The 121,896-nt window shown below is 36.9% G+C and overlaps 2 protein-coding genes across 8 annotated transcripts; one reads left to right on the top strand and one right to left on the bottom strand.

Moving 5' to 3' along the window:
- Positions 1 to 1,582: 1,582 nt before the first annotated feature.
- CEP126 (centrosomal protein 126) lies at positions 1,583 to 63,820 on the bottom strand. Of its 7 annotated transcripts, none has more exons than XM_010973317.3 (9): positions 63,404 to 63,820; positions 56,866 to 56,985; positions 46,410 to 46,555; positions 38,899 to 39,010; positions 22,104 to 22,302; positions 16,369 to 18,523; positions 15,559 to 15,768; positions 8,219 to 8,283; positions 1,583 to 2,019 (listed from the first exon to the last, which is right to left on the bottom strand). In XM_010973317.3, exons 1-9 carry the CDS (start codon positions 63,529 to 63,531, stop codon positions 1,957 to 1,959), a joined length of 3,198 nt encoding a protein of 1,065 aa, XP_010971619.2. In that variant the 5' UTR covers positions 63,532 to 63,820; the 3' UTR covers positions 1,583 to 1,956. The 7 variants fall into 7 exon arrangements, with proteins under 7 accessions (XP_010971619.2, XP_074229038.1, XP_074229036.1 ...); XM_074372937.1 differs by lacking the exon at positions 8,219 to 8,283 and adding an exon at positions 8,162 to 8,181; XM_074372935.1 differs by having other exon boundaries at positions 15,567 to 15,768.
- A 1,089-nt stretch (positions 63,821 to 64,909) lies between these two features.
- Positions 64,910 to 82,851, top strand: ANGPTL5 (angiopoietin like 5). Its single transcript, XM_010973324.3, has 9 exons — positions 64,910 to 65,087; positions 68,399 to 68,596; positions 70,272 to 70,416; positions 72,105 to 72,208; positions 73,075 to 73,168; positions 75,125 to 75,225; positions 76,933 to 77,053; positions 79,132 to 79,317; positions 82,276 to 82,851. The coding sequence occupies exons 2-9, from the start codon at positions 68,501 to 68,503 to the stop codon at positions 82,593 to 82,595; spliced, it is 1,167 nt and encodes a 388-aa protein (XP_010971626.1). The 5' UTR covers positions 64,910 to 65,087; positions 68,399 to 68,500; the 3' UTR covers positions 82,596 to 82,851.
- Positions 82,852 to 121,896: the final 39,045 nt, after the last annotated feature.

Genomic DNA, 121,896 nt, shown 5'->3' with positions numbered 1-121,896 from the left:
CTTACTCTAATCCCCACAAAGGAGTCACTCACATAACTCTAGACTGGCATCCAGAGTCCCTCGTACATGATCCTGCTCGTGGCGCCTGTTACCCCCCTTCCCTGAAGCCTTGCCTTGCTCACTGCTCACCAGTCGTGCTAGCATTTCTGCTCCGTAACCATGGTAAGAAGGCTCCCGTCCAAGGTCCTCTGCACTAGTTCCCTCTGTGTAGAATTCCCTTCTCCCACTGCCACCGAGGTTTGTTCTCTCACTTCACTTAGACGTTTGCTCAGTTGTCACCTTCTTAGAGACCCACTCCACCTCTCTAACTGTAATAGTCCCCCTGTCACTCTCTGTCCCTTCACCATGCTCTGGTTTTCACTCAGCACACCTTATAGCTATCTGATGTTATATTCTTATGTTTTAAAAATCTGTAATCCTCACTGAAATTTAAGTTCCATAATGTCTTCGATTGTGTGCCTAACACACAGAGCAGTACCTAGCACAAAGTCGGGGCTTGATACACTGAACAGCTGAATATTGTTTTCTTGCTTTGCTATTTTGATCTGCAATCATGTCTCCTGTTTTAATTCCTAAGGGCACAGAAACGAATGACAATCTCTACCTTCTAGGAGCTCCTGATCTAGAAGAAGAGACATATATACACACAAATAATTACGGTTTAGAGTATGCAGGTCATAATTTATACAGAGGAAGTATTAGAGAGGATTATTAGGAGAAATGGGAGAAAATTCAATCTAAGCAGAGTTTAAAAGAGTGAGTTAAAGTTCATCAAGCAGATGTTAGTGGGGTGAAAGAGGAGGCGTTCCAGGCTAAGGGGATAGTGTACGAGCAGGCAGAGGGGCGCGAAATAGCAGGGTGGGTACGGGGGGCTACACAGTGTGGTGAGAGAGGTGGCAGAGATGATGTGGGTAAGCAGGGGGCCTCAGAATATGAAGAGGCTCGTGCTTCATGCTAAGGGGTGTAAATTTTCTTTAGTAGCTGGAAGGGAAGCTCTCAAAACTTTTAAGATGGGGTTGATACGACTTTCACTCTGGCCATTTGACCCACACTTTAGAAATGCTACTATTCTAGCAGTCTTATTGGTACCAGAGGTAAGAAATCCATCCTGAAATAGTCCAAGTGAGGGGTGGTGATCTCGAGCATAAAGAGAAATAGTTGATGGAAAATGAAAGGATATATAAAACTACCAGAATTCTGTGACAAGTTGTTTTTTAATGATCATTCAACTTTTGGTTTTGTTTCTCTATTTGAAAAAACAACCTTCAAATATCGATCTTTTTTTTCCCAGTAGACATTCTTATTGGGAAAGGAACATAACTAATCAGGCAATTCAAGAAAACCAGCTGGGATTGCGGTTTATTTTTTGTATTTACCATTTACCTTGTGAGCGCTGGTAATGAAGTCAGTTCTTTGAGGCCAGCCACCCCCGGATAAAGTGGTAACGCTGATTTCTGAACATGCAGAATTGAGAACAAGACCCCTTGGTAACATCCCCAAAGTGCAGGGATCCTTCAGAGTCTTAAACAAGAAGCATTACTATTTATGAGGGATATTATCAGTCATAAAGTTTCTACACCACTGTACAAAAATTTAGTAGAATTTATTAGGAACTTCAGAAAAACAAGCTTCACAACTAGCTAATACATAATATGAATAACAAAATATCTTCTGTTTTATTTTTAAATATAATGAATTTATTTCCAGTAGCATTCTCATGAAAAACAGTGAAGTATTTCCATTTGTTAAAAATGTACTTATCAATAAAATATATAATAAAGTGTAATTGGTAGCATAAATGTAAACTGGTCAATTTATCTCCATTGCCCATGTTATGATTTATTTCTATTTTATGGTTATAGTGTTTTAATAATTAACAAATGCAGAAATATATAATATATTTACAGGACATTCTCAAAAATAATTCTTCCATGTAACAGCAACTGTTACACGTCTTTAGTATTTTCGCTGTGATCTGGATCCGACATCAGGAGATAGACTGGTCCTTGGCTGGCTGTTCTGTAACAGAATTTCAGAATATTCTTTTACTGTAGTATTCATAGACTTTAACATGAAATCTGTAAGGTGGATCTCCTTAGCAATTGCAGATTTTAATAAGACTAAACTCTTAATTCATTTTCTCAGATTCTACATATACATCAATCTCAACATAATGAATACCGCTTTATGTAAGGCATGATACTAATTATAATTCATAATTGTTGCTCTTTGCTATTGGTAAGATGTGTATAGAGTTGCCTTTTTAAAATCAAAATCTGCTACGTAAAAGGTCAAGATTTAAAAATTTTATTTTTCATAGGAGGCATTTGGAGCCCACATGCTACCCGAGGAGTGCTTTAACATGTCGGGCTAAAGATGTTGCTTGGAAAGGTAAATGTTAAAAAAGCATTAAATTTGTTTTGCTTTAAAGAGGGAACAAAATATTCCAAACTGAGAATTCTGCTTGTAATATTTCCTAGTTTTTACACTGAAAAATCACGGCAGGTGTGTTGAGAATGCCCTGCAGTAACCCCAGCATCCTGTCTTGTTTGCATTTTGTCTCTATTAAAATGCAAGCAACCTGAGGAAAGTGTTTTCCTCTTTCTAGTTCCAGCCCTAGCAGAGTGCCTGGCACATGGTAAGAACCCAGGCAGTATCTAGTCAATGTATAAAAAGAGACAAATATGGTAACTTTTACAAAAAGGAAAATCATGCTGCTATGGTTGCCCAAAGGAAGGAATTCTAAATTTTGGATAGAACAAAGCTTGGGCTGGAGAAGTCTTTCTAGAGGGGATGACACTGAAGTCAAGTCTTAAAGAACAGTAGGAGAGGCGTTGAGAGAGCACGGCTGTGAGGCAGTGGGAGCAGCGTGGGCCCAGGAAGCACGCAAGCTGTTCCAGAGAGGCCCGCGTGTTACTCAGCAGTGTGTGAATTATGAGCTGGGAAGCAACTGGAGATAAGGGTGAAAAGGTCTTGAATTCTCTGGAGTTTTAATTTTATCTTTTAGTTGATGGGTAGCTACTAAAGTTGGGTTTTAAGAGAGTGATTTGTTCATATTTGTGTTTTAGAAAGATGACTCTGGTGGTGATGGTGGGAAAGATGCTGTGGAGAGAGCAAACAGGGAGGCTGTGGAAAAGGTCCAGATGAGACATGGTGTCGTCTTCAACCTGATTCTGTCAGTAGGCATGGAGAGGAGTGAGTGGACTTGAGATGCACTTTATTAATGGCAGGATTTATTGACACGGGGTATGGGAGAAAGAGAAGCCTGGATGAGATACATATTTCTCTCTGTGTCATTAATTGAAATAAGAACTATAAAAGGTAGAACAGATTTTGGGGTGAAGACAGGAGAGTGTAAACCCTGGCTCACCACTGGACAGTTCTGAGACTTGAGAAAATTACCTTATGTCCCCGACTTAGAAGATTAAACAAGAGAGTATGTTGTGAGACCATTTGGCACGGTACTTTTCAATGGTAGGAACCCAGTAAGTGTGGGCTTCCTTCAAATTATACACCAACAACGTTTGGTTGCCACAGAGTACTAATTGATTAAATAGTAACACTTAGTAAAGGGCTTTGGAAGAACTCTAGAAATAGTGATATTTTTATGGCATATAAAATCTTCAGGATTTTTTTTAAAAGTTTCGGATTCAAATAAAACATTGCATTTTATTGCAGTCTGAAAATGGCAGATAATTTATATATTCAAAGATCATGTATAAAAAATCACAAAAACTCAACAAATACTTTCAAGAATTTAGTATGTGCTAGCTTCCATGAAGTAGTCAGACAAGTGAAAAACAGCCTCTCAGAATATAGTTCCAAGAAGACTATTCCTGTAGAACTAACAGAAGTGCACATGGAGTACATGTGTAAAACCAGAGGCACTACAGCGATCGATTCAGAGGAGGGTCAGAGCATCTCATGTTGGACTGGTCGTGGGTGGCTTCATGGGTGAACTAATACCAAGTTAGATGGGTTGGATTTTAAGAGTAGACCAAAAATATAGCGCCGTTTGGAACCGGGCATGGACATAAGCAAACATGTGAACGCACGGAGGCAGAACAGAGTGTTGCAAACTTGATTCCAGCCTAATACATTAAACATGTTTGGCTGGAATGGAAGATGGATAGTGCAAGTGGAAAGGCAGGTGAGACTACCAATTGTTGTGTAGAATAATTCCTGTGTTTTAGAAGGGAAGTCATACTTTGCATGTAAGTTTCATTTAAGTAATTTCTGGAATGTTACATTTTTTGAGACAGTTTAATTAGTAAGAGGATCATAATGGTGGCAATAATAATAATAATGTAACTTAACATGTATTTAGCATATACTATGTTACAGGCTTTGTTCTAAGTACTTTAGTTGGGTAATTATCTCACAGAATCCTCACAGGTGCTCTACGGGGGTACGTAGTATTATTATTAAAATGATTTTGAGTGTTTAATGAAGGGAGTGGGTTGAATACTTCTCCTCTGACATCTCAGATCAGCACTTGCTCTAAGTGACAGCGGCTGACTGCCTGTGCTGTGAAAGGTACTGAGAAGGCGCTCCTGCTCAAAATTATTCCTCTCACTCAAGTGTCAAAGTGTCTGAAATCCCATTATTAGAAATTCATTATTATTCTTTCCAGATATTGGTTTCAAGTGATTTGAATGGTTTTAGATCTTTTAAACTGATTTTTAAAAATGATAAAATGTCTTAAAATTCATGCTAAACACCTTAGCAAGAACGAATATGTCAGTTTACTTGTCTGACTGAGATGAGAAACTCAAATTAACACCATCAAGCACTGTGGGGGGTAAAAAAAAAAACCCAAAGCAATAGAACTGGGTTAATACTCAAACAACAACAAAACCACATATGTGCGGGGCTGGGAGGTGGTGGATCAATATATAAATAAACTTCACTCAGGCTGTGAATTTTCCAGAGAGGTATGTAATTTCTGGGAATTAAATATGAATTCTCAAATCTTAAACTAATAGCATTTGAGGTTTCAGAATTCGGGTGCCTGGTAGATATTGTATAATTAATATTGCTAAGCTAAGAAATTCAGTTTCTGAATTAACTACATTATAATTGTAAATTGTATAACATAATTTAAAATGAAATTCTTATAAATTTATATGGGTATGAAAACATTGGGACTGAAACGTAAAATAAAAACATTGATAAAAAGTTTACCTACGACATTTCCCAAACAACCAATACTCCTGAATAGATATTTCTTCCATTGTCTGGAGAGATGAAATCATTTTTAGAAAAATCTCTATTGACTAGAACTAGGCTATACCACAACTGTCCTGGTAAATACAATACAGTTTTAATGGTCTCTTGTGTCATACATACAGAAAGTGTATGAATATGGTTATATATTACTTTTCTAGAATCTGTCTTTAAATATGTTTCCTTATTTGAAATGCAACAAAGATCCAGGAACAGACTTTGAAAGCTTTTAGAAGACCGAAATATATCTAAAGCCCCATGCACTTCATCCCCAGGCGTGGCACTAAGCACCTATTTACTTTTGCTTTAACATAACTCTAAAAGCCTGGACATTTGTTTTCTGGACTCAAAATAAATGACAAGCAATTAAATAGAAGACTTGAAGACAAGACACAAGTAGAAGTAAGCCCAGGGAAACAAACAGGCTACAAAAACAAAAACTTTGAAATTCCGCAACCACCATAAATGTTACCCTGAATCTAATCAGGGGAAAATAATCAGATAATTGCAGATTATGGGATATTCAGCAAGATGACTGGTCTGGACTCTCCAAAAGTGTCAATGTGTATGAAAGATTGAAAAAGAGCAGACTTTTCTAGGTTAAAGACATAACAACCAAACGCAATATATAATCCTGGGCTGGATCCTGGATCAGAGAAATAGAATAGCCACGGAAGACACTTTTTTTTCAGACACCTAGAGAACCCTGAGTATGGAGTGCGTATCAGATAACATCGTATCAATATTAAATTTCTTGGGTACAACAATGGCATTGTGGTTATGGAGGAGAACGTTCTTAGGACAAGATGTATGCTGAGGTGTTTAGAGGGGAAGTTTCATCATGTCTGTAACTCACTTTAAACAGTTGGTTAAAGTGTATGTTTGTGTGAGAGTGAATCTCAGGTCCTGTCCTGTCCTAGTCAATGTATTCTATTCCGTTCTTCTATAAACTCATCATCCATCCACCCATCCATCCATCAGATAAACCAAGCATGGCAAGATGTCAACAACTGGTGAATTCAAGCGAAAGTAAAATAACAGAAAATAAAAACAGCAGAAAAAAAGGGCAAACAAGAAGAAAATGTTCAAATCCCCATGTGGAATATGGCAAATTCAGCAATTTTGATGGAGGAGGGGGACAGAGTAATTCTGATGCCAGCTGTTCAAACAGGCAGTTAATAATTTTGTGAATTTAAACCACTTCCCCAGAAAATAAATGGAAGATTTCTGACCTGTGTTAGTGATGTTAAAATAAGGAAGAGTAACATGTCTGAAGATAAAGAGACTGAAGAAAGCTAATTGTTGCCAACTGTCAAAAAGAATGAAAAAGATATATGATAAAAATGGTTGCAAGCCTACAGTCCCTAGTCCACACCATTAACACTTCAGGCTACTGGTTAGACACTGTAGCAACGTAACACAGTGCACCAGGGTGCACAGCAGAGTGATGTGCTGGGTAGGTAACTTCCCCTCCCTGCTGAGCAGCATTTACCATTCATGCTCCGTTTGTCGTCTGTGGTTAGTGAATGGTTTTCAAGCTGACTTGGTGTATAGAGGAGTGATCTGTTATCTAGGTCTCATCTCACTTGCCTGAAGTAAGAATCATAAATGTCATAAATGACAAAAATTTGTCACAAAGTTCAGACCCAGAAAAATTAAGTCCGTAAAAATTACTTAAATTGCTGAATTGGTGGAGATGGAAAATTGAGCAAAAAACCGAACTAGCATGTAAAAAGTAACCATGAAAAAGTATCTCAGGTATCAAAGTGACTACTGCCAAGAGTTCTGTCTAAAAATCATAGCATTAAAGATGCCACACCAAAAAGGTCACTTCTAAGAACCATGTGCCCAGAGATAAACGATAAACTTCATAAGGGCAAGGTCAACCTCTTTCTTACTCATTAGTATTCAGTACTGCACCCAGAGCCTAGCAAAACTCTGAAACATGGGTAAGACGTGCATAACTTTATTTATGTAAAGCAAATAATAAAAAATGAAGTGTACTTGCATAATCTTACTTTCGTCGTGAGTTCAGAACTGAGGGCGCATGACCAAAAACAACTGAGCAAGTATCCAGTTCGTTCTAGATAACATTTCTTTGTTGAACACTCAAGTTGAGGATTGTGAGAATACAGGTGACATCTTAAAATTTTTGTTTTTTGTTTTGGGGGAAGTAATTGGGTTTATTTATTTATTTAAATGGAGGTACTGGGTAATTGAGTTCATCTATCTATCTATCTATCTATCTATCTATCTATCTATCTACTTACTTATTTAAATGGAGGTACAAGGGTTTGAACCCAGAATCTCGTGCATGCTAAGAACACACTCTACCCTGAGCCATGCCCTCCCTCCCCAGGCAGCTTCTTAACTTGAGGATGCCCTTTTCATAGACCTGAACGTCTCCTAATCACCTCAGGCCAGATGTGATTTCCTAAGACTGTGTCCCATGCAGTCTTGTCTCATCTTATATTGCAGTTATTTGTTTACACTGTCCATTTATGTCTTTCTCCTTGATGGACTGAACATTCCTGAATACAATGACTGTTCTTCATTTATATGAATATCTTTACCAGAATCCAGTGTCAAGGCAAAACATAAAAAAAAAAAAATTCAAACCAGTAACGTCTAGTTTTGAATTCTGAAGATATGGAAGGGATATGAGCAAGGATGGGATCGTTGTCAGTGTAAACTTCTCAACCATCCTCTAATTAGGCCACGTATCTAAACTTACTTGAAAAGCAGTGCAGTGATGCCTGTTTCTAGCCCCATGACTGATGAAATACTCTGGATGCAAAAATCTTTATGATCTTTTTTAAATGAGAGGATATTTGCTTGAGTCTAATAAAACATCTTACAATTGAAAGTTTATTGGGGAGGAAAACTTCCTAAAAGCCAATCTCAAGAAAAATTAGTATCAATTCAGGATTCTTACCTATAAAATCATGAAGTTTCCTAAAACAAAGAAAAAAAAGGTTCTGAATATACTTACCAAGAGTGGTATTATTTGTAAAGTACTTTTGATGGATGGATTTTTGCAAATGGTTTCTTGTACATCTGAAATAATTATACCATGATACAAAAAATAACTTAGTCATGTATACTGAAGGAGAAGAGTGACTGAAGAATCAAGTATTAAATTCTGTTGTGTCAAATGTTCAAAACTGAGTAAGGGACTTTTTTCTTATTGTCCCCGGAAAGTCTTTATACTTACATTAGGTGAGGAAACAAAGTTAATTTGGTTAAAAAATTACATAAAACTTATACTGCTAAAAGGCATTCCTGGTACTTTGACTATTCTGTAACAATCTCTTTATTTAAATGCTGGGTTATCTTTTCTTTTGAATTTTTCTTTCTTTTTTTTTAAACCAAAAAATGAATTTCATTCTCAAGCATCTCAGGAAAGAGGAGGAAATTTTATGTAACCAGTGAGACACAAAAAAATTTAGTGATCTGGTCAACTCTTGCCTTTTCAATATTTTGGCTTCTGTTCATATCCTAGCAAGGATCTGGGCAAAAGAAAAAAATTTAGACATAATTTTTACATGAAGGATTTAAGATATGTGGAATTATCAAATGGAAAAAAAGAACCCTCCAAAAAACTGATGAAAAATAACTTTCTTTTTTTACATGAAGCATTTAAGATATGTGGTAGCATCTAATGGAAAAACGAACCCTTCAAAAAAACTGACTTGAAGTTTTTACTCTTTATCTGCATGATTTTACATCTTAAGACTTATAACTTTGGTTCTGTATTGCTTTTGTGGTTATAGCACCCTGCCTTTTATTAATATATTATTTTAAAATCTTAATTTTTGAATTAACATAGAGTATACAAAACATTTGTGCACATTTTAATTAGTAAAAATGAAGCTAATGTCTGTGTAACCACACAGCTACACAGCTAACGCCATGTAACCACCGAGATTAAGAAATGTGAACATGACCACCACTTTCGAGGTACCCTGGAGCTCCTACCTCGACGCTGCCCTGTGCATTCTAAGTGGTTACACACACACATTAGCTGTGTAGTTTACATAAATGGCACTGTACTGTTTTTATTCTCTGGTGATTTGCCTTATTTTGCTCAAAATTATATACTATTTGGATTCACCCATGATGATATGTGTAGCTGTAGTTTGCTCATTTTCCTGGCTGAATTGTATTCCAGCACATGGATATACCACATTTAGATGTTTTCAAGTTTTGGCTTTTATAACAAAGATGGTCTCTATAGATTTATACGTGTCCCCTGATACACATGTGCAGGGTTTTCTCCAGGGTATGCAGCTAGAGGAAAAACTGCTGGGTTATCATGTATGTCCATGCTTACTTTATTTATTAGGTGGTGGCAAAACATTTCCTACAAGGTTGCCACAGTTTACACTCCCACTCGCATTATTTGGCAGCTTTAATTGCTGCGCGTCTTTGCCAACACTTAGCATTGCCAGGCTCTTAAACTTACGTGTTTGTCGTGAGTGTGTGACTGTATTTCATTGTTTCATTTCGTGTTACTAATCATGCTGAGTATCTATCAATGTTTATTGTTATTTGCATTTCCTTTGTTGTGAAGTTCCTGTACACGTCTCCCCTGCCCTGTTTTTCTAAGTTGCCTTTTTTCTTATTGATTTATATATTTTGAACAAGAATCATCTATTCTATGTATTATAAATATTTTCTCTCATTTTGTGGTCTTTTCATCCTCAGCGATGTTTTTATGTGAAGAAGAGTTTGTAATTTTAATATAGTCAAATTTATTAATTTTCTCTTCCAAGGATTATGTTCCATGTGCTCTGCTTAAGAAATCCTTCTTTACCCTGAGGTTAGAAAATATTTTCTTATATTATCTCCTAAAAGCTTCACAGCTTCACATTTTTTTCACATTTACTTTTTAATCACCTTGGAAGTGATTTTTTATGTATGTGTTTGGTAGGAGTTCAGTTTAATTTCTTTCTATTTGGTATGCAATTATTCCACGATGAAGTGAGAGGCAGCCATCTCAAAACGACCCCAGAAGTTCTTCAGTGCCAGCTGGGGCCCAAGAACAGGTTCTCCCCCATGTGAGAGGGGCTGAACCTAAATCTAGTTAGTAGCTCCTCCCAGCGAAAAAGGCTGCAGCTTCTCACACTGGGATTCCAGTCACATGCTTGTTAGACTGGTTTATATTGTCCCACAGCTCTTAGATCCTCTGTGCTGGTATTTCCCCCAGTCTTGTTGTTTTCTCTCTTGCTGCTTCAGCTTGGAAGTTTTCTCCTACTTATCTTCAAATTCCTCGATTTCCTCAGCTCTGCTGAGTCTACTGACAAGCTCATTGAAAACATTTTTCATTTCTGTTACAGTGTTTTTACTTCTCACGTTTCTATTTGACTCTTTCTTATGGTTTCCATCTCTTTGCTGAAATGCTTTATCTGTTCATGCAAATACTCTCTTTCCCATGTTGTCCACCTTTTCCACTATAACCTTTAACATATTTAACATAGTCGCAGTTATTTAAAACTACCTAAGTCTCTTCAATAAGTGGTGCCAGGAAAACTGGACAGCTACATGTAAAAAGAATGAAATTAGAACATTCTCTAACACCACATGCAAAAACAAACTCAAAATGGATTAAAGACCTAATGTAAGATCAGATACTGTAAAACCCCTGAGGAAAACACAGGCAGAGCACTCTGACATAAATTGCAGCAATATCTTTTTGGCTCTGTCTCCTAGAGTAATGGAAATAAAAGCAAAAGTAAACAAATGGGATCTAATTAAACTTAAAAGCTTTTGCACAGCAAAGGAAACCATAAACAAAACAAAGACAATCTACAGAATGCGAGAAAATGTTTGCAAGCAACGCAACCGACAAAGGGCTTAATTTCGAAAATATACATATAGCTCATACAGCTCAACATCAAAAAAACACATAACCCAATCAAAAAATGGGCTTATTTTAATAGCTATTTCTCCAACGAAGACATACAGGTAGCCAACAGGCACGTGAAAAGATGCTCAACATGGCAAATTATTAGAGAAATGCAAATCAAAACTACAGTGAGTTATCACCTCACACTGATCAGAATGGCCATCATCAAAAAACCTACAAACAATAAATGCTGAGGAGGTGTGGAGAAAAGGGAACCCTCCTACACTGCTGGTGGGAGTGTAAACTGGTGCAGCCACTACGGAGAACAGTATAGAGGCTCCTTAAAAAACTAAAAATAGACTTGCCATGTGATCCAGCAATCCCATTCCTGGGCATATATATATCCAGAAAAGAAAAAAAAAACTCGAATTCAAAAAGATACATGCACCCCAATGTTCATATCAGCACTATTTACAATAGCCAAGACATAAAAGCAACCTAAGTGTCCATTGACAGAAAACTGGGTAAAGAAGTTGTGGTGTGTGTGTATATATAATAGAATATTACTCAGCCATAAAAAAGGATAAAATAATGTTATCTGCAGCAACATGGATAGACCTAGAGATTATCATAGTAAGTGAAGTAAGTTAGACAGAGAAAGACAAACATCATGGGATATCACTTATATGCGGAATCTGAAAAAAATGATATAAATAAACTTATTTAAAAAACAGAAAAAAAATTCACAGACATAGGAAACAAACTTATGGTTACCAAAGGGGAAAGGGCAGGGGAGGGATAAATTAGAAGTTTGGGATTAACAGATACACATTATCATATGTAAAATAGATAAACAAGAAGGACCTACTATATATAGCTCAGGGAACTATATTCAGTATCTTGCAATAACCTGTGAGGAAAAGAATCTGAAAAAGAATATATATATATACACACATACATATAAAACTGAATCACTTTGCTATATACCTGAAACTAACACAGTATTGGAAACCAACTATGCTTTAATAAAAAAGTAAAATTTAAAAAACTTCAAAAAAATAATGTCTAGTATTTCCAACATGTGGGTCATCTCTGTGTCTCAATCTGCTGATTGCTTTGTCCCTTGACAGTGAGTTTTTCCTTATTTTTCATTTTTAAAAATTTTATTATTTTGTGTGTGTGTGTGTGTGTGTGTGTGTGTGTGTGCAGTTAGTTTAGCCAGGAATTGAGCTGGGCTTTACTGTTGCCACGGTTACCTTCAGTACATCAATGATTTCAAAATCCTCTAGTGTTATTTTGTGCTTCTGCGGGGGTCATGGAGATTTTTTTCCTCAATTTTCCTGCTCTTCTTTCAGCTTTTGGCCTTCCTGTGTGCCTGCACAATACAACAAGATTCTCTCTATGTCCTTGCCTTTCTCCAACTGATTTCTATTGCTTGTTACTTGGTACTTGCTGCCTCATGGTGGGGAAATAGGGGTGCTTTTCTGTCGTCCTGGTCCAGGCTCTGTCTTAGGCATGTCCTCTATGCCTTCTTAGTCATCCTGCTCCTTCTTCCCATGACAGTCAACTTTGTCTTGTATCTTTGGCAGGTTTTGTGCAACACAATCAGCAAAGTTTGCTGCCTCTGTCCCAGCACCTAAAGGCCTTTATTCTGTAGTAAAGAAGGTTTTGCATGGGGCTTCATACCTTTCCTACAGCCATGGCTGCTGCCCTCTCCCAGGCCTGCACCCAGAGGAAGGACTCTTTGGCCTCTAGTTCTGCCCCCTCTTTTTATTCACGAACACACAGGGTAGGTTCATAAAGAAGCATCTGTGAGTGGCATGAACTCTTTATCCTTTAGCAATTTGCTAAAAATCCAAGCATAATTCCTAATATCAGCCTGAATGGAACCTGGCATTTCTTTCTCCCATATCTTGCCACAGGTGAGCCAATGGTCAAGTCATGTCTCTCTTTGGAAGTTCCTGTCTTTCCTTTGGATGTCAGGCTACTTGGCTGTGCTGTGACTTCAGCTCTCAAATGGATTCAGGAAAATCTATACTTTTGTTGTTTATCTGCTTTTTCTTATTCTTAGGGTGGGATTGATACATTTTAGCTTTCTTCATTTTAGGCAGACGTAGAATATACACACAGTAAATATACATCTATTTATATATATGCATTATATATGAATACACTATATGACATATATTATATGCCATATTATATATATATATATATATATATATATATATATATATATATATATATATATATATATATTCAATGGTTCTCAACCACAGGTGATTTTTTTGCCACCTGGGGGACATTTGGCAATGTCTGGAGACACCTGTAATTACTGGGAGGTACTATGGCATCTAGTGAGTAGAGCTCAGAGATGCTACTAAACATCTTACAAGGCACAGGACAGCCCCCCAACAACAAAGAATTATGTGGCCCAAAATGCCTGTGGTGTCAAGATTGAGAGACCTTGATAAACACATATATACATAAAATACTTTTATTATTGTTCATGTCTGAATATTTTGTAATTTCCATTATGGTTAATTTTCCAAAAAATTGGTTTATGTAGAAATGTGTTTCTTAATAGTTATCTTTTTGTTACTCATGTTAGTTATATTGCATTGTGGTTAGAGGACAAGCATGACTACAACCCTTTGAAATGTGTTAAGGATTGTTTTGTGGTATAATATATGGTCCATACATTGGTTTATATGGTTTAATAACTGTTCTATGTGTGCCTACAAAGAATATGTTCCCTTGATCAAGTTTGTTAATTGTGTTTGATTCTTATACATCTATTTGGGTTTTTTTTTTTTTGGTCCATTTGTTCTATCAATTACTGACAATGTAAAAAAATCTCTTACTATGCCTAGAAAATACTTATATACTTTGAGGCTATGTTTTAAAATGCATATAAAATGAAAATGTTTTACATATTTCTCCTGAATTAAAACTTTGATCATCATGAAGTGATCTTTTTAATCTCTAGTAATGTTTTCTGCTTGATAGTAAATTTTGTCTGATAATAATCAAACCAGTTTTCCTCTGGTTAGGATTTGCTTGGTACATATCTTCCATCTTTTTTTACTTTTCTATATCCTTATGTTTGAAATATATTGTTTATAAACAGAATATAGGTTTATTATAAAGTTTCATCTAACAACTTCTGTTTTTTAAATGTAGAATTTAATCTATTTACTTTTATTGTAAATACATTTGTATGTACCGTCTCATAGTGTTTCTATTTGTCCTTTTGTCCTATCACTTCTATGTTTCTATTTATGTTCTTTGTTGTGTTATTTTGCATTAATTTGATTTTTCCTTTTGCATGTCACTTTCTTTCTCTGGGAATTTGGAATCTGAATACTCTATTTTTAACCCTTTAGTTGTGACCCTAGTAATTATAATTACTACAGACATCCTTCATTTATCAATATCTAAAGTTAATGTATAACTTTATCCAATTTGTTAACAATACAGGAATCCTAGTACACTTTATCTTCATTTATGTTCTCCCAATTTATGTATTATTTTGGAAGGTATTTAAATTATAATTTTTCACTTTGAAACATATACTACTTTTTAAAAATTACCTTTATTGTTTTATACAATGTATGCTCAAAATTACCCTATCAGATTGTCCATCTGAAATTACTTTTGGTTTATTGAAGTACATTCTTTAGAATTCCCTTTAGTAAGAGACTGCTGTTGACAAAATCTCTTATTAAAGAGTTACATCCTACACAGACATATACACAGAGACAGAGAGGTGAAAAAAGTTTGCATGTCTTATCTCATCTGCTTAATACTGAAGTTTAAGATATGCAAGCTTTTTTCCACCTCTCTGTCTGTCTCTCTGCGTTTCTCTCTGTCTGTGTAGGACGTGGCTTTTTGGGAGGCCCAACTTTAGGGTGGGAGGACCTTCTCCGAGATCACTCATCTTAAGTAGGCCCTGAATTTTGTCTTCTGTTCCCACTTTTCTGTGAAGCCACAAAAAGCAAAGCTCAGTTTCACTCTGTGGTTAAATGTCCTCAAGACAAAAGCTAGCAGAAACACTCTGCTTATCATTCTAGGCTCTTACGTATATTTAGTTCCTGGTCTTAAGTTCTTTATATTCTTACCAGCTCATTGCTGTATTTAAGATTTTAAAAGTACTTAATCCAGGATTTATGGTTATCGTTGATGGATGATTAGTACAGATACCTAGGCTGCTACAATGCTGAAATGGAAGTGTATTCATACGTTCCCCAAAGACAGTTAAGCCTGCCAACGAAAATGGCATCATCATAAACGACATGAGTACAGTATACTTGCAATAGCATGTATATTAAAATAAATGTTTAATTGTTACAAACTTGATTCAAGTAGGTGAGAATTTGGATACACTTTGGATTTTTATTTTCAATTTTAAAATTAAAATTTAAATTCAAATTGTCTAAGTACAAAATGTAACGTTTCTCTAGAAGGTGTTCTTCCATACTCACAGTACAACCTTTCATTGAGACGATTAAGGGACTGCAGGATCTTCTGTTCTTCAGCAGATAGTGCACAGATGTCAAATCGCTGGATCTGACTGAAAGCCAGGTTTGGTTTCTGTAGTTGCCTGCTGTTCAGGACAGTTAGAATTTCATCCTCAGGCACTGAAGCTTCCACTAGGTTTTCAGCCATCAAAAATTCAGAAGTACTGCCTGAAACTACAGAAACCTTACATTAACTATTCTCTGATCCCTTTTTGTCTTCGGGATCAGCCCTTACACAAACTTAACTGACATATGTTTATGTATTCATTTCACAAACAGAAACCCAGTAATCTTCTGTCACTGTAAATTTTATTTATCAATATCTTCTATACTTAGCATTTTTCCATCTCTAATTTAAAAAAAATATTCAAAATGATGACAGTCATATAATAAAAATTGCTAGAGTGTTACTTGAACTGAAGAAAAAAATACATTGTTCAGATTACTTTATGTGTTGTTTTTGTTATTCATTGACAGTACAAAGAGAAGATTGTCCTTACAATAGCCACCAAGATGAGCTATAAATAAAAGAGTAAGAGAAAAGGAAACTATGGAAATTGTAGTTGAGCAAAGGTTGGGGCATTCCCTTAAAAGCATCAGCTACTAGACAAGACAAAGGTACAATATTAAGGGAGAGAAATTATTTCTATAAAGCTGTTATTATTTAATACTAATACCTACAAGGCCCACACTGCTATACCGCAATAAGAAAAACTTCACATAAATTTAAAAAGTTGTACGTTTTACCCATAAAAAATGTCAATTTATTCTTACCAGCAACCTTATTTTGACCCAGAATATTATGATGTCTTTTCCACAAGGGAACAGAGTCTTCTTTAGTAGTTCTAAGAGTCACAGAGGGATGGCTTTCTTCATATGTCGGACATCTTTGGGAGCAATATAACGTCGCATCTTGCTGGGCAACCGTTTGAGTGCCATTTGAATGATTTGTTTTTGCTGAAGTTTGGCACTCAGAAGAACAATGTGGTAGAGATGGCGTCACAGTGACTAAGTCAGAACAGACGTGTGACAGTGGAAGACTACTTTCTTGATTCCACTGATTCAACTTGTGTTCTGTTGAAAGCACATGTTTTGAATTAAAACAGTTGTATGTACTAATGGTTTGAGAATTTTCAGGCCTTACTGATTGATACTGAGATACGTGTGTATTTTTACAACTCTTAACATTTAATGGAGATTTAGGAGGAGGATGAGGCACAATTAATTTATCCTGAGCTTGTAAAAATGTGTTGGCTTTCCTCGCAGACTGTGGTCGAACAACAGTGCCTTTTCTGTTCGTATATGTAAAGCCTGATTGGACTTTAGCAGATCTTGTTCTTCTAATTACTTTGGCTCCGCCTCTTTGTGGATTCGCTTTCTGACTTTTAACGTCACCACTATGTACAGGGGATTTACTCTCCTCTTTCTTTGAGGCTGGCCAGGCTTGCTTAGCAATTTTATAATCTGAAGGTATAAAACAGTTCAAAGGCACATGGTCTATTCGAGATCTTCCTAAAGCAGTGACATTTTCAGAGAGAACATCATCCTTGGGCATTTCTCTATCAGCAGAATTTACAACGCAAGCAGGAACACTCGCCATGTTGCTAGCAGTACCGCTTTTAGTTTGAATGTGGAATGGTTGAGACCACTGTTGCAATATTCCTACTCTATTCTGCAAAGAATGTTTATCTTCAGCATTTTTCCCCATATCTCCAGTTTCATCGAACCACCTCAGTTTTTTCATAGTCTTTGGTATTTCTACACTTTTCCCTCTTTCTTTTGTTAATTCAATACTATCTCTGATACCTGCTGCTTTTTGATTTCCTAACTTGAAGCCTTGGTTTGTAATTAGTGCCTTAAAATAATCATGTTCGTATTTAGATTCTTTCTTTAAAATACTTTTGAGAAACCTCACACCATTTCTCTCGTGAATATTATATTTCATTTTCTTGTGCTGACCGACTGAGTCACAATCAGAAATTACATGAGACGGTGATGTTGATGTTTCAGCTATTTTCTGTTTTGCATCTTTCGAATCAGAGTTGTGAGGTATGCAGGTGGCTTGAAAATCATCTGAAAATAAAGGCAACTCTTCCTTATTACAATGAACATATTTTACCTTTTCATCTTTAATGTCTTTCAATTCTCCTAACTTATCAGAACACTGCACCGGGTCGACTTCTTTTATATGTGTACTGTTCTTTGGTAAAGGCCTGGCTGATTGTGTGCTAGATGGCAAAACTAAAGGTGTTGCCACAGGTACAAATGAAGTGGGAGCTGAAGTAGTTCTAGTTTCTTGAGTTAATTCAGAATATTTCTCTTCATCTGAAATTGCAGCCATTTCCTGGGTTAGAGAATCTGGAGTGGTCCAGGATTTGCTGAATTTAAATGCTGGGCTCTCAGTAACCAGTGGTCTCTCCCTTTTGAATGCTCCAGAAGAGGAGTCAGTTATCCTCACAGTACTAGTTTCAGGGGTCTTTTTGCTTTTTTTATCTTGTGCAAATGCGGGTGGACTATGTACAAAGGCTACTGAATTATTAGCAGTATTTGTGGTTCTTTCCACAGTTCTACTCAGAAGAGATGGATTTTGTCCTTTGCTATTTAAACATTCACATGAAGGTAGAGCATTAGGTTCACTTAAAATATCTGAGAAAGGCGTGACAGTCTGAGTATGTGGATCATCTACATTTATAAGCCAATTATTTATATGTTGAGTTTTACAGAATGACAGTTTATCTTCATCAAAGCAGCTTAGATTAGCTGATTGCAGATTTGCTAATTTGAGAGAAACAGAATTCTGCTGCTGGATTGATGTGGAAGTCTCCTCATTAAGAGTTAAATATATTTCTTCATGTTCCCCAGCCTCAAGACTGTCTATACTTGAGAGGGTTTCAGAATTTGTTATCTGATTAACTTCATCACAAAATTTCTGAAAGAAAAAAAAAAAAAAAAGAACATTGTTCAATAGCTGAGAAATTTTTAAGTGCCAAAATCAATGATTCTACACATAAGTGTTGCTGAGCCCAACTCTACTTGGCATATAAAATAGAATAATATGACTACAAACAGTCTAGGTACGTAAATAATCTCTATCCTTGGAGCAACCCTCAGAGTGAAAAATAGGGAGCCAACAGAGACTCAGCAATAAAGTTTGTTTGCCTTAATTTCTTCACCTTAAATTAACTATCCAATTATTCTAGCCACAGTTATAGCTTAGAAAACAATTTTGCTATTGCTATTCCATTCAAAGGATGGAGTTTTTCTGAAACTTTCATAACAGCATGTAAACTTCTGAAAAATAGTTATTTATATATGTATTTTTTCCTGAAATTTTCACTGGACTTTGAATGAAGCTCCTAAAAGCTCGATGACTCTAATATGCATTTTCTATTGGTAAGGCTACATCTTTTTATAAAAGTTAATCTTGTGGTCTACATAATAGAGTTCTCAACTCTGGCTGCATGTTAGAATCAAATAAGGAGCTTTGTAAAAATATCTATATCTGGTTCCTGCTGACTGAGTATTTAGATGGAATCCATGCACTAGTGGTATTATTATTATTTTTAAATTCCCCAGGTAATTCTAATGTGGATTTAGGATTGAGAACTACTGATTTTAATGACTCATTTCTGGAGAGTTAGCACAGTGATGATTTCCATGAATTCCATACACATTCTCATCACTATTTCAATGAAATTTCATGGAAATTATCAATCTTAAATAAGATTTCATGATTACTTCAAAGTATAGTCAATGTTTAAAAGTATTTCTAATTTCTCACACATATAACAAATGAGAATGCATTAATCAGTATCACATATGTAGAAATAAATTCAAAGACTTTGAATTGCAAATCTAGTCAAAAACTTACAGACTCAAAGAAGGAAATTTAGTGTCCCTTAAAATTTTAGAGAAATTTTAGAAAATTTAAATATTCTAGTATTAAACAAAATTTTATTTTTCTAGCCCAGAAAATAAACAGAAACCAAGGAAATCAGTTACATGATAAAATTATTTTAGTTTGTGTATTACTTATTGATATACTATTATTGTGAAATAAGTTTAGAAAATGATTCAGAGTTTGATGTTGCTAGCATTTAGCCCTGCTTGTCATATCCTTCAGCACTGTGGTGTCTTTTTAAAGAGAAGGTCGCTCAACCTGATTAGGCTCCTTCAATGCCTGTTGTTGGAACTGAGTTATTTTAATTGGTAATGATAAGGAAACTAGGCCTGGCGGGCTTTGTTTGAGATTGCACCTAATGAGATATAGAAATCTGGGTTAGAAGGTCCTTCTGGATATAACTGCGGTATCCATGGCTCTAAGATTTCCCTTTGCAGAAGCCTGTGGTGGCCTCATTTCCCAAAGCACATCAAAGGAAGTTCAGCAACTTTCGATTTCACTAAACTATACTTTTTTCCCTCAGAATTTTTCTTACCATTAAAAAATAAAACATTATGATCAGCTTTAAGATTTGCTTGTAAGTTACTGATAGAAACTGTCCTAGACTTATGCTTTGTGTTTTAGCTTTTTAAATCACCTTTATTGATATACTTATCTACAATAAAACGCACTCACTTTAAAAGTGTAGTTCAATAGGTTTTGACAAATTTATTCACCCATAACCATCATACTAAACTCTCCATCTGTTGAAAGTGCCCTCATGCCTCTTTGTAGTCAATACCTACCTACGACTAACAACCACTAATCTGTTTTCTGTCACCGTAGATCTGAATTTTCATCTGTTATCATTTTTATTCTGCCTGAAAAACTTTCGGGAGCATTTCTTACAGTGCAAATACTGGCGTAGTACCGTGGTGTTCAGTTGTTGTTTGAAAATGCCTATTTTGCCTTCACTTTAGAAGGACATTTTCACTGAGTATAGAATTCTAGGTTGGTAGATTTTTCCTTTCTCAGAGCTTTAAAAGTATTATTTCTCTGTCTTCTGGCTTGAAGTTAGTGTGGTGCACCTTATCTTTGTTCCACCTGCATTATATATATGTGTGTGTATGTATATATATTTTTTTCCTCTAGCTTAATTTAATTTTGATGTGCTTTTGTGAGGTGTGTGTGCACAGGCACATGGGTGCACACTTATCCTTCTTGGAGTTGAGCTTCCTGGGTTTGTGGACTTATAGTTCCATCACATTTGAAATACCTTCAGCTACTGCTTCTTTAAATATTCTCCCTCCCTTTGTGAGATTTTAATTAATTGCTAGATTTAGATACTGTCTCACAGGTCACTAACACTCTGCTATCTGTATTTTTTCCATCTTTTTTTCTCCCAATGCTTCAGTTTAGACGATTTCTGTCCACCGATCTTTTTGTCTGTAAAGTCCATCCAGTGTAATTTTAATCTCAGATAATGCATTTTTCATTGAGAAGTTCTATTTTGTTCTCATAAAAATGTCATTTTTCATTATGTTCATTTTTCTTTAATTCTTTGAAAAGATTTGTAAGTTATTTTGCATTCTTTTCTGATATTTTCTGATATCTGTCATTTATGTGCCTGATTATACTGACTAATTTTTCTCCTGGTTATGGGCCATACGGCTTTTTTCCCACATGTCTAGTAAGTCTGATTAATTGAGTGTTGGACATTGTGGGCACCACGTCATATGTTTAGACTGCAGTCTTCTTTAAGAGAGCGTCATGGGCTTTTTGGACAGCTAGTTGGGTTACCTGTGGATTCTTTTAGGCTTGTCCAGAGACTATGTCCAGGTAAAGGCCTATGTGATCACAGGGCTTACTTCATTTGTTTTCCTTTTTTTCAAGATCATATCTTATACTGCCTGTTCTCTAATGTCTAAAAACAATTGTTTCATGTATTTTATTCAGAATTATTCTTGTTTCTGACAGGAAAGGACTTCATCATAGCCAGAAGTATCCTGCTTCACTTCTCCAGCCTTGCCACAATTGGTTAGATACCGGATAAATTAGGCCATGGTTATGAATTTAATCTTGATACCAGCTACTAAGAATCTCATAAATGTGTGTAGTTACTCATAAAAAAAGAATGTGCATGAACATTTCAGGAAATTTAGTAGGAAATCCATACTCATTTGTGGGAAATAAAGTAAATGCCCTAGTGGAGATAGAATAGAAACACCTTTTCTAGCTAATTGTGCCATATTTTCATTAAGAACCTAATGTCCATATTTATTATAATATTAAGGTTGCTTTTTATAACCCAATCTCTAACAGTGATACTTACATTACATCATACTTTCAGATAGCTTTCACTTTTTTCAGAAAATAACATTCATAAAGCATGTTTTTCCAAACATAAGAGATGGGAAAGAAGAGTAAAGGAAGCGGAGAGAAAAATGGAGCAAAAGGCTAAAAAATACCAAAAGCGTACGTCGCTGGTGTCTGTGACGAGCTTGTGCTGATTCGTGCAGCACTGCTCCCTTGGCTAGTGGTGTGCATTTCCTTAGTGGAGAACACTGCAAAATGGGACAGGATTATTTCTAGATATTAAAGTATTAATAACATATTTAGAGTTTCATACTTGCAAACTGCTTAGATGATGATCTTCTAGGAGTTTCTGAGTTTCCTCCAGTTTAAGCTGAAATGCATCTTTGTTAGCAGTCAAGTTTGCCTTGCTGTTTTCCTTCATTTCTTTATCACAATTGATTTTGCATACGAGATGTTTCTGATGCTTGTGATCATTTTTTGACAATGATGAAGGTAAGGTATTATCTATAGTTCTGTGAACCATACATAAAAAATGTTTAGTACATTTAAATAAAGTAAACATACATATGACATATTTATGTAATATGTGATAGTGTGTGTCCAGATAATCACATATAAGGATATTGGAGAAATACATAGACATAACAGAATGGGAATTTAAGGGAGTCATTGGATGTGGGATCACAGTCCAATAAAGCACTCCACCTTCATGCAGGGATGCCCAATTATTCATGGCCTTGACTATGAAATCCTGCTCCTCTGTTGTTCGGGATGGACGTAGAAGGAATTTCTGTAGATGTGCAGAGTCAGTCCTCAGTCCTTCAAGAGCATTCCCATCTGGACAACAGTATGCTGCATTACCCTTAGTTCTGAGTTGACCTCATGACTAGTGGGTATTCCTGTAACTCTAATAGAGTTGATTGAAGAGTAAAGCAGATAGAAAATATAAAAAATGCTTGTCAGAGTAGGCCGGCATTTCCATCTTACTTTACTAGATTTGGGAGCCTGGATCTTTTTCCGTGGAGGAAAGTGTACTCATTTGTTTTCACTTGTATCACAAATATAACCATGGTTTTCATGCCACAGAAGGGGTACCTTTAATGAAGAGTCTATTTTTAGTATGTCAAAGTGCTGCCCCCAAGTTATCAGGGGATGACATCATCTTCTTTTAGAACTTTGCCTCTTCTGGAAACTTACAGCATGTTGTACATTTCAGTATATGTACAAAGTGAAAAGCAAAGAACAAAAGAAGATTTTTTTTGAGGGGTAGGATTGGGATGAAATATATCAAATAACTGACTATTGTTGCATTAAGGCCAGTATTGTGAATCCCAAGGGTATTTATCCCCAATTCATTCAAATTATTCCCAATTTAATGAGGATTAAGATGTTTTGGAAGGTGACACATGGCCACAGGTGACATATATCTATCTCCAATACCCATATATATCTTTATTTGGACAGACTGTAACAGTCAAAGTCAATGATGACTAGTTCCCTGACTATCCTTCTGTGACCACAGGGAGGTCAAGGAGAGTAGAAAGGTGTTTAACAAGGGTCCTGAACGCTGGGAGTGTGTTTCTCCCTCTTCTTTTAGGCTTCCTACTTTTACATATTCCTCCCCCTTCAGTCACCCTTCCCAAGTGAAATATTGCTAAATCTACAAAATATCTAATAAACTAAATTTATTTACCTTTAAAGTTGTCGTCTCTCAACTTTTTCTTCTCTATTTCTTTCTTCTCTACTCCACTTGCTTCTCTTCTCTTCTCTACTTTCTTCCCCCAGTGAGGAGGACTGAAGGAATGGATAGGAATAAAAGGAGATGGGGAGGTAGAAAGAGAGGAAGAGAGAAGCATGGGGGGAAAGGAAGAAGAAACCATAAAGGAAGAAGAAACAGGTGGAACTGGAGAAGCAAAATCTAAATTTGTGGGAGGCAAATATGGAGAGGGTGATGAATCCAAAGGAGAGGAAAAAAGAGGAACAGTCGAAGGAGGTAAGAATGGAGAGGCAGAAGGGGAGGGTGAAGAAGAGGAAAGAATGGATGAAGAGGAAGAAAACCGTACAGAAGATGGACGAGGGGATATGGAAGTAGGAGATGAAGACAAAGAAGAGGATGGAGAACGACAGGGAGGTGGATGGGAGAGAAATGATGTAGGCGGATGGTCTACAAAGGCTTGGGGCAGATTTGACAATGTTTTGGTTTGTGGAACAGATTGCTGGACTGACTGAGAAGGATCTAAGCTAGCAGGATGTTCAGGCAACGGAGTGACATAAGAAAGAGTGGGGGTTGGTTGATGAGGGGGATGATTGGATAAACAAGAAGGCTTCAAAACAGGGAGACCTTCCAAAGGGGCTGGGGAAACAACCAGTCGAGCTGGAAGGGAACGACGAACAAGCGCAGGCATTAGAGTGGTTGCGGTAGAATGCTGTGCTGGAAGGAAACGTTTGGGTCTGAAAGTTTTGTAAAATAACTTGCTGTGTGAGTCAGAATCAGGAATGACTGGCAGATCTTGAGGTGGGTGGGGTAAACGGTCAGGAGGGCCAGAAGGAATTGGGGCTAGCAGACATGGGAAACTGCTAGAAAAGCTGGGAGTGACTGGGGCTGGAGGACGAGGAAGATATTTGACTGGGGAGGACAGTAATGGGGCTGGTAGGAAGGTTCTGGGGAGAGTAGAGGGGACAGATGGATAGATAGGCAGGGTCTGAGGCTGGCGGGTGGGAGGAACAGTGGGATAGCTAGGAAGAATTTGGGAACGCTGGGATAGCAGGGGGGCTCGTAAAGGAGACTGCTGATCAGGTAAGTGGGGATCAGGTGTGGAGACAGCTGGACAAGCAGGAATGGATCTGCATAGGTGGGAAAGCATTTGGACAGGAAGTAGAGAGACAGCCTTATTAAGATGTTTTTTCTGGTTTATTGGGCTGCCTCTAGGCTTTCAATTCGTATTATTTTTTGTTCTGAGGATCCATGCATGATGTTCTTTTGATCAACCAGTGTCCTTTCACATGAGCTGAGAAATGTACATAGCTTATTCAGGTTCCCCTTTTCTCATTCCTTGCTCTTAAGAGTATTTTCGCCTCTCAGAAGTCTGACAGTCATACAGATAATGAGTATCGGCTAGAAAAATCTGGTTTAAAGTACTGTTACAAAGGGCAAATAGGGATTAAACAGATTGCTGTTCAGCTCTGGTCAGATTTCTCAGGGTAGCCTGTGGTTCAGGATCAGCTGTCTTACCACAGATACATGGATATTGGAGATAGATATCTAACAATATCATTTTAAAGTATAAAAACTTGATATGAGAAAAAAATAGTTTCTTTTACCCTACATCTACCAGAATGGTCAAGTATACTATCTTTGTGATAAGGATTTAGTTGAGATGGAAGGCTGACTACTTATATTTTTATTAGTCTTTTATTAATATTCTTATATCTCACTATTTCCTGAAGTATCTTCTATTTTCATATGTACATAGTCTCTGATCTTTCTTGAGGCTTAAGTATTGAATGCCCTCCATTTGTTCATACAATTTTTTTCTAATTTAGACTATCACATTACCAACATTTTAAATTATTTTTATCTACCACTAATATTTTCCACATTAGAACAATTGTCTGTAAGTACCGATATATCTTCCCGTCTTTGGAAGTTCCCTGTTTCTAGACATTACTTTATTCCTTAACACATTTTAGGTTTATATTGTAAAGCAGATGCATTTTTAATGTGACAATAGCTTAACAGTATTTGTAGCTTAATTATATTTTCAATAAACAGTACATATAAATATTTCGATTAACCTAATATCTGATCTTTAATATTTCAAGCTTGCATATTTCTAGTATAGCATTTTGTAGTTTACAAAGCATTTTCACATACATTATTTAATACTGTTAGTTATCTGTGGAGAGGAGTTCAACTTTTTAATAAGTAAACAATAGTGTTCTCTCAATAAACTATACACATTTGTTGTTTTCCAAATCACAAAGTTAATGTGTGTGTACATATAGAGATATCCTGAAGTCATAGTCATAATAGTATATTATAATAATAAACAAAAACTATGTATTCTAATTTAGCATGGAGGCCATTTCTCATAGAACAAACTTTATATAATGGTCCTAGCACAGTTTTGGTATAACACGAACCATTTGTTTGCTACAGGGAGATCAAAGGTGTCTGACACTTAATCTCTTCCAAGACTTTAAGGAACTGTACATTCACAGTGCAAAAGAGCTTTGTTAATTGAAAAACCTGGTAACACAAAGGATAATAACTAACACACAGAAAAAGAAAACTGACAGTAAAGAAAACCTGTACGTAAAAATGCACATTAGTTCTATACTAAATGATTTGGAATTTTTTTATCACTTTAAATTCTCCCAGAACCCTTACCCCGCCTCTAATTGTCATCTTCACTTTTGGGATAAACTGTTCCATAGAGTACTCTAAAATTATCCTGCATTCACTGCCTCAACATCTATTTGTTCCTTAACCTACTGCTATCTGGCTTCTATCTCTATCACTCCAATGTACTGCTTTTGCTAGCGATTAACTAATTGACTTAATTGCAAAAATTGACACTTTCTTGACCACTATCTTTCTCAACTTTAATTCCCTTGGTTTCCTTATCATCAAATGTTCCTGGTTATTTTCCAGCTTCTCTGGTTGTTCCTTCTTAGGGTCTTTCTTGAGCTCCTCCTTCTTTGCTTGGAAATGCTGGAATTTTTGAGAGTTATGTGATCCTCTGTTTTGCCTGTTTATCCATACTCTCTTGTGATCTTATACTGTCTGTGTGATCTTATTTGAACTTGTATGTGAGTGAAGGGTTAATAAAATCATTCTTCTCTGTGGATCAATTCAACTTTGGGTCAACTTTCTAATTCTGTTCACCTGGATTATTAGTTGGACTTGAACTGTGTTTCAGGCACATTTATTATGTAAAAAATGACCCTTCATTGAGAAACCATACCTGTACTGAGAGGTCTGTGAATAAATCATAGAACTCTGATAGGAAGTTATAGCTTTGTGTGTGGTCTTGTAATGGACATGCCTCTTGCATGGAAGCTATTCACGTGGAGCCATTACAGGAAATATTGGTTCCTGCTTGGAAAAGGGGATTTCCAACCCAGGGTGGCTGAATGCGCACCCATTATAATGTCATCACTTTGTGGGAAGAGGACGAATCCTTTGACTGTTTTGTGGCATGCCATGAGGATTCCTCCTGTTGAAGAATGTTGCCTGTTGACAGGCAATGTTTTATGTCTTTGAAGCCAAACATGGTCTCTTGTAGTCATGGGAGTCTGATTGTTTAGCTGGACCCAAGACCGCCACTGGGGGGTACTGAACCATGGCTTTAACTTCATCAATTCACTGGCAACTATCATATCTATATTCATGGCTCATATATCTTGCTAATGAGAAACGGGCTCCAGAATACCCCTTAAGTGTCTCAAATTCACAACTTATCATCATCCTTCCAGTTACTCCCTCTCTTAAACCTCTTTGTCCTCATAGTCTTTATTTTGATAGATGGTTTCAACTATCCGTTAACTGACCAAACTCAATCTCCAGTCACCTTTGATTTCTCCCAATCACCCTCCAGTTCTTAAACAGTTACCAAATCATGTTGATTCTACTTCCTAAATAGGTCTTAAAAAGTCGTTGTTTCCATAACTAAAGTACCATTTTATCTGATTTTCCCACGTCCAGTCTCACCCTACTCTTTCTCATTTTGGCAATATTCCCAAAATATAAATGTTTTATGCTCGCTGCAAATCTTTCAGCAACTGTTTTTAGGACAAACTCCTTAACAAGGCTCTTCATGCTTTAACCCATGGCTTCCTTTCCAAGCAACCTATATGCTCACACCCTCTCACTGTACACACTAGTCAAAATGAACTGCCTATTTTCAGTTCCCTTAATACAACATGTCCTTTACCTTCATTCCTTTTCATATACTACTTATTCCCTCTTTCTAGAGTTCCCTTTCAATGCTTCTTTCTAATAAATATATTTCTCATCGATTAAGTTTTGGGTCAAGTTTATACCCTCTGAGAAGTTTTCATTTATGCCGGAAATGTTTCTCCATTCAAAGTACTTACTGAATACCTCCAACATACATACCACTGAGCTAAGCACTATGGGGAACACTGCCTGTGTAAGATTCAGCCCTTGCTCTCTACAATATTACAATCTGGTTGGGAAACATAAGTACATATAAACACTGAGCAACAACATATAGAATCATGACTTTAAAATTTATGTCTATATGTCTTTGACCTTTCATTTCATCTTAGGTCAAATTGCTTTTATACACTTCTACTTGAATATTTCCTCCCTAAACTCAGAAGGCTCGAATGAAATTTAATAATATCTTGCCAAACTCGTACCCTTTCATTATGCTCTTTTTTATTTTCAAAGTCACCAAATTCCCTCAATTATCATGACACAAAATTTCAGCTCCTTGTGATTTTTTTTGTTCTCATTTTCTTTATTCCACCATACACCAAACTCATAACCTATTCTTTCCATGAAATATCTTTTCCTTCTATCTTTCTTTTCTACTTCACTACCACCCTCTTAACGTAAGTCCTCTTAAACTCATGGCTGGATACCTTTTGATTTTCCTACCCTATTACCTCCATACTTCAATTCTTTTTTTTTTTTTTTTTTAAACTCAAGGGACATTTTATTTGCTATGAAACCTATCACAATACTTTAATTTTTAAAATTAATTTAAAATGGAAGTATAGTTGATTTACAATATTGTGTTAAATTCAGTTGTACAGCACCTGAATTTTGCAGATTATACTCCACTATAGGTTATTACAAGATAATGGGTAGTTTCCTGTGCTATACAGTATGTCTTTGTTGCTTATGCACTTTATACATCGTAGTTCCTATCTGTTAATCCCACACCCCTAATTTGTCCCTCTCCTCTTCCCTCTCATCTTTGGTAACCACAAGTTTATTTCTTATATCTGTGTGTCTTTCTGTTTTGCTTGTGCATTCCTATGTATTATTTTTTAGATTCTACTGTAAGTGATATCATACAGTATTTGTCTTTCTCTGTCTGACTTTTTTCACTAAGAATTATATACTCCAGATTCACTCACATTGCTGCAAATGACCAAATTTCATTCTTTTTTATGGCTGAGTAATATTCCATCATGCATGTACGTATCACACACCATCTTAATCCAATCATCTGTTGATGGGAACTGGTATTGCTTCTCTATCTTGGCAACTGTAAATAACGATGCTATGAACATTGGGGTGCATATGTCTTTTTGAAATAGTGTTTTCATTTCTTTCAGATATATACCCAGAAGTGGAATTGCTAGATCATATGGTAGTTCTATTTTTAATTTTATGAGGAATCTCCATACTGTTTTCCATAATGGCTGCACCAAACTACATTTCCACCAACAGCGTATGAGGGTTCCCTTTTCTCCATACACTCTCTAGCATTTATCATTTGTGGACTTTTTAATGATGGCCATTCTGATCAGTGAGAGGTGATACCTCATTGTAGCTCTGATTTGCAGTTCTCTGATAATTAGTCATGTTGAGTATCTTTTTGTATGCCTGTTGGCCATTTATTTGTACGCCTTCTTTGGAAAAATGTCTATTCAGGTCTTATGCCTGTTTTTTGATTTTTCTTTTTTCTGTTGAGTTGTATAAGCTGTTTATATACTTTGGATATTAACCCCTTATTGGTCATATCATTTGCAAATATTTTCTCCCGTTCAATAGATTGTCTTCTGGTTTTGTTTATGGTTTCTTTTTCTGTGCGAAAGGTTTTAAGTTTAATTAGATCCCATTTGTTTTATTTTGCTTTTATTTCCTTTGCTTTAGGAGACAGATCCAAAAAAAATTGCTGTGATTTATGTCAAAGAGTGTTCTACCTGTGTTCTTTTCCGGAAGTTTTACAGTTTCCAGTCTTACATTTAGGTCTTTAATCCATTTTGAGTTTATTTTTGTATATAATATTAGAGAATGTTCTAGTTTCATTCCCTTACATGTAGCTGTCCAGTTTTCCCGGCACCACTTATTGAAGAGACTTTCTCCATAGTATATTCTTGTCTCTTCTGTCATAGGTTAACTGACCATAAGTGTGTGGGTTTATTTCTGGGCTCTCTGTTCTGTTCCACTGATCTATGTGTCTGTTCTTGTGCCAATATCATGCTGTTTTGATTACTGTAGTTTTGTAGTATAGTCTGAAGTCTGGGAGGGTTATACCTCCAGCTTTGTTCTTTTTCCTCAGGACTGCTTTGGCAATTTGGATCTTTTGTGGTTTCATATAAATTTTAAGATTATTTGTTCTAATTCTGTGAAAAATGTCTTGGATATTTTGATAGGGGTTGCATTAAGTCTGTAGATTGCTTTAGGTAGTATGGCCATTTTAATAATATTAATCCCTCCAATCTAAGAGCATGGCGTATCTTGCCATTTCTTTGAATCATCTTCAATTTCCTTCATCAGTGTTTTATAGTTTTCAGAGTGTATGTCTTTCACCTCCTTGGTTAAATTTATTCTTAGGTATTTTTTTTTTTTTGATGTGATTTTAAATTAGATCATTTACTTTCTCTTTCTGGTATTTCATTATTAGTGTACAGAAAGACAACAGATTTTTGTGTATTAATCTTGTATCTTAAAACATTGCTGAATTCATTTATTAGTTCTAACAGTTTTGGGGTGGAGGCTTTAAGTTCTCTCTATATAGTATCATGTCATCTGCAAATAGTGACAGTTTTACCTCTTCCCATCAAATTTAGATACCTTTTATTACTTTTTGTCTGATTGCTGTGGCTAGGATTTCCAATACTTTGTTAAACAGAAGCAGTGAAAGTGAGGATTCATATCCAGTTCCTGATTTTAAAGGATAACTTTCAGCTTTTCACAATTGAGTATAATGTTGGTGTGGGTCTGTTGTAAATGGCCTTTATTATATTGAGATATATTCTTTCTATCCACACTTTGATGAGAGTTTTTATCATGAATAGATGCTGAATTTTGTTAAATGTTTTTTCTGTTTCTATTGAGATGGTCATGTGACTTTTCTCCTTCCTTTTGTTCACATGGTGTATCCATTGATTTATCTGTGTATGTTCAAAGACCTTGTGGCCTTGGAATAAATCTAACTTCATCATGGTTTATGTCCTTTTCACATATTGTTGCATTTAGTTTGTTACTATTTTGTTGAAGATTTTTGCATCTATATTCATCAAAAATATTGGCCAGTAATTTTATCTTTTTGTAGCATCTTTGTCTGGTTTTGGTATCAGGTTAGTGTGGCCTCATAGAACGAATCGGGGAGTGTTCTGTCCTCTTCAAACTTTTGGAACAGTTTGATTAGGACAGGTATTAGTTTTTCTTTATATGTTTGGTATAATTCCCCTGTGAAGCTGTTGGGTCCTGGACTTTTGTTTGCTGGGAGTTTCTTTTATTGTAAATTCAATTTTAGTTCTAGTGATTGGTCTGTTGAAATTGTCTGTTTCTTCTTGACTCAGTCTTGGCAGGCTGTATGTTTCTAGAAATTCATCCATTTCTTCTAGGTTGTCCAATTTGTTGGCATATAACTATTTACAGTATTCTTTTATGATTTTTTGATCTCTGATATTAATTGTTATTTCTCCTCATTCTTCTTTTTTTTATTTGGGTCCTCTTTCTTTTCTTCCTGGCAAGCCTGGCTGAAAGTTTGTCAATTTTATCTTTTCAAAAACACAGCTCTTGGCTTCATTTATTGGTTTTCCTTTTTTTTCTCTCCTAGGAAATGCTTTCTTTTTTAAAAAATTAAAGTATAGTTTGATTTATAATATTCTGTTAGTTTCAGGTATAAAGTGATTCAGATATATATAGTATATATATATATAAATATATATATATATATATATATATATATATATATATATATATATATATATATATATATATAAAGAGAGATATCAGATTATTTCTCTTGTAGATTATTACAAGATACTGAATATAGTTCCCTGTGCTATACAGTAAATCCTTATTGATTATCTATTTTATGTATAGTAGTTTGTATTGTTAATCCCATACTCCTAATTTATCCCCCAACTCCCTTTCCCCTTTGATAATCATGTTTGTTTTCTATGTTTGTGGGTCAGTTTCTGTTTTGTATATAGATTTATTTGCATTATTTTTCAGATTCCACATGTGATATCACTATTTTCTTCTTCTGCTTACTTTGGGCTTGCTTTGTTCTTTTTCTAATTCTTTTAGTGATAGGTTAGGTTGTTTGAGATTTTTCTAATTTCTTGAGGAAGGCTTGTATTGCTATGAACTTCCTTCTTAGAACTGCTTTTGCTGTATCCCATAGATTTTGGAAAGTTGTGTTTCCATTTTCATTTGTTTCAAAGTATTTTGATTTCCTCCTTGACTTCATCATTTGGCCCATTGGTATTTTTTAGTGGCATGTTGTTTAGTTTCCATGTGTCTGTTCTCTTCTGTTTTTCTTTCTGTAGTTGATTTCTTATTTCTTACCACTGAAGTTGGAAAAAAATGCCTGCTATAATTTCTATTCTCTTACATTTGTTGAGGCTTGTTTTGTGGCCTAGTATGTGATCTATCTTGGAGAGCATTCCATGTGCTCTTGAAAAGAATGCATATTCTGCTATTTTTGGATGGAATGTTCTGCAGACATCAATTAAGTACAACTAGTCTTATTGTGTCTTTTAGGACCACTGTTGCCCTATTGATTTGCTTACTGGATGATCTGTCTACTGATGTCAGTGGAGTGTTAAAATCTCCTACAATTACTATATTATTGTCAATTTCTCCATTTATGTCTGGTAGCATTTGCTTTATATGTTTAGATGCTCCTGTACTGGGTGTGTATATGTTAAAGAGTGTATATCCTCTTCTTGTATTGATCCCTTTACCATTATATAATGCTTTTCTTTGTCTTTCACTATGCCCTTTGTTTTAAAGTCTATTCTGTCTTTATTGTTTTAAAGTCTATTCTGTCTTTATGAGTTTGTTTTAAAGTCTATTCTGTCTTTATGAGTATTGCTACCCCTGCTTTCTTGTCATTTCCTCTTGCATGAAATATCTCTTTCTATTCCTTCATTTTCAGTCTGTGTGTCTTTTGCCTTGAAGTGAGTCTCTTGCAGCAGCATATTGAAGTGTCTTTTTTTTTTTAAATCAAATCCGCTACCCTATGTCTTTTGATCAAAGAATTTAGTCCATTGATACTTAAAATAATTACTGATAGGTATGTACTTACTGACATTTTATTACTTGTTTTCCAGTTGTTTTTATAGTTTTTCTCTGTTCATTTATTCTTTTTGTTTCTCCTGTTGTAGTTTGATGACTTTCTTTTTGTAGTATGCTTGTGTTCCTTTCTTTTTTTGTTGTTGTGTATCTGTTGTAGGTTTTTGATTTGTGGTTACCATGGGGTTCATATATGTTAACCCACAATTATATCTACTAGCTTTAAACTCACAGTCATTTAAGTTCAGACACACTCTAAAAGATCTACATTTTTTGCTCTCTTCCCCTACATTTTGTTTTTTTTATGTAATTTTTACATCTTTATGTATCTCCCTTAACTGTTTACTGTAGATATAGTTGCTTTTACGACTTCTTATGTATTGGTTTACATAAGTGATCTTCAATCACTACTGTGTATTTGTCTTTCCTATTGGGATTTCCCTTTTCCTATAGATTCTTACTTGTTTTCCATTTTGAGAAGACCCTTCAACATTTCTTTTAGGGTAGATAAATTTTCTTTCCTAATTCAGTTAGCATTTTTTGACCAACGTTTTGAATCCATTGTCTGGTAGACTGATTATCTCTGTTTAATTATTTACTTTTTCAGTAGTTTTCTCTTGCTCTTTAAGTTGAGAGTAGTTCCTGTGCATTGCTGAATTCTTTTAGTTTTTGCTTGTCTGAGAAGTTCTTTATCTCACCTTCTATTTTAAATGATAACCTTGCTGGGTAGGGTATCTTAGGTTGCAGGTTCTTCATTTCCAGCACTTTGAACACATCATGCCACACCCTTCTGGCCTGCAAAGTTTCTGCAGAGAAATCAGCTGATGGCCTTATGGGGATTCCCTTGTATGTGACACTTTGTTTTCCTCTTGCTGCCTTTAGAATTTATTACCTTTAATTTTGCCACTTAAATTATGATATATCCTGTTGTGGGTCTGTTTGGGTTCATTGTATTTGGGACCTTCTCTGATTCCTGTACCTGGATATCTGTTTCCTTCTTTAGGTTTGGGAAGTTTTCAGCCATAACTTCTTCAAATACATTTTCAATCTCCTTCTCTGTTCTTTTCAATTCCCTTCTCTCTCCTGCTTTGGGAACCCCTATAATGTGAATGATGGCACATTTTATGTTATCCTGTAGATCTTGTATTTTTGTTGTAATTTCATTTTTCACATTTTTCTTTCTGTCTGCTGTTCTGATTGGGTGATTTCCATTATTCTATTTTCCAGATCACTTATGTGTTCTGTGTCATTTAGTCTGTTATTCATTGCTTCTAGAGTGCTTTGTGTCTCAGATATCGAATTATCTATTTTGATTATATTTTCTAGTTCCTTGTTAAAATGATCTGTGCTTAGATAAATTTTCTTTCCTAATCCAGTTAGCATTTTTTGACCAACGTTTTGAATCCATTGTCTGGTAGACCGATTATGTCCGTTTAATTATTTACTTTCTCAGTAGTTTTCTCTTGCTCTTTCAGTTGAGAGTAGTTCCCCTGCATTTTCATTTTACTTAATTTTCTCTGAATCTATGAATTAAGGTGAAGCAGTTACTTACTGCGGTCTTGAAGGGGTGTTCTTATGTAGGACTGTCCCTCTGTAGACTGCATGTACCCAGTGTCTTTTGTTGGAGGGCTGGATTTGATGTGGATGCCAATTATGTCTTTTCTCAGAGTATGCTGACTGCTATCACCTTGGTAGGAGGTACAGCTGGTGATGGAGGAACTGCACAGGGTGTGAGGCAATACTTCCTTTCTGCTCACTGCCCTGTCAGGGATAAGGTCTGCTCCTAAGTTGCTGGAGCAGAAGCCCTGAGGGTTGGGCTTGCGCTGGTTCTGCTCCCTTTAAGTATGTATTTTTCCTTCTCCCCACACTAAGGCTTTTGCCCCAATGGAGGGGAGTGCTGAAGCAAGTGAGGCTTATGTGCTTACAGAGGTCTAATGTGCTGCCTACATAGGCATCTGTGGCTCTGCTCAGATGCAGCCCAAGGTCATGTCTTTTCCCCTGTGTTGGTTGCCCCAGATCTAGTGCTAGGCTGTGGTGTGGAGTGGTGGGGCTGGAACATTCACTCACCTGGGACTAGGGAGTGTGGCATGTTGGTTACGGGAGTTCAAGCAGCTGCACTGCCATCAGAAGTCTGGGCTACTTCTGGGGTTCTGTTTGAGTAAGTACCAACAATGGACAACACTCTACCTGGACCAAACCCCGGGCATCTGGATTGACTTTGTGTCCCCAGATTGGGTATTCTTCCTGGTCCTGACTACCCTAGATCCAGTGCCAAGTTGTGGCTTGCAGTGAGTGGGGCCAGACATTCACTTGGTTCAGATTGTGGAGCACGGTAAGGCAGCAGCTGCTAGGGCAGCCCTCTCTCTGCCCTGTCTGGTGGCTAGCTAGCACCCTCACACTCCTCATGGGTGGAGTCTTGGCTTCTCCAGCCTTTCTGCCTGTCCCAGCAGTTCCCCAAGCAGCCACAGATGCTTGTCTCCCATGGGTAGGACCCCAGGATTGGGATGCCTAGTCTGTGACTTGACTAGCTCACTCCACAGGGTGTCTGCCCACGTGATCTCCCTTTTCCCCTTAGTCTCCTCCGAAGGGCACAGTTCCCTACCCCTTTCTTCCCATCCTACCCAATCATGTGTATATCTTTCTTACAGCCTTGGTTGTATGGGAATCCTTCTGCCAGTTTCTAGTTAGTTTTCCATGACAAGTTTTCCACACGTGGATGTATTTTTGAATTGATTGGTGGGAGAGGTGAGGTCATGTCCTCTTACTCTGCCATCTTGATTTCCCTCCTTCCATATTCCTATTTTTATACTGCTATTTGATTAACATTCTTAAACTCTTATTTGTCACTTCTCTGCTGTGGAAAGGCATTTTCATTCTTTCTTCTCTCTCATTCTTTCCTCCTAACTACTCAAAATATTTTTTATTCTTTATCAGATCTATCCTTTTCTCACTATACAAAATAGTACTATTCTAGTTTAGATAGTAGTGATCCATCCCTTGGATTATCCCATTAATTTTCTCTGGTCTCCTTGCTTACAATTTCTCTCCACCCTTTTTATTTTCCAACATTCATACCAATTATCTTTCAATAATAATAAAGAGGATTATATCACTCCCTGCTCAAAAACCTCCATTGGTTCTCTACTAATTACAGGATAAAGCTAAAACTTCCTAGTTAGACATATAAGCATTTCACATCTGATCTCAAGTTACATTTCTAGATAATATCCTGTCCTACCAGCAACACAGCTATAGTCCTGCTACTTTGAACAAGTTCATTTCCTTAGGTGTCTATACTTTACACATGCCTAAAATCAACCTATGCTTCTTTAGTAGATAATTCATACTCATCCTTTATGTTTTCTCTTCAACTTTAAATTTTATACTTCTTTATCACTTTGCTAGTATTTCTGTAACCACCCCTAGTTACGTGGTATTACTTGGGTCTTAATATGTAACTACCAGTACACAGTATTATAATGTACCTGCACACACTTTTTGGGCTGAGGATTATATCTCATTCATATGTATAACCCTTGCTAATCAGCATCTAGCACACGATAGGTACTTAAGACATTTCACATTTTGATTCTCCTCTACCTTTCTAGACTGAAATTCTAGACATTTTGACATCCATATTTGAACATGATTAATATTTCTTCTGTCTCATGGGAAAAAGTCGTATCTTGGCCAGATATCTCCTATGGTTACTGTTCTATCACTCTTTTCCTTTCACAGCCAAGCTATTCTTGATATCTTTATGTTCTTGCTCTCCATTTCTCTCCAACTCATTGTAATCTCTTCTCTGTCCCTATCCCTCCACTGAAACTGCTCTGACAAAAGTTGTCATTGTGACCTTTTCTGTTGTGAAATACAGTGGACACATTGCCTCTAAGCTGGATATTCTCTCTTTGCCCATCCAGATTCACTTTTCACACTTTTCCACTTGTCTCTGCTTGGCAGAGACTGAATGATCCCTTGCCTTTTGATTTATGGCAGAGTTTGAGCAATGAAAGGCACTAGCAAGAGATGAGAGAGTACCAGAAGAGAGAGGTTTTTGCTAATTATTCCTCTGGCTTCCTCTCTGCTGGGCTTGGTTTAGCAGTGGCAGTGTTCCTCCACCTATGACCGCAGGTCCTGTCTAGTAGCCCTCCTGTATAGCAGCCCTCCTGTATAGCCACAGCTCTTTTCAGTTCAGATCTGTGGTGGTAATATTGACTTTCTTGTCAGTTCTAGGGTGCTTTGCCATCCCTTTTTGGCTACTTTACTAACCACTTTTTAGTCACTCCTTTTAAATGTCACATGTTTTCTGCCAGTGTCCTGAATGATACAACTTTTTATGTTGCTGATTCCTCAGAAGACATTCGATCTCTATTACACTGCTTTTTTGTCCCCACGAAACTCTGTATTCTTTAGTTCCACCTTCTCTCTGTATATAGTCCTATATCAACCATTCTGTAGGTTTCTCCATTTCTCACTTCCTTAAATGTTGCTATTCTTTAGTGTTCTATCCTAGTCCTGTTGTCACAATCTCCATGACTGAGCTCATCCATTGTTTTGGCTTCAAATATCGTAAGCCTAGATGTTTCTCTTGAGCTCTAAATTCATGTAATTTCAATTACATACATTGAAATAACCTCCTGTTCTGTCTGCTTTCAATCTATTATCCACACTTGTTCACAATAGATTGGAATGATATGTTAAAAAAGAAAAGTTTATCTTATCACCCATCTGCTTAAAATCTTTCATTGACCCCTCTCCAGCTCTCAGGATAAACTTTATATTCTTTAGCATGCAGGTGCATTTTCCTCTCCAATCTCACATCTAGTGAAGCTATTTTTATTATTCAGTTATACTCTTACTCCTAGAATGAGTCACTCCTGTTACTCTTGGCCTTTCAACATGCTCATCTCTCTATCTGGAATATCATCTACCCACTTGTTTCATGATTAACTCCTATTTTTTTCAAAGCTTTTCTGAAGAGTCTTCCATACCATGAAGTCTTTCTTGAACTATAATAAAGACTGAGAGAATGAATTTAATTGTTCTTAACTCTGACCAAGGGAACTATCTGCCGTAGGTATTCTAAAAATGGAGGTACTTTAGTAAATAACATTCCACACAGGTAAAATATTAGCATAATTTATGTATGAATTGTAGATATCTTTATATAAAAAATTAAGTACTATTATCATTACTCATTTGATACTATTCCATACTTTTTGAAGCATTATTTCACCTCTCTCCTAGATTATACTCTAGGGATCATATTTTAGAATATTACACTTCTCCATATTCCTTTACAATGCCTGATCTAATATACACACAGTAGGTTCAAGAAACATTTATAATAAATAAATTAAAAATATAGGATGTTAGAAGATACTCTGTGGTTGGCTGCTTCATCCTATTGCTTCAAGATGATTCATTTAAACTAACCTAGAGAGGAACCAGGAGTTACTGTAGCTTTTTAAAGATATCCAGGAAAGATTTTCAGTGAGAAAAAACCCATTTCTACCATGAAGTTGCTCCTTTTATCTAACTTTGTCTCACTACAAGTCAATACAGTTGTTTCCTCTCAGTAAAGACGAATAACCAGTATCAACATTTTTAAGTGGTTTTGATGATAGTTTCCATAGAAAATTAGTCAGCAAGGGCAGCGTTGTAATAAAAAGACAATAAATTAACATTTTTACTTACTCTTGAAGCAATTTATATTCCACTCTACTTCAATACAGTGTGAAAATAAAATGGTAAATTTTTAAACAGAGGTGAAGAGTAAATCATGAAAAGGCCTAAAAGCTCAGTAACTAGAGAGCTATTTAATTACCAAATATTAATAACTATATAATGATAAACATAAGTTACTTACCTCCAGTTTATTATTGGTCTGTGGGAAGAGGGAAGGTTTACTTCTGGTTTTAAGTCGGATTCCTGAATTTGTTTGAGGGCCTCTTCTAATGGAGGAACTGGTTTTTGAAAAACTAAGAGAACAATAAAGATCAAGTAGTTCAGAATCACTTTGTCTTCAACAATCTCTTTATATATAATTTAATTGGTCAGTGATAAAATAACATTTCCAAAAAATATTTTTTAGAATAGTGTAAAGATTTTAAATTTAAACATCCAATTCCCCAGTGAGAAACAGTTACCTCAAAATTCTCATCACCAATTTAAGAATATTTATCTGGCAAAACAAAACTGAAAAATGTCCAGGCTTTTCGGTCTGGCATGCAAACTCCATTATATCTGATCGCACAGTCTCATAAATTTCTGACAGTTTATAAACATTCTCATGAAGAAAAGGGGAAGACATGAAAATACCTGTTAACATTTATTAAACACTTACTCAAAAGATATTATTTTAAAACACGTATAGTATTATAATACTTATAGTATTAACTAATTTAATTCTCACTAAGGCCTATGAGGCAGAACTTATTTGAATCTCCTTTTGCAACTGAGGCATAGAGAAGCTAAGTAACTTGCTGAAGGTCATAAATTACATGGACACTCATGAACATACCATTCTGCGCTACCTCTAATCTAACCCTCCCTTCTGTACGTACCCAGTTTCCCAAAACTTCCAATGTATACTTTGGTACACAGCTTCTTGTTCAATTTGAAACATAGTTGCTTTTTAAAGCCTACTGCTTCTCCTGCAGCATACTACAAACAACTCAAGGAGGTAGAGCAGGTGACTTTCTAGCTCTCCAGTGACACTGCCAAACTGTCTTTCCTCCTTTCTCCTTAAGAAACCCATGTGTCATCAGATTTTTCCACTATTAATTTGTTATTTACCTTAAAGTAAAACCAGTAATATTAATATGTACCATTAGTTCAAACTTGAGCTCTAGAGTGAAAGGGTGACTGCATAATATACTAGTGAAAAATGCATAGTTATGGGATGGTTTGCTGGATATTCTAATCATAAAGGACCAATACTCTCAAGGCAGATATTACCAAGCTTTAGATTTTAATTGTTTTTCTAATTAGCATACTCAATGTCCAAAACAGTTTTTTATTGGTTAAACTAATGGCCAGTTGCATAACCTGATAAATGTTAAAGATGGGCTTTCTTTGTTGAAATTAAAGGTATTCAAGACATGTGGACTTTCCTAAACATATTTTAATCGCTCCCTACCTTGCATGAACAGAGAATAAGAATCTAGGAAAGTCTATACCCCTTACCCTTATGGATGGCATTGGGGTTTGACCTCTAATTAGTTTTGGATCCAGCTATTAATACAGTAACGTTTCTGATTGCCCAATGCCAGAAGGCACATAATTTTGCCTTTGGAATGTGACTGTGTAAGTCTGAATGGACCTTTCATATAAGGTATAGTCAGAGCACCTAAAAAGACAGAGTTGGAACTTATTCAGCTTAGTGAACTAGCTGCACCAATTGTTTTGTGCGTGCTTTGCTAATAAATGTTTAGTTGTGCTAGATTATAGTCTGAAACTTGCTTTTATTAACACTCATCACTTGTTGTCTATCAAAGAGAACTTAAAAACTACCTTTACAACTAACTTAGGTCAATTTACAAACACCCATTACTGCTTCTTGTTGCTGTTAACTAATGCTCTCCTAGTCACTACCTCTCACTCGGTGAAAATTTAAGCCTACATTTTTTGAGTACTTACTGTGTATTAGGGCTTTGTTATTTCATTTAGGAGCCTCCTTTCAGTTCTTTTGCTCTAATATTCTCACTCCAATGACTCTCTGACTCTACACATTTTCTGACCTCACTGAAACTGCCTATCCCTTCTTTGTAGCAAGGGGAGGCCTCAGCTATCATGCAAATCAGGTGAACCTTTGGTTTATCTTTCATAATTTGGGAATAAACTAACAGATGATTAAATAAATAGTTGTTTTTCATAGCTTTGTTGTTGCTCTTCATTCATGGCATTAAATTTTCTTAAAATACTAATTTTATATTTTGTATAGGTAATATATTCATATTTAAAAATCAAAAAATTACAAACATATTTGGAAGTCTTGCTCTTATTGGTCATTTGTGTATTCGTTCACTGCTAATGTAAATACAAACATATACAGACATATTCTATTTATAAATATTGAAGTATAGTCCACACTATATTAGTTTCAGATGTGCAATACAGATAGTCAATATTTTTATAGATTATACTCCATTTAAATTTATTAAAAATAATGACTATATTTCCCTGTGCTGTAAAATACATCCTTATTGCTTACTGTTTTATACATTATAGTTGGTATCTTTTACTCCTATACCCCTATTTGCCCCACCCCCTTCACTCCTGACACTCGTAACTACTAGTTTGTTCTCTGTATCTGTAAGTCTGTTTCTGTTTTGTTATATATATATATATATAAATATATTCATTTGTTTTATTTTTTAGATTTTCACATATAAGTGATAACAGAGATTGGTTGTCTTTCTCCATCTGACTTATTTCACACTAAGCATAATACTCTCTAGGTCCATCCATGTTGCAAATGGCAGAATTCCATTCTTTTTTGGTCTAAGTAATATTCCATTGTGTATATAGATTTTAAATGGGATTGTTTACTTGCTGTCTCTTCCTGATACTTTATTATTAGCATATAGAAATGCAACAGATTTCTGTATACTTTCTCCCATATTGCAACTTTACTGAATTAATTTATTAGTTCTAATAATTTTGGGGTGGAGATTTTAGGGTTTTCTATATTGGATCATGTCACCTGCAAATAGTGACAGCTCTACTTCTTCCCTTCTAATTTGGATGCTTTATGTTTCTTCTTTGTGTCTGATTGTTGTGGCTAGGACTTGCAACACTATGTGAAGCAGAAGTGGTGAGAGTGGGCATTCTTGTGTTGTTCCTGATTTTATACAAAAACTTTCAGCTTTTCACTGTTGAGTATAATGTTAGCTATGGGGCTGCCATAAATGGCCTTTTTATGTTGAGATATGTTCCCTCTCTACCAACTTTGATTCAAGTTTTTATCATGAATAGATGTTATATTTTCTTAAATGCCTTTTTTGCATCTATTGAGCTGATCTTGTGATTTTTATCTTTCCTTTTGTTAATATGGTGTGTCATATTGAGTGATTTGTGAATATTGAGCCATCCTTGCATCCTGGAATAAATCCCATTTGATCATGATGTATGATCCTTTTTATATATTATTAGATTCAATTTGCTAATATTTTTTGTTGAGGATTTTTGCATATATGTTAATCAGAGATACTGGCCTATAACTTTCTTTTTTTATAGTATCTTTGGTTTGGTAACAAGGTAATGGTGGCCTCATAGAATTAATTTGGAAATGTTACCTCCTTTTCAGTTTTTGGAATAGTTCTTTATATGTTTGGTAGAATCCACTTTTGAAGCTGTCCTGTTCTGGACTTTTGTTTGCTGTAAGTTTTTTCTTTTTTCAGTTACAAATTCAATTTCACCACCAGTGATAAGTCTGTTCAGATTGTCTATTTCTTCCTGATTCAGTCTTGCCAGATTGTATGTTTCTAGAAATTTGTCCATTTTTTGTCTAGAAGACTAGGCTGTCCAATTTGTTGGTATATACCTGTTCATAGCATTCTCTTATGATTTTTTGTATCTCTGTGGTATCAGTTGCTATTTCTCTTTCATTTCTTATTTTGTTTATTTGGGTCCTCTCTTTTCTCCTTAGTGAGGTTTACCAATTCTGTTTATCTTTTCAAAATCTAGCTCTTAGCTTCATTGATCTTGTGTGCTGTTTTTAATCTCTATTCTATTTACTTTCTCTCTGATCTTTGTTATTATTTTCTTTCTTTTTTTATTATCAAAATATAGTCAGTTTGCAATGCTGTGCCAATTTCTGGTGTACAGCATGTTTCAGTCACACATTCTCTGATATTTATTATTTTTCCCTTCTGCTAATCTTGGACTTTATTTGTTCTTCTTTTTCTAATTCCCTTAGATGATAGACTAGGTTGTTTATTTGAGATTTTTCTTGTTTCTTGAAGTAGCCCTATATTGCTATCAACTTCCTCCTTAGAACTGTTCTTGCTGCATACCAAAGATTTTGGAAAGTTTTGTTTCCATTTTCATTCATCTCAAGTTATTTTCTAATTACCTCTTTGATTATTTCATTAACCCATTGGTTTTTAGTGGCATGTTGTTCAATCTTCACATTTGTGCTTTTTCATTTTTCTTCCTGTAATTTACTTCTATTTTATACCACCGTGGTCAGAAAAAATGCTTGCTATAATTTCTATCCTATTAAATTTGCTTAGAACTGTTTTGTGACCTAGGATGTGATCTATCCTGGAGAATGTTCCATGTGCACTTGACAAGAATATGTATTCTGATGTTTTTGGATGGAATGTCCTGTAGGTATCTATTAAGTACAACCAGTCAGCCACCTGTGCAGTTTCAATCTGCCCTCTTTGCCCTGTGTTTGGAGTAAGCAAGTGTGTGCACCCTCCTCCCAAGTGTAATCCTGGCTTTCCACAACACTCCTGTTAGTTCCACCAGCCCTTCGACCGCCAAGGGGCTCATCTACCCTGCGTCAAACCCCAGAACTGGGGCGTCTAATATGTGGCTCTGAACACTCATTACCCAGGAAGGATCTCTCCCTGCGTAATCTCCCTTTTCCTCTGAGTTCCCTCTCTGGGGCACAGGTCCCAAACTGATTGCTTCTCTTCCCTTCCTACCCTAGTCCATGTGGATCACTCTTTCAGCCTTGGTTGTACAGGAGTCTTTCTGCTGGTTTCGTTATTTTTCAGTTACAATTGTTCCACATGTAGATGCATTTTTGACGTGTCTGTTGGGGAGGTAAGTTCCACATCCTCCTATTCTACCATCTTGATCTTCTCCCTAAATATATATTCTAGTTTTCCCCCTTTCTTACATAGACAGTAGAATATTATGTATACTGATCTGGACCTTGTTTTTCTAATTTAATAATATATCCAGGAAATCAGGGGTAGATCCAGGTTTTATGAAAGTATAAGGCTCATAAAACTTGGGGGTCCTCATTAAGAAAAAATAATGCAAAATTACAAATATAAAATTAGATATAGGGGCTATGACAGTAAGGCCCCCTTAAACTAAAACCTTATTGGCTTTATGATAAATTTACCTCTGCTGGAGATCTTTCCATATCAGTTCATAAAGAGTGTTCCCATTATTTTTAATAGTTGCATAATATTCCATCGAGTGAATGTGTATGTCATTTGTCAGCAGTCTATACCCAATATTTACCTTATCTTTCCCCATGGCTTCCTTTATCAGATATATATCTATTCATTGGTGACTTCAAATAGAATTTCTATGTATCTTTTTCTTAAGTTTGAGATCCATATTTCCGGTTGCTGATTTGATTTCCCCATTTGTATGAGCCAGGGAGGTTCAAAATCAATGCTTTTAAAACTTAATAAATCTTTTATAACTCTAACCTGATTCTCCTCCTTTATTTGTAACCTTGATTAATATTATCATCTTCCACCAAAATAATTAATTTACTAAAAAAGTACTTACTGAGTGCTAAAAATCTGTGAGGCTCTATGCTAAGTCCTAGGGGCACTGTTCTCCTAGTCTTTCTTCCAGCACTCTTAATAAATTAGTAACTGAATCTATTTATTGTATCTCCTGAAGACATTACCTCCTACCTCTACATCCAGTGCAGTGCTTTATTTTAGTAGCCTAATACCTCTTGCCACAAATACTAAAACAGCCTCCTACTAGTCTATTTAATTTAGTATGTTTCTACTTCAGTTCATCTTCCATGTTGTAACTATAATTATCTTTCTAACAAACAAATCTAATTTTAGCACAGACCCTTAGTTTCCTACCTAATATTCATTTTCCCTTTATTCCTTAGTAACATACTCTATATTGCTAGGGGTGGCAATATAGCCACATTAAAAAAAAACTATATTTTCCAGTCTCCTTTGCAGATGGAGTTGCTAATTAGATATAAGCAGACAGATAGGGGATTCTAGGAAAACAATTTAAAGGGAGCTTAGAGGTACACCCATCTGTCCTTTACATTTCTTTCTTCTTCCTGCCTACAACACTGACATGATGCTTGGGGCTCCAGCTGCTACCATGTGACCATGAGGGTGAAGCTATAAATCACATACTGAGGGTGGCTGAGCTGCGAGACAGAAGCAGTCTGGGTTCCCAGTGACACTGTATAATCATCAAATCAGCTCTTGACTGCTTACCTGAGAATTTCACTTTATATGAGAAAAAAACAAACCCCTATGATGTTCAAGCTATTAGTATTTTCAGCAGTGTTACTAGCTGCCTTTACTTTCTGTAAGATCTCTTACTGACTCAGTAATGGCTTGCCTTCCAGTTAAAAAACTTTAAGTGGATTGCATTTTGGATAAAGTTGAAATTCCTAGCATGGCATACAAAGCTCCTTGAGAATTGTTCCAACTCATTTTTCTTCTCTTTTTTTCCCATTCTATGCTTTAGGTACATTGCAATACATAATTCATTTGCAAAATCTGTTCCTTACGTCTGGGATGTTTTTGAATTTTCTCTTTGCTTGGCAAAATGCACATTCTTCAAGATACAAATAAATCCACATTCCCAAGGATGATATTCTTGCTGTCTCTGTATATGTTTAGTGTTCTTTTATCTATGTTCTCATATTACTCTACACATTCTGCTACAATAGCAATTATATTTATTGATATTAATTATTTATATTACTATCATCTCCAAAATAAGCTGTGAGATCTTTAATGATAGAGTACCATTAGATTTTTTTGTTTCTCAGCATTTCAGCTTAGCCCAGGGCTAAGTACAACATAGCACAGCATGTTTGCTGAATACATAAATATTCGCTTGTCCTTTTCCTTTTGAAGCTTTGACATTTTGTTGCTAGTTCTATGTTACTATTTAAGGCATAAAAAATGTAGATGTGATACCAAAGAATCAAATGTAATCATTTCAAAATTTTTAATTTGTTCCGGGCTTAGATTGTTGGATTATGTCACTATGCAGACTTTCCTTTTATTTTACCAGTTGTTTGAATATGAATTTTAAAAAAAATCTGCACAAAATGCCAAAATGAATGTGACACTAATTTCCTAAACCTAAATGCTAAATTTTCTTTTAATATTAAACTATTTTTAAAGTCAGTTCTAAAAAGACAAAACATTGTAAACCAGTATGAAATAGAATCAAACTTGTGAGCTTTCCAAATTTACCAATAGAGCCAACGAAAATTCATTCTCTGAATTAAACCTAAATCAGACAGCAATTTTTCATTTGGTTAAAGTCCTGTTACTCAAATGGCACAGTGGTCTTTTGAGTCTGAATTTCTACTTTGTTTCTTAATTTATCATTTTATTGTCTACTCAAGTTCAATGTGATTATAACTTTCATTTTTGTTTTCAATTATTCTATAAACTAAGGCACCTGCTCTCCTCCTCTGTGAAAGAGGAATATGGGCACGCTGGAATTTTTCAGTGACTTCTTCAAACTTCTGCTTCCTTTGTTGAAGTATTTGTTCTCTGATTTGGTGTTCTTTTTCTTCTTGTTCTTTTCGTTTCTCTTCAAAAGCTCTATATTTAAAATGTGATGTAGATAACAGAATTAGTTTTAAAAATTTCAATACAGAAATTAGTTTCAAAATAACACACTTATTATATAATAGTATTTTCACATTTCAAAAGTTTAATCACTTAGAAATAACAAATTTGAAATTCAAAAAAGTCCCTTTGCTAAGAATTTAATTATCTTTGCAAGTGGTAATTTCAGAACCTTCTCCAGGTCTCTTGCAACTAAGAGAAGGCTCTGCAATGAGGTGTCTTCTAATTTTGGGCAGCCCTGCACACACTTCTTACTTCCACTTTCTAAGCCCTGATGTGGAAAAAATCTTTTCTAAAATGCTCCAGTATTTTCTGTAATGTGAAGAACTAACTCACACTGGTTATTAGTTCTAATTCATCAGTAAAAGAAGCAGCCTTGCAAATTATGGAGTAGCCAAGGTAATACTGTATATTTCTCTTTTTCTTTTAGGCCAAAAGTTTCAAATTGGCAGTCATGTTAAGTCTGAACTGTGCTAAAAATCCAGACAATTTACATAAAACTCTTGATTCTCAACTTCTCTTGAAAATATGAAAGATTTGGCAACCCTGAACTCATTCACACATGGTTATAAATACCTGCCCATAATTTTTACCATTCTTTATTTTCCCTAGCTTTCCTGTTTCATTTATTTATGATTGCCCTCAGGCATTTGAGTTTATATTCAAATAATTAATTTCAAGGAATTAATTTTGTTCATAGAAATGTGTATGCTTGAGTGATTCAACAGCTGTCTTCTGGATAATGAGAAAATGAAGAAGCAAGCCTAAAATGCACTGGAGAGAAAGCTCCAAGTGACTTCTTGGGAATACATGGGGTTGGAGGGGTGATTGGTAAGAATTCTTTAAAATTTTAGTGCCATAGGTTACTATTAACCACCCTTCTAAAGACCCCCGCTGGCTGGAGCATTATTTCAGCTTAAATAAAGCAGATTTAGGGAACTCTTATTCTGGGCTGTAGGGATAAGGATCCTCAAGTGGTCCAGCCCTCACAGTAGATAGGAGGTAGTGGTGTGGTACCATAGGTGGGAGAGATTTCTACCTCCCCAAACAATCTCCTTCAAGAATCTCTCCAAGTCAAGACAAAGAAGGCTGCATTCACAACTTGATTCAACACAGCACTAGCCAGAGCAATTAAGTTAAGGGGAAAAAAGGCACTTAAATTAGAAAGGAAAAAGTAAAATTTTCTCTATTCACAGATGACATGATATTATGTGTAGAAAACCCATGAGATTCCACAAAACACTGTTAACAAATTCAGCCAAGTTTTAGGATACAAAATCAACACACAAAAATCATTTGTGTTTCTATACACCAACAATGAACAATTTGGAAAGGAAATTAAAATAATTCCATTTACAATATTACCAAAAAGAACAAAATACTTAGGAATAAACTTAACCCAGGAGGTGAAAGACTTGCACATGGAAACTATGAAACATTGATGATCCTGTCAACAGTTGTAATTTTCTGTGTGTGTGTGTGTGTCTGTGTCTGTGTCTGTGTGTAGCCTACTTTGATACTTTCATCCTTGATTTCCACTAGGTTAGAGGCAGGTAACCTTTGAGGAAAGAGGAAGGCAGAGGTTCAAGTTGCACATGAAACTTAAGACACCTAAACTGGACATAACTATAAAGAAAGAACTGGAAATTGAGAAAAGAAAAATAAACCATATGGCAGACCAGCTAACTTTTTTTAATGCAGCCTTTGAAGACAGGTAAAGAAAACATAGGTAACTAAATGGATGTATTAATAGAGTATTCTACTTTCTCTTAGGAGACTTGTTTGACAAAAGCTGATAGTCAGTTCAGAAAGATAGTTTCCAATGAACCATGACTATGCAGTGTCTCTCTTATAACCAACAGAATGTTATAGAAGTCATGCTGTATGACATCCCAGGTGATATCAGAAACTTTGCAGCTTCCAACTTGTTCGTTTGGAATGCTTGCTCTAGGAAAAGCCAGACTCCATGTAAGAAGTTGAGTGATCTTGAGATCACCATGTGGAGAAGTCCAAACCAGCTAAAGGGGGAGAGAGAGTATGGACAGACACTCCTGGCTAGCCTCCAGCTGTTCTAGCTATTCCAGCTCAAACACAAAATATGTGACAAGAAGCCATCTTGGATGTCCAGCTCAGTAGAACTCCACCCACAGCCAAAATCTGAGTGCAACAGCATGAGATTCCCAAGTGAGAATCAACCACCTGAACCAGTCAACAAACAGAACTGTAATAAATCATTTTAAGCCACTAAGTTATAGGTGGTTTGTTATAATATCAGGAAATGATCAGAATAATTTTAATCCACTATATTTAAAAACCAGTTAACATTTATTTAGTGGGGATGAGGATAAATCTTTATCAATAAAAAATTGTTTACTTCTGTATTTATGCTAATTATAAAGAATTTATTAATCTATCTATTGTATTTGCTTTTCCAACTAGGAAAAGTTATGGAGTATATTAGAAATTGGTATTTTGATAATAAAATATTGTCAGTAAACAGCACTATGCCATGAATTATGCAGTTTTAGAGTATCAGTAGATTGTAACAGTCAACTTAGGGAAATGTCATTTTTATGTCTCATGGCTGACAGTATAGCATGTAATTGCACAAAACGACTTACAACTTTTTTTAAAAACAGATGTCTGTTCTAGGGATTTTCTAGATTTTTTTATATTTTTGTATTTTTCTTCTAAAACACTGTCTCTCACTGGTAATGAGAACGATTTATAATTTATCTAGTCAGATAAGGAGGAAATCATGTATTACTAATTTTGTGATGCTTCAGTGATCCTTATAGATACAATAATAGTAGGAGAGCTTAACACCCCACTAACATCATTAGATAGATCTTCCAGACAGAAAATCAATAAGGCAATGGAAATACTAAATGACACAAAAGAGCAGTTGGATTTGGTTGATATTTTTTAGGACATTACATCCCCAAAAAACAGAATATACCTTCCTTTCAACTGCTCATGGAACATTCTCTAAGATAGACCACGTACTTGGGCAAAAAGAAGCTTCAATAAATTTAAGTGGATAGAAATTATTTCAAGCATCTTCTCTGATCACAATGGCATGAAACTAGACATCAACCACAGAAAAACAAATGAGAAAAAAATGACAGCACGGAGAATAAACAACATGCTACTAAAAAAACCAATGGGCCACTGATGAAATCAAAGAAGAAATTAAAAAATACTTTAAGACAAATGACAATGAAAACCCAACCACACAAAATCTATGGGATGCAGCAAAAGTAGTCTGAAGAGGGAAGTTCATAGTGATACAGGCCTTCCTCAAAAAAGAAGAAAAAAATCTCAAGTAAACAACCTAACTATCACCTAAAAGAATTAGAAAAAGAAGAACAAACAAAGCCTAAAGTCAGCAAAAGGAAAGAAATAATAAAGATGAGGGAGGAAATAAATAAAAATAGAGATAAAAAAATAGAAAAAAATCAATAAAACCAAGAGCTGGGTTTTAGAAAGAGTAAACAAAATTGACAAACCTCTGGCCAGGTTCACCAGGAAGAAAAGAGAGAGGACATGAATAAACAAAATAAGAAATGAAAATGGAGAAATTACAACCAACACCACAGAAATACAAAAAATCATAAGAGAATACTATGAAGAACTATATGGCAATAAATTGGACAACTTAGAAGAAATGCACAAGTTTCTAGAAACATATAGTCCACCAAAACTGAATCAAGAAGAAATAGATAATTTGAACAGACCCATCACTAAAAGTGAAATAGAATCAACAATAAAAAAACTCCCTGCAAACAAAAGTCCAGGACCAGATGGCTTCACTGGGGAATTCTATCAAACATACAAAGAAGAGCTCATACCAATCCTTTTCAAACTCCTCCAAAAGACTGAAGAGGAGGGAACACTCCCAAACTCATTCTATGAAGTCACCATCATCCTGATATCAAAGCCAGACAAAGACACTACCAAAAAAAGAAAGCCATAGGCCAATATCGTTGATGAACACAGATGCAAAAATCCTCAACAAAATATTAGCAAACAGAATCCAGTAACACATAAAAAACATCATACACCATGATCAAGTTGGATTCATCCCAGGGACACAAGGATGGTTCAATACATGCAAATCAATCAATGTGATATACGACATCAACAGGAGAAAGGACAAAAATCATATGATCATCTCAATAGATGCAGGAAGAGCATTTGATAAAATTCAACATCCATTTATGATAAAAATTCTAGCCAATGTGGGTATAGAGGGAACATCTCTTAACATAATAAAAGCTATTTATGACAAACCTACAGCCAGCATAATGCTCAATGGTGATAAGCTGAAAGCTTTTCTGCTAAAATCTGGAACAAGACAAGGATGCCCACTCTCACCACTTCTATTCAATATGATATTGGAAGTCCTAGCCACAACAATTAGACATGAAAAAGAAATAACAGGGATCCAAATTGGAAGAGAAGATGTAAAACTGTCATTATATGTGGATAACATGATACTATATATAGAAAATTCTAAAGGTTCCACTCAAAAACTACTAGAACTGATAAAAGAATCTGGTAAGGTAGCAGGATCCAAGATTAATATACAGAAGTCAGTGGCATTTCTTTACACTAACAATGAAATATCAGAAAAGGAATGCAAAGAAACAATCTCTTTTAAAATTGCATCCAAAAAAAAAAAAATACTCGGGAATAAATATGACCAAGGAAGTGGAAGACTTATATGAGGAGAACTACAAAACACGGACCAAGGATATTAAAGATGACTTAAAGAAAAGGAAAGATATCCCATGTTCTTGGATTGGAAGAATTAATATTGTTTAAATGGCCACACTATCCACAGCAATCTACAGATTTAATGCAATCTCTATCAAATCACTCAGGATATTTTTCACAGAACTAGAACAAATAATCCTAAAATTTATATAGAATCACAAAAGACCCAGAATTGCCAAAGCAATATTGAATAAGAAGAATGAAGCTGGAGGCATAACCTTCCCAGACTTCAGACAATACTACAGAGCTACGATAATCAAAACAGCATGGTATTGGTACAAAAACAGACATATGGACCAATGGAACAGAATAGAGAGCCTAGAAATAAACCCACAGACTTTTGGTCAATTAAACTTTGACAAAGGAGGCAAGAATATACAATGGAGTAAAGACAGTCTCTTCAGCAAATGGTGTTAACTGGACAGCTGCATGTAAATCACTAAGTTAGAACACTTCCTCACACCACACACAAAAATAAACTCAAAATGGCTTAAAGACTGAAACGTAAGACAAGACACTACAAACCTCTTAGAATAAAACACAGGCAAAACATTCTCTGACATAAATCTCAGCAAAGTTCTTCCAGGGCAGTCTACCCAGGCAATAGAAATAAAAGTAAAAATAAACAAATAGGACCTAATCAAACTTACAAGCTTTTGCACAGCAAAGGAAACCATAAGCAAAACAAAAAGACAACCGACAGAATAGGAGAAAATATTTGCAAAAGATGAAACTGACAAGGGCTTAATTTCCAGAATATATAAACTGCTCATACAACTTAATAGGAAAAAAACAAACAACCCAATCCAAAAATGGGCAGAAGACCTAAACAATTCTCCAATGAAGACATACATATGGCTAATAGGCACATGAAAAAATGCTCAATATCACTAATTATCAGAGAAATGCAAATCAAAACTACAATGAGGTATCACTTCACAACAGTCAGACTGGCCATCATTCAAAAGTCCATGAACAATAAATGCTGGAGAGGGTGTGGAGAAAGGGAACTCTCCTATACTGCTGGTGGGAATGTAGTTTGGTGCAGCCATTATGGAAAACAGTATGGAGATTCCCCAAAGGACTAAAAATAGATCAGAACACTTTTAAAAGCAGTTATCTATTATTTTAACTTAATAATTTATCTGCTGAGGATATAACAGTAAGTAAAAAACATATGGTCTATGTAGTTATTTATAATCTACTGAGGCAAGCTAACAAAACCAAGTAAACAAAGAGTTAATAATTGTTGTGAGTGCTATGAAGTAAAACTCTAGTCCATGACAGGGAACCAAGGAAACTCACTTCAAATAAAGTAAACAGGGAACATTTCTCTGGAGACATGACATTTAAGCTAAAATTTTTAGAATAAAGAGGCCAGTTATGAAAAGAATAGGGGGGTGGAAATGATCTATAGGCAGAAGACAGCATGCAAAAGTCTGTGTTGGGGGAAAAAATTACCATTTTTGAGAAATTGAGAAAATACCACCAGTTCAACAAAGTTTGTCAATGACGAACGATGAATGATGAATTTTCCTTGCTATAATTAGAAAATCCTTTTGATAGCAAATTACCATCACTATTATTTAATATTGTTCCACAGTGGCCCCGTTCTCTAGGATAAAATGTATACAGACAGCAATAATAATTTCACACAACACTTTCTTGGACTGTAGGAAATGAAGCCTGTGATAGACTGAAACAAGTTAAACCAGGGATGGAATGTGAGCAAAAGGCAGAAGTTTCCACTCCTAAACTCAATAATGGGCCCAATAATAAAAAAGGTTTAATAAGTAATTGCACTGATGATTAGTATAGTTCCTTCCTTATTCACTTAATGAGTAGTTACTGATTTTCTTTTATGCTATTATGCACCAGGCACCATGGTAAGTGCTGTGAAATGGAAGGAGCTGGTGATAAAAACAAGAAATACAGCATCTCCACCATTGTAGGTTTTAGAGTTGGTAGAGTATGTTGCCGCATCCCATTAACCCCGGGATTAGCCTTTTTCACAGAAGCAGCACGGTCTACCTTGGCAACATAAAACAGTTTTTTGTTGATAAATAAAAATTGTATGTATTAAAGGTTCACAACATGATATTTTGCAATACATACATATACACTATGAGATGATTACAACAATCAAACTAATTAATATATCCATCATCTCCCATAGTCACTCTTTTGTGTGTGTGTGTGGTGAGAACACGGGCTCTACTCTCTTAGCAATACATTATTATTAACTATAGTCACTATTCCACTGTTCCTATGAATTCAAAACTTTTTTTGGATTCTATATATAAGGGAAAGATAATGCAATATTTGTCTTTCTGTGTCTGGTCTTACTTTGTACAATGTCCTCCGGGTTCATTCATGTTGTTGCAAATGACAGGATTTCCCTCTTTTTAAGGTTAACGTTTTATGATAGATAGATAGATAGACAGACAGACAGACACATATAGATATAGATACACTTAGCACATTTTCTTTACCCACTCATCTGTTGACAGACATTCAGATTGGGTACTGTGAATAATGTGTCTTAGCAACTTTTGAGGGGTCAATTTACAGTTCTGCCTCATGAAACATGTAGATCACCTTAGTTCAAAGCGAGATGCCCATATGTCAAACTGTTTGTTCTGGTTTCCCAGAGTATAATTTTCTTCTGTTGGAAATACTCTTTAAGAAGGGAACAAATAGCCACCATGGCAATAACTTTCTTTAACAGTAGAACCCAAGCAGTAGCAATTAACACTAACTGAGCTCACAGGGACACAGGCAGGACTGGAGATCTGTCCTTTTGTGATGCATTTCTTTTTTCTGTTTGGAACTATAATGTAGATTTAGACAGCTACAACTTTCTAGAGATATGATCATATTTAACTTTAAAACTCAATTATATCTTGAGACAGAAATTAAGAACATTTTAAAATAGGATAAAATATTACTCTTTTAAATTAAAAATACAATTGGAGAAAAATATTTCTTAAAGTATAACATTTTTAACAAACAATGGCAATATCCTATAAGAAATGAAACTAAACCCAAGAATATACTCTCAATTTTCACTACTTGGCAAAGAAGCATATATGTCCCAGAGGTTATTAATCTTAGACTTGCTGAGACTTAAAATTATTTGAAATCCCAAAAGTCTATATTGAATATCGTATTTCCAACTTATTGTCTGTTATTTGAGTGGAAAAAAAAATGAAAAATAAAAAATCACCCTAACACACTACTGGAAGAGAAAATACCTAAACAACAAAGGTCAATATTCTGATTTAACACGTAGATTTAGTGATGCACATACTACAAAGGGAAAGTATAATAGCACTTCATTTCTCTGAAGGCTGAGGTGTCAGCCAAAATAAACATGCCAATATCAATTAACTAAAGCTTATACATTTTAATCATGAGTCTTTTAGGTCCTTATTCACATAGAAACTTGCCTTAGATTCAGTTCCAACAAAATCCTCTGTTTACTTAGGTAATAATGTATTAGAAATATAAAAGAAGAAAGGTGAGGGAGCTTCTAGAAGGAAAAAATACCAACATCACAAAGAAATGAATTTTCTTTTTGAAAGGTGGAGGGGAAGCAGACTGGCTAGGGACTTCAGGACCTGAGGAACAATACGGTGGTGAGTTCCCTGGGTTTACTTTTGGCTTCACATATTCCACACTTGGAGTGGGAGAAACAGGCAACCTGGAAATGTCAACAGGAGGAAAAGGCCAATCCAACAAGACAGAAAACTTTTAGATAGTAATCCTACTACTCCGTCCAAACACAACTCCAAACTCCATCATTTTCACAAATAGACAATGCATCTACCCCATATTTCATGTTCACCGAGTAATTCATTCCACGATTCTCTAGGTAATTTTCTTCTGCCAATAAGTTATTTAAGGAATCTTTTTCATTTAGATTCTAGTGACTCTTCCAAACTGCTTGTCTCTCATCACTTGGTAGAGTTTCCTCTTCCCTTTATTTGAGCAGTTTTCCACACTCTTTCTTATTCTGCCAGTTAGTTATTTGTTACATAGGAATTCTGTCTGTCATCTGAACTTTTAAGTCCACATCCTTACATTATATTGTTTTTAAACTATCTGAAGGCTCCTTTTCCGTTATTTACTTCTTAAAATTTATTTCAATTTCTTTTCCTCATGAAATCACATTAAATTATCTTCTATATTTTCTACATCAGAATTCTTATGGGTGTTTGATGAGAGAAGACAGGTAGGAACTTTATGAATCAAATTCCTTATATAAGGCCTGCTGTTCATTCAGCAAGACAATTATTAGAAAACATACAATTGACAAATATTAATTTATTAATCAATAAAGCAAGCTTAAGGAAGAAGTACTATGTGACAGATAAATATTTGTAACTGCGTTCTCAACTATTGCTCTCTAACATTAAGTGTTTTGCTCTACATAACAATCCCTTGAAACAGACAGTATTAATTCTAATCATAAATGAGAAACTGAAGAAAAGAGATGAAATCATTTGTTCAAACTCATGGAGCTAGGGTTTAAACCTAGGATCTCTGACTCCAAAGTCCATGATGACCCTTTTGACATATGATTATTCATCTTTACTGAACACCTAGCATGTGCCTTTTGTAGGCTTCAGGAACTGAAAAGTAGGAGAAAACCAGAAATACACAAATAAAAACAAAAATGAAAACAAGCTTCATTAAATAATTTCAACTACACCAGGCAATGTAGAGTTAATCTAAAGAGAACAATAATGCCAGAAAAAAATTACAGATAAACAATTTTATATTCCCCAGATGGGATTTGCAACATATGCCCAATGATGTAGTTAATAAACTCTAGAGATTTTCTGCTATTCATGTATTGTAGAAATATGAACAAGGTAGCAAAAACAACAATAAAAAAATGGCATAACCACTGTCTAAAAATACCTGATAATTCAAACAAATCCTGAAAAATTGTTCAGCAGTGATAGAATGGTTTGCATTTTTATTTTATTTAGTTTCCAATTTGTACGAGAAAACTCTTTTTTAAATGGCAATCATTTATAAAATTTTTTTAATCACATTTTCACCATTATTCATATTTCTCTTATTTTTCTGATTGGATGAATGGGGGTAGAACATATAGAAAAATTATATATAATAATGAAATTAAAATCAAATATATTCTATTAGAGACTAAATGCTAACTGGTAATCTTTTATCAGAAAATGATACAAAAAAAGAATATATTTTACAGTCATTCTAAGAAGTGAATATGACACTGTAATAAGAAGTTCTATGACAAAAGACTGCTATGGTCACATCAGTAAACTAGACGATGTATCACTATCTTTGTGCTGTAGGCAGAAAAACAATAAAATTTAGAAAGCCACACAAATCTTGATCAGTTTTATAGATAAAGCACTGTCATGACTTGGGTTCCCAAAATGCTACAAAGTAGAGAAATGATTAATTTATAATAACTTTGATTTTTCTATGCTTCTGAATAAAATACAATTACTTACTTTTTTCTCCGGTTTGACTCCAAAAAATATTTACGTGCTCGATTTCGACATATTTTTTGTTGCTGCAATAATATTTGGCGCTCTTCTTCTAAATTTTTCTCTAAATGGATTTTCATATCTCTAATGATAGCATAAAGTTAAGGATAATGGTTTGCATGTTTAGTGGATGAGGATAAATGATATACGTGGTAAATATAATTACGGCCTCATACTAATGATGTTATGACTTTTCATGGAACAATTATTATGTGTACACATTAGTGTTAGTTTATAACCGGCAGATTTTTTTTTGTAAAAAATACTCTGATTTGGTATTAAAGCTGAAGATACATCTCACTTTCTCCAGGGAAAAAAATTAATTCCTTTTAGACATCATGAGCCCAGACAAGGATTTTTCCATTCATTTTTCCATTCATTATACAGATATTTGAGTACTTATTAACAGTTACTATCTTAGACATATATATACAGAAAAATGAAAGGTTATATTTCACTAATAGATATTAGATGAATTAAACATTTCAGTAGATCCTTTAATCTACTGTATGAAAGTCATGTTCAAATATTAAAAAATCCATCAGCAATATAACTAGAAAGTTTGGGCATATTGTTCATTTACTTAATAATAAACTCATAAGTTTAAAACTCATTAAGTTGAAAAAATACCCACTAGGAAAACCATTCATAGTAATGTTTATTCAGAAGTTTGCCAGATAAGAAAAGGAGTATTTTAGTTATCCTGATCCACTATTCATTTGCAATTTATTATATATAAAATTAAACTTTCTTTAAATAAGTTATACTGATGTGGTTAATTGATGTTCCAGTTTACTTAGTTGCATTTCCACTGTCATTATTGCATACCTTTATCAAATTTATCACAGTATTTTTCTGTTTTAGTGATTTTGCAGTTTTAAAAAGTGGCCATTCAATTACCATTTTTTCAGTACCTTACCATTAGATGTAGATGCATGTGGGATTGTACTGAAGTTATATATTGCAGGGCATGCCTATTTGTCTTTTCAGGATAAACAGTGTATTTAAATTTTTTCTACCCCAAAATAAAGGCTCCAAATCCTCTTTAAGAGTTCTATTAATTAAGACTTTTTATATGCCGTAAATATTAATGGTAAAACAATATAAGAAATACATTCATTAATAAATTATATTGTACATAATTTGTTAGTTTAAAATGTGTTAATTTTAGGATCCTACAATGCTTCAGCATCAATATATTAAAAACTATTTTATATTTCTAAACAATTTGAACTTCTTGGTCATTTGAAACTTTGCTGACAGAAGCTTTCAATTATGTTACTTAAACCATTTTTATACTATTGGCCATAATTCATTTACCTTTATTATAAAATTTTGCACCACCTCAGCATAAACAAATAACCACATACACTCACACACATGATATTTTTACTTAAAGTTTCTTTTGAAGTTGAAACAAAAAGGGAAGGAAATCTGGTTCTTTGTTAGTACAGAAACAGCTAAAGATTTATCTTGTTTTTTAATTGAGTACTTTATTAGAAGGAGTCAGACTTCAATAAGATGGCTAACTACTATGTCACAACTTGGCACTGGGGGAAAGTACAGCTTCTTTTCAGGTTACACGTGAGCGTGGGGGGAAAAGTTACTTTGGCTCAGGTGAGCAGGACTATGATGCGTGTGGAGATAATTCTGCTTAACATGCTTAAGATCTCACCACAAGAACACAAAGAAAATCACAAATACAATGTTTGTAATAATGTTCTGACAACTATATATTGTTAGATTTTATTAAATTTCTCTATTTATATATATATGTGTATCTCTCTCTCTATATATATATAATTTTGCCTGCTGAGTTATAAAAAATGCTGCTGCCTTTGCACCTTTTCAAAGTATGATATTCAAATTTTTAAAATATTAGATGGCTGGTTAATTTTTTACTTTTCATATAAGCTGTATTGTAAAGGTAATATATTTCCATAAGAATCACTGTTAAAATATTTGTTCAAAGGAAAGTAAATTTTTTTTAAAAGAAAGTAATTTTTATATACTTAACAATACAAAACCAATCAACAAACAAACCCAAGAATACTATGGGTTGTTAGATGGGGTAACACATAATGACTATAATTTAAAAGCATAGCCTACTCTATCCTGCCTCATCCTCATCTCTTCCTCTCCCAATCTAGTCTCCCTCTAATTGGAGCCCATTTAGGTTGTTTTAAGTATGTTACCATCACTAATGACTATGAATCATATAACCCACATTTTTGTGAGATTTATTAGAGCTATCCTAGTTCTTTCTCTTCTCTGTACCTCTTTTCACAGCTATGGCTCAGATGCTCTAAATCCCTTGCCTGGACTACCTCAGTAGTCTTTTACCTCTTCTCCTTACTCCTAAACTTTCCATCCTCCATCTGAACCCCAGCAAAGCCAGCTAAATATAAACCTCAGTGGACTTCTCATTTTTTGCTGTTCTCCAGAAGCTGCCTATCACCTTCATGACACATTCCAAATTTCCTGGAATATAAGGCATTCTATAAACCAGTCTATTTTTTCAATCTCATTTTTCAACATTTCCCTGCATGAATCCTATGTCCAGCCATATTAAGATACTTATTAACAGACCAAACCATGATGTAGCATGCCATTATCTCTTGGTGCATGCTTGGCTAACTCTGCTCATTCTTGTAGGGACATTTCAAGCAGTTCCTCTCCTACAGAGCTTTTCCTAACACCCACTGGATGAACTGACACCCTCATGGGTACACCATATGTGTCTCCTCTATATTCTATAACTCCAGTGCCTGGCTTGGTGCTTAGAATATGGTAATGGCTTAATAAAAGCTTGCTGAATGATTTCCTTGGAGAAAATTCTCAGATATACTAGGACAAAAGGCATACACATTTTTACAGCTTTTAGTGCCTTACAGACAAACTGGTTTCTAAAAGGGTGGGGAGGGATAAATTGGGAGTTCAGGATTTGCAGATATTAACTACTATATATGAAACAGATAAACAACAAGGTCCCACCTATAGCACAGGAAACTATATTCAATACTTTGTAATGGCCTATAATGAAAAAGAATATGAAAGGGAATATATATATATATATATATATATATATATATATATATATATATATATGAATCACTATGCTGTAACCAGAAATTAATATAACACTGCAAATCGACTATACCTCAATTTTAAAAAATTAAAAGAGTTCTAAAAATTTACATGTCATTAGCAATATATGAATTCAGTTTCAAACCTCATGAGCATAGGGCAGTATTTCTTCTTTTTTAGGAAGACCAGATGGGAAGCCATGTTTTATTATGTGTATATATTAACAGAATAGAATACTTTCCATATTTGACTGCTGATTTTTATCTTCCTCTTTGGTGAACTGTTAGTTCAGAGTTAGTGGCCATTTATTTATTGAGAACTTCATTAAAAAACAATTTCAATAAATTCAATAGAAATAGAATAGTGTAAATATTAACTCTCTATTATAGTTACAAGTATTTTCCTCAGATAGTTCATTTTAATTATACAATTTCCCCTTATACTAAAATTTCAAATTAATGAGTTATCTTTGAAATAGTTTTCATCTGAAATTTCTTCTTTCTTTTTAAAAGGTAAAATTGTATACCTTCAAACCATGAAAAATGTGAAATCTATTTTCTGTAAGTTTTCCTTTACAATTTTGTAGTTATTTTTATATTTATCCTTTTTATCAGCTCAAGTTTATTTTGGAATGCAGTACAAAGTGTGACTCAAGGTAGAGACAGTGAATTTGGACCACTCTTTTTAGAAGTTTGAATAGACAGGTGATAACAGAGCAGAGTTAAAAAGGTTTGATTACTAACCTTAAGGATAGCCAAGACCTGAGTGTTTATAGATTGAAGGGAAAGGTCATTAGAGAAAAGTTGGAAGTAAATTGTAAGAGAGAGATGGGATATCCCTTCTCTGATGACGTGGTAAGACAGTCTACTGAGAGTGAGGGGGGCTGATCAAGATGTGGCATAGGCATCAATTAAGAGGAACAAGAGAGAACCCTGATCTTGTTATAGTGAAGCAGGACCCCATCAAGCTGTAGCAAGTGCTAGTCTACTGTTTTGTGATTTTTCTCTGATAGCATTTTTATTATCCGAGTGAAGGAGTGGAGAAATAGGATTAGAGTAGTGACTGGGTGGTTGAGGGAGAAGAGTAAGAGTGCAAAGAACTGAGGATGGTGGTGAGACAAGATGTGTAGATAATGAAGAACAGGGTATAAACTGGGTAGGGAATAGACAGGCAAGGTGGGTGCTAGCGTAAAATGGAAGGGGAAAAGACTGGGGTATTTATGGGGAAAAAAAAGAGGCATAGTGTGAAGGGGACATGAAAATCTTCACTTTTTTAAAAAACAAACTTTATTCTATTTCTATTTGAATTCTTATAAAAAACTGAAATGCTAGAACTTTAGTTAGTTTTCATTAGGGGAACTTTATAAGGTTTTGTTCTTCTATAGCCTTTAGAATCAGGAAATTCTGACTCCAGTGAGAAAACATCTTCAACAGAAAGCTGGATGGCTTCTGAGTACTGAGTTCATATTTCGAAGTTATGTAGAACTTTTACCAAGCCACTTCACTTATTTTAAGACTACAGTTCATTTTTTCATTTCCTCATTCATTCAATACATTTGCACACCTACTTTGTACCAGGTATCCAATGAGAAATATTACAGACACTAAGAACATTCAAAATAATACAAAAGGTGTTTGTTTCTCTAACTAGTAATATGATATTCTTGATTTAGTGTCTTTATTACGTTCAAAAGGAACTCGTCTTTCCCAATGTGAATATGTATACATGTACAGACCACATATTTTAATATATAATAGGAAATATATATAAGCTAGCAAAAATGTATATTATTTTATATATCATATACACATATAGATGCATATATATACACATACTAGCAAAAGTTGTTGGATTTTATCAAAGCCTCTGGGCATCTATTGAAATGATCATTTACAACTTTCTTAATTTTAGCTTTATATTTAGTATTCAGGTATATTATTAGAATGCATTTCTTTACAGGAAACCATCTGGAATTCTAGAATTATGTCTATTTGGTTTTGTTCATTTGAGGTACTGCTGAATTCTATTTACAAGTATTTTCTTTCTTGTATCAACTTTCATACCATATAAGTTAAAAAAACTGTCTATGACCATTTTATTAATGAAAATGGACAGTAAAGATAACTGTCAATGAGCCACTTACAATGCTTCCCTATTTTCTGATTTAGAGATAAATCAGGGTCAGTGTAATAGGAGTTCAGTGTCCACGAAAATACCATGTCAAGGAGACAGAATCAAATCCATGCAGAAAACAATACAGATAATTTCAGAATACACATTGAGAGAAGACAGTTTTGAGGAGTAGCAAGGGCAAAAGCCAAAGTGAACAGAGTTAATACTGACTACCTGAAAAGAAGCTGTTTTTGCAGGTTACCATTTTGAGAAGTTGACTAATGAAAGACAAAAGGGACAGAAGCTTGAGGAAACCATGATTAGAGGAGGATATTTTACCATTTGTTAAGCTTGGTACGTATCTGTCTTCCTCACTAGAGTTGCATCCCCAGCACCTAGCCAAAGAGCAAGCAGAGTTAAAACTGGTTGTTGACTTGCTTTTAAAACTGCAACATCTCAGAAGTGGGAGACAGTAAGGATAGGAAAATGGGGGTTCACTTGGAAAGAGAAGACACTCCATTCCCTGACAAGAATGATTATATGGCACCATCACTACCAACCAAGTCCTTTGAGAGTACAAAGGTTAAATCCTAATTATCATGACATTCTCTGACGGAACAAACATGGTTTACATATTTTGAAAACAAAACTTTCACCCTTTCAATCTTCTACAGTGCACCCCCAGCAATTTCAAAGGTGGGCTCGGCCAATTCTTAGGAAAAGGTCAGAGATAGTCTAGCCTGAAGCCTCCAGGTCCTCCGCTTCTCAATTTCTGTCTGTTGTCTCTCTGACAACCGACTGGGCAGAGGATGGAAAACAAAACAAATCCCAACTGTGTGAGGCTTTAGCAGCTCTGGTAAATCAATTAGGGATGTGGTAGGTTAACTGTTAAAACGTGGACTGTTTCAGGAGGGCAAAACATTTTACGTATTTGCGGAATTCCGTTCTCCAAGTAGCATGATTAATCAGGAGGTGGATAATAGGAAGAACATAAGGGCATAACTCTAGAAAGCCATAAAACAACAGAACACAAGGTGGATGTGTTTTAAAATTCACAAAAAAATTACAGCAAAGTTGAATGGGGGTGAGATAACCAGGTAGTGGGGAATGCGGTCCTAGAATCGGATAAAATAATAGTTCGGGTTTAAGGGGCCCAAGAACGATTGCTAAAGAAAATACCCGCACTAAGATGACGGGCTCGTTTCTCCCACCCTCGCATCAGTGGGAATGGGAATCGAATGGGAAAAGAGATGGGCCCCGCTTCCAACACCGCTACCCCGGCAGCCACGGCTGGGAAGGATACAGGTAAGCGCCAGGTCGGTGACGCGCGCCGCTCAGCCGAGGGCTGAGCGGGGCTCGGACGCGGGAGTCCGAGGATTCGGCGCCCAGCTCCGCCACCGCGCTCCGGGCTCCGGGCCTCCCGGCCAGCATCCTTCACCTCCGCGCCGCCTCCCGGCTCGCGCCCGGCGCCTCCCTCATGGCAGCTAGGGCTTCTCCTCCTCCTCCGCCGCCGCCCCTCCCGCACTCCGTCTCCCAGGCCCCGCGTCACTGGCGAGGGAGGGATGGCCGCGGCAGCTCTGCTTCCCGCACAGCGGCGCTCGTGGTTGGGGTGGCGACGGCAGCCGCGGCGGCGGCGACCTTGTCTGGCAGTGGCAGAGGTGGCGGCAGCGACCCCGCCACCGCCGCCGCCGCCATGTTGACAACCAACCGACGCCGCGTCCTTCGCGACCGAAACCAGGGTGGGGGGCGGGGCGGGGCATCCGAGGCAGCCAATAGGAGGCGCCGCTGCCCCCGCCGGCCGCGAGCTGCGCGCGGGGTGGGGGAGGGGAGAGCGGGCAGCAGCCCTGGCATCCCCAGGGACCCGAGTCCTTGCTGGAGTGGTGGCGCTGAACTGCGCCTCAGAGCCTGACTCAGTTCTTCCTTCCCTCCTATGAGGATGTCTTCGTGGAGATACTGAGAGCAAAATCCCCAGGTTCAGGCAGACACCACCGTGGCGGGAGTCTGAAATGATTGCCTCGGGGATAATTCAGGGTTGATTTGCTGTTTAAGTATCGAGTCCTGTTGTGGGGTTTGAGTTTTAAGTGTTTCTGGGCATCACTATCCCCAAACACTATCTCTTTTAAAAAGCTCTGTGGAATGGAAATTTCCCTTCTCTGCCTTCCCTCACCCACTCCGTGATGCTTCTGCCACTCCGTCTGCAGCCGTCTCCCTTGCCATTTCCCTACTTATAAGGTCTGCATTTCAAAGGCTTTTATTGGTGCCAGCCTTGCTGCCAGATTCTGGAAATAGATCATCACAGCATCGGCGGCCTGAAAAGAAGTGCAGATTTAATTTAGTAATCTCCTGGGAAGAGATGCCAAAAGAGATCATGATACTGAAATTGTTTCAGGAGGTATGGAAAAGTGAATGGATTTTTGAGCCATCAGTTTAAAAGGCTTTGCAAGTGAAAATTTGAAAAAAGGCCGAAACTTTTTGTTGGAGCTCATTATAAAAGTGCATATAATTCTGAGTATATCTCAGTCAGCTTTTGTGTGTGTGTGTGTGTGTGTGTAAAAACTCCCAGACTAGAAGCAGAATGTACAAACCGAATAAAAATCACTCACCCACCATGCAACTGCCTCTGCCTTTGTGAATCAATTTGTTCACTTTTAGAGTTCAAATAATCAACTTTTCCAGCTGAAACTATTTAAAAGAGTTTTTGCAAAGTTGGATGCAATGACTCAGATTGGAATGTGCTCTGGTGACTGAGATTTTAAAGTGCAACAACAAATTTGATTTTGACTTAAAACACAAAACACATAAGCCCCTTTCAGGACCACTCCAAGAGGAAAGAATACATAATCTTGGCAAAGAAAGGCTAAATGTGTACAGTGGGACGATTAGCTACCTTTGCAAATTTTTAACTGGCCTAGCCACCCGCATTGGTGTTGCTCCTCTTCCCCCTGCTATCGTCACAAGTCTGTTTCTCAAGATCCAACTTCAGAGAGGTAAGCAAAGTAGGGCACTGTAAAGTGCAAATAAAAGTGAAAAGGTTGTGTTTGCTGTTTGGCGTACTTGGGCATGGTTGACCTTCCTGAATGTCTAGTTTTTGCTATATTATTAGTTTGGTATCTCGTCACTCATAGGCACCTCATTGCTTTGTTGCATGGTATATTAGCATTAAGAAGCATAACTTAGTTTCTCATTTGCTTACAAATGCTTGCTCATATAATCATTTCTTATTCAAATGTTGCTTTAAAATGATAACCAGGAAGAAAAGAAATTTTAAACACAACGTTACAAGCTTTTTACAAACATTACAAGATCTATTTTTGACCTTTAAATTCTTTCTTTCTTCAAAATATTAAGCAGTTTTTCACTTTTTTAAGTTGTACAGCTCTTTATTAAGTTGAATAATTGTAAGCTGTATAGATTCTGAAAAAAGGGCTTAAGATTAGATATTTGGTTAATAGAAATATAAATTTGAGGCAATTATAAACTTCATCTCTTGGCAGGAAAGATAAGTATGACTCAAGCAATAAAAAAGAATATTACACTAAAATCTCTATATTTTGTCAAAAGAGACATTGGAATTAAATATAATGCTTAATTCTTTCACACTTCAAAACCATAAAATAATTCATTCTTTTATTAAGGAAATAAATATTGAGCACCTACTACGTGTTAAGCACTTTCTAGGTGCTGGGATACAGTAGAGAGCAAAATTCCAAAGTCCCTATGCTGATTAAACTGGTATTTATTTTTCTTCCTCACTAGAATATATTAGGCAGTGAAAAGTGCTACGAGGAAAAATAGAGTAGTGTAGGGAGATAGTGATGGAGATCAATTCTATTTTAGGTAGATGCTCAGGGAAAGTGTCCAAGGAAGGGAAGTCAAGGGCAGAGGTCTGAATGAAGAAAGGAGGTTGCCGTTCAAATATCTGGTTGAAGTATATTATCCAGAAACAGAGGATGCTTTAAGTACAAAAGGCTTTGAGGATAGAATTATATTTGATATGTTCAAGGAAGAGCAAGAAGACCACTGTACCTGGAACAGAGTTGGGTAGGGGAAGTGAGCTGGGACACGAGATTGGAGCAGTGCGTGGGGGATGTCCTTCAGATTCGGTGGGGACTTAAGTATTACACAAGGAATTTATAAAAAATCCAACCTCCAATGGAGGGAAAGTCATTGGAGAATTTTGAGTAGGAGAGTAATATCTAGCTTAACTTTTCCAAAGGATCGCTCTAATGGCCATGGGGGAACCTAGACTGCAGTTGGTAAGACTAGAAACAATGAGACCGGATTGAATGCTATTATTGTAGGTTGGATGAGAGATTATGGGAACTTGAGCTAGGATGGTAGCAATGAGATGTCAAGAAGTTTTCAAAATTTTAACCTTGAGCCGATAAATAAGATGTGTTGATGCATGTGCGTGACATATGAGTGAAATAGAAAACAAAAAAAGAATCAAATATGACTCTCAGATTTGGGACTGGAACCAACTGGATAAAGCGTATTACCATTTATTAAGATGGGGAAGGATAGGTTGAGGGTGGGAGAAGAAATAAGATTTGGGCTTCAAATATGTTAAATGTGAGATGCCTAGTAGACACCCAACTTCATTAACACGGTCTCATAAACCATTAATGGTATTCTACTTACAAAAGGAAATGTAATAGCCACTTTATAGAACATGTTCACACAATTTATCTAATTTGAATACTCTTACAACCTTTGAATTATGTGAGGCAGCATGTGGTGGACAATTTCTTGAGCTTTCAGTTTCATCTTGGCTGAGACAATTTTTTCCTCTGCCGAAGTATTTTCTTACTGAGGCTATTACTTTCCCTGCTGAAGCTTTTTTTTCTTTTTTTTTCTCCTCAAGTAAGAATTTCCTGAATTTGTCTCTGGGCAAGCTGTGAAAGACCAAAGCGTTTTAACATCTGGCTGATTTAAAATTGCTAAAGTTCTGCCATCCTCATTTCAATTTCATTAGACTTCAACTAGAAATTTAAGATTAAAGATATATACTCATCCAGTCCTAATATCGATGTTAAAAGTCATCAATATTGTCAGCAATGTTAGAACAGGTCAAATAATAATAATAATGATAATAATAAAAGAATGATAGTGATACCGCTTAATATTTGAGTGCTTGTTTCTCTTGCACTGTGCTAAGTGCTTACGTATATTAAATCATCAAATCCACACAACAATCCCCACTCTACAAAGGAAGTAACGAAGCTATAGTGATATTAGGTAACTTCACTCAAGTTTCCAGAGCAAATGTGTGGTGGAATCAATATTCAAATTTCTGGTCCCGGAGCCAGGACTCCCAACCTCCCCACGTTGCCTCACTGGAGAAACTTTGAGAATGTTTCAGTAGAATAAGCGATAAGAATACATTTAAACCGTAGGTGGTGAGGACGTGAAGTCAGAGACTAGGTAATTAGCTTAAGCTATTACTTCATTAATTAGTATTTTAGTGCCTATACCGTATCAGTCGCTAGACTAGTACCATAAAAACTATGGTCTCTACCCTGTGATTTTGGGTTAGAAAAGGAAACAGAAAAAATATCCTGAATAGGAAGCAAGACTCAGGAAAGTTTTGCTTTGCCTCCTAATTTTAGGATAGTGAAGACTTAGGCATGTTTGTGTGATGAAGAGAAGGAGCCACTATCACGGAGAATTTGAAAATTCATCGTAGACATTGATCTATCAACTTTCAGAGAGTGGTAATTTTCAATAACAATAGTGCCCTTATGTTCAGAATTGTTGAAGTTTTAACATTATTTATGTAAACCATACAAATCAATTAGAGTCCTAGAAATCTCACATATGTATGGTTAATATGACCATTATTGACAGCTAAATTCAGTTAGAAACATTTTAAGTCTGAATTGTCCTCTTTGGATATCCACACTGATAAAATTTCTACTTAGTAGTTTTTAGAAATAGTTCCAATGTACTCTTCTTCCCACTCCATCACTTATTTCTACCTCCTTATGATTTTTATGCAAACTGGTTCACAATTATAGAGGTACAACTTATCAAAGACATTTTTCCCCAAGGGCAAAATCTAACTCAGAAGCGAGATGATTTTATAAATTCATGTTGGCTTGCTTGATTTAGCTACCTAGTTAACTAGCTATTACCTATTGCAAAAGCATGGATTTATAATGCTATAATGCAGGCATACAGTGATTAAAAAAAAAAATGATAGCATCTCTAGAGGCTACCTTGTTTCTCATCTGAAGGGTGTTGTTTCAAAGAAGGGCATGGAAACGATTAAGTACTGGCCTCTGTTTTTGTTGTACAGCTTCCAGAACTTTTCGACTGAAGACGCTATGTACTGGAGTTCTTTCCACAGAGAGCTGACTGATCTTTGAAGATATTTTTCGTTTCTCCAACCAAGAAAAATATGATGTTTCTTTTCCAAGCCTCACTCTTGTTCTTAAATCTATGTATTTTTACTTGTGGAGAAGTTATACGAGGTAACTGTGTGCATCATTCTACGGTAAGAATTTCAGCAATATTATTTCAGCTAGGAAAGCATGATTGTATAGTTTTCAAGATATGCATTAGTCGTTAGAAAAGATTAATTACACTAGTCAATATAAGTTGTGGAAAAATTAAAGTGTTTATTTAGAATTGCTGAGACTTATGCTTTAATGGTATTATTTTTAAACTTAGGAAATTATAAACTGAGGAGTGACTCTTAAGAAGTTTCTTGTGAAAAATTTTTAAAGAAATCACAGGCCTAGGTTAAGAAGCCAGCAAGTTTTCTGGTTAACTTTGATGATGAAATATTTGGTACCTGAGAACAAAATTCGCTTTGTTTAAAAAAAAACTATTCTATAAACTTCAGTATTTCAGATATAATCTTGTGAGTGGTTACCTAGACAATTCTAAAATTAAAAATTACAAAATTTTATTCAAAACAATGTTAGAGTGATAGCTAAGGCAGTGTATGCGATACTATAAGCAGATGGTGATTTGACTCTCTATACAATTAAATGCTGGCTTATGATTTTTAAATGTTAGAAAATGTATTTACCACTATGTCAATACCAAGGTTGAAGCAAAAATAAATTCTAGGAAAGCCACAGAAATATTAAAAACTTAATGCTGTATACTAAAAATTTAAGAATCTTATTTTGGTTTCAAAAATATCATTGTAACCTAGGTTACAACCTAGTATGTCAATTATTATAGGACTATAGGGGGAAAAAAGCAAGAAGTTAATTTTGATCTATGTAAGAAAATGTAAGTATCTTTTTGGGGCAAATATCTTTTGTAATATGATTAGCTCTTTACCCGTCTCTGAATATTTGGGACAAAGAGGACAAAGCGTGGTTTTATTCTTGGACTTTAATAGCAGAGTTATTTAAATTATATAATTTCTACCAAAGAATGCTTTAATATTAAAGAAACCACAAGTGTGCCAACAAGAATAGATACCATTGAAATGACAGCTGTAATTGGCTTTTTTTTTCTTTTTGATTTTAACATAGTAGTTTGAAACCTCTTAATCTCCTACCCCTACCTTGACCCTCTTTTCTTCCCGCTCCCCACTGGTAACCACTAGTTTGTACTTTTTTGTTGGCTTTTTAAAGTGACATCTTTTGTTGATTTCGCAAAGCAAAATCCTATGCCTTTTTTCTGCTGTTACACTGATAGCTTTTAAATCTGTAAATGCTTTAATTTATACAAAAGTGACAATTCTGCACATTTCTCTCTCAGCTACACCCATAATTCCTAATAATTGGTGGCAGAAAGTCCTTTTGGCATAGAAATGGTGTCAGTATCTCGGAGAACCTTCTTAGTCCCTCTTCAAGGAGTCCTGGAAGAGGGATGACTCAGCACAATATCACACATGAAATGTGTAGAAGTTAAAGGTCAAGGCCATTGAGCCAGCATAATGGAAAGTAGACCCTAAATAAATCCTTTTGGATTTTGAGAAGAAAAAGAAGCGCAAAAATATTGAATTAACATACACTTATTGTTCATACCCAGAATTCACCCATAAGATTTATTTGGGGGAGTTTGAACTAAACAGTTAATTACATTTTTTTTTCTAATGATCATCCTTGTGTATGTCCTGAAATCTCATCTTTTTTTCTAGAGTCTTCTTACTTATTATATATGAGGTAATTCATATCTTTTTTCTTATTTCTATTTTTAATGTAAAGGATTCTCCAGCAGTCAATATTGTAGAAGATGAATCTAATGCAAAAGGTGAAAGTAAAAGTAATGATACTGTTTATAAAGAAGACTGCGAGGAATCATGTGACGTTAAAACTAAAGTTACACGAGAAGAAAAACATTTCATATGTAGTAAGTATTAAAAATAACCACAATTATAAAGGTATATGGTTTATTATTTCTAAGGGAGAGATGGAAAAAATATACTCAAGCGTTTGGCTCATTTTATATGTATCTTGACCATCCTAGGCCAGAGATTATATGTGTTTGGCACATGGTAAGTGCTTCATAACTATTTGGTAAGTGAACAAACCCTTCTTCTATACAGCCCCGGGGCATCAGTTAGCTGCAGAGGGAAAGGGCAAGCCAGGAGGCACTGTTCGTATCCAACTCCCTGGAGGCTATTTTCTTGCTTCCATCTGAACCAATAAGAAATTACAGCCTGGTTTTGAGGGAGGACTTCCTTAGTGTTGAATAACTGTGACAATACCACAACTTGTATAGTACAAATCCACAGTCAACTTATGTAGCAAAGCATTAAAAAAAAAAACTTTAAAAATCTCCATTTTTGTTTAAAACTATTTAGTAACAGTGTAGTAATTTTCATGGTCTGTTATGTATACAGTGGGTGTGGTGAGTAGCGGGATCTGAAAGCGGGGCGGTGATGATCTGACCCAGTTCTTATAGGACTGTGACTCCTAGGTTAGAATGTATGAAACGCTCACTTTGTTGTGTTTAATTCTATGTGTAACACAAGTATCTCAGGCTTCTCAAACCCATGAGTGTAGCCTCCTTTAGATCCATTAAGACAAAAGTCTAAATATAAGGAATATCTAATAGAAAGTGAGAGACTGAAAGTAAAAATGAGAGATGAAGCTGAATGAAGTAGGCTTTAAAATGTCAAGAATTGTTAATGTGATTATACTGCTAGAGTGAAAATTAGGATAATAGAAATAATTTTTAAAAGAATAATGTTTGCAATAATGTATGTGTGGCTCCTTTGGTTATAAAGGACATCAGTATAAATGAATAAACTTGGATAAAGTCTGACAAATATATGCTAGTCAATGTTTATTTCCTGATTTTGATGGTTGTGTTGTAAAGAATGTCTTTGGTGTGAGAAAAACACAATGAAATCTCCTGGGGCACCATGGTGGCATGCTCTCAAAAGAATTAGGAAAAAGTTCGTCAGACTGTCTTGCAACTAATCTATAAGTCAGATTGTTTTAAAATAAAAACATTTCTAAAAAGGAAAATATATAGTAAAAGTTTAACCAGAAACCAACCAGCCAAAACTTTTGATTCAGATTTATTATGTGTGTATATGTATGTGTGTTTGCAATTTCTTTATGTAAAAATATAGCATTAACAGAAAAAAATTTTTTAAAGACTTATTTTAAAAGTTAACTTGCATAATATGGAATGATTGCCTTTTACTTTCTTATGTAGGAAAAATTAATGAGTCTTGGACCTCCTATACCTCCCATCTTATGAAGTGAGAACTTGTATTCAGAATGTTGTCTTTTGGTTATAATAGATTAAATTACTGGGGGTAATCTAAATGATTAGGAAGCATACTGTCGTAGAGAAGTGTTGAAACAATTTTTTCTTGGTCAATCCTGAGTTAAACAACAACAAAAAATACTAACTAGAATATGCAATTCTGAGTACTTAGGTAAATTGAGATATTACTGTGTTTACATATTTATCCAAAATCATGTGAAGTTCACTATTTTCCACTGGAATTGTTTTCTATAACAATATAATATTTAACTAACAATATAATATTTAGCAAATTACTTATTTTATTATGATTTAAGGAAACTTGCAAAATTCTATTGTTTCTTACACACGGAATACGAAAAAACTACTAAGAAATATGATGGATGAACAGCAGGCTTCCTTGGATTACTTATCTAATCAGGTATGGATTTTTTTGTATTGTGTTGATATTGCATGTGTACATTGATATAGTTAGCCAGAGGTATAATCATTTAATTTTTTAATGCACTCATGTCCAGATATCTATTTAATGCCTATTATGTTAGAGGCACCATAGTAAGTAAGCCTCGGGCAAACAAAGCAGTAAGAACAAAAGAGAATCTTCACTTAAGGTATATACAGCCTAGCGGAACAGAAAAAGATAGTGAAAATGTTATGAATGCTGTTAGAATGAAGCACAAGAGAAATTCACGATCTGAACTGCGAGAAATGTTGCCAGATGATAGAGATTGTGAGCTGGGTCATGAAAGATGGATAAATGCTTCAAAGGTCACAAAGGTTGGAGAGGAAGGGTAGGGCGCTCCAAGCCAGGAAACCGCGCGGAGTTGGTGCAAGGGTGGAGTGGCTGGTGAGTTTGAGGGTGTATGAGGAAAACTGACTTAAAGAAATAGGAACTAAGTCATGCCACACCAAGGAGCCACCAAAGTGTCTGAGCAGGGAAATGAAATGTTTAGATTGGCAGCTGGTGTGGAGGAAGACTTGAGGAAGAGCAGAGAAAGGAGACAGGGAGATCAGATAAGAAACTACAGCAAAGGAGCAGGCAAGATACAAAGAACAGACAGGCAAGAGCAGTCAAATGCAGATGAAAGCAATGTGAATTTAATGAGTGCTATTTAGCTATGCCTTTTCTGCTTTCTTAGAGCAGCAAGGGATTCAATGTAGAAAAACAGGCATCATATATATTTCAAAGCTGGATTTATAAGAGGCTTAGAAATATCAGTCATAGAACTCAGCTAAAGGAGTTTTGTTCAAATATAAATTCATTTAAATGCGTGCATGTGTGTCTAGGTTAATGAGCTCATGAATCGAGTTCTCCTTTTGACTACAGAAGTTTTTAGAAAACAGCTGGATCCTTTTCCTCACAGACCAGTTCAGTCACATGGTGAGAACTTTGGTATTTCAGCCCTTTCATACTTGTCTTCTATTGCTTAAAATTTTCCTGGACAGGTCGGTGTATTTAAGAAGTTTTGTTTAAAAAAAAAAATACAGCTCATTATTATCTAACAGACCGGAGAAGTAATACCTGCCATTAAGCAAATTTCAACCCAGACAATGTGTACTTTTCTTGAATCGGGAAGTTTTTCCGACCATTTTAAAGCCATGGCTGTGTATAGATATCCTGAATCTGTTGAAAATAGCACGGGTTTATGTAACTGAATTCAGCCTCCCCTTTACATTTTATTAACAATCCATCTTCAGTTAGAAGAAAAGAAGGTCTCAGAATTCCTCCCACCTGTAAAAAGTATTTTTGACATGTTTGAAAGATTTCAAATTGAGACATTAAATTTGAAAAGAAAAAGAAACTTAAGATAGAAACAAACTGGAATTTAGCACTTTTTATACTAAAATACAGTATAGTAGTTCCTAAAGGCATGGGTTTCTAAGAAAAATACCCTCTACGGATGTGAACCAATACCAAAAAGTTCCAAGCCAGTAGATATTTATTGAGGGCCTGGTGTATGATCTTTCTTTTTTCCTTCCAAAGAGAAAGGAGTAATCTGTTACTGAGAATCTCCTATGTGTCAGGTACATAGACAGGCACTTTCACATGTTATTTTTTGATTTTTAAATTATTTTATTATATCATTTATTTCCCGTAAATGAGTAGTGTAGGCAGTGTAATACACTGGTAATGAGCAAGGACTTTGATGTCAGACCATCTGTCTTCAAGTCCCTGATCCACTGTTTCCTTGATGTCGGTTTCCTCACCAGTAAACTGATAGTCCCTACCTCACATGGTTGTTGTGGAGAATAAGTAAATACACCAAAATCTCTTAAAATATTGCCTGCTGTGTCATAAGACAGTATAAGGGTTTGCTGTGATGATGATCATCAGATGAGGAATATGAAGCCCGGAAAAGTCTAAATAACCTGTTTATTTATTTGGATGGTGATGGCAAAGCAGATATTGCAACTCAGATTAGTCCTTCATTGTAAACTTCTATCATATCTCTAAGCGTAAAGTTTTTATAAAAATGTCTCCTGGCAATTCAGAAGGAAGGCAACAAATCTATGTCTTCTGGAAAGGAAGGGCAAAGCAAGTGATTTTTTTTATACCTAATTTTTTGCAGATGACATTTTCTGCACATTTCCTGTGTGCTACGCACCATGCTAAGTCCTTCACATAATGCCTTACTATGTAAATTGTCCGAATAGCAAGTAGACAGTAGTGTTATTATAACAATATTACACATGAAGAAAAGTGGTGCCATAACTTAGCTAATGGTTCCCGGCTAGTAAAGAGTAGAACGAAGACTCTAACCAAGGCTTCTGGCTCTCCAGTCTCAGGCTTTCACGTGTTTGTTCTCTGGGTAATCGATGCTGTAAGGGTTGAACTATTTTATTACATTTATCATACAAAGATAATACAAAGTGAAGTATCTTAGGGTAGAAAGGATGTGTCAGTAGTAGTTAATGGACTTATTCCTTTGGATTTTCTCCTTGCCATTCAAACAGATTTATGCTACACGTTATGCCCCCAAGATAAGCCTAGATTTCTGAAAGGGCATTTTTATGTTTTGGACAAAAGAAGCATAATTATAAAATATATTAAATAAATGTTGATACCAAATGGAACACTGATCAATAACAGCGAGTTACTAGTGAAGGTTTATTGCAGCATAAATTGTTTAATCCAATTTTTTCCATCTATCTGTCTAGTTTCTTCTTATTTCTAAAGTTGAGACAATTTTTCATTTCCAAGAAGTTAAAATCATCATATCATTAATGGGAATTATAATAATGATTTCAGCTAGCACTGTCAATTCTCTACAGCAAAATGATTAAGTCTGAAATTTATACCTGGAAATATCCTAAATAATGAATTTTACTTTTCTAGGTTTAGATTGTACTGATATTAAAGATACCATTGGCTCTGTGACTAAAACACCGAGTGGTTTGTATATAATCTACCCAGAAGGAGCTAGTTACCCATTTGAGGTAAAGTTTTCCCTTATTATATGGATAGGCATCTTATGTATTTAATTAATATTAAAATTTTAATTATTTTGATATTTTATTTTCTCTTGAAAATTTTAAAATAAATTAGTATAAGTTCCAGTTTCAAATTTTTTGCTTTCTGGAATTCTGGCCCAAACCACAAACCAGTAAAAGAACTAAAGAGTCTTTCACTTTTCTATTTGAGTTTTCATGGTTATACCCTTTAAAGTAAATCCATTTAATGCAAGATCTTATCCTTACAGTAGGCAGAACTATACAATATAAATACTTCTTTCCTTTAATTAGCTTATAGATATTAAAAAGTGATGGTGTGCTTTGTCTTGGAGCTTGCTAGAAATACTTTAATTTCTCTTCCTATACATGGTTATAACTTTCTTTGAATGATCGATGATTTTATGTGATTGTATAAGAAATTAATAATTAAAAAAACTTTCACTAAAATGTGAGACAGATTAAGCTGATCCATTCTTAAATTGATTAAATTACTCATGTCTATCCTTAGTAGTTCTATAATATGACTTCTGGAAGAAATTTCTACTAGAAACTGTATATTATTGAAATTATGTATATTGTTTTATATGTATACACATAAGTTATATATATATATATATAATTTTCTGGTTACTTTTTTGTGCATACGAAAGTTTATAATACCAATATCATAACTTACTGATAGTCTTTATTACACAATAAAATAATTTTTTTCTAAGTAGATACTACCAATTTCTTGTCTTTGAATTGCTAACATTATTTTTTGACTTCTATCAGCAAGATGTCAAAAATTGGGAATTAAGTGGGAAATAATTTTAAATTACCTAAATTACTTCACATACAGATTCAAAAATGGGCTTGAACAGATGTGGAAAGGGAAGGCTTCTAATTTTGAGAAGAGTAGGATGCATAATCACCTCTTTTGTGGGAAAGTGTTGGTTCCCTGACTTCCTCCACACTGCCTTTTTCTGTCCGTGTGTGGGAAGTTTCTGATGGAGGTTTGCTCTGATTTTCTCTCTTTGTCACTTCTGTGGGTCCCCTACAGTTGTCCTCTGAGCACCACAGATGTACCTCTGAGGCCCTGCTGAGATGGGCCATGATCATGCCTTTCTCTCTAAAAATCCCAGTCTGAACACAGGCATTCCAGCTTCTGGAGAAAAGAGCAATTAAAGACAGGCATACAGGCACATTTAACACTGTTAAAAACAAAGCAGTGTTTTAATTAAAAGGAAAAGTTAATTTATAAAAAAATACATCACTCTGCCACATCAGACTGCTACTGCTGTTACTCAGCTGGAAATATTTATGGAGTTGAGGAATAAGAGGATAGACTTCAAATGCTACAAACACTTACATATAGACAAAAATGACTGATACAGGGGCTGCAGTTAGGTTTTTTTTTTTTTATCTTTCCTTTTCATATTCTTTTCCATTATAGGTTACTACAAGATATTGAATATAGTTCCCTGAGCTGTACAGTAGAAACTTCTTGTTTATCTGTTAGGTTTGTATCATAATAAACAATATTATTTCTAGAGAGTAAAAAAATCTGAATATGTTAATGGCATACAGTTGCACTGAAACTTCCAGTGGAAGTATCACCTCTTACTCTAGGCTTAAGGGTGAGGTATGAGTTTTATATTAAAGAATGAAAATAATAGTATGTTATTTTTACCTTTTCTGGGTTTATTTTAGGTAATGTGTGACATGGATTACAGAGGAGGTGGATGGACTGTGATACAGAAAAGAATTGATGGGATAATTGATTTCCAAAGGTTGTGGTGTGATTATCTGGATGGATTTGGCGACCTTTTAGGTCAAATTTTATTTCTTTTCCCTCTTGTTTTCTTCTTTTTTTGGTATTATGCCTACAGACCGTGTCTCTATTGGTCAAATTGCTAGTAAAAAATGGCAAATCCTTATGAATATAAAAATGTGGCTTAAGTTACTCTCTGTATTATTATTTAAAATAAGTAGATCTTCAGTTGGGATCTGAAAATCTTCAGATACCTGTTGAAATGTGATTTCTAAATTGGATATTTATTAAGTATTGACTAGGCACCCAGCAGAGTTCTGGTAGATGCTCAATGACTATTTGTAGACTGGAAAACTGAATGGTCAGGGACCTTGAAATTCTTGAGATTTGTGCTGTGTCTACACAGGCAAATGAAATAGAGAATTGGGGTACATGGCTGTATGACTTTAAATATATGAACTGGGAGCAGTGTTTTATAAAAATGTCAATAAAAATCACTATGCTTAAAATTTGGAAAATGTAAACCCCAGGTGAATTGTAAAATCTGTTCACATTGTTACCACGTGGCAGCATCACTTTTTCTGGCAAATAGAACCACCAGTATTTCTGAACATAGCAGAATTTTACATTAATTGGAACTTTCCCAAGTGACTTTGATCATTTCAATGCCATTATTTTAAATTACTGTTGTTATAATTAGAAAAAATTTAAACCCCATAGTAATGTCACCCAAGGATTTAGTGAGTGGTGGTGCTAGTGTAGCTGCTAAAAACGCTACCACGTGCCAGTGATGTTAGAAGGGACATGAAATGTAATAAAATGTTATGAAGCAGGCCAGATTGCTGCTGTGCTATGGAGTGCAGTTGATATACTTGTGTTTTCTCCGCATTACCTCCAATTTTCCAGTGAGCCCTGCCTTCTGAATTGAGTAGTCATAGGTCTGCAGGCTCTAAATGATCATCTTTAAATGCTTATTTCTATGGGGAAATTATTTGAGTGTCAGGTCTTCAGACAGGTATCCTTCATGTAAACAGGCTGCTTTGTATTTGGTATATTTTAAAAATAAACTTGGGATTAGGGAAAATATATTGTTAAGTCAAATTTAGGGTCAGGATAAAGGGAAAGATGGCAAGGACTCTTAAATTGGAGTGTCCTAGACGGTGAGGCACAGGGCAGGCCCATCTTACTTCTAGTACTTCCTTCTTGCTTCCCATACCCATTTTCTTCCTGTACTTCTTCAGAATACTTTTCATTTCTAGGTGGGTTGTAGCTAAAATGCCCCTGTAAGCCCTGGAGACTGACTTAGTATCTTAGCTATAGTTTTAAGAGTGTGAATGCAGTCCCATTGTCCCCCAACTCTTTGGAGTTTGTTTTGACTAGACCCCTACTTCCTTCAGTAATTTCATGATTCAGGTGGAGGGATATACTTCAGAGCAAGGGTGTTCACGTTGAGGCTACGCCATGGGCAGAGGGAGGTAGAAAGCCATTGGCTAGAACATGCAAGAAGCATGCAGTCTGAATTAGGGAGTTTAATAATTCACCTTGGATCCACAATCATCTTGGAACTATTGACCCTAAACCTGAGGATACTCCAGGTTACGTCTCCAGTGTTGCTACGTTACGTCATAGGTAACCGACGAGCTGTATTATAACAAAGAAATATTTGTTCACAAAACATTATTCACAAAGACAGAAAAAAATAATTTCAACTGAGCATTTTCAGGACATATATCTTTAAGAGAGGCTAATTTGGAGGTTAAACCTCTTACATTTACTGGTACACATCATTTTGTTACCTGCCATGATATTTCAACTGGTCTTTTGTTGACATGCCTTAAGGTAAAGCTTGACTTTTTACTTAGCCTTCAGATGAATTTTTGAATTTAACTTGGGGAGACAAAAACTGAAACAGAATCTAGTTATCCTCAGTCTAGTAAAGTAGAAGTGGGGAGATATACATATTTTTTTGGTAAATTAGGCAAACACTGATCATTTGAGCTAGGGTCATCCAGTCCCTCAAAGTATTTATGTGTGCCATCTCACAGTTATTGAAACACTAAACAACATCAAACACTAAATAATAAAGGGTTATTAATTTGTATTAAAATATATTAAAAAAAAGGCATTTTTCTTAACAGGCGAATTTTGGCTAGGGCTGAAGAAGATTTTTTATATAGTGAATCAGAAGAATACCAGTTTTATGCTGTATGTGGCACTGGAATCTGAAGATGACACATTCGCTTATGCATCATATGATAATTTTTGGCTAGAGGATGAAACAAGATTTTTTAAAATGCATTTAGGACGGTATTCAGGAAATGCTGGTAAGTTTTTTAATTCCTAAAATTATCCAGAAGAGTTAAACATAACTGACTCAATATTAGGTGGAGATAAAATTCATGCATTTCTTTTGGTGTATGACACATAAATGATAACAGACTAGATTAAGAATGAGAAAACTGTCTAAATCTTGAGTTTTGAAACTCTGCCATGATGGTTGCACCACCTTATGATTTGGAAGTGCTTCATATTCTTTAAAACAACTTACCATATGTAATCACAATTGATTCTTTAGCTAGAGAGTCTGTGGGAAAGGCTGGGAAGGTATTTCTTAAACATTTTCACGTTTCTGAGAGGCTGGCATTTAGAAGTCATCGAATGTCAGAGCTGATCTCCACTCTTCTCACTTTACAGGTGAAGAAACCTGAAAGATTAAGTGACTTGCCCAAGATTGCCAGCTCATCACATCTGAGCCAGGGCAAGGGACCAGGTCAAGAGAACTACTAGTTTAGTGGTTTCTTTCCCGCTGTGCCTCAGTGCATCTACTCATTTCCAAAGAAATTAAGTTTGTTAGAACTTCAAAACACTTGATGTTAGATTTACATTTTGATGCTGAAATTTTAAATTTGAGTTAATACTGAATTCAGCTCCCCTGTTGTTGCACTTCATGGTACTTGCTCATTGGGTACATTTAGTGTTGGAAATCCAAAAATGAATGAGTTATGTTCACAGTTCTTTAACTGATTGCAATAGAGAGGGAGAGATAAATAAAACTGAAAACGCAGAGTACTGGTAGAGGTTTGGGGGGTAAAGAGAGGTTGAGAAACGCTTCCAGTTGATTGCATCCAGAAACTCTTCATGAAAGGGTTATTTTCAACAGAGAGTTAATGTTATCCACCTGGGACGCTCTTTGAAAGTACATATTCACACGGAATCTGATTCAGTAAGTTTGCACCCAGGTATTTGTGTTCACTAGATGGATATGTTGGCATCCTTTTGGCTGAGAATCACTGATCTGTATTTGGAGGAGTGGATAGGCTTTTGGCAAATGAATGTTGGCAAAGAAAGCAGCCTTAGTCAAGGCACCCAGGAGGAAAATTACTGGGCACGAAGAGTTGTCTGGTACTGTTGGAATCTCTGGCATCTCAGGGGGTTTAGTCTCAGGATATTAGGTAAAAGTCTGAAATTTAAATCTTGACATATAGGGACATTTTAAAGAGTTATATAATTTTTGAGACTTCATCTCTAAAAGTATAAAGAACTATCTAAATATGGAACATACAATGTTAGGAAAAGTTTATGTGGGTTTCTGTAAAAGATGACTAGGATCTAACGAGAGGATTCAGTTTATAATGGCAAGAATGTTTTCATTTCAGAACCCTCAGATTTTGTCATGCCTTACTCTGCCTTTTCCCAATACTGTTGTCAAGTAACTTCCAAATGGTGATCACATAATATGACCAAACTAAGGAAAAAGGCGTCAATGGAATGTAAAGATAGAAACATAGGAAAACCAGGGGGTTGAATGTGATCAGGTGTTTGGTAGAGGTGAGCCACAAATTTGACTTTGAGCTCAGAGCAAAAATGGAAATTTGAAGTTTGAACATTTGAGCAACACAGTTCTGCCAGGAGGACAGATAGTCCCTGATTCTGAAACTTGAGGGAAATTTCTCTGGGTTCTTAGAGAAAACAAAGTGTCATGTTTTTAACTATAGTCTCCCAGAAAACATGACAATGAGTTTTAATGGGCTATTTCTTCCAAAACTGACTTATGCATGATATTTTCAAAATAATCTATTAAATGTAATCCAGTTAGGAGTCCATAAAATGTGTGATGCTTCTGATGGACTTAAACCAGAGAGCATGTCTGTGGAGGGACGCTTTATATGATAATTATTATAGGCAGTGCTCCGTAAGTGTTGTCTCTCTCATCTGAACTTCGGAAAGGTATTGCATTGTGTGGGTGTTGAAAATTATATTCTCCCTGCAAATATCTGCAGTGTAGGCATTTTGTTTCCCATGAAGTGCAGAGTCTGAGATTTTAATACTCAGCAGGGCTGCAAAACAGGTTACAGATTGTTAATGAAGTTCTCTGGGTTCCTCTAAGACGTATCTCAAGGGATGCCAAACATTTGGGATAGATTGAAACAAAGATGGGCTTTGAATTCTTCAAAGATTTTACATAGCTTCACTTTTACTTAGTGTTTCGAATATACATTAGCAAATTTTACATATAAGTGAAATCTAAGTACAATGGGACTAATTAGAGTCTTTTATTTATATGGTTTAAAACATACAAACAAACATGACTTCTACTGCTGCCACTTAGTTAACGGGATTGCCTTGGCCAAGATACTTAATCTTTGAAAATTATTGTGACCATCAAGGATACCATACATAGAATGTCCAATGTAAGCCTTTAAACTATAGTATTGTTTTAACTAGTGTCCAGTTGGTCCATTTATCATGTGGAGAGCAATGAGGAAAAGGCATACCTCAGCAGTGTCGCTGATTTTTTTCTTGAAGGCATTGGGCATTTTATTTAAATTTGGTGGCCTCTAAATAAAACCAAACAGCTTACAGCTATAAATTTGTTTCTTAAAGGTAGAAGTTTCACCTTCATCCATATCTCTCTATCTGGTATAAAAAATATATTATGTGTAAAATATTTTCTTTTCCTAAATTACCAATTACCATATTACTCTTCCTCAAACTATGACATTTATACACCATTTTTTTTTTTTTGAAAAAATTATCTGGGTCTGTCTACACAGCTTCCATTTTGGATTGTGATTTTATATCAAATGTCCACTTAAAAATGTTGAGGGATTCATTACCAGATTTTGGAATGTTGCTGTCTGGAGGAGAGATTTTAATATGATACCTAGTGAAAAATCATTTAAACGTTAGTTCTAAATGCAGTGCTTTTGCATAATAGGCTGGTAACAGTCAGTTCAAATTGCAAAAATTTAGTCATTAAAAAAATAATCTGTTTTACCCAGGTGATGCATTCCGGGGCTTCAGAAAAGAAGATAATCAAAATGCGATGCCTTTCAGCACATCAGACGTCGATAATGATGGGTGTCGCCCTGCATGCTTCGTCAGTGGTCAGTCTATGAGGAGCTGCAGTCACCTTAGTAACCACACGGGCTGGTGGTTCAACCAGTGTGGTCTCGCTAATCTGAACGGCATTCATCACTTCCCCGGAAAATTGCTTGCAACTGGAATTCGATGGGACACGTGGACCAAAAACAACTCACCTATCAAGATTAAATCTGTTTCAATGAAAATTAGAAGAACTTACAATCCATATTTTAAGTAACCTCATTTTAAATTGTAATGAGTGTTCCACAGTTATTTTTGAAAATATATGAAAGATTTCACAATGGTTTCTCTTTTTACTGAGTGTTGCAGACAGATTAGCCAAAATTCAACTATAGGTGACATCTAGGTATTATGGGTTTAATTAGAAATTTTTAGTTTTGTAGAGTTTTACAAAGGAAAACATGGTTCAATGTATACTTTTACTACTAACTATGTTAACAATATGTAATAAAATTTGTTTTGACTAATTGCAACTTGTCTGGACCTGGAGTCTGTTGTCCATTTAAAGGATTTTCCCTTTTCTTTAAAGCATAGTTTTAAACCATAGTAGATGGTTGGGAAAATTAAAGAGAACATTATACTTATTTCTATATTTATTTGAAATGGCTAACTATAGAATCCACAGATAATTTCAGTTGAAGACAATTACAAGAAATAGTTTTATTCAGGGGGAAGGTATAGCTCAAGCCGTAGAGTACATGCTTAATCATGCAAGAGGTCCTGGATTCAATCCCCAGTACCTCCTCTGAAAATAAAAATAAACCTAATTACCTCCCCCAGCCAAAAAAATTAATAATAATTAAAATACAGGTTCTCATGTAAAAAAAAGAAATAGCTTTGTGCAGATTAATTTGTAAACTTCACTGTACTATTTCCAGGTGATTCCAGAATATTTTATAGGTAATAAGAGTTTGCTGCAAAAATAAAGTCCTTATTGCCTTCATATTTTATTATAGTTAATACATTTATGCTTTTTTGTAATAAATTTACTATGCATTTATATCCTGATCAGTTGCATTCTAAAACACATTTCTATCTTAACTCTCTTTAAGCCAATAGGAATGGTATAAACTTTAAGTAAAGGAGAAAGCAATCAACCAGTGGTCTAGAGGTGACTCTAGGGACAAGCTCATCCATTCTACTTTTTCTACTAGGTTGGAAGGAGTTGGAGTGGTAAGGATTCCAAGGGAAAACACCAGCAAGGAACGTGCTGGACCAAGTTTCATTTAGTTAAGAGTTAGGATTGAATAGAAAATTACTTTGTCCAGAGTTCGGGTAATACAATGTACAAAGGAGGGTAGAAGTAGCTGAAAAATGAGGTGAGAGGAGGACTGAATTAAAAATACACGTGAGGATACAGAGATCAGAGTGAGTTATCTGAGCCCAGAGCAGGGCTGAGCTTGATCAGCACACAGAACCTGATCTGAGCTCAGGGGTAAGCAAAAATGACATGGTGACAATTCAAGACTGCTTTCACTTCGATCTCCTCGCCAAGCAGCGGCTAAATCATGTACAGAATATACACAGGCTAAGACTGCAGGTGGATGAACCTGGTTTCCCATGGCCTCCTGTGCATCTCACAGAGGCACAGCTGAGGTTCCGTGCCTCAGCAGTGGTTAGTGATGGCTATTACCCTCGAGGAGCACAGAACTGTGGGTTCACTGCCTTTCACATTTGCAGTGATATAAGTACCAGAAATAAATTTACATACAAATTAAGGAAATAATTTTGCTACTCAGCTAGCTACACCTAACGTATGTCCTGGAATCCCTGGCTGCAGGGCCCTGGGGGTACTGGGACTAGTGTCAGTGCACTGGTGTGTAGGGCCAGATCCTGGACCTATTTGGTGAACAGGGTTAAGTCCTGTGACTGCTCTGGGCTCAAGGGATCTTAGGGCAGGTGACCTGCTCATGGATGGGGCTCTCATGGGACTAGGGGCTTGGCCTGAGGTGTCCTGGTACTCCTGCTGACAGACTCGTTGGTTGGGCTGCATCCTGGAGCTAATAAGCTAGAGGAGGACTCCAGAATGGCACTTGTCAGCACCAGTGTCCTTATGGTAGAACAAGTCCCCAGAATGGCTGCCCCCAGGGTTTATGTCCCCAGAGTGAGCGCCAGTGTTTTCCTTCCTCTCCCAGAGACTGTCCATGATCAGTGAAAGGGTTTGACCCAGGCTCCTTCCAAATCACTGTCTCTGTTCTGAATCCCAAACCATGCAAGATTTTGTATATGCCCTTTAAGGGGGGGGGGTTCTGTTCCCCATGCCCACTGGCTCTCCCTAAGGTATGGCCTGCTAGCCTTCAAATCCAGATGTTCTGGGGACTTGTCTTCCAGTGCAGGAGCCCTAGTCCAGGGAGCCCAGTGTGGGGCTCAGACCGTTCGCTTCTTGAGGAAGAACCACTGAAAGTGTCATTTCTTCCGGTTTGTGGGTTGCACCCACCTGGCAGAATATGTCTTGACTATTCTGCCCCTTTACCCCTCTTACCCAACTTATTGTGGCTCCTTCTTTATATCTTTAATGTATAGAAGATCTTTTCTGCTAGTCTTGCAGTCTTTCTCATCAATCATCAGCACGATCTCTCTATCAGGTCATCTTCTAGTCATCAGGTCTCTAATTTGGTCTTCAATAGTTGTAGTTTTGATGTGTCTGTGGGAGGAGGTAAGCTCAGAAGCTTTCTACTCCACCATCTCGGTCACTCCTCCCTGAACACAAATCTTCTGAACCCCTCCCACTGAGGTGGGAAGCCCCATAAAAAGATCAGCAGGACCCCCAGGCAGGGCCACCACTCTCCTGCCAGCATCATCTGGTTCCCTGGCCCAGAGGCTCTATCTCACTTTTTGCCTCTGAAACGGCTTACTTACGCCTAAAATTCTATTGGTTCCCTGAGCTTTCTCCTGATTGGTTATTTCCCTCACTCCTAATTGGTCCATTTCCCTCACTCCTGATTGGTTATTCCTCTCCCTCCTGATTGGTCTATTTCTACAAAGCTTGTTCCTAGTTGGTCAACTTTTGTTATACTTTATTTGCATATGATGTTGCAAAGTGTAAACGGGCAGCCCATAAAGTCCTGTGTAAACCTACAATCAGGGTCCAGAGCTTGGAGTGTTAACTCCTCTGGGCCCACTGGCATAATAAACCTGAGTTCTCCAACTCTCAGTGTTGCTTGGTCTCTCGCCCGGATCCAGTTTGCTGTCACAACTGAGCTGTAACACATTTTTCCACAACACCACCATGATGAAACAGCTGGGTGTGGTGTCACATGGGGGCTTACATACATCTGGCCCTGCCCCCAATGTGTTTCCTGTCCCCATTGGACTGTTGTGCAGTGAATGCTCCCATAAGTAAGGACAAGTCAGTCCTTACGCTAGTGTGAATTAGGTTTCAGTGACATTATAAAAAAAGACTTGGAAATCCATGTGTTGATATAATAGGAGATATGAAGGTAGGTAGGAAGAAAAAAAAAACAGAAGTCTACTTTCTATTGTCAACTGAAATAAATGCACAGCCTAAAAGTTGAGAGTTATGTTTTATTTGGCAGACATTGCTGAGGACTTGAACCCCTTCGAGTTGGGATGACAGCTTCTCAGATCGCTCTGAGGGACTGCTCCAAGGAGGTAGGGGAGGAGCCAGGATATATACGAGTTTTACAACAAAGAACAGGTAGTTGAAACTTTAAAGATTACATGTTAGCTAAAGAAAACCAGGCATCTCAAGTTAAAGAATTAAGAGCTTTTCTGTGTATGGGAGGAAGCAAACATTTGGCCTCATTGAATTCATTCCTTTGATGTGCACCTAGCTATCTAAGGCCAGTCTCCTGTCCTTTCTTATTCTGTGTCCCCTCAGGGTGCACCACTGTGAGTGGCTGCAGAGGGCAGGCTACAGGCTTGTCTTCACTGGGGGGTGGGGGGTGGGGGGTGGCAGTTGCTGGTGACTTGATGGCTTCAGCATTCTTTGTTTACTGAGATGATTTGCAGTATTTTTTGTTCACACTATTAAAATTGGTCCAAACCAGGCTTGCCATAAGGCTTGTAGTGGTTGCTTACAATCCAAGAAGTGTTGTAAGAGTTTCACAGGACCCGAGTTTTCAATTCAAATAAACAAGCACAACTAGAAATGTTGAGAAAAGGAAATAAGAAAAATTGGTAATATTGAAGTATATAAAACGCTATTTAAAGGCTATTTTCATTTCATGGTTTCTAGTATTATAAACTTAATATATTCATGCTTTTTGTCTTTCATAAAAGCAGAGTTTAAGAAGTCAAATACTTGTTACGTGGCATTTGAGAGTTTAATGCACTGAACAGCTGGGAATAAGAAGAGGTATTTCATTTTCCACTAATGCCCGAAACATTTTGTATTTCAGCAAGGCTAGTCTTCTGGAACCGAAACAAATGGGATAAGAGTGACTTTGATTTCTTGTAAGTTATACAGATTTCTCAGAAACACATTTGAAAACACATTTAATTTACATTTTAAACAATACTGCAATTCCACACTTGGAGTGTTTTGTTACAAAAATACATTTTGAGGGGGGATGAAACTCCATAAATATCTCAAATAATCTACAAAACAGAAACAGACTTGCAGACATAGTAAACAATCTTATGGTTACGGGAGAAAGGGGATGGGAGGGGATAAATTTGGGAGTTTGAGATTTACAAATGTTAGCCACTATATGTAAAAATAGATTAAAATTTTTTCTTCTGTATAGCACAGGGAAGTATGTTCAATATCTTGTGATAACCTTTAATGAAAAAGAATATGAAAACGAGTATATATATGTCTATGCATGACTGGGACATTGTGCTGCACATCAGAAACTGACACATTGTAACTGACTGTACTGCAGTAAAATAAAATTTAAAAATATCTCAAATAAGATACCTAAAACCTGTCAGATATGCAAAAAGTAAACAGAATTAGTATCATAAATTAAAAATGTCAAAACAGCTGATAATCTGACAATTAAGTCTATCAGCTGGACAATAGTGCTTGAATTAAATGAGAATGCATATAAACAAATACACATTTTTCAATAACGCAACTGTTGTGTATGTGAACCATGGTCTTGTCTCAGGTCAAATGTTCCCGGTTCAGTGCCCTGCTAGGTGTCTGTGTCCCATGGGTGTTTACCAGTGTTCTGGGTATTGAGGAAAGAGCCAGTCTGCAAGAACAGCCAGATGACACTTCATGTCTTAGGCTGCACATTGTTCCTCTTAGGTGCTCTGCTGGAGATGCACTGGCCTGACAGAGCCAAAACTGAGCTTAAAATGGAAGCAGTTTAGGCAGAAGAGTGATTTATGTCTGCTCTAAATCAAAGTGTGAGGCAGAATCAAGTCTGCTGTATTTATTGTATGTGTGCGTGTTTTTTGTTTTTTGTTTTTTAATTTAAATTCCTTCACTGTTTTTCCATTTGCCTGGGTAGGGAGAATCATCCTCCTGGGAATAAAGACTAAGGCCAGAGTCTTTTCCTGGGAGAGAGTCTTTGGAGAACTGATTCTCAGTGTTTACTCTGTCCCCTAGGAAATAGGTGGTCCTGAAGAAAAGGTTAACTGGATTCCTTCCCACCCAAAAATAAACAAACAAAAACAACCTATTTCCTCTCTTGTGCTGTCAGCTTTCAAAGCAATATCCAAAGGTATTTCAAAGAGGAAAAGTGAATCCACGGCTCAGAGGGGTTTGCACTGGCCCTGATTATTCCTTGGAAGGTGTCCCTCCATTAGGGCTCTTGCAGGCCACAGGAATCTCTTCTGTCCCCTAAACAAGTGGAAAGAACCAGCTGCTGAATGCATGGATCTCAGAGCCGTGTGGTCCCAGATGGTGAGGTCTAGGACACCGCCGTGGGAGTGAATGACAAATACAAGCCAGTATCCTGAGACCCAGGCTGTGGGTGAAACCCTCTAAGGCGGCAGCAAGCCGGCTGCCCGTTGGTTACACTGTGGGTGAAGAGGATGGCAGTCGGGTCATCGTGACAGAATGAATGAAAGCGGTTAAATGGCAGTCAGAAAGGATGGGTCTGGTAATCAGATTCAGTGAGGCAGGCCTTTCCCTGCGTACTGTCTTGACACTGTGAACACAGGAACAGCAGAGGGAAGCGTCTAAAGCTTACTCCAAAGCCATGAGGACAGAGAACCGTGTGCCCCTGATGGTTTATCAGTGGGTATTTGGAGAAATGTGAACACCTGTGCCAGAGAGATAGGCTAATATGTGAGGAACGCTCTGGTGGGTCTAGAGGACCTGACTGTGACCTGTATGGGGGGTTTGGGGGATCTTGTCCTCCTGAACTGGATGTTTGGGCTCCAGGATTGTTCGGGTAAATTTTAACCATATGTCTTTTTCAACCCGGACATGATCAGAGGATGTTTGTGACAAATTTGCTGACATGGCTTGGGAGGTTATGAGAGTCTCTGACTTAGACCTGTGTTCTAGGTGTTAAATGACGTGAGGTGGGCTGGTAGAGTCTCAGATTCAGGGTTGCTGCCTGACCCTTACCTCTTGGACTCACTGAGAAAGTACTTCAGCAGCATAAGCTTCTCTCTCACAAATACAGCTCTTGTACCCTTGTCTGTGGAATGTACCGGTTTTGGTGGTTTGAATTGAGCAACCAGGTTGGAGTTTCCAGGCTGGGGAAGGGCAACGTCCTCTTTGACATCTCTTTTCATGACCAGCTGCTGGATATGGTGGCACTGCCCCAAGAGATGGGAATGCCCTCTGCTTATATTTGTTCACAGGGTTTTGACAGCCTCACTGGAATAGAATTTCTAAGGCTTGTCTTCCTTTACTTTTTCTTTTCTGTTTTATTTTTGATTGAAGCCTAGTCAGCTTACAATGTTGTGTCAATTTCTGGTCTACAGCATAATGTTTCAGTCATACATACACATACATATATTTGTTTTCATATTCTTTTTCATTACAGGTTACTACAAGATATTGAATATATTTCTCTGTACTATACAGTAGAAAATTATTGTTTATCTATTTTATATATAGTAGCTAGTATCTGCAAATCTCAAACTCCCAATTTATCCCTTCCCACCCACCCCCCGCCCCAGTAACTATAAGTTTGTTTTCTATGTCTGTGAGTTTGTTTCCGTTTTGTAAATAAGTTCATTTGTCTTTTTTTTTTTTTTTTTTTTAGATTCAACATATAAGTGATAGTCCCTTACTTTTTATAAAAGACCTGCGGTGTGGAATGCATTGCTAGTACAAAGAATACATTAGACTGGATAATTGAAAGACTTACAAGACCTCACAGACCATGATCAATAAAGGCAAAGTATACAGCACAGCAGGAGAAAAAGAGAACAATCAAGCATCCGAAGCACAAGAAACTTCCCAGCGTAGCTCCTCAGTGTCCTTATTTGCACAAGGATGTATCTTGTCTCCAGACTGAATTGCCAAGAACTGTATGCTGATAGATCTTTGTTCTGGGAGAGGAATTTAAGTTTCCATCTTGGTCTTTTATGTCTTTCTTGGTCACGTAGCCAAGCCAGGCTGTCCAACTGGTTACACAGGTATAAGCTATCAATTTTAAAAATTGGTCCTGGCTGACACCAGGAGAGTTCAGACTTTAAACAGCACGTCATAAATCATTAGCTCACTGCCCTTAATCTTGGCTAGGAGTCAGTGCCAGAATCCCAGGCATTCCCAGAGATAACATAGAGCTGTCCGGGTCCAGCTGCAACATAACCATCTTATATAATCTACACTCTGACGCCTGGTCACACCTTTTAAATTATATATTGCATATTATTCTTTTCCCTGAAACTTGGGGTATTTATAGAACAGATAATGAAAAAGGGCATTTTCCAGAACAACTTTCTCAATGAATATTGTTTTAAACGGTATTGTTTTTAACACTTTAGTTTACCAAATTTCCAGCACAGTCATCTGTAAACTTAACAATAATTTTACCTCCTTCCACCACTGAAAATTTTGGGGGGAAAGGGGACTGCTTATTTAGGAATTAGGATGTAATTTGCAAACCGTAATAGTCATTGTTTCAAAGTATAAGCTTGGTGAATTTTAGTATATTCACAAGATTGTGTAACCAGCCAGACAGAATCCCCAGTCCCCTCTGATGAATGGCATTGTCTCATGCCGTCAATCAAATCTACTTAAAAAACAAAGGACTGAACAGTTAATGAGCTCAGCTGCTGGATGCTCGGCCACTCTGCCTTTCTCCAGGCTTGAGGCTCTGCAGAGAGGCAGCTTCCCCAGCTATGGACAGGGGTACGGCCTTTGTGTATCCTCCACTCCAACACAGGATCTGGAGAATCCTTTTTCGGATGGGCTTACTCATCCTTTGTGCCAGGTACTATGCTAGACTTGAGATTTCTGCTCAAGCAAGAGAGTTCCCAGCTGTAGCAGTGTTGCACAGGCCGTTAGGGAGCAGAGACCTACCTTGGGTGGCACTTATCCAAACTGGGCCTCTGTGGTCTTAATCTCTCGCTGTCTGGGTCACAGGACCAGGAAAGGCCGAGCTTCCTTTACGTCATCAGGACAGGGAGTGGTATGGAGGAAATGGGGCAGGGTCTTACAGTGGCTATGGTTTTTGGTTTGGGTGGGTGGTGTCTAAGTGGGTCCTCAGGGCCTAATTAACAGTGTAGGCCCCTGTCCAAGGAGAGCTTGGAGGTAGGTGTTTTTTTCCAAACAAGGATTTTATCTGCCTGACTTTAGAAATGATTATTTTATGTCAATAGCAAAAATGTCTCTGTTTGAAATGGAAGGAACTATGCTTATTTCTTGCTAGGGAAGGGCCTCAAATGTGGGAGAAGGGGCTTTCTGTAGACTTTAATACATCCTTCATTTGTTTGGTGCATTGATGGAAGATTCTTCTTTGAATATCCAAGGTTTACTACTTTGGGAGTGTAAACCATTTGGCTTGGTTTGGAGCAGAGAGACCTTGGACTTCCAGATGACTTCTTTCTAGAAGTCAGGGTGAAGCTTTCCATTAAGCCACTGTTGAACCAGGCTGAGTGAACAGGGCATAGGCAGAAAATCACCTTATTCTGAGGATCGTCAACAGGGTTCCTGACAACGAATTATGGCTGTAGGAACTGCCCACCTGAGGAAGGGAGGCACTTAATTCTCCAAATCTTGCTTAGAACTATCTGGTGAGGGTTTCCATCCTAGTGAGCACACCTTCAGAATTTATGGTTAGGAGAATTTAGAAATGTGATATGTCAGGGCCCACAGCATATACTCAAAAGTCACATCAAGTCACCAGCAAGGACAAGGACAACTTGGGAAGAATTGGACCATCAGCCACAGTTAAGGCAGGCTCTTGCTTGGGCATAAATGTCATATAAATGTCAGCCAATTCACAGAAGCCTTGCATTCATTCCATTCTGGGAACTGTTGTCCATTATATTCAACACTGATTCTCTGCTAACTGAGAAAGGAAGGATGAGTTGCCCTAAGTCTCCGCGAAGCCTGAAACATCTGGTTCCAAATTCTGCATGAATTTTTCTCCTCGGTGGCCAAAGCTAATGGGAAGTGTCAGTGGAATTCTGCTGCAATTCTCCTGGCTTCCCAGGGAACAGCCCCCTTGTGTGAACTGCCCTCTTTGTTCTTGTACTGTAACTCCCACCCACCGTGCTGTCAACAAATCTATTAATACTCTGGTTCTACCCAAGCTCCCGCTCCTCCTCCACCATAATCTCAGAACATCAGAACGTATTTAGCACAAACATCTTTTCTGGAGCTCAGCCACACTTGGCACCTGCTCCCTCTAGTGGAGCCACAGTGGATCTGACAGCCTGTCCAGCGGTTCCTGTCCGCAGGTGGTTTGACCTGGGTTTGCATCACAGGCTGGAGAACACTTGTTTTCCTTTTCTCTTGCAGCCTAGCCTCGTGTCCTTCCTCATCCCCATGTTCTCCCTAGGAACTTGTTCAGGTAACAGAAATTCAACCTGAGTTTGGAGAGAAAGGTTGAGGTTAATGAGAAGCTCCCACTTTCTAATACTTGCCTAGGCTTAATATGTCTTCACTTCTTGTGTGAGGGTGGTTTTACCAGTTGGGGTGGGGTTAACAGAATTAAAAACGTTAAAGCATCAGTTTGTGATGGAGAGTGCATCCTAATACGTCATTAAGGGGCAGGGACAGATCAGGGGGATCTCCTTGTAATGAGTCCATTCTGTTTGATAGAACCGCACCGCTGGCGTCTGACCTTTAGGAACGTGCGTTTGCAATGACGTTAGGATTTCAGTTTTTCGCTTGAAGACAGGCAGCAGAAATTCCAGTTATCACAAGATTCTTGGTCTCCCCTTCAGAGCTCACAGACATTCGTTAAAATAAAAGGCCCGTTTAGCTTAGATGAGCTTGAGTCTTTATTGCTTTTAAACAAGAATTCAAGTCTTACCCTGAATGTTGGTGTCCTCTAAACCTGTCACTGTAGTTGGACAAGGTTATTTAATATCCCCTCAATATCAGTGTAGCAAGCTCCTGAGTCCTGGCAGAGCAGAGAGCAAACATTTAATTTTCTCAGCTAATAAATGCTAATGAAGTGCGGTAGCCTTTTCTTACATATTTCTGTATTGTCAGTTGTAATTTCTCCATTTTCCTTTCTTATTTTGTTTATTTGTGCCCTCTCTCTTTTCTTCTTGGTGAGCCTGGCCAGAGGTTTGTTAATTTTGTTTACTCCTTCAAGAAACCAACTCTTGATTTGATTGATTTTTCTATTTTTTTTTTTAAATTTTGGTTTTGTTTATTTCCTCCTGATTGTTATTATTTCTTTCCTTCTGCTGACTTTGGGTTTTGTTCGCTCTTCCTTTTCTGATCCTTTTAGGTGGTAGGTTAGGTTGTTTATTTGAGATTGTTCTTGTTTTCTGAGGAAGGCCTGTATCACTATGCACTTCCCTCCTAGGACTGCTTTTGCTGCACCTCACAGATTTCGTGTGCTTGTGGCAGGAGCCTTTTTCTTAACATCCCATGTTGCAGCTTAACTTTGCTCCCTCTATCAGTTACTCAAGGTCTATACCTTATGTCCATCTTCTTGCCCCATAAGGAAGTGGATAGATGGGTGTCCTAGACATTCAGATTACCTTCAAAATCTAGCTTCCCCAAAGCTGGTCGTGATGGCTAATGAAATTTATGCCCATTATGGAGGGGCTAGTGTCATAAGATGTGTGGCTCTGAGCAGAGGAGAAGCAGATGTGACTAAGGGGAAGAGAAGGGGTCACATAGCATTTTGGTAGAAGTCAACCTTTGGGGTGTGTGCATTTCCATCTGAAGTGGGAAGGTGACAGAAAGAACAGTCCTCTAAGAACCTGAGATCAGCTGGGAACAAGATTTAGATGCTGCAGAGCCCAGGGACCATGGTAGCAGTGACAAGCTCTGGGAGGGTTGGAAGCTGAAAACAGCCCTGAGACTTCAAATCAGTAATGAGGGCTCACCCACTATGCTTTTCCCCTTGATGTCAGTATTACTGAATTTCTGTAATAGACTGATTTTATAAATTAAATCTTGGGATTTTCCAGAGTGTTCTCCCTCCAAACAGTTTCCTTTCATTGTAAAGGAACTGACTTACAATCCATTGTTTCTGACATAGATTCCTCTTACACTGGGTTCCCTCAAAAGAAAATCCTGAGATGAGAATTTGAATATAAGTGGTTATTTGGGAGATAATCTCAGGAAGCACCAACAAAAGGGCAGAAATGTGAATGAAACAAGAACGGAAAGGAAGCCAATATGGGGTGTGTTTTTAAGCAGACTTCTGCTGTGGTCAACTGGGTCTTAATCCCTCTGGGAAATTCTGGGAGGCAGTGAAGAAATCCTCCCAGAGGTATCCCAGCCAAGGGCTCCCACAAATCACTGTTGGTGGCTACTCCCTGGCATTTGACTTAGTCAAGAAAGCCCTTAGACAAAGCATAGCAGATGTTTGCAGTCAGATGCTATCAGGTTTTCATGCACAAGAATGGTAAAAGAAGTCTTGATCTGATTAAGCTTAAAATATTTCTCTCTCACTTGCTAAGAATTATCTACATTCAGCAGTGGCCAAACTGGGAAGCCAAGGAGGAATGTGGCATGAATCCTTACCCTGAATTTCTTCAAGACTTTAGAGATGATAACACGGATGAGGTCTTACTCTTGATTTATTCTTGATAGAGTCAGAGAGCTAAATGGGCTTCGATTTGGCTTTTTCTACTAAATTATTGTGCAGGTTTTGCAAGGTGTTAAGGATATCTATTCAATAAAACATTGAGGAACTGGGGAAATAACCATGTGGTGTTTTGGGGTCCCAGTGAGCTTATAAAAGAGCAGTCTTGGGTCAAATACCCACTTATATTTTGATCCCTGTAAGTCTCCATTATAATGAGAAGACCACAATAGCATTTTGATTTCCCAGCAATTAATGATTAGGGCCAATGTCCAGTAACTCCTGACAGGTTTGGGTATTTCCTTTCTCCAGTGTAATTTAACCTTCAAAATTTCAGCAGTTTCCACTGGAGAGAGCTAGGAAGATGCATTACTGTATCTGCTTATGATGTTGAAATAGGATTGGCCATCAGGCTTACCTCTCTTTCAGTACTGAATTTGGATAGATTGAAAACCAGAACCTGGTCTTCAAGATACCTTATTGCCTTATACTGCAAAATCATTGGAATAGTGAATAGTGTCCTCTAAAGTTGTGCAACGCACAATTTGTCTGCCTGTACAAATTGTGGTGGTCCTGCTGGTCTCCTCTGTATTCGAAGGGTTCTTGGTTTGTGAGCTGACAGTTCAGGAATTTGGTGAAGACCAACAGTTCCCTGCATTAAAGGCTTAAATTAGACCCCTGTTCTCAAGAATTTTTGTTACACAAATAAAGTTAAACATTACTGGGCTGCCTATATATTTTGATCCTGGTGATCTCCTGTTTAAATAACAATTAGCAGAGCCAAAAACAGCATAATTTCTATCCAAGGGAGCTGAGTTTTCTGATTCAGAATGGTTTGGACTCTAGGGTTCTCTGGCGAAGTGTTACTTGATTTTGCCAGAATGACTTTCTTACCGTTGAAATTAGGGAGGTTATTTAATTTTCAGCATCTTCCACCAGCAATCTGATCTACAGAAAACCATCACTTGAGGACTTCAAAGATATTGACATGTTCCTTTTCTAAGTCTCGATGGAGAGAGAATGCCTTCTACATCCTTTAATAGGATGTAATTAATAGGTAGTGACCCTCTAATTCATATGTTATAAATTCACTCAGGATTTCTATTTGTGAAGTCCTTAATTGAAAGAAATTCTATGTTTACAATATAGAAGCCAGAACCTAGCTAGTGCCACCTCTGAGTTCAAATTTTCTCAATTAGTTGAGAAGCAAGAAAGCAGCTCCTGGCTACTTCAGCTTTTCTAGTTGAATCCATAATCTGGTAATTATATCCATATCGCTAAATAAAGTCCAAGGTAAAATTTAGAACTCGCTTGCTCTAGCAGCTTCACATTTCCCATTCCAGCCTCAGACACGTTCCCCATATTTCTGCCAACTTCATGTAGCAGTATTCTGCAATTGTTTGGGCAGATGAAATTTCCTGTTATACTCTCAGCTCAGTTCTTCCTCTACTGCCACCGTGTGGTAGACATAGAGATGTGCCGCCCAGATCACTTGTAAGGGTTTATAGCCCCACTGGGGAGAGTGCAGGACACAGACAGCTTCTAGCTGCTAGCTCCTTCAGGGTCTGCCTCTGTGGTCACCTTCCTTGCCCAAGGTCACTCCGTTGTTGGGGAAACTCACATCCAGTGACTGAATAGAGCAGGGTGAGAAGGCTGGATCTTGCAGCCGGAAGCAGGGCAAGTCTGATGAGCAGTACTCACTCTCGAGCTTCCTTTCTGTTTGGTTAGAAGATTTGTTGGGCTTGCATCCTAAATTCGGTCGCAGACTTAGCTTTTGGAAAACGTAACCTGCAACAATTGTTACCAGAAGTGGTATGGACTGAAAAAAAAGGTGATAAGGTGGGGTTTTGGGGGCTGGGTCACTCACTGCCCCGCTGGTAACGAGGACTCCATCACTGTTGGCGGGAGGAGCACGTGCAGACTTCCGCCGTGTGACTGTGATGCTCCACCATGTGAACGAAGAGCGCTAGGGGGAGCGGTGTGTCAGGAGAGCCACGGAGGAAATGGAAGCTATAAGAATGGATGAATTGAAGGGCTATTGCTAAACATCTTTATGCTTCAGAAAAGACAATGAACAGACAATTGAAATTAGGTATAAAAGCCAGAAGACTTATTTAACTGTCAATAAAGAAATATCTATTTCCCACATCAGCGGGGGCAGAAGAAGATGACCAAACCTAGGATCCAACTGTCTGAGTGAAAGATGGTTAAAAGACACATCAAGGCAGATCTGTTGTATCAAGTTTAGGGTCCTGGTTGAGAGAATCTGGACCCCTAATACCTGAGATGGGGCTATTTGGAGAGACACCCCTTACATTTTGGCTTCCCAGAATTTTCTGAATCTGCAAAAATGGCCCATGTCTTCCTATTAAGAGCTAGTGGTTTATTGAGTTGAAAGACAACTCATTGGCATTTCTGCTGCAAAGCAACCTGCCCCTGTCAGACCTACTTTTCACCCTTTATCCTGGCCAGTAGTTTTATTATGATTAAATTACAGAATAATACAGCTTGAGAGGTGCTGGACTGGATAAGGGAGGAACAGGAATATATCCCAAAGGCATTGCAGAAGTATCCAGTAGGAGTTGGAAGAGTGAGCCTGAGACTGGAGTGTGAGGGTCCTTGATTATGGGGCTGAATTCCACAACTGAATATGAAAGAATTTATTGACTTTTTAGTACTCTCCTGTAGTAAAAGACTTAAGACTGGCAAGGACACCAGGTAATGAGGCAAACTTTACTATTAGAATGAGTAGAAAGCATACCCATTAGTCGCTCAAGCTGAGTTAAGTCTAAATGCTATAATTATTATGTAGACACTAAAGGGAGGGATTGAAAGCTTCAGGGAAGTAAGCATAATGTAATTGACACGCTATATGCAGCAGGAATATGCAAATGATGATTATGTTCTATGGAAAGTTATGGGCAATTTCAAGAAGTCTGGTCAGTTGGTCATGCGTCTGGAAGGAAAAAGATGGGAAGGTTCGAGATGAACTTCTAGGGTAGTCATTTGAATAAATATGTTTTTTCTTTTCTTTTTTTATTTAAATATGGTTGATTCACAATGTGTCAGGTGTACAGCAAAGTGATTCAGTATTGCATTATATATATATATTCTTTTTCAGATTCTTTTGTATTATAGGTTATTGCAAGATATTGACTATAGTTCCCTATGTTATAGAGTAAGTAGGTCCTTGTTGTTTATCTGTTTTTAATCGGATGGATATGTTGAAGTGGACACAAAATGCGAAGATTTTTGTATCATATGATAATGTTCAGCAGGAAGCATATACCATGGAAGAGAAACTAAACAACCAAAATTACAGAATGACTCAGTCAACCGACATGAGCCAGCCTCTGCACTGACCACCCCGGTGTCGACATGATGGGCACATAAATGAAGTGGCTATGGGGTCATTATATGGAGCTGTGGACGAGTCGGTCATGTGGGCTTTCAATTCCTAAGGCTGATCGACCTGCTGCTGCTTCTGAACGTCCAGCCTGCCGGCAGCAGAGACCAATGCTGAGTGCCTGCTGTGGCTCCATTTGCAGCTGGGGCCTCCGTGATGGCGCCTGATGTATCCCGGTATCCTGCTCCCTGGTTTTCATGCCCTTGTGCCATCCCCTCGCCGCTAGTGTGGTTGGACTTAATGACTCACTTCTAACAAATGGAATATAGCAAAAGCGATAGGTAACAGAAAAAAATAATTCTGCCTAATTTTTAAAAATAATTATTTAAATTAAAAAACTTGTTTTGAAATTGAAGAATAGTCAGTTACAATGTGTTAATTTCTGGTGTACAGCACAATGTTTCAGTCTTCCATGTATATATATATATATTCATTTTCCATTACAGGTTACTACAAGATATTGAATATAGTTGTCTGTACTCTACAGAAGAAATCTGTTGTTTATCTATTTTATATACAGTAGCTAATATTTGCAAATCTCAGACTCCCAATTTATCCCTTCCCATCCCCTTTCCCCCAAGTAATTCTTAATATCATTGTTACTGTTTCCTGTGAATATCCATGTCTTTTATCCAGGACTGAGTGCACCTAGTTGAACAGACCTAACATCATAATCCTGAATTCAATGTTGGGGGAACATAGAAGAAATGTCTGGCTCCCTTCAGCCTCAGTAGGGAGAGGCAGGGCGCTACCTCCTAGCAAGATTAAAACAATGAGAACTGCCTCTGTGTTTGTTTCTTATTGCTGTTCAACAAATTACTAAAGCTTAGTAACTTACAACAAGACACGTTTATTTTCTCAAGGTTTCTGTGGGTAGGAGTCTGGGCATGGCTCAGCTGGGTTTTCTGCTCAGGATCTCATAGGCTTCAGTCAAGCTGCCAGCCAGCCTGCGTCCTCATCTGGAGGCTTGTTGAGGGAAGAATCCACTTCCAAGCCCTTCATGGTTGTTGGCAGAATTCATGTCCTTGTGGCTGTAGGACTGAGGCCCTCAGGCCCTCCTTCACTATAGGCAGATCTCAAATGGCCGTTTGCTTCTTTAAGACTGGCTGGAGAATCTCTCCAATTTGCTATGACTGAGTCTTACATAAGGTAAGCTAACCAAGAGAGTGACATCCCATCGCCGTTGCCATATTCTATTGGTGAAAAAGTGAGTCATAGGTCCCGCCCACACTCAGGGGGAGGAGACTATAGCAGGGCTACCAGGGCATGACTTTTAAGGTGACTTTTAGGGTGTATTGGCCATAACCTCCCAGATGCTGATCAGCTAAAAGAAGAAAAAAAAAAAAGGCAAATGAGTACTATATAGCAAAATAATCTCAGCATAACATCAAGTGCCAAGAATATTTTACTCTTCAAAACCATCGATCTCCCTTTCTGATGACCAATTTGGCTTTGTCAGTTACCTTGATGGGGAAAAAGTGTTAGGGATGTCTTATTTTAACCTATAAATGAACATTCTTTATAACTTTAGCTGACATAAATGCATTATCATGTGTATTAGTCAGGGTTCCCCAGAGAAAAAGACCCATTAGTAGATCTCTCTCTCTCTTTTTATGAGACCATCAACTGATTGGATGAGGCCCTCCTACATTCTGGAGGGTAATCTGCTTTCCCCAAAATGTTTTAATAATTTAAATGCTAATGTCATCTAAAAAATATCTTCACACAAATATCGAGAATGACATTTGACCAGGTATCTGGGTACTAAGCCCGAGTCAAACTGACACATAAAATTAACCATCACATTGAAACCTAGTTGCCCTTCTTGGTATGGTTAACACTTCAATTTTATATATGAGAAAACAGAAATTAAGTGACTTGCATCAGACTACACTGAAAAATACTGGAGTAAAAACTGGCCATAAACACTAGCAGCTGCCCGTGTTTCATTTCTAAGGATGATAAGTTATTCATAAAGTTATAGTGGACGCATTCAGTATGTGATATCGTCCATGTAGATGTCTCTGTGCCACTAGCAATGCTGGAAGTGCCTTGTGAAAGAGATAAGTGAAGATCTAAGGCAAAACATCCCAAGGCAATAGGATGTGTATTACTGAACTACAGATGTTCTTAGTACAGTAAATTTATGCTGATAATTTTATTTTGTATACTTTTTACTTGTTTGTTAATATTTTTTCTCCCACTTTATTGGTTTGCCTACTGAACTACCCTCCTTCCCTTCCTTCTCCCCCAGTGTTTCAGCAAATTTAATTTAGGGTACCTAGAAATTGCAAGTATATATCCTTTTTTGATTTGTATTTTATTATAATTTACACAAACAACTGGGTTTGGGAACTGTGTTACTCCTGGTATCTTTAAAATATTGTGGGTGTTTTAATAAATTTTGTATTTATTTTTTGCAAAAAGCAAAGCGCTTTTTGGAAGTTGAGGCACATGTCAGCCCCTTCTTTGGGTTCCACATCCTTTTTTTTTTTTTTTTTTTTTTGTTGGAAAGGAGAAGGCATAGAAGGTACAGTGTTCTCGTGATGCAGTGCAGGGAGAGAGAAGGCCCAGCATCCCATATGCAGGGAGCCACCTTCTGGAGCGGAAGGGCCAGCACCCAGCCAGAGCCCCAGCATCCCTGCGCTGAGCCTGAAGCCTTGGCTAAGGTTCTCCTTCCCCTGCGTGTAAGGGAGGGAGCTGGAGGAACCCTGAGGTCTCTGCAGAGAAGAAAGTCACAGCACATTCTCAAACCTTTCTCGTTTTAAGCATTAGATCGCTCTTCACCAGAGCCACAGTGGACTGGAAGGGGTTCCATGTAGTTTTCTCCTTAGGAAGAGAAGTCCAACCATATCCAGAAGGGTAGAATAACCTACATTTTTTAATACAAGTCCTGACTTTCCTCCTAGTATAGGAGTATCACATGTGTAATCCCGTACCTTTTCTCTCTTTCTTTCTGTTTTGCCGCCAGTTGTAATTATGTGAACATTGCACTTTCATGATTCCCAAGAATCCTGAACTTGTCTGCTTTCTCTGCTTCAGTGCTTTTGCCAACGAATATATCTCTATTCCTGGTTGCTGATAACCTAACCTTGGCTTTAGTGGCATAGTTAAAATCCTGCAGTCTATTTTTTCTCTCCCGATTTCAGAGCGAGGTTTAATGCTGTGCACATTCACACACCAAAGCTATTTTCAAAACCACTGAAAATCCAAGTCGTGCTGTAGGTTTCCTCAAGGTCCATGCAGAGAGCCTGGGCTCTTCCAGATGCAGATGGAAGAAGGCAGCACCACCTACTACCAGATTTCAGGGGGGCTGATTTAATTAATCGTTCTTTAACTTGCCGCTGATGTAGGACACTCAGTCCAGAATCAGCCGCCAGCGGTGGCCCACACCAGCCCCAGGGTGCCCAGGGCGCCTCACGTGCCTGCTGTGGGAATCCGGTCTCTGGCCAGCTGGGTACCTGCGGCGCATAAACGTGCTCAGCGTCACAGCGTCACCCCGGCTCAGAGTGTCCCGGGCGCCGCCCGCGCAGGCGCATTCCATCCTGCGGTCTTAGACCGAACCTGGCACGTACATCATTACTCCTTACAGAGTCTCAGGTTGTGCATTTCCCCAAAGAATATTTTGTAATCTGCCTTAACTATGTTCCAGGTTTATATGATGGTTGAAAGATTTTCTCTTATGAAGTTTTAAATTTTAATATGGAACATATATTCGCTGAAAACAATAGCAAAAAGTCGTTTACTTAAACCAATATAAGTATTACATCATTATAGGAGAATCCTAAATTATCCACCAGCAGATGGCAATATAATCTTAAATATTACTGGTCATAGGTGATTAATTTACAGAAGATGGAAATAGAATATTACACCCATAGATTAAATTTAATTTCACTCATACAATTTTCTTGCACCAAGGCTTTTTTGGTCTTTTCTTTTTATGTCTATTTAAAAGCTACGAAAAGTTATTAATTTTATGATTTTTTAAATATATAGTATCATTAGATGAGTCTTTAATTGTAAAATCAAATTAAATTATATATGCTAGTTCCAGTTTTATGATAGTTTAGATGTGGTCTACGTAGTCTAATGTATCATTGATCCCTAAGGTTCAAAATACTCTCTTTTAAATGTCAGGACCTTATTGATTAGGGGAGTCCTTCTAAAATCAGGTGTTTCCCCAACTGATTAAGCAAAAGAAACTTTTGCAACTAAATGCTAAATTTTGGATCTGGACACATCTGTGACTTGAAGAGCTTACATATATGATACATGGTTAAATTCTATTGCTTCCTTATGTAATAAATTAAGCATGTGTACATGTATGTAAAATGAAGTAAGTTAGGGAAAAGATTAATTTATTCTAATATTTTATAAGTTAATTGAAATTTCTTCCGTTAGATTTCTTTTTACTTTATGGGACTAATTAAAAAAAAAACCCTATCAAGGACCCTGTATTACATTAGTACACTTGCAAAGAATCAGGAACACCTGGACATTGCTTCGAGCAGTGATTCGCCAATTTTACTGCCGGTTAGAATCTGCCAGGAAGCCTCTAACACCTTCACATCCAGGCCACAGCCTCACAAATTAAGAATCTGAGGGTGAGATCCTGGTATCAGTAATTTTTAAAGTTCCTGGTGTGAGTCTAACGTGAAACTGGGTTGAGTCACTGGTTTGGATTAGTTTTTCTTAGATGTTCATATGAATCGTATGAGAATCTCTTTAACGCACAGGTTTTCCTTCAGTAGATCCCAGGTTGGGGGCGGTGAGTCTCATTCCCCTGCACTTATAACCAGCTTCTATGTGGTGGCACTGCAGGTCATGAACTACGCTTTGAAAAAAAATTGGCTTCGCTGTTGAGAGGCGGTTGTTCTCAATATTTTGCTTGTATCAGAATTACATAGGAAAACATTAAAAACAGACTGAGACCTTAGTGTACTTGAGAGAGCCTAGGCGATGCTGACTCACATCAGAGTCAGAGCAACTGTTTTAAGACAACCAGAATTCCTGCAGCTGAGTAATCCTAAAGATTTCCACTTGAACCATCCGCTTCTCTGATGGCGACTTTAAACTTGGCTGGCAAGGTGACTGGCCTGGTTTGATACTCTTCCCACTGGTTGGAATGTCCTTCCACCTCCTCTAGTTGTACAAGTTCTATCCACCTTTAAGGCCTTGCCCTGCTGACGGTTGGTCTGGGAGGTCTGTCCGATAGTCACCTCTAGAGGATTTGAACTCTCCTCTGGCTGTGATACCTCCACTGGCTCCTGTATCACCATTTCCCTCTTATTAGTCTTAGAACTAAAACCAGAGGCTGAATTTAGGTTCAATTTTGGCTTCTTTTCCTCTGAGAACTCCCTCAATAAGATTTGATCCCCGTTCTCATCTTTGGCAGTATCACGATACAGTATCTCCTACTTGGTACTGGAAACCATGAATGTTTATGCCTCCTAGAATGGGGTAAAGAAACGTGGTGACTAAATACTCTGTTCAGGAAAGACTTAGCACTTGACGGTGACTGCAGCTCGTTAATAAGCTGCATGGATATGGCCACCGTGGGTCTTGCTTATCACCACCTCCATCATACCTGGGATACAGTGGTCCCAACCATCTTATTGATAGATGAATTTTATTCATAGATCTCCCCCTTTGACTTCTAAGAATATCTGATGCAGTTCTGATTTTGGAATATAGTACTTCAAAGGTTTTTAAGAAGCAATTCACAAGCAGGCCTGTACTTAACCATTCAAACAACTCTTACCTTTCCTTACGAATATGATAGAAGAGAAAGAATACAAAAATAAAAGTCAGACTCAACTGATCCTGTACATAACCAGCTGTTTGTCCTTGATTTTTACCACTTTACCCCTCTGGGCCTTGATTTCTTGTCAGAGAACTGAAAGGCTTGTGGAGCCAAAAGAAATCTTGGAAATCATACTCAAGTGCCTAAAACTAGAGATGACTTGTTATATAGGAACACCTTCCAAACCTCAAATCTTAATTGACATGTGGATTTTTCAAGAGCATTCAATAAGATTCATCATCTACTCCAGAATTTTGTCAGACGCAAAAAATCTCATTTAGGTAATGGGACAAAACTAACGTATGAAGCAATGTGGAGAGTACTGATTAGTTGAACTGTGCATACATGGATTCCCCTATAAAAGCAGATGGAGTCTATACTTGCCTGAGCTCATGCAACTCAGTGGCGGATCCAGATGTGAACACAGGCAGCTGTGTCTTCACCATAACACCACCTTGACTACTAAAGACAAAAGTCAGTGTGAGCAGAGATGGCTGGAGAAGCTCTTTGCTGGTGCCGATACTTGAGCTGTCCCTTAAGGGGAAGAGGTAACGGGGAATGCAGACTTCCCGGTGACTGGAAGAGCCTGGGCAGATTCCCCAAGGAGCTTACATTAGTGTAGGCAGTATAATAATGGATACAGAGTCTTCTTGGCATTCAGTTTTTCTCTCATAGGAGTCACACTAACTCCAGCCATCAAACATTACCTAGATCTGAGCTCTCTCTAAAATTCCCTCCCAACGATGCACTGATATCTCCCCCACCCAGCATTGCGACTTAATCCATCTCAGGTGGAACTCTGTGCTCCTTTGCTGCTCCCAGGTCCCTACCTTTTGTTAGAGAACGAGTTAGTGCAGGAGAATGGTGTCACCCAAGTTCTTTCCAGCTCTAATGCACTATAAGAATATAAAATTGGAAATAGTAATGGCCACAACGTCTTTTTTCTTCTTTATGATGTTTCTTATCCAAAAACAATAATGATAGTGCATTTTGTTTTCCTTTTTGTGGCAAACATTACATTCTTGGATCCTGGTCCTATTACTGGCTGTGGAAAATTGCATCACTAGAAGTTTCCTATTTGAACACATTTTGTTTGAGTGTGTTATTTTAAAATATCAATTCTATTTATTTTTCTGTATCTATATATAACATTTTTACATTATGTTAAGTCCACTTGTGGAAAACACAAAAAGTTGTTGCTTTGTCTAACTAAACTTCACCATGGGAATATTGGTGCTTTTGTGAAGAATTTTAGACTTCAAATGTCAAATTCAAAAGTGGCAAAGAGTGGCAAAGGTACGTTAGAAATACATGTTTGTAGTCTCTGCTTTCTCTTTTAGGCCCTAAGCTCTTTGTTCCCATTTCATAATATCAGTTTTTCAAATTATGTTACTTTTTTCTGAGTCTCTGCCACTAGGGTGAGCCTCTAGGAGGCAGGGAGTCCCACTGCCTGAATGGAGAGGGAGGGAGGGAGGGAGGAATAGATGGATGGATGGAAAGATGGGTAAATGAATAAAGGCTATGAAGGGTTAGAGGGAAAAATTAATCTGCTTAGCAAAACTGACTTTTGGAGACTCGTTTCATTCATATGTAGGCAAATATATGGTGCTTTGCATATTGTAATTTTTCATGTTGGCTAAGTGATTATTTCCATAGTGATTTAAGACTCCTTAGTTTGTAAGGTACAAAAGTATAGTTGAATTACTTTGAAGATAAGAATGTTTGTTTTTCAGGATATTAAGTGGAAAACTTCCAAACATGTAGAAAGGGGAGTTATAATACTTTTTACCTTGTAATTTAGAAATCCCTCAATAAATGAAGAGTCATAAAATGTAGATGTTTTTACATATTTAACCAATTATTTACCCAAACCCACTATTATTTATTATTTGGTCCTGAACAACTTTTAAAAATTCTTGAGCTTTTGTTTCCTCATCTAGAAAATAATTATAGATTCTAGTCATTGTGATGTTTAAATGAGAATTTTTATTTAAAAATTTAAATCTCAGTGACTGAGGTCTAAACTATGTTAGTTTTTTTTTTCCATTTCTCTACTTGAAAAACAAGAATAATTGTGTTTTGTCTGTGTAATGTTATCTGATTTGATGCTTACAATAATAAATTATGTGAATGGATTGTGAAAACTCGAAAGAGCTTCACAAGTACTTGCTTAGTACTGATATCAACCACTCAAGGTAATAGCTAAGCAAGGACCCAGAAACTTTGGGAAATTGTATCTTTTTTATTTTTATTTTTTTAAATCAAGTCAAGGATATAAATTCATTTGAGCACTCAAAAGTGAAAATTAAATGTAATCACATGCAAACCAAAATTAAATACAGTCTATAATCAAATATTCAAAACAAGTCATTAATGAACTTTAAAAATAGACGAAAAGTTGTCAATTATGTTTGCAGGCAGTTCTCTAGCAGTTCACTTAGTTTTGATTTCTCAATAGGAAGTCGTCTTTCATTACTTACTTCAGAACAAAGAGAAAATTCCATTTCTAATAGTGAGTCTTTATAAATAGCTTTATAATTGTTTCCAGTTTATATTTTTAAAAAGGGTCCACTAGAATACTGTGAATTGTTTGTATAATTGTTTCAAGTCTTGGAGACTTGTGCAAAGAGAAGACTCAACAAGCAAGGAGTGCCTAGAATAAAAATGCTAGGACCAGGAACAAACTTACACTTTAGACATTATCTTTTTTGGATTGATTTTTGAATCATCTTTTATAAACAATTATAGCTGAGGTATTTGAGAATCTAGGATTGTTTGAGTAATTAAACCACAGCCACACAGCAGTTCGTGGAAAATTTGAAACTAGAACTCAGGTGGTAGGATCCAGCCCGGAGGCAGTCTTTAATCAAGAAGCATCCACCACTGGCATTTGAAGCTCTTTGAGATGTTGGCACGGGTACTGGCTGGTGCGGCAGGCTAGCCCCGATGCTTTAGCACGAAGGAAAAGGAGCCGCTGTTCAGAAATACCTCTGTATTGCTGAGCAGGTTGTAGCTTCCATGCTGTGAACAACTGTGCTAGCCAGACCTGGATGCAGAACATTTTAAGACACAGTTAACTAAAGGAAATTAAATTTGTTTCCTTTAATGAATGCATTGGAATATTTACCTTTTCATGAATGGAAACATTACCTACTTGACACCAAATAAAAACGAACAAAGTCCCACACACCTCTTGCTTATATATTTTTAGTAAAAATGTGTTATATCCAGTAGCCCCCTAACAGCTGAGGAGCTTCTTTCAGTAAGTGATGCGACTCTCTCTAAAGACTGATCAGTTTCTATTTCCCCTAGAACACTTAATGGAAAAGTAAGTTTCTGTTTGTGAAAAGGAATTAATTTTTTTGCTGACTCTTTCCCCTGATGCACTCAGATGATTTTCTTCTTGTGGTTTGTGAACTGAATGAGATTTTACCATCCTTTAACTGGCCCAAACAATTTATTTATATGTGAATAACTTTTATGAAGTTCTCAAATGTCTTCATTATCTTCATAACTATTTTGAAATATTAAAATTATTAAAGTGTTATTTTTTTTATCACAAAACACGAATTATTGTAAAAAAATCTGGACAAGTGAAAAAGAAATAATTAGTTTCTAGAGAGTGAGATTGTAGGTTCATATTTTGGTGTTTACTCATGATCTTTCACATATTCACATACACATTTTTCCAAAATAATAATTTAGAACATACTGTTTGGACTTGTTTTTTAAAATGTAATACTATATCTTGAATATCTTTCAATGCCAATTAGAAATTCTTTTACAATATTCAAATGGCTTATATTAAAGTTCCACAGATTTAAAAAGATTATATTATTAGACATTTAGGGTTTTTTTCAGTGTTTTAAAAATAAACACTGCTCTGATGAATGGATTTCCACGTTGCTAAACATTTGAAGATACATTCGTGTTGATTTCCCTCAGCATAAATTTCAAGAAATGGATTTACTGGGTCTGAAAGAATATACTTTTTAGAAAGTTTTTGATTCATGCAGCCAAATTGCCCTCCAGAAATGTTATAACATGAATTGTCCTTAAATGAAACCATATGAAATGTATCACTTTTATGTGGCCCCGATGGTGGTCTTGTTTAATTAAAAACACCAACAGAAAGAATCCACTGTTAGAAAGTAGAAGGGAAGGGAAAAGACAATGGTCACAGAGAAAAGACTGGAAAGGTTACTTTCTGTATCAGGCCAAGACCTGCTCTTACAGTTTGGAATAGACTGTCTTAGCAGACAAGGCAAATTTGTAACCAAGCAGGACCATGTGGGGACTTCCAGAGTCAGACCCCTCCCCATATCCTCTGCTGCAGCTCCTCTCTGAAGGACCCAGATAATAGTATCTCATTTATAGTTCCTGAGTTTTTCAGATGCTTAAAGCCACCACCAAAGGGAAGAAATTAACTACTTGATGATGGAGAGTGCGAAGCCCCCAGACCTTCTGGCCCCTAGGGGTTGATAGTGTTGACTGCCTGGTTACCTCCACAGCAACCAATCAGAGGATCGTGCACCAGCTGATCACATACCCCGCTGACCCCTTCTCCCTCACCTGGCCTTTAAACATGCTTTGCTGAAACCGTTAGTGGAGTTTGGGGTCTTGTTAGGCATGAGCCACCCCAACCTTTGCTTGGCCCTGCAATAAACCTTTCTCTGCTCCAAACTCATGTCTCAGTTTGGCCTCATGGTGCGGCAGGCATGTGAACTTGCCTACGGTAATAAATTTTCATGACAACAGACCATAGTGAGACTTTGGTTTGCCTTTCCAAAGCCTCATTCTCTCATAGCCCTTCTCCCCTGACCCCTTCGGTTTGCACTCCCAGCCTTTCCTGTTTAGATATTCTTTCCTCCATAAATGGCACCGCTGACCTTTGGCTAGTTACCCTCTGAGGGTCCTTCCAATGTGCAGCTCGTGACCTAGCTTAGGTCATAGGTCAGGGACGATGAAAGCTGGCTTGGTACTTAGCGATAGTACCATGCATTTCACCACCATCCCCTCAGCTGGTCGGTTATAGGACTCCTGACATCAGCTTGTATTTTTAAAGAACTGATTTTTTTTTTTAACTAATACAAATTTTTATTACTGTTTCAGGGCATCATAGGGGCTATTTCTTTTCACTAACTGTTAGCCTCTTATCACAAAATTATCACTTTTAGACAGTGTTATCTTAAACACAGTAGCCTATTATTTATTGCCTCTTATAATTCTCAAATTGTGGTCCCTGGAAGAGCAGCATCAGTATTAGCTGGGCACTTGTTAGGGCTATAAATTCTCAGGCCTCATCCCGTCCTAGTGAATCAGAAACTCTGGGGGTAGGGCCCACAGCTCTGTTTTAAAAAGCCCTCCAGGTGATTTAAATGCATGCTGAAGTCCAAGACCCACTGATTTATGACAATATTTAGAAGTTTTCGGGAGTCTGTTAAGCCAGGTTGATTTTGGAAGAACATAATTTAACAGTAAGAAGGCCTCCTCCCTCGTCTCTTGGTGTATTTGAATTGGTTATAGTAAACAAAGGCTCAAAGGTAACTTTAAAATACATGTAGGATAAACCCCTTCTCTCTAGAAAATAATAGGAAAATTGTTACCTCTAAAATTACTGAGGCTGCAAAGTTGCGTTTCTCAGGAACATTTTGGTATTACACCCCTCATGGAGCCCAGTGCAGCCAAAATAGTGTTTCTCATTAGTTCTTATTTTCCCCAGGGGTTAGAATGTACGCTCCCCATCAGATTTCTCGTTGCTCTGAGTAAAAGCTTTGACGTCATCATTCATTCGTTTTCACTTGCAAAAACATGCAATCCCCTGAGAGAAACTAACCTCATTAGCATTTCCTCCTAAGTATTATCCAATTAAGACAGTGGAATGATTTTTTGATTTGTGAGAGAATCTTTGCTTGGGTTAAGAACCATGAAGCTGCTGCTAACATTTTATAGGGTGTTATGTAGCTTATGGAATGTATGGATTTCCAAAAAAAAAGGTATGTGAGACATAAAATGTGTGTGGTTGCTGCGTCTGACTTTTGAGCCAGGTGAAAGGGCCCCAGGGAAAATGAACTATCCAGGGAGAACAAGGGCCTCCTTGACCAGTCAGGTTCCCTAACCAGCGCTTCTCTAAGGATGACCACAGAGGAGGAGGTGGAAAGGGGCAGACTCTGGGCAGCAGGTGCATGAAGGCCAGTCAAATGAAGCAGGGAGAAGAGAAGGCCTGTTGCTTGAAATTCCCTGGGCCATGAGACTGTTACTTTCCTGGATGTGGTCAGAGCTCCTCTGCCTACCCTTGTGAACTCAGCGCAGGAGGAGCTGCGGTTGCTAGAAGAAAGGGGAATGGGGAAAAGGAAGGAAAACTTGAGAGATGCAGAAAGTGTGTTTTACTGCTCAACACCTCCCACCCCATGATGGGTTTTGTTTCCCTGTTATTTATAAATAAGATTACTAACTCTAGGTGAATAAAATAAAAAAGAGATTAAATGAAACAAACAAATAAATAAGAATAAAATAAAAAGAATAAAATAAAAAATGATTCTGTTCAATTTACCACATTATCATTTCACTTTTTTCATGAGTATGTTATCTCTTCAGAAATGTGCATCATGTTCTCAAGCTAAATTTATCTGTGATCTAGGCACAAACATCTGAGCTTAAGAATTGGTCCAAAGCTGATAAAGAATGAATGAATCTGTATAAAAATTACCAAGATCTCTCACTTACTGAGAGGATGTTAGGTTTAAATAAGGCAAACACATTTGTAAGAAGCGTGGACAAAAAGGAAGCACAGAATGAGGGGTGTTGTGCGCAAGGCCTACTGCATGCTCGATTGTAGCTGAAAACAAATAACTAGAGAAGGAATCTGTATCCATTCTATTAAAAAAGGCACTCATACAAAATAACCTTTCGGAAAAGAACTTAAAATATAAAAAAGGTTTGGACTATGTCTCGATTTAATTCATCACAGTCAAGCAGGGATTCCATTATTAGGGCTGATTTTAATAATTAGATTATAGTGCAAAGTCACGCATTCAATGAAAATATAGCAAGTGTGGACATGTGGAGAGAAAGTAGTGAATTTGAAACTAAGGATCCAATCGTGTAGTAACTTATGGTGAAACAGAATATGAAAATGAATATATGTATGTTCATGTATGACTGAAGCATTGTGCTGCACACCAGAAATTGACACAACGTTGTAAACTGACTATATCTCAATAAAAAAAAATATAAATCCAAAAACAACAAAAAATAAGGATCCTTTATAATATTTATATTTTTTACTGAAAAAATAAATATTTACTGTTTCCTTAAATTATGAATCCCAAACTTGGAGTCAATTTCACCAGTCAGGAAAGGACTGAAACTAAATGATACAAGCCAGTCACACTGTAGTAAAGCAGTAACAGTAAAGGGCCTGGGATAGGTTTGTTCAGGAGGAGCTGCAGGTCTATATAGTGGTACTTCACTTGTGGCCACCACTGAATTGTATTTTAAGAATAATCTGCATTGTGGAAAATGATCAGGACAATCTCACAGAATTTATCATGTGATGAAAAGGATCTATTAAGCATTACCTTTAAGAGAACAGAAAACCATATTTGAAATTAATGTTAAGAGAAACTCATAATTCGAGAGCGCATTAATGACCACATTCAAAATAGATTTTGATACACTGAACCTGGGACTGACTGGGTGGTGTCAAATTGGAAATTTCCAGTTTACTAAAGAGTCTCTATTTGCTGCAAAATTGCCCACTTTTATACATTTAGTGTGAAAATTTGCAGATAGAGCTGGATGCTTTTAAATTATTCTTTCTGAATAACAATCTGTAATAGTTATATAAAACTCTAGGATTGATTTGGGTAGTTATCTATTGGGATTTTGCTGACTTGGAGGAAAGGGAAAGAAAACCAATACTTATTTAAAAAAAAAAAAAAAGCTTCCCAGTAAGTTTTTCACCACATTTAACTCTTAAAGCAACATTGTGTCAGTGGTGGTGGTGGTGTGGGAAGTTGCCTCAGAGAATGCGTTAAAATTGTTAGACTGTTTAAAGTAAGATGGGCATTGTTTTTCCTTTTGAAAGATGAATGATGAAATGAGCATTTTTATTCCCAGTGATTTCAAGATGCAACCCTTTCTATTAAATAATACTTTATGAATACATAACTCAAACTCATCCTTGGAGGATAATAACATTACAGTTACCTTTTAAAGTCATGAGGATAACAGTGAAAATGCATGTGAAATGTCTAGAATAATGCCTGGAATACAGGAGGGGCATAAATTCTCTCCTTCTAACATCCCTGGGGACAAGGACCCCTCCTTCTATGACTCTGCTCTTGTACATTTTGGACTTTCTATGAAAATTGATTGATTGATTGCTTGTTGAAACTACTAAAGGAAGAATTTTGCATCATAAGTGGTTCAAATAGGAATTGGAAGAGCCTGAAGTCACATGGAGCCTGAAGGAAAATGATTGCAAGTCTAGTTTTGACAACTTAGTTAGATGAGTTACATCTACGGGTAACTATTTAGCATCTGAGGCTGTGGCGAAAAACACATCTCATAAGCTCATGGGATTTCTGCAGTTATATTGGTCATTTTGGGGGCTGTGGGAATGAAACGTTTTCCCCAACACCCCCATCTTCAGTATATTCTCAGAATATTTTTCTCCTATTTCCTGCTGAGAAATTCAGCTAATCCACACATCCTGAAGACACACATATACAAACACACAAATACAAGCCAAATGTATTTGTGAATCATATGGATAAATTAGATGTGTACATATCTAAAATAGATGTATGCAAAGTAAATACAAATACTAAACATGTAAAATGAGCCTAAACTACTATTGTATCTATAAACTCTAATACACCTAAATAAACTAAAAATGCAATATAAAAGTAATCTAAGTATATCCAGGGGAAGGTATAACTCAAGTGGTAGAGCACATGCTTAGCAGGCACGAGGTCCTGGGTTCCATCCCCAGCACCTCCTCTGAATATAAATAAATAAACCCAATTACCTCCCCCTTATAAAACTAAGGAAAAAAAATAAAGTAAGTGTATTGATATCTATGTCAATATCCATATCCATACCTATGTCTACATATCCACTCTAACTCTGCGTTGACTACATGCTAAGGATATAAGATGAATGAAAATATAGTTTCTGCCCTCATGAAGTTAATATCTTATTTGGTGAAGTAAATAAAGAAATATATACCACAGTGTTAACATCTGACCTAATGGAACTCTAACAAAGAGAAATAATGGTGGAGGGGAGAGCAGACCTGCACCTTAGGTGGTTGGACAAGGCTTTCTAAGACAGGTGACAATAGACCTTTACGATGCTTAGTAGTTCGAGATAGAAGGAATTGGGAGGGATCAAAAGAGCAGCATGACAAAGGTCATGGCATGACAGCACATGGCTCGCTTTGGGAGGAGGTGTATGACTGTGACTTGCACTTGTAGGCCTTCTCAAGGACTTCTTGGTTAAGAAGTTCGGGTTGAGAGGGTTGTTATGGCAGAAGATGAACCTACAAATGAATTGAAGAATTGCCTACACCGAGCTAAGAAAGCTTGGAACGATATTCCAGTGGCAAATATGCTGCAGGGACTATGAATGAGAAATGGTCCCTTTGCTTTTGGAATTTTACACTGGAAATTGGAAGTGATAGAAACAAGGACACTTCATGAAAGTTAAGACAGACTGTGAAGAGAAGTCTAAATCAGTGCTTTCTGGACTCTGATGTGCATGCAACTGGCCTGGGGATCTTGGCAGAATGCAGATCCTGACTCAGTGTCTCTGGGGAGGTTAGGCTGCTGGTCTGCAGTGAGGGCTCTCAGCCCGAGAACTGAGGAGAGCAGTCAGTCCTGACATGGATGGTCCAGGGCGGGCCCACTGGGAGCGGCCACAGAGGGTACCAGGAGGCCTTCCTGGACTGCCTGGGAGGCAGGGCTTGATGAGAAGGAGGAATAGACACAGAAGCTGGGAGGGCACGTGAGAAAGAAAATTAATTTGGAAAAAACGATTAAAATTTCATGGTAGGTGCAGTTCCATATAAGGATTCACAATAATTTTGCCTGTCCTAAAATAACATGGTGAAGATTCATAAATTTATTTTCCAAAATGCATGAGTGTTCTGTGGGAGAGGGAAATGTTCACATGCCGTGCTTCCCCAAATGATGAACTGTCACCGGTCCTGTTCCACAGGCCCAAAGCTTTGAAATTAGGCTTTGATCTGCTTTTTGTTGATAGACGATTTCTCATCCTTTGAACTCCAAGTCTTCCCATGACCTTGCATGCTCAGATGGCCCTCCACCGCTCATCTCTCCTCCTCTTCACCTCTCAAAATAAAGGAACGGTTTAGCATTTTTCATGTTTTTCCCACTTTTTCAATTCCCCTCTTGACATCGTAGACATCTTGAAATGGCTGGCCCGCTCCCTGTCTGAGGCAAATCCCCCCCACCCAAGTGCTGTGAAGTCCATCTTTCCTCCCCCACCTCAGAATTTAGTTCCTTTGAATACCTCGAACCCCTTCTTGTATCTTAAATCTCTCCCTTCGTGGAGAGCCTTTGCAGTCCCCATGTAAACATGCTCAGCGACCTTTATGTCAGGAGTGACCGCTTAGCCTCTCAGGTGACAGCCCTCTTGTCTTTCCTTTCCGCTGTGTTTGACACTTCCTCACCTCACTTCGTTCACCAGCCCACTGAAATTTGATTTCTGTCCCCTCCCCAAAATGGCTTGGGTGAGACAACTCCTGCCAAGTCACTGACCAACTGCTATGGGACACAGGCACTTAAATGTCTCACTGTACTTGTTACATGGTTCGTTTTCACGCCAGAGTTCCCTTCCTCTCTCATGAGAGACTCCTCTTCCGGGCCCCTGGGAGCTCACTCTCTCCTGTTCCTCTTTTTTTTTTTTTTTTTGACTTTGATGGAAGTTCCTTCTCAGATTTTTAAATTCTTTTCCCACTTAGTTTCTGAAATCTGTTTTTTCTCACTTATAAAGCATGTGGGTATTATGTCTATTTTAAGATTCTTAGGAATAATGAGGATTGTAATAACACAATTGTATGTTGTCGACATAGTTTGGATTTACTAACTAGGAGCTGCTAGAGGCAGTATGGTGGTTGGGACTTTAGACTGTGGACTCAGATTTCCTGTGTTCAAGTCTTGTCTCTGCCACTTTTCAGCTTGTGGCTTTGGGAAAATTCCTCAGCTCATCTGTTTATTTTCTCATCTGTAAGATGGCGATCCCATAAGTACCTGCTTCACATTGTGAGGATTCAGGGATGTGGTGTGCTTAAAGAACTCAGTATGGTGCCTGGTAAACAATAAGTCCTCAATTATTAGTAACTATTAATAAAAATCTTATTTTATTAACTCAATTTGGTCATAAAATGTCCCTAATCCAGCTTTAACTTTCCATTTGTTATTCAGTGACTCCAAGACTTTCCAATTTTTAAAACAATTTAAAAAAATTTTTTAACTTTTTTGAGTAGCTTTAATTGACCTTTTAAAAAGGATTTTAAATAACGTGAACACATTTGTTCCAGCAGGTTCTAATTCACTTGCTCAGGATCCCTTCTGCTGAGTGAAAGACACACCTCCGTTGTACTGCTTTGTAAAGAAGGCGGGTCTACTCTCATTTTTGGAGTTTTTGGAAACACTCAACAGGAGTGTAGGGTGGTGAAAAGGCACTGGGGCTGGGAACCTGACGCCCAAGATTCACATCCTTGCTCCTCCACCAACTCATCATATGACTTGGGTCAACACCAACCCTTCTGGGCTTTAGTTTCTCCAACTGAAAAATGAAAATATCTGCTTCAAATATAAAGCACATATAGAAAATGTCCAAAATTATGAATTGTGAAAGTGCCAAACTACAAAGCACTGCAACTATGAGATGCAGCCATAACTGCTTTATTTACAATATCCTTTAGTATCGCGATGATCTACATTTTGGTTATTGTCACAAGATAAATTTATATGCTTTGTGGCTCATTTACCTGTGCTGCTGTAGCTTCCTGTCCTCACTCAATCTGGGCTCCTGCTCTTAAATCTCTGATTTCCCCTAGTTCTCCACTCCAGTGGTTCCGGGTTTTTCAATTTCAAGGTTTCAAAACTTTTCCAATAAATGATTTTCCTTTCTATCTTGATGGCACATTGAAAGAAGAATGAAAATAAATACTAACTGTCCTTAGAGACATGAAACTAAAAAAAAAACCCCCAAAACCCCCCAAAAACCCAAAACAACAGAAGCCAAAGCTATTAGCTACAAGCATTGCCTCTTGAAAACAAAATCATGTCTCTTCTTGGTTCCAGTATAAGACTTTAAAATTGGAAGAGAAATTGACATGAAAAATAAGCCAGGCTAATGGATGCGAGCACACTTTCGGTGAACACATTATCTCTAAGAGGACAATATTGGTTGATGAGTTTCCACCTGGTATCTAAGCCAACCGCAATTACACTGGCACTAAGGATGTGCTTGCAGTTGATTCAAATTTGTATTGTACATGACTATGCCACTTTTTTTGTGTTATGTATAATCAGCTGGATGAACAGAATATGAAACACACTTACCATATGCAGTTCACCCAGGAGGAAGATGATTCTGCCAGCACTGACTAAGACTTATCTCTGATAGATTTTTCAGTCAGCTAAATTGGGAAGCTTATAATTTTCCATCCGTTTAGACTAAATTTTCTCCAATGGAAAGTGCATTGGAGGTGGGTGGGCGGAGATCCTCTATTAACTTAGCACTCACAACTTGCCAGTGTGGGAATTTATGCATATGTATTTCATGTTCATTTTTTTTTCTGATGCAAGAAGAATGTCATGAACTTTAAATGGGTCATAGTTTTCTTCCGTCTTTTCCTTGGTTTGTGACTTACCAAAATAGTGGGATGTTTTGCAAAGATCGTTAAATGGAATTTTTTTTGGTTTTAGTCACATATTTCTAAATCTCACTTGAAGAAAAATCTTATTTGCTCTTTCCCCAGCTGGAAGTGATCTCTCTCATATACTTTTATTTTTGGATCTCTTTTATGGCATGTTTCACTTCCTGTTTTACTTATATGTGTTTTATTTTTCCCATCAGAATGGAAAATAGCCTTGAGAAAAGATGCTTTATACACATTGTGTTTCCAGTATCTTGAATAGGTAAGATGCTTAAAAAGTAGAATACACAAATAAATAAAAAAAATACTTCCTTGAATAAAGCAATAAAAAAGTTATAGTCCCTGAGAGCAGATAGAGAGAGCTAGTGGAAAGTGTCCCTTGACTTGAGTAAAATCCAAGTTCTGCTGTTTTCTGGGTACTAAGGAGTCTAGGCATTGGTGTGACCTTAGGCAATGAGCTTATTCTAAGTTTTTCCCATCTGTAAAATGGAAATATTTTATGTCAACCTCACAGAGCTGATGAAAAGCTCTCAGTTATGAAATACAGGTAAGGGTGTTTTGTGAACTCCAAAATGCTACATAAATTTAAGAAATCAAACCATACATGAAGGGGAATCTGGAGCTTTGGCTAATTCCCACATTTAGCTGAGTTTGAAGTCTTTAGGAGAAATTTATGAGCCATACATTAAATATCTGGAAGAATGTTTCCTTCTAGAAGGCCCTCAGTACATATTTGATGAACTGAATTATCGATAACTTCAGCCACCAAAAGAGTTTCCTTAGAGAGTCGAGGGACCCATGCTGTGAGTTGGCACACAGGAATGAGAAACTAACAGGTAGCCATGTGACTTTGTGATGGTCTTTGGATTTGTGCTCAGATTACAATTCCACAGAGCTTTGGATCCATTCCAAAGAGCTATGTTTGATAGAGCTGTGTAGGATCTCACCCAGCAGGGGTTATTTCTTGAACTGTTCAATAGAAATATGCTCAGAAATTACCTTTGAGCCATCCAGCTGTCTTAGAGGCAAGAAATACCTAAGCTTTAGAGTGGTTAAGGCAAGCAGATGCTGAAGGCAGTTTTCATTAGTGGTTGCTGCCAAATGGAGTCATAGCAGTTGCTAAGATCTAAGTCTTTATTTAATTTATTCAAAAACTATTTATTGAATGCCTACTCCGGGCCGACCACTGTTTAGACATAGTGATTCAGGTGAAGGCAAGAAGGATGAAAACTTCTGCCATCCTGGATAAAACTCCTTGGGAATAACTATTGGAAGGTACTGCCACCAGAAGCTGGGGCTGATGGATAACTCACTCCTGGCAGCCGCTGTGCCCCTGGGATCGATGGGACAACGCCCTAGCGGCGCACACCGAGAGAAGCACCCATGGGGAGAAACCAGAGGTTTCCCTACCATCTCGGTGTGGAACGTCCTGACATGCATGGAGATCAATGATTTTTAAAAATAAACTTTTACTTTCCTAAAAGAAATGTTAGGGCTCAATTCCCATGTCAGCGTACACTGATTAATTTCTCACATCTGTGTGCAGTCCTCTCTTACATTACTTATCACTTTCTAGCTTATATTATAGTTAACTTTCCTAAAGGGAAGATAGACTAAAATTAAGCAAAATTGTCATCATTTCTGGAAAATCTGTGTATAAAGCTCTTCATGCTGCAATAGAAGTCTAAAATAGTTTTTAAAAAGTTGAGTGACTCAGTAACATTCTCTTCCCATGGCCTCATGACATATTATTTTGACCTATGATGAACTCCCTTTTGCTTTGAGACATCATTACTTAGTATTCATTATGTATCATGAAATGATGCCCCAAAATTGAAGAGAACAGGAAAACACTTATGGGATGGAAATGCATCCTATAGATTCTTGTGTATTACTCCAAGAGGTTGACTGTGTTTGGACAAAACAAGAGAATTAAGGTTAAATAAGAAATGAAAGATTTTCCTTTAAAAATTTGCCACTCAGAATGTTTGCCTACATTTTATAGATTTATTGGTTATAGTTTTAGAGTAAGAGCTCTGACTTTGAGGTCAGCCTGCTTGGATTTCTACATTTATTAGTTATGTGGTCTTGGGACTATCCTTGTTCTACAGACAATGAAACTGACATTCAGAAAGATCGTTTTTGGTACCTACTTTATAGCTTGTTAGGAGAATCCAACAAAATAATGCATGTAAAGAATGTAGCACAGAAGTGTGGTAAGAAGCATACACAGCCTATCAGCATACATAGGTGTTCAGTGATGGATATTGTTACTTCTAGTCATTTACATCTAAGCATATTTTGGTTAATTCCCTGCCATATACTGGTTTCATTATCATACTGTACCTTGGATCATGTACCATTTTAATGATTATGAACAGTGGTGTTTTAAAATCTAAACATTTTAAACTCTTTAACATCTTTTTAAAAATTCATTATTTTTTAAATTGAGGTACAGTCAATTATAATATGTCAATTTCTGATGCATAGCACTTTAAAATCTTTTAATAGCTTATTTAAAGAACTTCGGATTCAAATGGAGACCTATTATCTGTGAAATATTTTTACACATTTGAAAGAAAAAGACAAAAATGCAGTTAACTTTGCAAGAGACATTTTTATCAATGATATTTAGTAATCCAATTTAACTATTCATCTTAACTCTCATATAGCTTTGGAAATGACAAACTTTTGTCAGTCATCTTTCACTGAGTGTTCCCTGGGTGCCAAACAGTTATGTACGCAGCAGAGAGATGTTGTTAATTTAGCAGTGGAGGTTAAAGTTGGCCCCAAGTTCAGAATGAATTGATGGGTCTAGTACACAGAGACAGAAAGTTCTTCCTTCAGTTCAATGGCATCCTAAAAGTAAGAACAACTTCTGAACACCTCTGTTTGATGTGTCAGTTATGCTTCTATTTGCAAGTGACAGAAAATCCAATATGCATTGGCTAAAGCAAAATAAAAACAAAACCACAATAACAAAAAGGAAATTTACTGGCTCACTCAACTGAAAATTGCAGGTGCCACATAATCCAAGGGCTCACATTATGTCATTGAAAACCTGTTTCTCTCCATCTCTCGTTTCTGCTTTCCAACTTATCAGCTTTATGGTCTGATAGACCATAAAAACAGCTACAAAATAGCCATCAGGAGCTCAGACCCATCTTCTCCCATGTATAAACTAGTAGAGAAGCAGGACTCTACACAGAATCCTTGGACCAATGTGGGTCACATATCTATCCGGAAGTTAGCTACTGCAGTTGGGGGATTTAATACACTGATGAGCTAGTCCTGTCTTATTTATGTTACCCCTGAGACCAGGGTCCTTCCCAAGAGCCATACAGGATGAAATGAGGTAGAGGAGGAGCACGGGAAAAAAATGTTTGGCTATTCTTGGTAGAAGAAGGGAGAATATATGATCCATAGGCAAAACAACAAATGTCTATCTGTGGAAAGTATTTAAGTTGAGGCTGAACTTATCATAGACCTTGTAGACCCTACAATGTAGAGTGAATTCTTCCCAGAATGGGAACTTGAATTAGATGTCCATAAATGCCCCTTTCAACTCTGAAATATTGTGATATTTGTGATTTCTTGAGATGATGTACATAAATCAGTATCTGTAAGAACAGAAAAAAGAAATTGCTTAAAATAGCAAGATTGTAGCAGATTTGATAATCTATTCAAAAGTTTATCAAAGCGTATTACAAATAGGATTGGGAAATTACTTTTACCAGACATTTCCCATTAAAACAAAATAAAAACACCAGCCACTGGTTTATCATAAGGAGTCAATTATAATAGTTACATTAGTTATTGGCAAATCATAGCTTCTCCATGAGACATGCTATATTAGTGTTGAAGATGTATTGCCATAACTCTTTCTTCAAGGATCTTTGAATATGTCTTTATTTTCTGATAGAATAAAACAATAATAGCTAATTTCTGAGTGCCTCCAATATGGTAGCCACTTCCCTAAGGGGTTCACTGCCCTAAGGGGCTCAGTTAATTCTAACCCAAACCCAGTGAATAGAATATAATTATTCCCATTTCAAAGGTGAGAAAACTGAGGCATAGAGAGATTAAGTAACAAGCAATGCAGCTTGTAAATTTATTTAATAAGAATGAGATATATATGTATATTTAAACCTATTTGTAATGCTATTTTTTGTAATGCTATTTGATATGATAGTTCAGATTGTCCAAGAATAAATAGAAGATTGAATCATGATTTAATCAAGATTATTAAATACATTAATTTTTTGCATTTTTTTATTAATGTGATAACACATTAATATATATTGTTATTTTTCAAAACTTCATTTTGACAACCAGGAGTTTAATTATTTTGTATTAAACAGCTTCATACTGAGAATGCCACAAGATATACTACTCTGCAATCCTCAGTGACTCATATATAAATAATTCTGAGAAAACATTTAGCACATTAGTTCCTGAATTTTACAAAACTATGCTGAATTACAGATGACAGAATATTTTTGACCGTGGAATATGGATGATGTTGAGAAAAAAATTGGCTTGAAAATAATTGCCTTGTTACCTTTCTATACTGCATTGCCTTTCAATTCTTCAATCTATTCTTTATATGCATTCTTGTCAGTTTCATTTCATAAAGTTCTAAAAAATCAATTTTTTAGAAAGATTTTGAGAATTTTGGAAAGCAAAGTCAGGAAGCACACGCAGACTGTGACCAAGGTGGGTAGCCCTAAGAGTTATGTCTTAGACAGTTTAAATGGGTAAGCTGAGTAAAAACACTAAACCTGTTACTCTTGCCAATTTTCCAACATGAACCCCAATAAATCATTTGAACAAAGATCCTTGTGTTGAGCTAGGAAGTAGACTGTAGGCATGGAGTCTGGAATTAGACTCCTTACCAGCTACATGGCAAAGTGGGCACTCTCGCTGGTGGCAAATAGACTATTGGTATTTCTTGGTATGTGCCAGCAGTACAGTTACTAAGACCTCTATCCATGGTATTCTGGGGTGGGTTACATGTGGAAGAGGAAGCGCTAATACTGCGGTGTCTCAATATTTGAGAGGTGCGTGAGAAACCGTAATATAAACTCTGTGGAAATGGGTGGCTGTTACTAAGCACCATAAGGTCCCCTGCCCCTTGACAGAAGACTATGCAAAACACTCAAGGGACTCAGTTCTCTCTTAGACACTGCTTTCTCTTTTTAGGATCTGCCTCCATCTTCTTTCCTGGACACTATTTCATATTTGAGGTCAAAATATTTGCATAGTCCAACTGGGGAAGTATTGGCCTGCTAA

This window comes from Camelus bactrianus, chromosome 10, assembly GCF_048773025.1.
Source record: "Camelus bactrianus isolate YW-2024 breed Bactrian camel chromosome 10, ASM4877302v1, whole genome shotgun sequence".
Classification (NCBI taxonomy): Eukaryota; Metazoa; Chordata; class Mammalia; order Artiodactyla; family Camelidae; genus Camelus; species Camelus bactrianus.
Note: the sequence above shows the minus strand (reverse complement) of the source record. Positions and strands in the feature narration are given on the sequence as shown.

Coding starts and splice junctions, on each gene's coding strand:
- ANGPTL5 (XM_010973324.3), top strand. CDS start 68,501: ATGATGTTTCTTTTCCAAGCCTCACTCTTGTTCTTAAATCTATGTATT. Junction 68,597..70,271: donor ACTGTGTGCATCATTCTACG/GTAAGAATTTCA, acceptor TTTAATGTAAAG/GATTCTCCAGCAGTCAATAT. Junction 70,417..72,104: donor AGAAAAACATTTCATATGTA/GTAAGTATTAAA, acceptor TTATGATTTAAG/GAAACTTGCAAAATTCTATT.
- CEP126 (XM_010973317.3), bottom strand. CDS start 63,531: ATGCTGGCCGGGAGGCCCGGAGCCCGGAGCGCGGTGGCGGAGCTGGGC. Junction 56,986..63,403: donor CACCGACCTGGCGCTTACCT/GTATCCTTCCCA, acceptor TGCTATCATTAG/AGATATGAAAATCCATTTAG. Junction 46,556..56,865: donor GAGTCAAACCGGAGAAAAAA/GTAAGTAATTGT, acceptor TTTTAAATATAG/AGCTTTTGAAGAGAAACGAA.